Raw genomic sequence first — 144,179 nt, 5'->3', positions numbered from 1 at the left:
GGAGGAGGTGGTCCTGTAAGAAATTGGCATTTTAAGGAACCAGTCAGGGAATACTGGGAGGTGACATCAGTTGATGACCATCGTCCTTGGGGGCCAATCACAGATTGATCATGCACCCCTTAAGCCTTGCCTTATTTAGACCAATCAGAATGCAATGACATCATTGATCCTGCTGTGGGCTGTGGCTTGGAAGGAGTTAATAAGCAGCAGCTTTCACTAACGAAGATGCGCACCAAGTTTGAAACTGAAATTTGCAGAGCCTGCTGTTCACAAGGAAGCAGATGACGGGGAGAGAACAGAAACTCGGTGTTGCCCTGTGCCGAATCGGGAAGTGTAGTGCGCCCGTCACTGCTCTGCTTTGTTAAATACTAGTAAAAGTTTCCTGCGTTACTTCACCAGACTGTCTCCTGTTGCCTGTATGGTTAAGCCTCAAATGAACAAAAAAATGGAATTTAAGGTCGAGTGGGACCTAAAACTTACAAGTTGGTGACTCCCACGTGATTTGAAACTGAACGGGAACGTTTGGTGTTTGTATAAAGGATTCTAGTGAATCCGCCAGACTAACGGAGCCATCGGGAAGAGGTAGCACCGGCGGCTGTGGGATCATTGAGAACCCGCCAGTGACTGACGGTACTGTCAAAGATGTCAGTTAAAACGGTTTCTTTTCTCTACCGAGAGAGGCTAGAAAAGTTGTCTAGTAAAGGAGGCCAAACACTGCTTACAGAATAAAAACAGAATTACCTGGAAAAACTCAGCAGGTCTGGCAGCATCGGCGGAGAAGAAAAGAGTTGACGTTTCGAGTCCTCATGACCCTTCGACAGAACTGCTTACAGAATGTTTGGACAAGGGGGACAGGGTCCCTTTAAAAGAGATAATTGCATTAGTCCAAAGACAGATCAACGAGAAGTTAAGAGCTGAAAAAAAATGGGTCTTTTGGCTTATGGAGCAGATTACCACACTCAAAGCTGTTGGGGGTTTCAAAGAATCAGAAGAGGGTGGAGAGTCTGAGAAAACAATTGCAGCAGAAAGATCAGGGACCAGAAATTGAAGATGCATGGCATTAATTAGAGAATTAAGAGGGAGACAGGACAGGTACTGGTCCTTGCTGAAATGAAACGAGGCGAGCTCCTCTCTGCGGGACGACACACCAGCTGCTTGTGTGTCTGACCAAAAAGTAAAACAATTCGCCTCTCTAAATCCTATCAAGTCACAAGGTTAAGATATAAAAGAAAATTTGAAAATAAAATGATTAGGAGAAAATAAGACAGTAAGCTTGCAGGCTCTCAGCAGAGTTAAGATGCTGTGTGAAAAAGAGAACGAGAAATAACGTGTGTGAATTAAGTTTGCTTGTGTATTTTTTGTTGAAGTATAAATCCTTTTTTCTGTCTGAATATGATTTCCTGTATGTAAGTGCTGTTTCTGTGTCACTGAACTAATGGTTTGTTAACCCTCTGTTGTCTGGTTCTGTATGTTTTTAAGATTTCTTTTTCTCTCTTTTCCTGGTTATATATCGTTGAGATTTTAAACCGACTTAAACATTAAAAGCAAAAAACTGTGGATGCTGGAAATCCAAAACAAAAATGGGGCAGGAACAGGCTGACATGATCGGTCTACCGGAACAGTCCTGTTTGTGGATTTTGGGTAGGAGGTAGAAGCGGGCCGTCCGAGGTTGGGCGACTATTAGGTTGGAAGCTGTGGGAGGAAGATCTCCAGAGGAGATGAGGTCAGTGACAGTCCTGGAAACAATGGCTTGATGTTCAGTGGTGAGGTCATGGTCCAGGGAGAGGTAGGAGGAAGTGTCTGCGAGTTGACGCTCAGCCTCCGCGAGCTAGAGGTCAGTGCGCCAGACAACAACAGCACCACCCTTGTCAGCGGGTTTGACGTTAAACCTGTTAAACAATGGTTAAACATGTTAATGCCTGGAATCAAACAGAAATGTTTGACTTCTGTTTCAAAGATATTATGATATTTTATTGGACCATTAACTTTCTCCAGGGCTCATGAATGAGATAGAATAGTAACTGGTGGGATGTGTGAAATTGAATGAGAGGAAGTACTGATGATAGAAGAGAGAGAGAGATAGGAAAGCACAACAATAAATGAGAATTGGAATAACTTTTATAATGGGTGTAATTCAGTTGAATATCTCAATCTGATATATTCTAACAAAATGAGGCTAGCATATTGATAACTTTCTCTTGCTGATGCTTGTGTCCTTGTCTGTTTTTTTAAGAATTGAATTTGATCTTCTGGCCACCATCCATTGGGACCAAACATGGAGAGATAAACAAAGACTTTGACTCATGTGATCTTATCAAGAGATTTCAATGTGTGGCATGACATTTGGGACACTGTAAAGGTGTGCAGATGAGTTACATGTGAAGTAACTAATATGCAGGAAATCAGGTCAAAGGGCTGGCTCAGGGTTCACAAGTACTTGGAGAAATGCACTGAAGAACAAATCTCTGGTATGTGCTCAACTTGACAAATTGCATGGCATGAAATGGTGAATGTGGCCACAGAGTGAGACTACATCTTGAAATCATCAAGGCACTGACACATACTCCATAGAGACTGAGTTTCAAACAATCAGGATAGAATTAAACATATTGATACCTGTCAGTGAGCAACATTAGAGTAAAGGGGTGAAGAACTTGGATTGGAGCAATGAAGGACCTGGGGGGTAAGTACATTAGTAAGAAGTATCCACAAGACAGATAATGATGAAAGGAGAACTGGAGAATATTTGAAGTCCATGCATGTTATTTTAATGTTATTGAGTGAGGTGATCTGCAGGTGGGGAGTGTCAGGTTGAAAGGAGCATTAATCTAAGCTGATATTCAGAAATCACATTTCAAGTTACAATGAAAACTGAAATTTAACCCAAATTATGGGAACTAGGAAACACATCTTAATTTTTTTGTGCAGATCATCCCACTCAAGTGCTGGAGCAAAGAGTGATCAAGAACAATATTGAGATAAGGGGTGAAGGAACAAAGAAAGAAGAAAGAAAAGTACAGCACAGGAACAGGCCCTTTGGCCCACCAAGCCAGCGCCGATCATATTGTCTGTCAAACTAAGACATTTTGCACTTCCAGGTCCATATCCCTCTATTCCCATCCTATTCATATATTTGTCAGGCTGCCTCTTAAACACCACTATCGTACCTGCTTCCACCATCTCCTCTGGCAGCGAATTCCAGACACTCACTACCCTCTGCATAAAAAAACTTGCCTCGCACATCTCCTCTATAGTTTTCTCCTCTCACCTTAAATCTATGTCTCCTAGTATTTGATGAGGAGTAAGATCTTGGCCTGTGGAAACTGGATTTTTTCCCCAATAACTCATTCAAGTTTGAAATGACATTTAATCCTCTTAAGAATTAATGCATGAACTTTAATAGCATAAGATGGCATTTGACCATTTTCTATAAATGATAGCAGGAATAATAAATGGTTCTTGGGTTACGGTGATATTAAGAGGGCTTGACAAAATGGGTTACCATACTTAGAGAAGGGAAGTCGCATGGGAGATTAATACTTGTAGTCTTGTGGTTGCCATGCTTACAGGAGGAAACCTGATGGGAGCACCAAATTGTGAGATGATGTCAGGAAGAGATATTAATGTATGTAATGTTATTGGAAAATATTTTTGATATAGAGATTTAGTCTGGGGGTGTGTTTGTGGTGATACAATCAAAATTCAAAAAGAAAGGCTGAGTATAACAGAAAGCAATTTTGTGTCTGCAGGTGAGAGGCATATAAGGTCAAAGCCTGTAAACCTACAACTGTCTGCAAAGGAACCAAATTGAAAGGAACCTCATTTTGGATTCATAAGGTGAAAATGCTTTGCCTGATGTCTGGTTAAGTCTATTGGTTATTGTTGCCTTAGTGGAGATTAATTTGAGAATTTGTTATAAGTTATGAGAGTAATTTGTAGCTATGTGTATGTGTTTAATTTCTGGTAAGTAAATGAAGCATTTATTAAGTTTGATATAAAAGCTCTCGAACTGGTGGTCTTATTCCTGAACTTGGAGCTGCAGCTCAAAACATACCAGTTGAAAATATAGTTCATGACAGTTGTTTAAAGTTTTCCTCTCGGATTTTAAACAACTCAGCCTTTACAAACTGCTATGTCATAACATGGTGGCTCTTGGGATAAAAATTATGATTCCCTGATTGGTTTGGAATTGGTTAATCTTAAGGTTACAATTACGAGAAGCATTTTGAATTCAGTAGTTGAAGTGAGACTGCAAGATGGCTTTGGCAGTTGCTAAGACTTGTCTGGGAGTAGAAGATATAATTCAGGTTGGGTTGCAACAGATAACCAAGAGTTAGTTAACAGAGTTGGCAGGTAAGTTAAAATCAGGGTTATCTGTGGGGGCTAGGAAATCAGAGATAATTAAAGGTATAGCACAGCATCTACAGTTGAAAGTGATACCTGACTCCTAGTGAGTCACAGCTGGAGGCAATGAGGCTTCAGTTACAAATGAAGACACTTAAATTTGAACAAGCAAAGGAAATGAACTTTAATTAGAAGCAAAGGACAGAGAAATTACAGATTTTAAAAACAATGAGAAATTGGAAGATAGAGAAGGAGGAAAGAGAGTGAGAATTCCAAATGAAAATGTTGGCAGGGAAAAAGATGCCAGTAGGTGAGGAAGGACTTCTCTCCAGAGCAGAGCCCAGTGGGGAGATGTTTAAATTTGTACAAGCTCTTTCAAAGTTTGAGAAAAATATATTGAAGCATTATTTATTTCATTTGAGAACTGGCCAAATAGATGAAATGGCCACAGGAAAACAGGATGTCATTATTATAGTCCAAGTTAGTGGGTAGAGCCCATGAGGTATATCAGAAGAAATGTCAATGAATTATAATGTGGTGAAAAAGGCTATATTGAGTGCATATGAGTTGGTTTCTGAAGCATACAGACAGAAATTTAGGAATGAGAAAACAGCCTTGGCAAACTTATATTGAATTTGAAAGAGTAAAACAAAGTAATTTTGACTGGTGGATACCAGTGTTAAAAATAGAGGCAACCTATGCAGCTCTTAAGGAAGTCATTCTTTTGGGGGAAGTCACTCTTTTGGAAGAATTTTAAGATTTCAATCCCTACGGTAGTGAGAACTCATGTGGAGGAATAGAGGGTTGATTCTGTAAGACCAGCAGCGGAGATAGCTGATGATTTAGTTCATAGAGCTAAACCTTTTGTCACCCTTTTGAATTTGGGAAGGTGAAAAACAAGGCAGGGAAGAGAAGTAGTTGGAAGTTTCCAGGAAGCTTTTTCTCAAAAAGGAAAGTGCTGAATGTAGAAGTGACATTCGAAAATTGAGGTGTTTTCATTGACTTCGTGTGCCCCACTTTATTACAATGTTTTGTGAAATTTCAGGAAAAATCCATTGCAATTGTAGGGATACGGAAAATCTCTGGAAGTAAAAGTAATGTTGGTTCTGAGGTTCAGGCACAGGAGAAACCAATGGTTTGTGTACAGGTGAAACAGGGAGAATCAGTGATAGGTGAAGAAGCAGGAATGTGTTCACAATTTACTCGAGAATTCTGAGGAGCAGGTTGCAGAAATATTTAAATATTTTGTATGTGAAGGGAAAGACAGGGAAAGTCTTTCCACGTGTACAGGGTGGAGTAGGTAAAGGTCTTAATTTTAAGAGACACAGGCTAGTCAATCCTCAATGTTGTGGGATAGTGACATTTGTTGCTCAAAGGGAGTATTGCAGGAGAAGGTAATAAGTAGGGTTCATGGAGATGCTAAACCTATTCCATTGTGGAAGGTAAATTTAAAGAGCAAATGGAAGACAGGTGACGTTATAGTTGGAGTGGTGGAAAAACTGCCTATTTCAGGAGTTCAATTTCTTCTGGGTAACAATATAGCTGGATTGCAAATGTGGATGATGCCCATGGTAGTTGAGCAGCCTGTAGAAGTGTTTTCAACAGAGGTGTTACAGAAGGAACATCCTGCATTATTTCCTGGATTGTGTTGTAATGAGATCAAAGGCTCATAGGGAAGAGCAAGACAAACAAGGAGGGCAGGCAGTTCAAAGGCAAGAAGGTGGTTTAAAATCCAATTTAACTGGCACCGTGTTTGATACCATTGTTCAGGAGGAAAGACTACAGGACAACTCAGCTGTGTTTAACTCAGGAGGTTAGTGGAGTTACAGAATTTAATTTGCAATTAAAGCTGTCAAATCAAAGCTTATTCAGAAAACACAAGCAAAATGTACTCCAGTATGTTATTACCTTCAGGGTGATATTTTAATGAGAAAGTGGAGTTTGGACCATGTCTCAGCAAATGAAAGCTGGAGGGATGTGCATTAGATTGTTATCCCATTAGCGTAGAGAAATGAGATTCTGAGGATTGTTCATGAAATTCCAATGGGTGGACATTTAGGAATTGGGAAAACACAGGAAAAGATATAGATTATTTTTGGCCAGGATTGAATAGAGATGTATTCAAATTCTCTAGAACCTGTCATACATGTCAAGTAACAGGAAATCCACAAGCAGTGATTAAGTCAGTGCCTTTAATCCCAATACTAGCATTTGAAGAACCTTTTACCAGGGTCATGACTGACCCCTCCCTAAGACAAAAAGTGGAAATCGGTATTTACTGACAATAATGGATATGTCTACCAGGTTTCCTGAAGTGATACCTTTTTAAAGAAATATTACAAAGATTGTGGAGGAGTTAATAAAATTTTTTAAACAAGATATTGTTCAAGATCAGGGTTCAAGTTCCATGTTACAGCTGTTTAAGGAAGGAATAAACAGTTTGGGGATAAAACATAAGTCAACAGCTTATCCAGAGTCACAAGGAGCTTTGGAAAGATGGCATCAAACTTTAAAAACTATAATGAGAGCAAACTGTCAGGATTATCCACAGGATTGGGGTAGGGGAAGTCTATTCTTGTTATTTGCTATTAGAGACATTCCTAATACATCAACTGATTTTTGCCCTTTTGAACTAGTTTATGGTCATGAGGTAAGGGGACCACTGACATTGATTCATGAGAAATTGGTGGGTCAAAATTCAAACTCTTCTCCTGGATTACATATCAAATTTCAGGGAAAGATTGAACAAAACATGTGAATTGGCAAGGGAACATTTAAAGATATCACAGCTAGTGATGAAAGTGAAGGCAGATAGGAAAGCTAAAACACTCTCAGTTTTGTTTCTGGAGAGAAAGTACAAGTTTTATTACCAGTACTATGTGATTCATTAAATGCAACATTTAGTGGGCCTTACAGGATTGAAAAGAAATTGAGTGAAGTAAATTATTTAATAAATACTCCAGATAGAAGAAAGAAGCAGAAGGTGTGTCATGTAAATATGTCCAAAGTATTTTGACCAGGAAGAGGAACGGAGGTATTAGTGATGGTGGATGATGACAAGGAAGTAGAAGTGTGGGACACTGAAATTGATTTTTTAAAAATCAAATTGGATAATGAGGGAGCTCTTAAATTTAAATGAAATATTGAGTTACCTTCCAAGCAAGTGTTAGTGATTTGGAAAAGCTATTGCAGTCTCAAACCTATTTGTGGAATTAAGTTGAGAAAGACATTTGGCTGTACATGATGTCTCAGTACAAATTTTACCTTCAATAAGGCAACATCCTTGTAGATTAAATCCGGCAAAGATATCACAAGTACAAAAAGTAACTAGAGTTCACCTATTGTACTGGTACTGGTACTGAACCAGATGGGACACAGATTGTGTGTGGACTATCAAAGTGAATGCGGTGACGAAAGTGGATTCATTTCTTATACTACAGTTGGAAGATTGTCCCACTTTCTCAATGCAGTTGAAATTTATCATTAAGATTGACTTGCTGAAAGGATATTGGCAGGTACTGTTGTTGGAACGAGCAGAGGAGATATCAGTTTTTCTAATGCCAAGTGGACTGTACCATTTAAAGTCATGCCATTTGGTATGAAGAATGCACCTGCGACATTTCAAAGACTGATCGACAAAGTAATTACAGGTCCATGCAATTGTCATTTGTATTGATGATCTAATCATTTTCAGTCCAACATGGGGGGAGCATTTACAGCATCTGGAAGAATTATTTCCTCCCAACTACAGGAAGCTAATTTAGTGATTAACTTGGCTAAAACGTGAATTTGAAAAAGTGCAAGTTATGTATCTAGGCCATACTATTGGACATGGTAAGGTGGCTCCAAGAGATGTAAAAGTCAAGGCTATTGTGGATTTCCCAGTGCCTACCACAATGAGAAGTTGAGATTTCTGGGCATGAGTGGGTTTTACTGGAAGTTTGTACCAAATTTTAGCTATTTGGTAGCTCCATTGATTGAACTATTAAAAAGGAACAAGAAGTTTCAATGGACACTGGAGTGTCAAATCACTTGATATCTTCAAAACTGTATTAACTATGACACCAGTTTTGGCAGTACCCAATTATGCCAAGCAATTTAAGTGCAATTTAATGATGCAAGCGATATAGACATTGGGGCTGTACTATCACAAGAAGGTGACACTAGAATTGAAAAACTAATGGGGTATTTTTCACAAGCTGAATGTACAACAGAAGATATTCAATGATCGAAAAAGAAACTGAGTTTGGTGTTGGCATTGTAGCATTTTGAAATTTATGTTGCAAACAATTGTTTATACAGACCATAATCCTTCAAAGTTTTTGGACAAATTTTGACAATTGCAAGGTTTTTTATGTGGAGTTTATTATTACAGCCATTTAATCTAGTGTGTGTGTGTATCGATAGGAAGGGTGATGTCAGGTAGACATACTAATGTGTATAATGTTATTGGAAGTTTATTTTAAATAGAGGTTTAGTGCATGCATGTGTGTGCATGTTAATTGGATTAAAGCCAGCTAGTCTGAGTGCTTTGTATAATAGTTGCATTCAAGACTGGGAGTGAAATTTTGCACCTATCTTGGAGACACCAAGTAATGTTTATATTACTAATACAAATTGGTACTATCAAAGGGGTTCAAAGTGCCTGGTAATGCAATCAAAATTTAGATTCGAAGAGGGGCTGGGTATAACAGAAAGTAGTTGTATGCACTGGTGAGAGACTATCTAAGATCAAAACCTACAACTGTCTGCAACTGAACCAAAATGAAAGGAACTCATTTTGAATTTGTAAAATGCTTTGTCTGGTGTCTGGTTAAGTATGTCATTTCTGTTGTCTTTGTGGAAATTGGTTAAGTTATGATAGTAGTAATTTGTAGTCATGAGTGTTTAATTTTCTGGAAATTAATACATCTTTCATTTAGTTTGATATAAAAAACCTCTTGAACTGGTGGTTTTATTCCTGAACTTGGAGCTGCAGCTCATAATATAACATTTGAAAATGTAGTTTGACAGTTTAAAGTTTCCTTCTGGGATTTTTAGAAACTCATCTTTTACCAACTGCTGTGTAATAACAGATGAGCATTCAATGATGGGGAGAAGAACATGCAAATTATTTATTTACAAATGGAAATGTACCATGTCACAATGACCACCCTAAAAATGAAGCATGGTACAAAATGGTGCCCCATTTCTAAACCCATATTGTTTTAAACCTACACAGATCACATGTATTACATTGCCAGTACATGCACATAACATCACTGAGTTCAGAGTTAACTTTGGGATGCAACAGGAAGCACTAAAAGCCGTTGTTCAGTTAGGACACCCTATACTCCCTCGATGCTTAAATTTGAGATCCATAGTAGAAAGAACAACCAGATCTCAGAATCACCTGATAAAGCCACAGAACAAAGAGGAATAAGAGATTTAGGAGCTAGACATTGGTAGGAAACTACTTTAAATGTAGGTCAGCACCCCTTGTTAAGAACCCTGTCCATAATGCTTGCACTGATGCGGATGTTGACAACTATTGCAATAGTGGCTGTACTCTGCTTACTCTAACTCCTTACCCTACGACTTCATAAACACACCATTGAACTGACCTAGACTGCGATCAAAACACAGGAGTAATGATAGACTTATTGTTGAAGCATCAAATGCCCATTTTCAGTCTAAAGTTTTTGAAATAATAGGGAAATTGATGTTTTAATGATTAGTTTTAGCTTAGTTTACATGCAATTCAAAGTGTATTAATCAGTTGATCTAATATTTTTCTGTTTAAACTGTAACCAATGGAAGACTTTTTAATATCTTAATATCATGTGACTCTGCTTAGCTTCACTTGAGAGAGAGAAGTGCACCACAGGATTTTAGGCAGAATAAATGTAATACACTAAGCTAATCACAGGACAACTGCTGCAGAGGCCCCTGTTGTACTTATCTCTATCACAGAGCCACATTGTGAAAACATGCAGCCTTCAAGGTTGATGAGGTGAGTTTACATCCTGTCAACATCGTCAGGTTTTGATAAGGATTGAATGATGTATCAACAAAGGAAAGTTAGGAGGGATTTATTGAGGGGTGGTAGGAAAGAATAACACCAGCTAGTTTTAGTTTCTAGTGTTCTAGAAGGAAGTAATTACATTTGGCTCAATGTATTCTTTGCATTAGAGTTAATTTTTGTAACAATGTAAAATTAGTCTTGCAACTGCATAATCCTTTTAGACTTTTGTCACTCAAGACTGCATTAACTCAATGTATAAGGAGATTTTACCACTTCACATTTTAGACACTAATTATTGCTTTGCACTTAAATTATACAGGGTGTGTGTAAAATACAAGCACTACCTACTTTGTAATCTTTTATGTTAGTACTCTGTAATCTTCTGTTCTAGGTTTACAGTTTTACGGTTATAAGCATCTTATCTAATGAAGAGTCATATGAACTTGAAACATTCACTCTCCACAGATGCTGTCAGACCTGAGTTTTTCCAGCTATTTTTTTCAGATTTCCAGTAGCTGCAGTATTTTGCTTTTATCCATCTTATCTTTTATTTTAAAAGTAAAGTAAATCATTCCAATTACCAACAACCACAGAGAGAAATATATCGCCTAGTAAATCGCCTCTAAAACACAGTTGCTGAGAAAGGTTCTGATTTAATGAGGAACCCGCACCAATTAAGTGAAGTTTGAGACGATGAGCTCAAGGTATCATTCATGAGAGCATAACAGTATACTTCCCCTATCCTGAACAAACGGGCAAGGAAGATATCATAAAACATGCTTTTATCTTAGCAAGGCATTATTAAAATAACAAACTTTAATGAGGAGGATAGTCCTATAAGAAATTGGCATTTCAAAGAATCAGTCACCCCTTGGGGGCCAATCACAGATTGATCACGCATCCCTTAAACCAATTAGGAAATAGCCTTGCCTCATTTAGAACAATCAGAATGCAATGACATCATTGAACATGCTGTGGCTTGGAAAGAGTTAATTAGCAGCAGCTTTCACTGACCATGGCACTGTTCACAGAGAAGCAGAAGACAGGGAGAGAATAGAAACCGAGTCAAAAACAGAATTACCTGGAAAAACTCAGCAGGTCTGGCAGCATCGGCGGAGAAGAAAAGAGTTGACGTTTCGAGTCCTCATGACCCTTCGACAGAACTTGCGTTCGAGTGTCGCCCTAAACTAACCAGGAAGCGAGATCAGTAGTACGCCCGTCACATCGCTGCCCTGCTTTAAGTACGAATTTATAAATTAAGTAAAACTCCTGTGTTACTTCACCAGACTGTCGCCTGTATAGTTAAGCCTCAAATGAACAAAAGTGGAATTTAATGTCGAGTAGGACTAAAACTAGTCAGTGACTGCTTTGTAACACTGTTTTGGGTTAGTTTGTTGTAAAAGGTTAATAGCATTAACATGGCTTCTTTTTCTGGTCACCTGATGTTAGTATAAAATGGCCAAGTTAAGCAAGCACGCTAAAGCCGACTAAAAAAAAAATTAAAAATAAGTCAGCTTACAAATTTCCCAAAAACTTATCTCCCGTATGAACCTTGGTTTTGAACCTGATTTCTGGTCTCTCCCAGAAGTTAAACAGAGTCTTGGTTGGGCTGGAGCAGTCGATATATTTTGCTGCATTTATGTGGGACAGACTGGACGGACCAGAGGATCTTGTCCTGTCATTTTTCACACTTTCATATGTTTTATTTCAATGTCTTAAATGTGAGAAGTTTAAGATCGGGAATTAAACATGGAAGGAAAATGAACGAACTGTGTGTGTCGTTCGATTTGTACACGGATACTAGTGAGGAACAAATGGAGAAAGAGCTGAATTCTCTAATGGGGGAATTACAGTCTGGGGATTGTCATTGGGCTCAGCTGCTGACTGGGTGAAATTTCTGAACCACACGCCAGGCATGGCTCAGATACAATGCACAGTCTGCACATACTCTTCACTTACCCATCATTTTGTATATTTCTATAAGATCCATCAAGCTTGTCTCATCTGGCAGACAGCATCAACTCGCTCGCTGCTGTCCCACCATCTAGGAATGCTGTCTCTTGGAATGCGACCATTTCAGAAAAACTCTCAGGAATTCCTCCCCTACTCCCTGAGGCTCCAGAAGAATCACATTCCAATGGAAACTAACCTCGAACTCCCTGGAACTGACAATGTTCTCTCAGGAAATGGTCACTTTTACACTGAAGAGACTGGAGTGATCCCACTCTCAACTCAAGACGTTTCTACCAGAACATGACGACTCTGAGACAAGTCGTCCCATTTTGTATCTATCAGCCAGGCTGTTTTGCTGTACATGGTACAGGTCTGGCCCCTTCCTTTCCTGTGCGATGGCGATCACCTGACCCATCTTTCGCTTTACCTGGAGGTTGAAAATGGATCATGTTCACAGGGACACAATGTACAAAACTCTAGATAAAGGGGGAAAAAACGTGCCCAACATCACCCTCATCCTGATGGCCACCTTTGTGTGTGGCTGGATCAAGCTGTGTGTAGACCCTTGGTACACAAACACCAAGTGTCACTACGTGCTGAGGTTCTACCTGTCTCTGGTGTTGTGAAGGATGGGTCTGGCCACGCTGCCGCGGAACGCTCCAAGTAGTTGGACCATGCCATACCACCTGTTCCTCATGGAAAAATTTATGCAGAGAAACACCTTAGACCACAAGTTCATCAGGCAGTGGTAACATCCTAGAGGCCCTGAGGGAAAAGGAGATGGTGGATCCTGTTGGATGATTTCCCTGAGCAGACTGTCAAAGTTATTTGGCAAAATGCCTCATTGCCAGAACTTTCTAACAAGCACCAAGATGTAGCTTGGCTGGTGGTGAGAAAGGCCCTCCCCATCAGATCCTTCCTACGTGCCAAGAATCTCACCCCCTCTGCACATTGCCCTTCAGGTAACAGTGATGGGGAAGAGACCGTTGTTCACCTCCTTGTGGAATATGTCTTTGCAAAGAAGGTCTGGAGAGAGATACAGTGGTTTTTGTTGAGGTTCATCCCGAGCAGTTCTGTGATACAGGACTCTGTGCTCTCCGGGCTGTTCTCAGGGACACACACTGAGACAAACATCAACTGCAGTGGAGGATCATCAACTTGGTGAAAGATGCTCTTTGGCCTGCCCAAAACTTGTTGGTCTTCCAGTGCAAGGAGTTGTCCCTGACCGAGTGTTGCAGACTGGCACATTCCAAGCTCCAGGACTAGGTGCTGTGGGATGCACTAAAGCTTGGGGCAGCTGCCGCAAAGGCACAATGGGGAAAGGTCACAGGGCTGGGAACTGTACATCCCCTCAGGCTGTATGACTCACATTTAGTATTCACTACATACATTCATTGTATCATAATTGTATTGAAGCATCTCAGAGTGCAACATGATCTATGTCGATAACTCAAATACCATTGCACTAATTGTCTGCAATAACCATATTGAAATGTCTGTAATGTTCCTTGATTGTATTGAAGCACCTCATGATCTATGTGGAAAAGTTGAATATGATTGCACTTTTTGTGATGGCCATTTTGAAATGTTTTGCAATGTTCTTTCAGATATTTTATGAATAAAATACATTTTTCCAAAAAAAGGAGCACCAGACAAAGGAATGCAAACAGACTAAATGCTGCAACCTGTGTGGCGAGGCAGGCAACCCCTACAAGACCTGCCCCAAACGCTGCCTCACTTCTGCACAGGTGGCAGAAACCAACGAGGGGGAAGCAGACAAAATGGTCAGGGTCAGTACTGCCAAGAACACTTGCAACCTTTTGCCCACCAAGGCCTCAAGCAAGCACAATAGGACAAAGGAGGACATGGAGAGAGACAAGTGGAAGGAAAAGATTGAGGCAGCAGACGGCTAACTAAACAACTGCACGGCCCCCTGAACCTCCCACTCCTCAACAGAGTGAATCAATGGAGGAGGAGGAAGCAGCAGAAAACCAACAGGGGAAGTGGCAGCTGGTGAAGAGGACCAAAAACAAGGAGGAGCTAAGAAGGGACCAAGCCACCTCGCAGTCGAATGGCAAGAGGTGTCTCCCATCTGACACAGATGACAAGGGCTGCTGCTCTTCAGATGAAGAAGGGCAAGAGTGACACCTACAGAAGAAACGGCAAAGCTTTAGGGAGCTTGAGGAGGAGTCACCCGCGCTCCAGAACATTGGAGACAATAAGGAGACCAGCGACCCCAACTTCTCTCTCAACTTGAAGAGGCCAGTGCACCCCAGCCCCAGGCATCTGGGAGCAGTGAAGTGCTCAGCACAGCCCAGCTCCGGGAAGCCGGGAGCAGCAACCCCCAGAGGGGGAATGGATCAGAGAGACTTCTCCAACAGAGAGCAATTCAAACCTCACTCCTTGCATGAACATCTCCAATGGGGAGGTTCAGGACGGTTTCCTCAGCCCATGCAGAATGAGACATTTGTGAACACTATGGGTATGCAGGAACAGACCAAAGGTCCGGAACTCTCAAAGACAACAGGTTTGGTAAGTGACAAAATGCTTTAAAAATGGGGATAAAGATTATATCCATAAATGTGCGTAGTATTAAATCTACTACATGATGTGTTGTGACCTCGGACTACCTTGCCATGGTCAAAGCTGACCTGTTTCTGCAGGAGTGTGCGATGCCGCACCTCAGCTCCTACGGGCAATGGTCACAATGGTGGCCCTATGGGCCATTGATCTGGTCAAGAGGAAATGACTCACGTGGGCACCTCCTCATAGCAAACATAATGTTCAAGAATGCTCCACTCCAGTTAATTAACGTGTACGCCCCAGCACAAAAGGGCAAGCAGCTGGCAGTCTTTCAGCAGCTCCCACTGCTGCTGGTGACCTCCAGTCCGATCATTTTGGGAGGTGACTGCAACTGCATCATCGATGCTGCTGGACAATCCGGCAGGGCCCAGAGCAGACAGGACGCTATGTCCAGAGTCCTGATGGAAACAGTAAAGGATGCCAAGCTGAACAACGTCATCGGCAACCCTACAGATGGAGCACAGCGTAGATACACCTGGTCATGGCCAGACGGGTCCATCCATTCCAGGATCGACTTCCTGTTTGTGTCCCGTGCGTTTACAGTCAGATCCACCGACGTCAAGCCAGTGTTCTTCTCTGACCACTGCCTCCTACTGGCTGATTGTCACTAACAGGAAGACGAGGGGGTTTGGCAGGAGGACATGGAAGAAGAAAATGCAACTGCTGACTCCAGGGAACACTGAGGAACTCGAGAGGCATTACAAAGATTGGAGAACCGTGAAACCCCTCTTTGAGTCCCTGACACAATGGCGGGAAGCGATCAAGGGAAACATTAAGAGGTTTTTCATCCTCAATGGTGTCCAGAAAGCTAGAAAGGAACTGAGGCAAATGTCCTGACTCCAGAAAAACATGCAACACTTGCTCCGGCTGCAGACAATGCAGGTCGATGTCAAGGAGGAACCCCGAGAGGTAAAGAGCCAGAAAGTCTCGCTCTTTTCCTTGGAAGCCTCCAAGATCATCTTCTGGTCTGGAGTCCGCTCCATGGAGTAGGATGAGATGTGCTCACGTTTCTCCTTCCAAAAGGTACACCAAGAGAGCTCTGTGATCAGCAGCCTGAAGGAAGAACAGTCCAACATTTTGAGAATCAGAAAATCCTTTTATGCCAGATTGTATGACGTGAAGCACAAAGTCAGCATAGCTTCCCAGTCCTTCCTGCCCTCTATCACTGAGGTCTTAAACGACAGTACATGGAAGAGTCTGGACAAACTGCTAACTCCTGATGAACTGACTAAGGCCCTTGAGTCCTTCAAGAAGAGTAAGGCTCCCGGAATATGTTTTGTGATGGCATTTTGACATGTTTTGTAATGTTCTTTCAGATATTTAATGAATAAAGTATATTTTTCAAAGAGAAATTGTGCTCAGGGTGAGGTTATCCCATTGCCTGCTATGTCCCCAATTGTGGGATACTTGACTGCAAAATTTGTGGTAGTGGGGTGCTGCGTCCGTGATTTGTAAATCAAAAACAGTGCCTATAATTTAAATTATTGAGTGTGCATCAAAGGGGCTTGTATGTGAAAACTTTTCTCCAAACGAATACAACCGTTAAGTAATGGCTAATTATTTCCCCCCACTAATTCACTCAATCTTCGCACTTCATCCACTGCAGATATATGATTTTCAAAACTGTATCCCAGCTCTGCACTTTGCAAAGGATAGACATTCAAGCTTAGTCACATGGTTGGAAGGACAAGGAGAGCACCCCAAATTCTGGGAATGAAAACAGAGAACGCTACAGATGCTCAGCAGGTCTGGCAGCATCTATGTGAAGGGAGAAACAGCAGGAAAGCACGGAAGACTCTGTCTCAGTGCAGCCTTTTCCCTCATAGAGATTCAATCATGTACTGCAATACTTGGGAAGAATTGATCTGTTGGAGTGGCAGCAGATTCTGAACAGGGCGACGTTATGACTTTTAAAACTGAGTTTTTCTTCCTTGTGATTTTTCATTGATTGATGCTGTGATGCTGCTCTCCCTCTTACTGAATAGTGCACATCCACCAGCAGAGGGTCACAAGATAGAGAAAAATGTTTGAGGAAATGACTCTTTGACCCCTGTTAAAATCTATTCGACCAGACAAATAATTTTCCATTGCCAGTTGCTTCTGAAATGACAAAACAAAAACAAAAACAGAATTACCTGGAAAAACTCAGCATGTCTGGCAGCATCGGTGGAGAAGAAAAGAGTTGACGTTTCGAGTCCTCATGACCCTTCGACAGAACTTGAGTTCGAGTCCAAGAAAGAGTTGAAATATAAGCTGGTTTAAGGTGTGTGTGTGGGGGGCGGAGAGAGAGAGAGAGAGAGAGGTGGAGTGGGGGTGTGGTTGTAGGGACAAACAAGCAGTGATAGAAGCAGATCATCAAAAGATGTCAACAACAATAAAACAAAGAACACATAGGTGTTAAAGTTAAAGTTGGTGATATTATCTAAACGAATGTGCTAATTAAGAATGGATGATAGGGCACTCAAGGTATAGCTCTAGTGGGGGCGGGGAGAGCATAAAAGATGTAATAAATAAATAAATAAAAATTTTCTTTTTCTCTTTTTATAATGGAAATAGATGGGAAAAGGAAAATCTATATAATTTATTGGGAAAAAAAAGAAAAGGAAGGGGGAAACAGAAAGGGGGTGGGGATGGGGGGAGGGAGCTCACGACCTAAAGTTGTTGAATTCAATATTCAGTCCGGATGGCTGTAAAGTGCCTAGTCGGAAGATGAGGTGTTGTTCCTCCAGTTTGCGTTGGGCTTCACTGGAACAATGCAACAAGCCAAGGACAGACATGTGGGCAAGAGAGCAGGGTGGAGTGTTAAAATGGCAAGCGACAGGGAGGTTTGGGTCATTCTTGCGGACAGATCGCAGGTGTTCTGCAAAGCGGTCGCCCAGTTTATGTTTGGTCTCTCCAATGTAGAGGAGACCACATTGGGAGCAACGAATACAGTAGACTAAGTTGGGGGAAATGCAAGTGAAATGCTGCTTCACTTGAAAGGAGTGTTTGGGTCCTTGGACGGTGAGGAGAGAGGAAGTGAAGGGGCAGGTATTGCATCTTTTGCGTGGGCATGGGGTGACCTTCCTTCCTTGCTTCTGAAATGACACCTGGTTTTAAGCGCCGAATGGCCGGTTTTAAAGTTACTTGAAAGCTGGGTAATGGAGGACAAACCTACCCAGAACACATAGCGCCAGTGATTACGGTCTGTCACAGAAGGGCTGCACCGCGCAGGTGCGGGTAGGCTCCGCCCCGGGAATCCGCTTGCTAGCGTGGAGCACGCGCACACGGTGAGGCTGTCCGAAGCTGAGCGGTAGAAACCAAAAAACTGCGGATGCTGGAAATCCAAAACAAAAACAGAATTACCTGGAAAAACTCAGCAGGTCTGGCAGCATCGGCGGAGAAGAAAAGAGTTGACGTTTCGAGTCCTCATGACCCTTCAACAGAACTAAAGTTAGTTAGTTCTTAGTTCTGTTGAAGGGTCATGAGGAATCGAAACGTCAACTTTGTTCTTCTCCGCCGATGCTGCCAGACCTGCTGAGTTTTTCCCGGAAGTTGAGCGGGGTCGAGCGGGGTCAGAGGCTGAATCAGAGCCGCCTGGAGAGCATGCGCACTCACAGCGATTGGGGAAAGTGATAGACCGGTTTCTGGGGCTCGGGGGATTCTGGGAACTATATTAGCCATTAGTGAGCGCCTGTCAGTGAGTGTTTTATTGCAGGCTGACGGAAGATCAGCCATCTTAATGTTGATTTTCTTTCCTTTTCTCCACAGATGCTGTCTGATCCGCAGAGTATTCCAGTATTTCCTCTTTGATTTCAGATATTCAGCATCCACAGTAGTTTGGTTTGCATTTTTTTTTGCAGGTGTTGCTCACAGAACCTAGTCTAAAAACACAGACAGACCCATTCAGTGCTGGTTTGCACTGGGGTGGCTGTTGGATGTGGAAGCTGATCCTTGTTCTTCAGTGTAAGTTTGTACCAGTTTGAGTTGGAGTGGTGATGAAGGTGGAGCTACTGGGTTTAACCCTGGGTGCTTTTAAGTACAGTTGGGCCCAACAACGTCTGATGTGTGACGGTCAAGGGAGGTAAACCCTATTGGAGATTAGATTGTTAATCAGACACAAACCCAAAAATGTGGAAGAGTTGGTTTTAGGGACAAGTATTTGGGCAGAAGCTTTTAATCCATTCTACACATGCTGATTATTATAATTTAGTTTGGTGATGTAGGCATCAGTAACAACACCAGGATATACCACCAATTCCTTGTTACCATTTGAGAAGTTGCTGGTTGGCCTTCTTCTTCAACCGCTGCTGTCTGGATAGTGATGGGAGTCTTACAATGCTTTTGGGTAAGGAGATGAAGGATTTGAACCCAGTGACGATGTAGGAGCAATGATCTATGTCCAAGTCAGGACAGTGTGTGACTTGGAGGGGAACTGATAGTTTTCCTAAGCATGTGCTGTCCTTGTTGTTCCAGCTGATGGATATCAAAGGGTGAGAGGCTCTGTTAAAGTTCTGCTCAAGCTGCAGATGCAAAAAGTCCCCTTGCTCCATCCCTCACCTCTCACACCTCTTTCTATCCTCTCTCTCTCTATGAATCAAAAAAGTTAGGAGGTAGGTACAACAAGTAATTAAGGAGACAAATAGAAAACAGCCTTTGTTGCAAAGGGGATGGAGTTTAAGATAGGTAAGTCCTGCGCAACTGTGCAGGGTATTGATGAGATGACACCTAGAGCACTATGTACAGCACTATGGACTCCTTACCTAAGGAAGAATATACTCGCATTGGGGGCAGTTCAGAGAAGGTTCACAAGATTGATTCTTGCAATAAAATGGCTGCCTTAATAGGAAGGGTTGAGCAGGTTGGGCCTCTGCCCATTGGAGTTTATCAGAGTGACAGGCGATCTTACTGAATCATATAAGGTTCTGAGTGGGCTTGACAGGATCGATGCTGAAAAGTTGGGTAGACACTGGGAGATATTGAAAAGATGCACCCTACTTGGAGCATCTAGAACCCAGGAGTACAGTGTCAGGATAAGAGAGCAATCATTTAAGACTGAGATGAAGTGAAATTTCTTCACTTCAATCAGAGTCTTGTGAATTTTTGGAATTCTCTACCCAGAGGGCTGTGGATGCTCCATTGTTGAGTAGATTCATGGCTGAGAGTGAGACAGATTTTTGACCTCTGGAAATCAAGGGATATGGGGAGTGGCTCGGCAGATCAAGATATATAATCTCTTTGGGTGTAGGTAAGAAATTGGAAAGGAAATAAGTCATTGGTTGGAGTAGTTTATTTGCCGCCTAACAGTAGCTAATCTGTAAGGCACCACGAAGTAATGGGGATTGTAAGAAAACTGCAATAATTGTGGGTGATTTTAATCTTCGTCTCGATTGGAGGAATCAACTTGGCAAAGGTAGCCTGGAGGATGAGTTCATTGACTGTATTCATTACAGATTATTGAACAATACGTTCTGGAAGCAAACAGGGAACAGACTGTCTTAGATCTGGTAATGTGTAATCAGAAAATATTAATTAGTAGCTACATAGAAAAGGGTCCTCTAGGCAAGAGTTAGTATTACATGATATAATTTCTCTTTCAGTTTGAGGGTGATAGATTTGAGTCTAAATCTAGTGTATTACACCTACATCAAGGCAATTAAAAGGGGCTGAATACGGAGCCAGCTCAAGTTTTCTGGGAAAACAGCTTAAGGTTTCAGACAGTAGACAAGCAGTGGCAGCCCCTTAAGAAGGTATTTCATAACTCTCTCAACAAAGATACATTTGAGTGTGAAAGAAAGACTCAATGAGAAGGATGCACCATCCGTGTCTAACTAAGGAAGTTAAGAATTCTGCCAATTGAAAGAACAGGTGTAAAATGCTGCAAAGATTAGTGGTAGGCCAGAAGTTTGAGAAAAATTTAGAAACATGCAAAGGTTCACAAAAAGATAAATGCAGAGGGAGAACTTGAAGTATGAGAGTGAACAAACAAAAAATATAAAAACAAAGAGGAAAAACCTCTGCAAATGTATAAAACGAGAAGTGCAGCTCATTGGCTCGTTTAGGGATGACTGGAAATTCATAATGGGAGTAAAGGAATGGCAGAGACTTTGAACAAGTATTTTGTATCTGTGTTCACAGGAGAAGACACAAATAAACCCCAAGAATAATAGAAGATGAAGAAGCTAAAAGGAGGAAGGAAATTAAACCAATCACTATTACACCTGTAAAAAGAAAGTACCAGGAAGACTAAAGGCTGACAAGTCGCCGGGACCTGGTGGCCTGTTTCCTAGGGTCTGAAATAAAGTGGCTGCAGTGATAATGAATACATTGTTGACGTCACAAAGTAAACTTCTTCCCCACCCACTGACTTCATTCCACACCCACTGAGTCCATTCCCCACCCACTGAAACAGTCCTGATCCTCTGAACCCTTTTCCCATCAACTGAAACATTCCTTCACCCATGAATCATTTCTGCAATCACTGCACACATCCTCACTCCTTACTGCTTCTCCTCCCACTGAAGCACTTCCCTCCCGCCGAAGCAGTTCCCTACTCACTGAAGCCCTTCCCCACCCACTGAAACCTCCCCCATACACTGAACCCCTCCCGCACTCACTGTAACCCCCTCTCATCCACTGATCCACTTCGTCCCCTACTAAACCCTTATCCCACCCACTGAACCCTTCTCCCACCCGCTGAACCCCTCCCCGACTCACTGTAACCCTCCCCCATCCATTGCTCCACTTCGTCCCCTACTGAACCCTTCTCCCACCCACTGAACCCTTCTCCCACCCACTGAACCCCTCCCCCACCCACTGAACCCCTCCCTCACCCACTACCCCTCCCCAACCCACTGAACCATTTTGTCCCTGACTAAATCCCACCATCCATTTTAACATTCCCTCACACACTAAACCCCACCCCACCCACTGTTAAATTCTCCCACCTACTGAACCCCTCCCACACCACTGAACCCCTCCCCCACCACTGAACCGCTCCCCAACCCACTTAACCCCTCCCCCACCCACTGAACCCCTCCCCCACCCACTGAAGACCTTCCCTCCACTCTGAAAATGTTTTTGCTCTCTTCTCCTTTATTCTGAATCATGTTCCTCACACTCTAAATGTTTTCCCTCCATTTTTGACACTCTTCTCCACCGCTGCCCTCCATTAACCATCCCGATCCAATCCGCCTCTCATACAATCCTTTATCTTCCCTGATCCATTTCCCCTCCCATTGAAGCACTTTCTCTCTATCTAAACCTGTCCCCATTCCCTGGATTATATTTACATCACCCAGACTCATTCCCCACGCCCAGACTCACACTTCTCCCTTAAACATCGTTAACCTCCTCTTAGTACAAGTAAAACACTTTCCTTTGCAGACAATATCTATCCATCCCCCGAAACCTTCCCCAAACACTGAAACAACCCCAACCCATTGGACCCTTTCCTCAAATACTTTAAACATTCCCCTCCCACTGAAAACCTTGTGGCCCTCTGAACCTTTTCCCCACTCTCTAACCACTGCCCCATACCCTGAACTACTTTCTCATCCCCTGAACAACCCCAACAGCCGCCCCAGAACCGCTTTGAGGCCTGAGGCTTCTTTCTACACATCCTGGTATTTAGTGAAATCACCTGAATTCCCAGAGTGATGACTTTGTTGTCCCCCGGAGTTATCTCAGTCCATTTCTGAATGGGTTGTTCTAAACTTTCAAAATTCCTGCACTGATCTCATCCTATCATTCCCTGGAAATACCCCATCTGCTCAGAGCCTCATTGTATCCCAGACACCCTCTCCTCAGACTCACTGATCCTAAAGAGAAACAAGACAGGGATCAATGCAGTCAGTTTTATTTCTGATTACAGCCCTTTATTCAGACAGCAGGAATACAGGGTCAGAGCTTAGGTGAGTGAAGCATTCAAACAGAGCCTGTTTCCCAGGAATGAAGGTTTCATTCGGTGAGAATGTGGAGAGTCCAGGCTGCAGGGAGTCCATCCCCAGAAGCTTTCATTGGCGCGGCTTGCAGCATTGAAACAAATACAGGCAAAAAGCCCCAAAGACAAAATCTTCGTCACTGTCACAGCTCAGCTGGTGACAGTTTCCCCTAACAGACATGCAGGGGACAGGAAGGCCTGAAATTCAAAATGAAGAATGAATGGAGTGAGGGTTCTGTGGACTGGTGGGGAGAGAGCAATGAGAAAACATAAAGTTGAGCCGGTCACTGTTACTGTGTCTAACTCTGGGTCAGGCATGAACTTTAATTCTTTTGTACATAATAAAAGCCACACATCTCTCCTCCCAAGCTGGACAGGCACATTCTCTGCCCTGAAGGACAGTACAAGAGGTTTCTATCAGAGTGGACACCATCACACCCACTACCTGAGATCAGGTATAGAGAAACGAAAGGTCTGAAAGTTAGATTGAGCTCGAGAGAAGTGTACAAAGCATTTTGCTGGGCCTGGGCTATTTCTGAAGTCCTGCACTGTTTGATAGGGAATGCTGCAACCAATCTTCTCGCAGCAAAGTGCACAAACAGCCAATGAGATTGGAGAGGGTGGAGAGTTTCTGATCCTGTTGGTTTAGGGGATGATGTTGCTCCAAGACAGCAAGAGAACCCCCAATTGTTCAAATTATGTTCCAGACTTCTCCAGTCTCATGAACAGACAGGCAGCGTCACTGTTTCATATTTCATCTAAACGTGACACCTTCAGCATCGCAGCACTCCCCAGTCCTGGGATTTATTGGACTGGAGTCACACATAAACTCACTCAATTCCCAACTGAGGCCCACTGACATCCAATAACTAACCATGGGTCATTTCACCGCTCCTCACACTGAGTTAATCCGTCTTCTCACATCTCCACGGAATCTGCAGTGCTGTCTGAATAAATCTGTCTGAAACTATGTTACTCTTATTTCCCCTCCCCTCCCCGTGAATGGTGCTGAACATTGGGCAATAATCAGCGAACATTCCCAATCCTGACCTTATGATGGAAGGAAGGTCGTTGTTGAAGCAGTTGATGGTTGAGCCGAGGACACTACCCTGAGGAACTCCTGCAGTGATGTCCTGGAGTTGAGATGACTGACCTCCTTTGTGCTAAGCATGACTCCAACTGGTGGAGAGTTCCCCCCTGATTTCCGTTGACTCCAGTTTTGCTAGGGCTCATTGATGCCACACTCTGTCAAATGCTGCCTTGATGTCAAGGGCAGTCACTCTCACCTCAACTCCTAAAGAAGAAGCTCGACACCATGCAGGACAAAGCAGCCCGTTTGATTGGCACCCCATCCATAAACACCCACAAGCTGCATAGTGGCAGCCGTGTGTAACCTCTCCAAGTTGCACTGCAGGAAGTCACCAGGTTTCCTTTGGCAGCACCTTCTAAACCCACGACTGCTACCGTCTAGAAGGACAAGGGCAGCGGATAGGTGGGAACACCACCGCCTACAAGTCCCCCCCCCCCCCAAGCCACTCACTACCCTGACTTGGAAATATATCGTCTGTTCCTTCGCTATCGCAGTGTCAAAATCCTGGAACTCCCTCCCTAACAGCACTGTGGTTGTACCTACACCACATGGACCGCAGCAGTTCAAGAAGGCAGCTCACTCCCAACTTCTCAAAGGCAACTAGGGATGGGCAATAAACACTGGCCTAGCCAGTGACACTCACATCCCTTGAACGAATAAAACAAATAAACGATTCAACCCCTCTGGAGTATCAAAATAGCGTGGACACCATCAGGTCAATGTCAGAATTTACTGTGATTTAAACATGGATGATCATTCCTTCATCACGTTGGTTTAAATCATGAAACTCCAAACCAAAATCATCGTGTACAATTGGAGTTCCACTTCCCGGGAGCTCTCTTTCGACAGGTATTATACTAAATAATTCTTTCAGCGCCTACTTTGTTTCTCTATATTTGCTGTTAACAGCTCAGCGGGCTTGACGTGTTCAACTTATTTCTCGTTCTGTCCAAGTCAGACCTGTTTATTATTTAAACCTTAGCAAATGAGGAACTTTATTCAGAGAACTGACTGTCTGTCTCTGACATATTAACATTACTCATTGCTAGTTGCACACTGACTGCCAGAATATTCATTCATTCTGGCTCATTACTCATTGCTAACTCCAGTACATCATGTCCTCTTCTCGCTGTTGTTTCAGAAACCTGCCTTGGCTTCAGTCTGTAATATGATTACAAAAAAATCCCCGTCAATTGGGTTAATCTTTAAAAAGCCGCTTCCCGTGAACGATGCCTAATGGAGAGTAAACATTTTGTTTTCAGGTGGTTCACAGCCTCGGAATCGAAGTGATCGCTACTGTTCCCAATTTTTCTCAACTCCCAATTCATCCGCTATCCTGGGCACATTTACTTTATACCATCCACTGTCTCCTACTCCTCATCACATTTCAAATCCAAACTTTAATTTTCCAGTTCACACCCGTCTCCATGTTACACCAGAACATCCTCTCGCCCCGTCTATATTTTCAAATGACCATGGCGTGTGGCTTGGAGGGGAACTTGCAGGAGGCGGTGTTCCCCTGCACCAGCTGCCCTTGTCCTTCCATGTGGTAGAGGTGGTTGGATTAAAAGATGCTGCCCAAGAGGCTTTGTTCTGTTGCTGCACTTTGTCTTCTTGTATATTGTACTCACTGCTACCCCATCTGTCCCCTTAAATACCAGGGAAACCTCGATAAACCGCTCCTTGGCCTTGTCAATTGTACTTTGCGTAAACTCTTCTGGTGATATAACAGGTGGAGAGCAGGTGTCAATGTGACAAGTGTAAGCGGCACTGCCTCCATGGCTCATACATCCTTCCTCACGTGTGCTGCCCACTGTGTGCTCGCAGTAGTTCAGGTTTTGCCCAACCCGGGCCTTCCAAAGCTGAAGCATGACTGCGACACCCTGATATTTTATTTTCCACGTAGATAAGGAGAAATCTTTTCTCCCAAAGGGTCGTGGGTGTGTGGTATTCTCTTCCCCAGAACGTAGCGGAAGCTGGGACTTTAAAGTTACTCAAGGCTGAGTTAGACTGATTTTTGTTACACAGGGAGGTCAAGGGTTATGGGGGCAGACAGGAAAATGGAGTTGAGACCACAACCAGATCAGCCATGATCGTATTGGATGGTGGAGCAGGCTCGAAGGGCCGAATGGCCTACTTCTGCTCCCATATTCCTATGTTCTTACGTTTCTTATATAAAGGGTCACCGTTGCAATAGCAATTTCCATCATTGTATGCACTTGTTTTGCCATTTTAAGGATTTTGACACCGAGAAACCCATGTTGCTTTGGCCCTTCATTGGGTATTGTGTAGTGAGAAAGAAATAATTGGCAATCTACTTGTGTGAGGCTCCTTGGGGATGAGCGACCATAATATGATTGGATTCTTCATCAAGATGGAGAGTGACGTAGTTGATTCTGAGACTTGGGTCCTGAATCTTAATAAAGGAAACTACGATGATATGAGATGAGAGTTGGCTATGATGAATTGGGAAATGTTACTTAAAGAGATGACAGTGGATAGACAATGGCAAACATTCAAAGAGCGCATGGATGAACTGCAACAATTGTTTATTTCTGTCTGACGCAAAAGTAAAATAGGAAAAGTGGCCAAACCATAGCTTATAAGGGACATTAGAGATAGTGTTAGATCCAAGGAAGAGGCGTACAAATTGGCCAGAAAAAACGATAAATCTGAGGATTGGGAGCAGTTTAGAATTCAGCAAAGGAGGACCAAGGGATTGATTAAAAAGGGGAAAACAGAGTACGAGGGAAAGCTTGTGGGGAACAGAAAACTGACTGTAAAAGTTTCTATAGGTATGTGAAGAGAAAAAGATTGGTGAAGACAAATGTGGGTCCTTTATAGTCAGAAACAGGGGAATTTATAATGGGGAACAAAGAAATGACTCACCAACTACTTTGGTTCTGTCTTCACAAAGGAGTATACAAATAACACACCAGAAATGTTGGGGAACACAGGATTTAGTGAGAGGGAGGAACTGAAAGAAATCAGTATTAGTAGGGAAATGGTGTTGGAGAAATTGATGGGATTGAAGGCCGATAAATCTCCAGGGCCTGATAATCTACATCCCAGAGTACTTAAGGAAGTGGCCCTAGAAATAGTGGATGCATTGGTGGTCATCTTCCGAGATTCTATAGACTCTGGAATAGTTCCTACAGATTGGAGGGTAGCTAATGTAACCCCAATATTTAAAAAGGCAGGTAGAGAGAAACAGAATTATCGACCAGTCAGCCTGACATCGGTAGTGGAGAAAATTCTAGAATACATTATAAAAGATTTAATAGCTGAACACTTGGAAAACAGTGGCAGATATAGAGGGAGTGCAGTGCAGGTTTACCAGACTGATTCCTGGGATGGCGGGACTGACATATAAGGAGAAATTGAGTCGGTTAGGATTCTTTTCGCTGGAGTTCAGAAGAATGAGGGGGGATCTCATAGAAACCTATAAAATTCTAACCGGACTTGACAGGGTAGATGCAGGTAGGATGTTCCCGATGGTTGGGGAGTCCAGAACCAAGGGTCACAGTCTGAGGATATGGGGTAGACCATTTAGGACTGAGATGAGGGGAAATTTCTTCTTCCAGAGAGTGGTGGGCCTGTGGAATTCATTACCACAAAAGGTAGTTGAGGCCAAAATATTGTATGTTTTCAAGAAGGAGTTAGATATCGCTCTTGGGGCGATAGGGATCAAAGGATATGCGGAGAAAGCGGGAGCAGGCTATTGAGTTGGATGATCAGCCATGATCATAATGAATGGCAAAGCAGGCTCGACGGGCCGAATGGCCTACTCCAGCTCCTAGTTTCTATGCTTCTATGTTTCATTGTTTCTAGCTGTCCAGCATTTAGGAAGCCTTGTGTTCCATCCCTTTTAGATCTAAAGATAACATCACATTTACCCACACTGAAATACAATTTTCACAGTTCTGCCCGCTCCCGGAATCTAACAATAACTCTTTTTAATTTGATTCTTCTATCTACACTGCTTTGACTGCAATCTCTTTTTTATCTCATTGACAAATTTGAATACACAGTTTTCCATCAGGTGATATAAGTCACTAAGGAATACAGCTCAGCCTCCCAAACACATTCTTGCAGAGCTTCACTGGTCATGTCCTGCCGATTCGAGTATCTAGCCTTTATTTTTAATCTTTGCCTCCTGCCCCTCAGCTAATTTTCTAACCAGTTCAACTATTTGCTTTAATTCCCATTAATTTTATTTTCAGCTGGGGTGTTTTTTGTGGTGCACGCCCTTCATATTAATGTGTTCTCCTGAGGCTTTTACTATTCAGGCAAGAGGGGGTCACTCTGGTGACCTTCAGGAAAGGTTTATTAAACACCAAAAGGTAACACTGAACAAAGTTAGGCAACGAATTAATTGTTCTTGCTTATTGATTCAGTTTATGGCACAAGTGACATGCGGTCTTCTCTCTCCCTCCCTGTTGCTTCTGTTGTTTCCTGCTCCCAGCTGGAAAGCAGTTTTCTTGTCTTTAATTTCAAACTCGGTATGCCTGGCAATTGAAAGCTGCTGCTTCTTCGCTCTTTCTGGGAGCTAGTGCATGTACATGATCATTGGGCTTGGCCTAAATAGCCAAGTGGTTATGGTACTGGGTTTGTAACCTCAAGATCAAGAGTTCAAATCTCACAATGGCAAAACTATGAAACAATATAATTTCATCTGAAACAGATGGAAATGGGTTTGTACTCGAAAGAGTTACTTAGCCAGTCTTTGACATCAGTTGTGCTCAAAAACAATCATTTTGACTTGGCCTAAATAGCCAAGTGGTTATGGTACTGGGTTTGTAACCCCAAGATCAAGAGTTCAAATCTCACAATGGCAAACTATGAAACAATGTAACTTCATCTGAAACAGATGGAAACAGGTTTACTCAAAAGAGTATCAAGAGTTCAAATCTCACAATGGCAAACTATGAAACAATGTAACTTCATCTTAAACAGATGGAAACGGGTTTATACTCGAAAGAGTTACATGATCATTGGTGTTCCTGAGTTCTGATTGGTTCGGGAAATGCATGATCAATTTCTGATTGATCTCTTAAGGGTTATGTCATTTCCTGTTATCTCCTGACTGGTCCCCTAAGGTGTCAGTTACTTGTGGGACCGCCCCTCTCCCTGTGGCCTTTTCTATTATTTAATTGCATTTTATCTCTTGAGACACAATGGGGTGCTTTAAGAGATTTGATTTCTCCGCTTCTGGAAGTCCATATGACCAACATCCATTGACATTTCCATGTGAACTGCATCCGTCAATTCTTAATAAAATGTCAGTCATGTTCGTCAGGCATGACCTAAGCTTTAAACATCCATGTGCCTGATCAGCTGATACTTCCATCTCTATTGCACAGATAAGCCTCCACACCACACCCAGAGCAGGCACAGCACGGGTTAGATACAGACTGAAGCTCTCCACACCTTGTGCCATCAAACATTCCCAGGGCAGAAACAGTATCGTTTAGGTACAGAGTAAACCTGACTCTCCACTGTCCCATTGAATACTCCAGGGCAGTTATAACACGTGTTAGATAGAGTAAATCTTCCTTTTCACTGTCTCATCAAACACTCCCATGACAGTTAAACTCTAGGTTAGGGACACTCTTAAGAAAACCTTTTCTGCAATACTCCATCAAACATTCCCAGGACAACACAGGGTTAGATACAGAGTAAATCTTCCTATACACTGTCCCATCAAACACTCCCAGGACAGGTACAGCACAGTTTAGATACAGAGTAAATCTTCCTCGGCACTGTTCCCAGCAAACACTCTCAAAAGGTAACAGGTCACTTCCAGCACAGATCCATAAAGCGGAAAGTTCCATCTACACTGTTCCACCAAACACTCTCAGGGGAGGTACAGAATGTGTGCGACACAGAGTAAAACTCCTCCAACACTGTCCCATTTCGCCCTGTTCAGACAGGTACAACACGAGTCCTTTCCCCTCTGAGACCTTGTACAGGAGATACACTTGCCTGTCCCTTTGGATCGGATGTCACAGTGCGTAAAAGATAATTTCTTTGCTCACATTGTGTGTCATATTGTGTTATATACATTGTCTTCTTCTCATCTGGAACCGGGTATCACCGTGTGTGAGATGGATTGTCCATTCTCTTCTGAAGCAAGGAAATAGTGTATTTAATACCGTGTTCTGTCACCCACGGGAATGGGTGTCACAGTGGTTCTGATACACAGTCATTTCACCTCCGGTATCGCTAACAACCGGAAGAAAACGCAAACGTATGATAATTACAGGGCTGCAGTGTTTTGAATAAAGGAGGGAGATCATTTTTAACTTGAGTTTTGTTGGAGATCGAGGCAATGCAGATCAGTACGAGCCAGGGTCATGGCCCAACGGGTCTTGATGCAGAATGGGAGTTGGGACACGGCTTTGATTGAGAGATGTTTATGGAGGGTGGGGGATCTGGGAAGGAGTTAGAGATTTCTAACACCCGGATCAGGACTAAGATTTGAGCAGTTGATGGACGGAGGTATGGTCTGGACCAGGGATTGAGCAGCTGATGGATTGAAGCAGAGCTCACTGTACACAATACTCCAGCTGAGGTCTAACGAGTGTCTTATATAAATTCAGCATAACCTCCTTGCTCTTGTACTCTATGCCCCTATTAATAAAGCTCAGGATGCTTTATTAACGGCTTTCTACACCTGACCTGCCACCTTCAATTATCTAGGCACATCTACACCCAGGTCTTTCTGCTCTTGCAGCCCCTTCAAATGTCACCCCTTATTTTATATTGTCTGTCCATGTTCTTCCTACCAAAATGCATCACCTCACAGTTCTCCACATTGAACTTCATCTGCCACCTATCTGGCCAGCCCACCAACTTGTCTATGCCCTTTTGAAGTTCTACACTGTCCTCTTCACAGTTTACAATGTTCCGAAGCTGCAAACTTTGAAATTGTCCCCTGCACACCAAGATCTAGATCATTAATATATATCAGGAAAAACAAGGGTCCCAATACCGACCCCTGGGAACTCCACTACAAACCTCCCTGTAGCCTGAAAAATATTCATTGACCATTACTCTTTGCTTCCAATTTTTTGAGCCAAGGCCGCCATGCTTTCCTTGCTTGGCATTTGAATGTTTCTGAGCTGATAGGAGTCTGAGTGTGGAGAGCCAGTGATACTGAGACTGACCTGGCTCAGGCAGGCAGATGTCATTGTTGTAATTGGGGAATTCAAATCATCGTGTGGTAATGATAGGGATAAATCAGTCTCCATAGAGGAGATTCCCAAAGCACAGAAATTGTAGAGGGATTTGGTGTCGCATCGATTGACCTGACAGTGCCTGGGAGTGGTTATGTGGAGACGGCGCTTCTACCCAGGTGTCACGGGATTGAAAAAAAAACAGAAAATGCTGGAAAAACTCAGCAGATCTGCCAGCATCTGTGGAGAGAGAGATAGAGATAACATTTCGAGTCCGTTCGATTTCCAGCATCCGCAGTATTTTGCTTTTATGTTACATGGGATTGCTTGTTGTGCTTTGAGACCACGGCTCAGACATGAGTATTTGTCAAGTCTTACAGATACTGAATAAATGTAAACATTGTCACCGATAAGTATTATCACTCTGAGTCATTTCAGAAATTCAGAGAAAAAGGGCTAAAGAGTTAATTGACTCTGACGCCCCGAATTCCACCAGCGCGAAAGTTGACCATCACAGCCGACTGTTCATAGATTCAAAGATGAAGTGAAGCAGCCTACCCAATCGAAGACGAGGTGGCCGAGAGATTAAGGCGATGGACTGCTAATCCATTGTGCACTGTATACGTGGGTTCGAGTTAACCAAAGGAAAACTCGGTTCGTTTGTATTACATTATCTCAGTCGGGTTTATTAAATTGCTTACACTTTTCCCCTGTTTCTTAGGCAGTCGGGGGTCCTTTGGGATCGAGGATGAATTTCATTTCGACTTGCAGGTAATTCCGGTTTAATGAGTTCTGGGATGTCTGATAAATCCAACGTGTGATCTGCAGATGCTGCTATATGTGGGGCAGGTGGTGCTGGAAAAGTTGGGTTGATGGGTTGTCTGGAGGTTTGGCTTCTCCCTTCGATACTTCAGCCTAACCTCTGCACGTTCCGCATTTTGGTCAGTCATAATCCAGGGTCTCCCATGAGTAGGCAGAGATGTTTGACCTCTTCAGAGATACTTTGAGGGCACACCTGAAGTGTTTTTGCTGCCCTCCTGGTAGTTGCTTCGGGGTCTGGTGTCAGGCAAACGAGCAACATGTCCCACCCAGCGGAACTGCTTTTGAATGATTAACGCCTCAATACTGGAAAGTTGGTCTTGAAGAGGCCGCTGCTGTGGGACCCCCTTTCTTACCCCCAGATTTGGAGGGTCTTGTGAAGCTGGTGGAACTTCTCCAGTGCTATGAGGTGTCTGCTGTAGGTTGTCCAAACCTCTGAAGCATATAGGAGCACAGGGGTCACTGCTGTCCGGTAAACCATGGCCTTAGTCTCGGGTTTGAGATCCTGCTCCTCAAATGCTCTTTTCCTCAGTCGGCTGAATGTTGAGCTGTCACATTGGGAGTGATGATGAATTTCGTCACCCATGTCTGCTTTCAATGAGAGAAGGTTCCCAACATACGGAAAATGGTTCACGTTTGACAGGATCTCATTGCTGATCTTAATCAGCAGTGTGTGGCTGTGGGAGCTGGTTGGAAGAGCATCTTAGTTTTCTAGGTGTATAGTGAAAGGTCCATTTTCTCATATACTTTGCAGAATGAATCAACAATGACCTGGAGCTCAGTTTCTGAGTGACAGCACACACAAGTGGCATCTACTTATTGAAACTCAGTGACAGAGGTTGGAGCGAGCGGTTTCGGTTTTGGATTGAAGATGGTGTAAGATGAACAGTCTCCCCTCTGTTCTGTAGATTATCTCCACGTCTGTGGGGAATGTGCTGGAGGTGAGATGCGGTATTGCAGCGAGGAATATTGAGAAGAGAGTTTGTGCCATGACACGGCCTTGTTTTTGATGTTGTGGAGTTTAAGCTGTTCCACTGCCTTCAGCTGCCTGTTGGAACGTTGCTTTTCTCCTGAGCTGTGCTGGAGTTTCCAGCTAATGAAATCTCTGTGCTTACTTTCAATTCGCCCCATGTCCATCTATCCGTGATCATCTGCTGCCATCCATTGCTCTTTCCTCTAAATCCTCACTTCTGCTGATTGAGTTCCCCTGATTCTAACTGTGGGTGATATTAACTCAAACCTCATCTTAACTGTTAGTTTAAACAGCCTTTCTCTGATGGTTCAAAGCCCATCCACTGACATACCCTGTGAGCTCTGATAAAGATGTGGAAAAGACTTGGCTGCGGATATTCTCTCAAATCTGGCTTCAAATTTCTGCACGTCACTGGACTCAGACTGTGTTTCTGTACTGATCTGCGTTGGGAAACAGTAAGACCCTGATTCTGCCCAGAATCTGCTCTGTTACTTTTTTCTTCTTTCCTGACCTCCCAACTATGGAACAATCTAGACCTTTATCATCTTTCCAACTTGGGTTCAAATTCCTGAACTCGTCTCGATATCAAGAAGATATTTTCTGTCCAGGATTACACTAGCTATACCCTAGGACCTAAATTTCATTTCTGTCTTGCTAATCTTCTGCGATGTTTAAAGTATCTGGGGTCAGTGTAGTGCCCTTCCCTCACCACTGGAGTGATTGAGAGATTTCTGTCTCCTGCTGTTTCTATGTCTGATCATTTGCTTCGAATGTTTTTGACAGTTTCAGTCTGTCCCTGACCATAGGTTACATCTGCAATTATGTATGAACATGAGCAGAACGCGCTACCGTCTCACAACAAGCCTGGTCTCCAAATGTCCTGCAAACCCTTTGCCATTGGACCAAGGCTCTGCTTTGCGGAGACCGTGTGTTGCTCGGAGTGCAGCGACCACCCCATGGTAAAAAAAATCACACACAGGCATCTCCCACTCGTGCAATTCTGGACCTGGAAGGTCAGGACCCTCATGGACAACCCCAACAGTGACAGAGCTGAGCACCGCACCCCATCATAGCTCGGGAACTCAGGCACCTCAATAAAGACATTGCTGCTCTCAGTGTGACATGATGTGGAGGAGGAAGCCAACTGAAGGAACATTCAGGAGGGTAAACCTTTTTCTGGAAGGGCTTTCCAGAAGAAGAAAGACGTCTCCATGGGGTGGGCTTCACCATGAAACAGGAGCTTGTCCGGCGCCTCAGCAACTCCGCCTGTGGCATTACTGAGTGCCTCATGACTGCCCAGTTCACCATCACTGGGATTGACATGCCACTGTCATCACTACATTCACACCTACACTTCAGGCAACAGGCGAGGGAAAAAGAAGGATTCTACCCCGAGATTGAAAAACCCCTTGCCCAAGACCTAACAGGCGGTAAACTGCTCCTCCTCGGAGATTTCAGTACTGGGAAAGACGTAAATCTCTGGACTCGTGCGATACGCAAAGAAGGAGCAGGGAAAGCAAATTCCAGCAGAGTCCTCCTCCTGACAACATGTCAAAAACATGACCTTGTCATCACCAACTGCCTGTTCTGGCAGTGGGACAAGCACAAGGCCTCATGTCCACACCCACGGCCCAAACACAAGCATTTGTCTGATTACATCATCATTCGAGCAAGGGACGACAGAGATGTCCACATCACCCGCACTATGACAGCTACTGACAACTGCTGGACCAATCAGCACCTTATGTCCCAGAGATAGGGAACCTAATGGAGGGGAAGCACAAAGCTTTCATTGACTGTTTACCCTTTAATACAACTGAGACGGAGAATTCAAATTCTTCAGCCAAATTTTACTGGAATGAAAATCAAATCGAGCTTATGAAAAGGAGGCAGATTTCTCAAACCCTTCCTCTCTCTCCTTGCCCAATTTCTCTGAATTTACAGCGAGTGAAAGAATAACGGGAGAGCAAATGGCGAGGGAACAGAAACAACATATTACCCTTTGGGAATGCAATTAGTTTCGAGTTTTCTTGAGAGGGAGAGAAAGATATAGAGATGGAGAGAGAGAAAGTCAGTCTGAGTGTGAGAGTGAACACTAACCCAGTCCCAGTCTATTGCTTCCGTCTCATTCCAGTTTTCTCTCTCTTCATGTTGACTCCTCGGTTGTCCGAAGGCTATGGCCCTCCACACATCTCTTTCTGACAAACCTGTTCAATTGGCCATAGTCCATGTCCAGTAGTGAGTCTTTGCTGCTGTCGTCCATCCACATTCTCCTTTGTCTTCCTGGTTCCCTTTTCCCCTCGATGTAACCTTCTCTGATGGTGTCATGGATCCTCTGTTGAGACGTTGGCGACTTCATTTTGGAGATTTTTTTCAGCAAGCTGGGACTTTCATTCATCCGACCCAAAGCTTCTTTATTGTTTCCTCTGCATTGATCTATAACATTCTTCAGTAACATCACATTTCAAATGCAATGAATCTACCTCTTGCTCCTTTCCTGATTGTCCACTCATTACAGGTAGGTGTCGTTACTTATCCCTAAATGTGGTCAGCGGTCATTTCTTTGTTGAGATGTTTGGATTCCTTCCCACAAGTTTTTTCTTGCTCCCGAATACATTTTAACCAATCCAATTCATCCTTTGTTCTTTTGTTCTGTCTATTCATCCCCTACCGAGATATTGACAGTTCCTGTCCCTCACTCCTGTTCCCTGCTCTGACGGTGCAGAAAGCCCGTCTCATAGCTGCACATTTCCACTGGTCTCAAGTTGATTGTTGAGTGACCATTAACTGATCCGGCAGCGCCGTGGCCTCGGCTAATAGCAAGTCCAAGCTGCGCATCAGTTTACATTTCCACCGGCTCATCCCCAAAACCCATCTTCAATCAACAAGTAAAACTATTAGAAATACACCGGGAATCATTCAACATCTGTGGTGAGAAAGGAATATAGGAACAAGAGGAGGCCATTCAGCCCCTCGCGCCCGTTCCACCATTCAATTAGAAAATGGCTGATCTGTATCTCAACTCCATTTATCCGCCTTGGTCCTGTCAGCCTCAGTAACATTCTCCAACGCAAACCAGTCACTTGCCACAACTGAATAAGGAAGCAGTGAACAGGGAAGAAATATACTAAAGTCAGAGACGATCCCAATTAGGGATCCTTTCCTTCATTGTTTACATTAAAAAGAGAGAAATGAAGAAGCAAACACACATCTCTTGTATTTATAAAACACTATTACCCGCCCCCAATAACATTACAAACAATGAATTGTAACATAATCGGATTGTAAACATTTGCAGAGAGCAACATAGGTGTAAAATTCCCGCTTGTTTTCTCAGCACTGATGGGTGTGAATTGAGAGACGGGCCGAAGTCCCACTGAGCCGCACTGATCCCGAGCTGAAGATGAAGGACAATCTCTGGCAGTGAGATGCTGCAGAGAGGTAAGAGTCCTGGATCAGGGAGAGATTTCCTCAGATTGGTGTTTAATCTCATTGGAACAAGGTGTATCCAACCCCAATACTGAGTAAGATCCACTTTGCGATGACGATGTCAGATGTGTTGGAGCTGAAATCTAACGGAGACCCTGAGAAAGGAAGGGTTTTGGTGGAGTGAGCAAAATGCGGATGGACTCGAACCCAGGCCTCCACAGAGACTGAAACCTTAATCTAGCGGTTTAGATCACTCAGATACAACAGCAGGCAGGAGCTCAATCCCCTTGGTTAATTTCTAATTGTTGGTTGACATTTCGATTTATTGCTCGTTGTCCTCTGAAATACGAGTTTTCCATTCAAATTAGGAACTAAAGCATTTCCAAACACAATTCATGCAAATTGCTGGTCGGGTGGTTACATTGTTGAATTTTTAGGTATCTTGCGTTTAATTCATTCGGAAACTACATTGACTATTTTTCCATTGCTGGATTCCCTTTGTTCAAATCGGCAAATAACTGATTGCTGCCCGCAGCTTTGAAATTGGAAACTGTGAACTCACTGAGGTGTTGTTCAAAGTGCACAAAGATGGTAACGTAAGTATCTCTCCACAGATGTTGTCCGACCTCCTGAGGACAACAGGAAACCTCTGATATTCGGTTGTTCTTTTCACTGTAACAGTTTTACTGACATCTCAAACTGGCCTCAAAGTTGCAGCTGCAAACACAACTTTCCTCTGATCTTTTCACACACAACATCGCTCTATACTCTCCTACACATGCGCTTTACAGTCTGTCATTTCCAAACACTGGAAACACTTTTGGAAACACATTTCCAAACTTCTGAGGAGGTGGTGGCATAGTGGTGTTGTCACTAGACTAGTATTCCAGAGACCCAGGGTAGTGCTGTGGATCTCCGAGGACCCGGCTTCCCATCCCACCACGGCAGGCAACTAAAAGTCTGATGAAGACCATGAAATCATTGTCGATTGTTGTAAAAACCCATCTGGTTCACTAATGCCCTTTAGGGAAGGATATTTGCCATCCTTAGCTGGTCTGGCCTACAAGTGACTCCAGACTCACAGCAATGTGGTTGACTCTTAACCACCCTCTGAACAAGGCCAGTTAGGAATGGGCAATAAATGCTGGCCCAGCCAGAAAAAACAGACGGCGTCTTACAATCAAAAGACCTTTCACTCCATTCTCCTTCTTTCCAATCGCTCCATACAGCCGACCCATTCAGATCAAAGCGGAACGTGAATAGTGTCACATGCTGCCTCTACAACTATATTACCCGTCCCCTGATCTTCTTATATTTAAGGTGAAATTATTAATCAACATTCTGTTACTGTTTTGCACTCTTACATCTACCTGAATTTTTTGCAAGTTCATTCAATGGCCTTAAAATTTATTTCAAGTTTGAATGTTTTATTTTGGTTCCGTTAAGCGAAGCTGTACTGAAATGAAACTCAGTCCCTTTGCCTTGCCCGCGTCCACATTGATCCATTGCTGTCAGAATTCCCTCCTGGAAGGAACTCCACAGCACAACTACTGTAAACACCCACATCTGCTTCAAACACTCCTCCACAGTCTATTAGTCCAAGAAGGAGATTCGAGGGGTTCAGAGTCAACATGTTCCCACAAAGAGAAAGGATGGGACACACAAATCTAGAGCCTCCAGGGTGACAAGGTGCATTGAGGGTAAGGTAAGGTAAAAGGGGGAAGCTGATGTCTTACACGGAGCTTAATACCGTGCAAAGCCGTGAGGAGCACACAAAGTGCGGGGGTGAAAGTAAGACGGAGATTAGAAAAACAGAGAGAAGGCATGAAAAAGCACAGGCCAGCAAGACCAAGGGAAACCCAAAGATGCTTCATAACTACAAAAAGAGCAAGAGGACAGAGGAAAGGACAGAGTCTTCTGGGGAACAAAGAGACAGCTTCTGTGAGGGGGCAGAGGAGCTCTTATTGAATTGTTTTGCCGCTGTCTTCACAAAAATGTGCATCATTGATTACATCATAGTTAAGGAGGAAGAGAATTAATTATTGAATGGAATACATATTGTATGACAGGAAGTATTAAATGTTATGAACTCTTTGCAATTGGATAAATTGCTTTTCTCTATGGAAATATATCCCAGGTTGTTAGAAGAACAGGTGTGGGCTTTGAAATCATGTTTCAATTCTCCCGGATACAGAAGTGGCGCCAGAAGATTGGGGGAAACCGAAGAGTCAAGGTTGACGGGTTTTTTTCTTTGCAACAGCAAGCTGTCACCAGTAGGGGGCCACCGAGATTAGAACTGGGCCCCTTGTGTTTATCCCTGGTTTAGAATGGCATATATCGGTATGGTGAACACCTTTGCAGATGACACAACTGTTGGTCGTGTGATTGACAGTGAGGTGGTAAACTTTAGACTGCAGAAAGATATAGATCGATACCTCTTCTGCCCAATTGAAGGTTTGGGCAAAGGAGATTAAAATAGAATTCAGACCGGAGTAGTGTGAGGTAATTCATATTTGGATGTGCAACAAGGCAGCGGAATACACAGTGAATGGGAGGATACTGAGTAGTGTGGAGGAAGAGAGTGAAATTGCAGTGAATGTCCGCAGATCCTTAAAGATAGAAAAGGTCGATTTGTGGTAAATTTGTGGTGAATGATATGTAGGCACATGATATGTATTTCTGTATTAGCCAAGGCAGAGGATATAAGAGCAGGGAGGATATCCTGGAACTGTGTGCAACACTAGGTATATTTGCGGACACCACAGGAGTGGAAAGATGTGATTTCAGTGGAGAGCGGGCAGAAGAGATTTACGAACATGCTACCAGGATTGGATTTTTTTAGCAATGAGGAAAATTTGGATAGGCTGGGGTGGAACTGACGTAGTTGACGTGTACAAAATTTTGAGAGGCCTAGAGCCCTGTTTACCTTAGCAGGGTGTTCAGAAACCAGGGGGTACAGTTTTAAAGCAATTGGTGAAAGGATTAGAGGGGACCTGTTTTTCATCCAATGGATGCTGGGGACCTGGAACTCACCACCTGAAAGGTTGGTCGAGACAGAGATTATGACCACATTCAAAAAGGACACGAATGTCGAATTGAAGAGTCGTGACCTGCAAGAATGTGGACCATAGCTCTTTTCCAACTGGCACGGACACGGTGGATCGAATTCTGTGTTGTACACATTCGATGATTTAATGATTCATGTCATTCTCCCTCTCCCGCACTGTAATATTATCCTCAATCAATACCACACCCTTCTCCTTTCTTTCCTTCCCTCTCCCTGAACGCACTTTATCCAGGGTCAATTCATACCCAGTCCTACCCTTTTCTCAGACAGGTCTCTGTTATTGCCATACCATATTCCCACCTATAATAGCCTATATGTAAGAGCTATGAGTGAAATCAGGGATCAGTTCTACACGCTTAAGGTGGCTGATGTTTGGAATTCTCTCCCACAAATAGTTGCTGATGTTGGATCAATTGTTAATGTTATATTTGAGATTGAGAGATCTTGGAGTAGATTGATGGTGTCGGCCTCACACATTCTGTTTGTTCAGTGACTGTGAATAATACCAGTCTCACTGGGACCAACCCGTCTCACCAGGGGGTTTCTCTTCGCAATAAATAAGAGACCCCTTTCAATAATATCTCCCTGAGCAAGACGAGAAGTGGTTTGAAACACAGAGAGCAACACTCGGAAAGATGCATGAGAGCTTACCAGCGCAGCAAAAACCGGCAAATTTATTGGACGTTCAGATACTGCGGTCACTCGTGAAGATAGAGGAAGTTTACTATCCGCTTCTCGCTGTTCTCGGCGTTTCTTATAAGTCTCTGTACACACTTGTTCATTCTGTACATTCTAACGGTCTCCCTGCCTCTCGATATAATGTCCTCTCCTCCTTTCTGTTGGTGCGTCTGGAAAGGCTTCATATCGAGTTTTAATTCACATAACGAGGTCCACTTGCAGTACTGTTATTTAAATTTACTCTCACCTGTATCTACAACCAGTAATCCATGTTTATCTAGGTTTACTATTGGGTCCTCGCTTCTGTCTTTACCCTTTTCAATCACTTTGTACCGCAATACATTTATAAAGCATGTTTATGAGCTGAATATTTATATCAGGCTAGAAATAACTGGTGGTGGGTTCACTGCTCCATCATTAGCTGCTGTTGAACAGGGATATTTGTCTGAGACATGAACAGAAACCGGCTTGAGCCCAAATATATTGTTGCAAATGCAACATCGCATTCAGACTGCCTATTTTCTATCTCCCTCTCTGCGATCGCATCCATGTTGCAGGATAATCAGTTAGGATGACAGATGTCATTGTTCTTTAATTCAGAATAAATTTTATTGGGTTAAATCTCAATAGGTGCATGTCTGATCAACTGAAAAGTTACAATGCCGATGATATTATCACACTACTTGAAGTCAGTCAGTTTTGACTATTATCGTTTCATATATAAGTCCAGGAAGTTTCCATTGAAAAGAAGATTGAAATTGCAAGAACCGTTGCCTACAATAATAACGATTGACATATTCGTTGGTTCATTTTCTGACTTTCTAAATGGCCGCTCACACTCTAACTCAGGATAATTGTGTCGAGATCAGGAGCAGGAACCTGTGCTGATTCCTCTCTCAATCAAGAACTCAGCAGAATTTCACTTCCTTACTTCATTACTTACGTAGACCAGAACAGATGCTGGGTCTTTCTGTCCATTTTTATTTGTTGTTTCCTTTTAGCAATATCTCCCCAAAGATGGAAAGGACATTTCATTTTTTATCAGTTGATTTATTATTTATCATATGAATTGGTATTCTATTATGTGTCACAGCTTATTCCTGTCACTCATCTTTTATGTTGTGTAATTGATTGCTAATTGTTCTGCAGTTAAATCGGTCTAGAGCAGAAAGAGCTGTCACATGGCTAATAATTAGGTTCATCAATGAATTCGGTCACAACGTTCCACATTTCATCCTGAATTCCATCAAATTGCTGCTTTTGCTCCCAGACTCCTGTAGAATTGTCATATTTATTCCCGGTCCATACAGTCAATTTAGTGGCGATTATGATCCTGTCTCGGGGCAAGTGTGGACTCTGCAAATGTGTCACTCACTACCTGGTGGCCATGGCAGCGGCTGATCTGGTCGTTATCCTTGATGTGACATTGAAACGAATTCCTGCTGTTTATTGGGTGAAGTTTTATTTTGTGAAGTCCATATACATGCTGCCCTACTTTATGCAGCCACGGACTGTTCTGTCTGGTTCATCGTCCAACTACTTGTCTTTGATCGATTTGTTTGCCAGAAGCTGAAAGATAAATATTGCAGCTATAATTATAGGAATAGTGACTGTGCTGAGCTGCCTCAAGAACATTTTCTGGTATACAAGTGAATATAGGCTCAGGAATGACCCCTGGTTTTGTATTGTAACAATGGGTGTTCGTTATTCGCTGCTGTGGAGCATAATAGAACTTCATCATGCTTCCATCCCTGTATCCCATTTGTTCTGATTCTACTGTTCAATGTTTTAACCGTCAGACACATCATAGCTGCAAACATGGTCCGCCAGAGACTCCGGGGCCAGTGCAGTGGAGAGAATCACAATGATCCAGAGATGAAGAACCGGAAAATATCCATGGTTGTAATGTTTGTTATATCCTGGAATTTTATAGTGTTATGGGCTGTTTTCCTGACGTATGCTGTCTGTTACAAATTGAGATTCATGGGATACAGTTCTGTGACATAGTTGGAGAAATAGGATTTATACTTCTAAGTTGCTGCACCAACACTTGCATTTATGCCATGACACAAACTAAATTCAGAGTGGAGTTGAAGAAGATGATTAAATACGCTTTAGTTGCGCTTGTTCAATTACTTGTTAAACTAGTTATTTAGTAAGAAAAGAATGGTTCCCTGCTTTGTGACACTAACATTGTATATTCTGTATACTCAAAAAGAAACTACAACTGATGTAGGCCGAAATGAGATCAGCCATGATCGTATTGAATGGTGGGGCAAGCTCGAGGGGCTGAATTGCCTACTCCTGCTCCTAGTTCTTATGTTAATATATTTAAAATAGAAAGCGTCCAGATATCTTCAGAGAGGGAGACAAATAAACAAATGAGCCCCTACATGTAAAATAATTAGTCAAAAAATCGTGAAAATACCAACTGAATTCCAGGTTGGCGGAGTTACCAGAGGAGTTCGAACGATTCGGTTTTAAAAAGTCTTCGAAGTTTTGGGAGAGAAGCTGGAAAGATGGAGGGTGTTTTAAGAATTACGTCATTTCAGTGAAGGCCGTCCCAGGCGAAGGGAGAAAAACAAAGACTGAGTCACTGGATATAGAAGTTTAGACGGTGGAGAGATATGGTTGGTAGACAGACCAGGATAATGTCTGGGCATCCGGTGGGAGTGGAGGTCAATAAGGTCCAGAGCGACGGCCAAGCAGGATTCAGGCCGGACAGGGGGCGGGCGGCTTGAAACTATTGGTGTTGATGCAGAGAGGATGAGAGGTGGGGAATCTATGAATGGGACAGAATCTAGAGGGCATGGCCGGCCAACATTCCTTCGATAATCTGCAGGAAGAAAGGAGGATTAGAGAGGATGATCATTGAAAGTGTAAAACAATAAGAGTGTTTTTGGGGAGGCGGTAATGGTGTTGTTTTTGAAGGATTAACGGTCAGTGTGTGACAACCGTTAAATATATCGGCTGTAATGTGAAGAAGCGAGTGTTGGGAATGGTTAGAGGTTGATGGGGGAAGGGATTGCATAGGAGAAGGAATTGGTCTGAAGGGAAAAATGAGCATGGATTGGGTGGAGGAATATAGCAAAACAAACTGAACTTTGGTGGGCAGTTGCACAGCGGTTGTGGGAAGATGAGGTTGGCTGTGGAAGGATGATGCAAGACTGGGTGTTTAGATATTTGGTGAAATGACTGAGGACGCGGAGGATAACGGAGATGTTGTTGCTGCAGAAACTGTCAGAGGAACAGGATTAAAACCAGAACCGCTGGTCAATCAACCGGAGGGCGGTTATCAGAACCATAGGAAAGGAAATTGATTGGCCGAATCGGCCGGGTCATGAGTTCCGATTCCGTGGAGAAGTAGGGAAGAAGCCTTTGTCCCTGGGATTAACAAAGTAACACAGGGGCAAGTTCGGAATGCAGGATTCAAGTCAACAACAAAACTAGTGTTTATATAGTATCTTTCACTTACATAAACGTCCCACCCACTTCACCCGCGCAAAGAAAAAAGTGATGTCTAGACGGATAAGGCGATATTAGCGCAGATGGTCAAAAGATTGGAGAAAGAGGTAGGTTTTTAGGCGTGTTCGAAAGGATGCGAGGTAGAGAAACGGAAGTGTTTCGGGAGGGTTTACAGACCCAACGCTCTGGTGAAGCTGTATCACTATTTCCACACCAAGACTATAGCTGGTTCAGTTGCAAAGAGATGCCTCTTTCACAATCGGAATCTCCCTTGAGATATCCAGAAAAGTCACTCTAAATTCACTATTACATGAACTTTAAAGCAATACAGATGAGTTCCTTACAGCCTGGCAGCATTTAAAGCTAGAGAGAGAGAGACGTAAACTTTTCTGTCTTCACAAATTGACTAAAAAACTACTTTCCCTTCCTGCCCCTCTCTCTGTTGGTCTCTCTCTCTCTCTCTCCCTGGGTTCCTGTTTCTAGACAACAGCACAGTTATTTCTACCTTATGTGTTTGATTAACTTGCCAAAGCTACTAACAACCTCCCCACACCTCATGCACCTCCCCCCCCCCACCGCCACACACCCCACCCGCTCCACCCCTTGGACCCCACCCCAGCAACCCAGATCCTCACTTCAAGAGTCGCGAGGAGGCCTGCAAGATACGGAAAATTATCCACATTGTCTAGGATCTCAACTTTAATTTTAATTTCAATTCATTTTTCAGTTTGACTCTTTAAAACCTTCTGGACTCAACATCGATGTCAACAATTTCACATCATAAATGCTGCCCACATTTTGTTTTCCTTTCCTTTTTAGATTTGAATTTTAATCTCGTTTCACACTTATTCTGTAATCCGTCTTCACACCTTCATCTCCCTCCCAGAAACATGATAGGGTCCCCCTTGTCCTCACTTATCACCCCACCAACTTCCGCATTCAAAGGATCATCCTCTGCCATTTCTGCCAACTCCAGCATGATGCCAACACCCAACACATCTTCCCTTCACCCCCCCCCCACCCCCAGGGGCATTTCATAGGGACAACCTGGTCCTCTCCTCCATCACCTCCTACACCTCAACCCCTCCCACGGCACCTTCCCATGCAACCGCAGAAGGTGCACCACTTACCCCTTTACTTTCCCCCCTCCTCACCGTCCAAGGGCCCAAACACTCCTTTCAAGTGAAGGAGCATTTCGCTTGCACTTCCCTCAATTTAGTTTACTGCATTCGATGCTCCCAATGTGGCTTCTTCTACATTGGAGAGACCAAACGCAGACTGGGTGACCGCTTTGCAGAACACCTTCGGTCTGTCCGCAAACATGACCCAAACCTCCCTGTCACTTGCCATTTCAACACTCCACCCTGCTCTCATGCCCACGTGTCCTTCCCTGGCTTGCTGCAATGTTCCAGTGAAGCTCAACGCAAACTGGAGGAACAACACCTCATCTTCCGACTAGGCACTTTACAGCCTTCCGGACTGAATATTGAGTTCAACAATTTTAGATCATGAACTCTCTCCTCCATCCCCCTTTCTGATCCCCCTTTTTCCAATAATTTATATATATTTTTCTTTTCCCACCTATTTCCATTATTTTTAAATGTATTTCCATTCATTGTTTTATCTCTACCTTTTAGCCTATTTCGCTCCCTACCCCCCATCCCACCCCCACTAGGGCTATCTGTACCTTGCTCAACCTGCTTTCTACCTTTAACGTCACGTATTAGCACATTCCTTAGATAATATCACCACCTTCAACACCTCTTTCTCCTTTTGTCTGTGACATCTTTTGGTTATCTCCACCTATCAATGGCTCTCTATCCAGCTCTACCTGTCCCACCACCACCCCCTTAAACCAGTTTTTTTTCACCTCTCTTCTTTTTTTCCTTAGTTCTGTTGAAGAGTCATATGGACTCGAAACGTTAACTCTGTTCCTCTCCGCAGATGCTGTCAGACCTGCTGAGTTTTTCCAGGTATTTTTGTTTTTGTTCTCGATTTCCAGCATCCGCAGTTTTTTGCCTTTATCGCTGTTGCTCAGGCTGCGCTCGGCCCCGCTCAGTTTCCTGGAGCCGCACCGAATGCTCCTGCTCCGCGCTGACAGGCAGACACCGGGAGTGGGGCCTACCTGCGCCTGCGTGGTGCATCCCTTCTGGTGGTGATAGACCGTTTTCTGGCCCCCGATGCATTCCGGGTAGGGCCGTTCGCCATTTCCAAAATTGAAATAACTTAGAAACCGGCCATTCGGAGCTTAAAAAGCCAGAAGACATTTCAGAAGCAACTAACCGCTGCAATGGAAGATCATTTGTCTGCTGAATGAATCATAAAGAGTCAAGTCGTCTTTTTCTCAAACCTGTGATTAAAGTGATGCAACGCCACCCTCTGCTGGTGGATGGGCGCTATTACACAAGCGAATGGGAAGTTATTAGGGATTCAACAAGAGAGAGGGCAGCATGACAGCATCAATGAAAATAAGAAGCGAGAAAAACACTCCCTTTTAAAAGTCATAACGTAGCCCTCTTCAGAATCTGCTGTCACTCCAACAGATCAATTCTTCCCAAGTTTTGCAGTACATGCTTGAATGTCCCTTGAGAGAAAATACTTTTGATGCAAAGCGTTCTGTGCTTAACCGTTGTTTCTCCCTTCACACAGATGTTGCCAGACCTGCTGATTACTGCAGTTTTTACTGTTTTCATTTCACTCCGAGAGTTTGGTGTATTTCCTTGCCCTTCCACCAGCCTTTGAGTCTGTAAGTAGAGAATTGGGATACAACTTTGAAAATCTTGAATCTTAAAATCTTGAAACTTCTTAGTTCCTTCACCTCCTTCACATCTGTTCCGATGATGCTATTTTCCAAAACAGCGCTTCTGACATGTCTTCCTTCTTCCTTAACTGAAGTTTCCCACCTCGGCCATGTCCAACCCATCTCACACATCTCTGCCCTCACACCTTCCTCTCCCTCCCAGAACAATGATAGAGTCCTCCTTGTCCTCACTTTTCACCTCACCAGCCTCCGCATTTAAAGGATCATCCACCATCATTTCCGCGAACTCCAGCAAGATGACACCACCAAACACATCTTCCCCTCACCCCACCTGTCGCCATTCTGTTGGGACTGTTCCCTTCAGGACATCCTGGTCCACTCCGACATCACCCCAAACACTTCATCTCCCTACCATGGCACCTTCCCATGCAACCGCAGAAGGTGCAATGCCTGTCCCTTTACCTCCTCCCTTCCCACCGTCCAAGGGTCCAAACACTCCTTTCAAGAGGAGCAGGAGCTTCACTTGCACCTCCTTCAATTTGGTTTACTGAATTCATTGCTCCCAATGTGGTCTCCTCTACATTGAAGAGACCAAATGCAGACTAGGTGACTGCTTTGCAGAACACCTTCGGTCTGTCCACAAGCATTACCCAGACCTCCCTGTCGCTTGCCATTTCAACACACCATCCTACTCATGCCCACATGTCCGTCCTTGGCCTACTGCAATGTTTCAGTAAAGCCCAATCCAAACTGGAGGAACAGCACCTCATCTTCTGATTAGGCACTTTACAGCCTTCCAGACTTAACATTGAGTTTAACAACTTCGGACCATGAACCCTCTCCCTCCATCCATACCCCCTGTATATCCCCTTTTTTCAATATTCATTCTCATTTCTTAATTTTTATTTTTTCATTTTTTAATTTTTATTTTATATCTAATTAGTCTTATTTCTATTTTTATTTCAATTCATTTTTATTCGTTGTTTTATCCTATTTTCAATCTTTTACCACCACTGTCCCCTCCCCCACCATCTGTCACTTGTTAATTTTGTTTTTTCCAGAGTACTTACCCTTGTCCTGCTATTATCACATTCTGCTTTCTGACCTTAATGCCACTATCAGCACCTCCTTTAGCCACTACCACTGTCATTAACACCCTTTTGTCCTTTTGTCCATGACATCTTTGTCAATCTCTCCTTTGCCTCCACCTATCGCTGTCCTTCTATCCAGCTTCACCTGCTCCACCGTTTCCCCCCAACCCCCTTAAACAGTATAAATTTCATCGCATTTTTACTTCTCTTTAGCTCTGAAGAAGAGTCATACAGACTCGAAATGTTAACTCTGTCTTTCTCTCCACAGATGCTGTTGGGCCTGCTGAGTTTTTCCAGCGTTTTCTGTTTTTTTTCCAGATTTCCAGCATCTGCAGTATTTTGCTTTTACAGTTAAAACCCTTGCAGCTGCTTTAGATGAAGTGTGAAGATTGAGTGAGTTTGGAGGAGGAATCAGGTGATTTCCTCTCATAGTGTAGGAGAAATCTGTCACTTAATGCACATTACTCGATATGAATCATAAAGTCTATTTTTTGATTTGTAAATCAGGGGACAGCATGAATGCAGTCCCCCACTACCACAAATTTTGCAGTTGAGTATCCCACATTTGGGGACAGCACAGGCATCAGCACACCCAGAGTGGGAAAGGCTGAGGCCTTCAGGTAACAGCTTTAAAGAAGGCATAAAAAGGCATTTCAGTAAATGTGTCTCCATGTATGACAGCTGAATTACTATGATGCTGGATTAACAATCCAGAGATTGAGAATTCAAATCCAACCACAGGATGTTACATACATAGAATTACAGTGCAGAAACAGACCATTCGGCCCAGTTGGTTGATGCTGGTGTTTATGCTTCACACGAGCCTCCTCTCACCTCTCTTCATCTCATCTTTTCAGCATATCCCTCTGTTCCTTTCTCCCTCATGTGCTTATCCAGTTTCCCCTTAAAGGCATCTATGCTATTCACCTCAACCAACTGAATTTAATAAATGTTGAAATTTTGAACAGAATCAAAATAAAAACATGAAAACTTTCAGATTGTCCTAAAAACCCAAATATTGTCCTTCAGGGAGGGGAACCTGCTGCAACTGCCTGGTCTGGTCTACATGTGACTCCAGTCCCACACAACATGCTGACTCTGAACTGCCCTCTGAAGTTGCCTAGCTCTCCTCCTCTCCCTTCTAATCATTCTACCAAGACTGGGACTGGGGGCCTGTGGGGAGGGGGAAAATGGCTTACCTGTGCCTGTGCGGTGTCTGATGGAGATAGACCGTATTCAGCCACGCTATGTTTTCTGGGTGGCATGGTCCATCATTTCCCACTTTGAACCAACTTAGAGAATGGCCATTCGGCCTGAAAGCCGGAAGTCATTTAAGATGCACCTGACTGCTGCAATAGAAGATCATTTGTCTGCGTGAAAAGATTTAAAAAAGGTCAAAGCGTCTCTTCTTTAAACCTGTTTCTCTATCTTGTGACCCTCTGGTGGCGGGTGTGCGCTATTCAATAAGAGGGAGAGCAGCATCCCACAGCATCAATCAATGACAAGTAACAAGGAAGAAAAACACCCCGTTTTAAAAGTCATAAGGTCGTCCTGTTCAGAATCTGCTGCCACTCCAACAGGTCAATTCTTCCCAAGTATTACAGTACATGATTGAACCGCCCTTGAGGGAAAAGGCTGCATAGATACAGAGCCTTCTGTGCTTAACTGCTGTTTCTTCCTTCACACAGATGTTGTCAGACTTGCTGAGAATCTGTAGCATTTTCTGTTTCCATTTCACTCCCAGAGTTTGGGGTGTTTCCTTCTCGTTCCACCTGTGTGACTGTACTTGTGAGTCTGTAATTTGCAAAGTGGAGAGTTGGGGTCCACTTTTGAAAAACTTGTAGCTGCAGTGGGTGAAGTGTGAAAATTGAATCAGTTGGTGGGGAAAATTAATTAGTTATTACATAACTGTTGAATACATCTTCAGAAAAGTACAAGTGTCTTTGTTGCTCATTAATTAATGCTTTGGATTTGTAAGTGAGGGAAGAGCGCAAAAGCAGTCCCCCACTACCACAAATTTTGCAGTCGAGTAACCCACGTGGAGATATCGCAGCCGTCAGCACACCCGAAGTGCAATGGGATAGCCTCATCCCGGGAAACACAAACTTCCTGGTCATTGTTTCATTCCCTGCCAGGTAAGTATGCTTAATCATTTTCAAACACCATCATCGTGCACTTGCGATGCCATAGCATACAAGGCTATGGGCCTAGTTTTGGAAAATGGTAATAGAAGAGTTAGGCACTTGTTTGACTGGCTTTTTTTTTGCAAAAATATACTTTATTCAAAAAATATCTTCAGCAACATTTCAAACCATTCCAAAATCACCATCACAAAAATACAATCAGGTTCAACTTTTACAACATGAATCACAAGGTGCAGCAGTACAAACAATGAATATTACAATCATTTGCAGACATTCATTGTGAGCTGTACAGCCTAAGGGGCTCTTTACAGTTCCCAGCCCCTCAGTGCACTGTGGCAGAAAGGTCTTAGACAGCGACCCTTCCCCATTGTGCCTTTGCGGTGGCTGCCCCAAGCTTTAGTGTGTCCCTCAGCACGTAGTCCTGGACCTTGGAATGTGCCAGTCTGCAACACTCGGTCTGAGACAACTCTTTGAGCTGGAAGACCAACAAGCTTCGGGCAGACCAAAGAGCATCTTTCACCGAGTTGATGATCCAGCTGCAGTTGATGTTTGTCTCGGTGTGTGGCCCTGGGAACAGTCCGTAGAGCACAGAGTCCTGTGTCACAGAACTGCTCGGGATGAACCTCGACAGAAACCACTGCATCTCTCTCCAGACCTTCTTCGCAAAGACACAATCTACAAGGAGGTGAACAATGGTCTCTTCCCCACCACAGCCACCTCGAGGGCAACATGCAAAGGGGGTGAGACTCCTGGCGTTTAGGAAGGATCTGACAGGGAGGGCCTTTCTCACCACCAGCCAAGCAACATCTTGGTGCTTGTTGGAAAGTTCTGGCAATGAGGCATTCTGCCAAATGACTTTGACAGTCTGCTCAGGGAACCATCCCACAGGATCCACCCTCTCCTTTTCCCTCAGGGCCTTTAAGACGTTACGTGCCGACCACTGCCTGATGGACTTGTGGTCAAAGGTGTTTCTCTGCATAAATTTCCCACGAGGGACAGGTGGTTTAGCGTGGTCCAACTACTTGGAGCGTTCCGCGGCAGCGTGGCCAGACCCATCCTTCGCAACACCGGGGACAGATAAAACCTCAGCATGTAGTGACACTTGGTGTTTGCATACTGAGGGTCTATGCACCGCTTGATGCAGCCGCACACAAAGGTGGCCATCAGTATGAGGGCGATGTTGGGCACAATTTTTCCCCCTCTATCTAGAGGCTTGTACGTTGTCTCCCTGCGGACACGATCCATTTTCGACCTCTAGATAAAGCGAAAGATGGCTCGGGTGATCGCCACCACACAGGAGTGTGGAATGGGCCAGACCTGCGCCACGTACAGCAACAGCGAGAGTGCCTCACACCTGATGACCAGGTTCTTACCCGCAATGGAGAGGGAGCGTCGCTCCCACATGCCCAGTTTCCTATTCACCATAGACACTCGCTCCTTCCAGTTTCTAACGCGTGCCCTGGTCCCTCCGAAACATATCCCAAGCACCTTCAGACCATCAGCCCTGACAGTGAAGGAGACAAAGGATCAGTCAGCCCAGTTCCCAAATATCATGGCCTCTCTCTTCCCACGATTTACCTTGGCTCCCGATGCCAGTTCGAACTGGTCAAAGGTGTGGATCAGTCTGTGCACCGACAGCGGATCCGAGCAGAAGACGGCGACATCGTCCATGTACAGGGAGGCTTTGAACTGAGTGCCTCCACTGCCTGGGATCGGCACTCCTCTTATGCCCGGATCCTTCCTGATGGACTCAGCAAAGGGTTCTATGCAACAGGCGAGACAGGACAACCCTGCCTGACTCCAGATTTAATCGGAAAGCTATCTGATTCCCACCCATTGATAGAGACTGCGCTACTGATGTTAGTGTACAGCAGTCGGATCCAATTGCGAATTCCCTCCCCAAACCCCATTTTGGAGAGCACATCCACCATGTAGGTGTGCGATATTCTGTCAAAGGCCTTCTCCTGATCCAGGCTGATGAGGCAGGTATCCACACCCCTGTCCTGTACATAGGCAATCGTATCTCTGAGCAGTGCTAGGCTGTCAGAGATCTTCCTGCCTGGCACAGTGCCGGTCTGGTCAGGGTGGATCACCAATTCCAGAGTGGATTTGACCCGATTGGCGATGACCTTGGACAGAATCTTATAGTCCACATTCAACAGTGAAATGGGTCGCCAATTTCTAATTTCCTCCCTCTCCCCCTTGTGCTTGTAGATGAGGGTGATAATGCCTTTCCTTATGGATTCTGACAGACTGCCGGCCAGGAGCATACTCTCGAACACTTCTAGCAGGTCCAGGCCGATCCAGTTCCACAGAGCCGAATACAACTCCGCCGGCAAGCCGTCGCTTCCGGGAGTTTTACTCTTCTCGAAGGACTCAAGGGCCTTAGTCAGTTCGTCAGGAGTTAGCGGTTTGTCCAGGCTCTCCCGTGTACTGTCATCCAAGACCTCTGTGATAGAGGACAGGAAGGACTGGGAGGCCGTGCTATCTGTGGGCTTCATGTCATATAATTCGGCATAAAAGGATTTGCTGATCCTCAAAATGTCGGATTAAGATGACTTTACTGAGCCATCTTCTTCCTTCAGGCTGCTAATCACAGAGCTCTCTCTGTGTACCTTTTGGAAGAAGAAACGTGAGCGCGTCTCATCCTGCTCCACGGAGTGGACTCTGGAACGGAAGGTGACCTTGGAGGCCTCCGAGGCAAAGAGCGAGGCTTGCTGGCTCTTCACCTCTTGGAGTTCCTCATTGACATCGACCCCCATCGACTGCAGCCGGAGCAGATTCTGCATGTTTTTCTGGAGTCGGGACATTTCCCTCTGTTCCTTTCTAGCTTTCTGGGTGCCTTTGAGGATGAAAAACCTCTTGATATTCCCCTTGATCGCTTCCCACCAGTGTGTCAGTGACTCAAAGAGGGGTTTCACGATTCTCCAACTTTTGTAATCCCTCTTGAGCTCCTCAAAGTTCTCTGGGGTCAGCAGTTGCACATTTAGCTTCCATGCCCCCCTGCCAACCCTCTGGTCCTTCTCTAAGTGGCAGTCAGCTAGTAGGAGGCAGTGGTCAGAGAAAAACACCGGCTTGATGTCAGTGGATCTGACTGCGAACGCCCGGGACACAAACAGGAAGTCTATCCTGGAACAGATGGACCTGTCTGGCCGCAACCAGGTGTATCTATGCTGCGCTCCATCTGCAGGGTTGCTGAAGACATCGTGCAGCTTGGCATCCTTTACTGTTTCCATCAGGGATCTGGACGTAGCGTCCAATCTGCTGTCGGCCCTGCCGGATCGTCCAGCCGCATCGATGATGCAGTTGAAGTCACCACCCAGAATGACCGGCCTGGAGGTTGCCAGCAGCACTGGGAGCTGCTGAAAAAACTCCAGCCATTCGCCCTTTTGAGCCGGGCTGTACACGTTAATTACCCAGAGTGGAGCATTCTTGTACATTACGTCTGCTACGAGGAGGCACCCGCCCACCACCTCCTTAACCTGGGAGACAGTGAAGCTGCCTCCCCGCAGCAGGATACCCAGGCCGGAGGAACGAGAGTCGTTTCCTCCCGACCAGATCAATGGCCCATGGGACCACTATCGTGACCATTGCCTGTAGGAGCTGAGGTGAGGTATCGCACACTCCTGCAGAAACAACAGGTCAGCTTTGACCTTGGCAAGGTAGTCCAAGGTCGCAACTCATCGCGTAGTAGATTTAATGCTACTCACATTTCTGGATACAATCTTTAAATCCATTTTAAAGCATTTAGTCTCTTACCAAACCTGTTGTCTTTGAGAGTTCTGGACCTTTAGTCTGCTCCTTCGTGCCCGTAGTGTGCTCAAATTGCTTCACTTTGGATGGGCTGAGGAAAGTGTCCTGAACCTCCCCATTGGTGGTGTTCTGCTCGGGTGGCGTCTGGGGGTCCGTGCAGAGAGCAGGGTTTGAAATGTCCTCTGTTGGAGAAGCTTCTCCAATCCTCTCCCCCTCTGGGGCGTTGCTGCTCCTGGCTTCCCGGAGCTGGGGTGTGCTGAGCGTCTCACTGTTCCCAGATTCCTGGGCCAGGGGTGCACTGGCCTCTTCGGGTTGTGGGTAAAATTGGGTTGCGCTGGTCTCCTCATTGTCTCCAGTGTTCTGGAGCTCGGGTGTCTCGTCCTCCAACTCCCTAGAGCTTTGCCGCTTCTTCTGTTGGCGCTGCCCTGGCAAATCTTTGTCCGAAGAGCAGCTGCCCTTGTCATCCGTGTCAGATGGGAGACGCCTCTTGCCACTTGTCTGGGAAGTGGCTTGGTCCCTTCTTAGCCCCTTCTTCCTTTTGGCTCTCTTCACCGTCAGCCACTCCCCCTGCTGCTTTCCCACTGCTGCTTCCTCCTCCTCCGTTGATTCGCTCTCCTGAGGAGTGGGAGGTTCAGGGGGCAGTGCTGTTGATTGGCTGTCTGTTGCCCCAATCTTTTCCTCCACCTTGTCTCTCTCTGTGTCCTCCTTTGTCCCGTTGTTCTCCCTGGGGACTTGGTGGTTGGAGTGACAAGAGGCATTTCTTCTGCTTCCCCCTCGTTGGCTTTGGCTGCCTGTGCATAAGTACGGCAACATTTGGGGCAGGTCTTGTAGAGGTGACTTGCCTCGCCACACAGGTTGCAGCAGTTAGTCTGTCTACAGTCTTTTGTCTGGTGCCCTTCCTGTTTGCAGTTCTTGCAGAGGGCGTCGCTGCAGTTGGCAGCCACATGACCAGACTTGCCGCATGAGTGACAAAGTTTGGGTTGCCCAGCGTAGACAAGGTAGCCACGGCTTCCCCCGATAGCGAATCTGGAAGGGGGGTGGAAGACGGCTCCCTTACCGTCGGTCTTGAGCGTGACCTTAACCTGGCATTTGCATGTCCAGATCCCCAAATCATTTCTAACCGCGGTGCAGCTCCCAACCTTATCAAAGTACCTGGTGAGAAAGGTGAGCACATCGGCGACAGGGACGTAGAGGTTGTAGAGATGCATCGTCACCACACAGTCCCATTGCAACGGCAGAGCAAAGAGTGGCTTCGCCGTCAGGATCTTCATCTCCAGCAGGTCTTTCTTCTCCTCAAACACCTTCAGGAGTTTGACGCAGGCTGCCACTCACTTGAACGTCACATCAAAATATCCAGCGCTGGCGAAGTCCTGCAGGCAATAGATCTCGGAAGCTTCAAAACCATACACCTTTAACAGGATCCTCTTGGTGAAGAAGTCCCAATCCATAAGTGCTCCTTTTTCGCTGCCCTTCACCATGACTCGGATGGTGTTAGGTACCCCATGGTATGGGGTTCGATTGGTTATATCCATTGCTCGATGACCTTTCCCTGGCAGAAACGTGATCAAGGTCTCTCCCCTGCCAGGTAAGTATTTTTTTTTTGCAAAAATATACTTTATTCATAAATCTTCAACAACATTTCAAACCATTTCAAAATCACCATCACAAAAATACAATCAGGTTCAACTTTTACAACATGAATCACAAGGTGTATCAGAACAAAACAATGAATATTTCAATCATTGGCAGACATTCATTTTAATCTGTACAAACTGAGGGGCTCTTTACAGTTCCCAGCCCCCCAGTGCACTGTGGCAGAAAGGTCTTAGGTAGCGACCCTTCCCCATTGCGCCTTTGTGGCGGCTGCCCCAAGGTTAACCATGTCCCTCAGCACGTAGTCCTGGACCTTGGAATGTGCCAGTCTGCAACACTCGGTCTGAGACAACTCTTTGAGCTGGAAGACCAACAAGCTTCGGGCAGACCAAAGAGCATCTTTCACCGAGTTGATGATCCTCCAGCTGCAGTTGATGTTTGTCTCAGTGTGTGTCCCTGGGAACGGTCCGTAGAGCACAGAGTCCTCTGTCACAGAACTGTTCGGGATGAACCTCGACAGAAACCACTGCATCTCTCTCCAGACCTTCTTCGCAAAGACACAATCTACAAGGAGGTGAACAACGGTCTCTTCCCCACCACAGCCACCTCGAGGGCAACTTGCAGAGTGGGTGAGACTCCTGGCGTGTAGGAAGGATCTTACAGGGAGCGCCTTTCTCACCACCAGCCAAGCTACATCTTGGTGTTTGTTGGAAAGTTCTGGTGATGAGGCATTCTGCCAAATGACTTTGTCAGTCTGCTCAGGGAACCATCCCACAGGATCCACCCTCTCTTTTTCCCTCAGGGCCTTTAAGACGTTAACACTGCCTGATGGACTTGTGGTCGAAGGTGTTTCTCTGCATAAATTTTCCCAAGAGGGACAGGTAGTACGGCACGGTCCAACTACTTGGAGCATTCCGCGGCATCGTGGCCAGACCCATCCTTCGCAACACCGGGGAAAGGTAGAACCTCAGCATGTAGTGACACTTGGTGTTTGCATACTGAGGGTCTACGCACCGCTTGACAAGATCCATTTTCGACTTCCAGATAAAGCGGAAGATGGCTCGGGTGATCGCCACCACACAGGAGTGTGGAACGGGCTAGACCTGCGCCACGTACAGCAACAGCGAGAGTGCCTCACACCTGATGACCAGGTTCTTACCTGCAATGGAGAGGGAGGGTCGCTCCCACATGCCCAGTTTCCTTTTCACCATAGACACTCGCTCCTTCCAGTTTCTAACGCGTGCCCTGGTCCCTCCGAACCATAACCCCAGCACCTTCAGGCCGTCAGCCCTGACAGTGAAGGGGACAAAGGATCGGTCAGCCCATTTCCCAAAGAACATGGCCTCGCTCTTCCCACGATTTACCTTGGCTCCCGAGGCCAGTTCGAACTGGTCGCAGATGTGGATCAGTCTGTGCACCGACAGCGGATCCGAGCAGAAGACGGCAACATCGTCCATGTACAGGGAGGCTTTGACCTGAGTGCCTCTACTGCCTGGGATCGTCACTCCTCTTATGCCCGGATCGTTCCTGATGGACTCAGCAAAGGGTTCTATGCAAACACGAAAAGAACAGGCGAGAGAGGGCAGCCCTGCCTGACTCCAGATTTAATAGGAAAGCTATCTGATTCCCACCCATTGATAGAGACTGTACTACTGATGTTAGTGCAGAGCAGTTGGATCCAATTGCGAATTCCCTCCCCAAACCCCATTTTGGAGAGCACATCCATCATGTAGGTGTGCGATATTCTGTCAAAGGCCTTCTCCTGATCCAGGCTGATGAGGCAGGTATCCACACCCCTGTCCTGTACATAGGCAATCGTATCCCTGAGCAGCACTAGGCTGTCAGAGATCTTCCTGCCCGGCACAGTGCAGGTCTGGTCAGGGTGAATCACCAATTCCAGAGCGGATTTGACCCGATTGGCGATGACTTTGGACAGAATCTTATAGTCCACATTCAACAGTGAAATGGGTCGCCAATTTCTAATTTCCTCCCTTTCCCCCTTGTGCTTGTAGATGAGGGTAATAATGCCTTTTCTCATGGATTCTGACATACTGCCGGCCAGGAGCATACTCTCGTAAACTTCTAGCAGGTCTGGGCCCATCCAGTCCCACAGAGCTGAATACAACTCCGCTGGCAAGCCATCGCTTCCGGGAGTTTTACTCTTCTCGAAGGATTCAAGGGCCTCAGTCAGTTCGTCAGGAGTTAGCGCTTTGTCCAGACTCTCCCGTGTACTGTCGTCCAAGACCTCCGCGATAGAGGACAGGAAGGACTGGGAGGCCGTGCTGTCTGTGGGCTTCACGTCATACAATCCGGCATAAAAGGATTTGCTGATCCTCAAAATGTCGGACTGTGATGACTTTACTGAGCCATCTTCTTCCTTCAGGCTGCTGATCACAGAGCTCTCTCTGTGTACCTTTTGGAAGAAGAAACGTGAGCATGTCTCGTCCTGCTCCACGGAGTGGACTCTGGAACGGAAGATGATCTTGGAGGCCTCCGAGGCAAAGAGTGAGGCTTGCTGGCTCTTCACCTCTTGGAGTTCCTCCTTGACATCGACTGCAGCCGGAGCAGATTCTGCATGGTTTTCTGGAGTCGGGACATTTCCCTCTGTTCCTTTCTAGCTTTCTGGGTGCCTTTGAGGATGAAAAACCTCTTGATGTTTCCCTTGATCGCTTCCCACCAGTGTGTCAGTGACTCAAAGAGGGGATTCATGGTTATCCAAACTTTGTAATCCCTCTTGAGCTCCTCAATGTTCTCTGGGGTCAGCAGTTGCACGTTTAGCTTCCAAGCCCCCCTGCCAAACCTCTGGTCCTTCTCCAAGTGACAGTCAGCCAGTAGGAGGCAGTGGTCAGAGAAGAACACCGGCTTGATGTTGGTGGATCTGACTGTGAATGCACGGCACACAAACAGGAAATCTATCCTGGAACAGACGGACACGTCAGGCCGCGACCAGGTGTATCTATGCTGTGCTCCGTCTGCAGGGTTGCTGAAGACGTCGTGCAGCTTGGCATCCTTTACTGTTTCCATCAGGGATCTGGACGTAGCGTCCAATCTGCTTTCGGCCCTGCCGGATCGTCCAGCCGCATCGAGATGATGCAGTTGAAGTCACCGCCCAGAATGACCGGCCTGGAGGTCGCCAGCCGCAGTGGGAGCTGCTGAGAAACCTCCAGCCGCTCAGCCCCTTGTGACGGGGCGTAGACATTAATTAACCGGAGTGGAGCATTCTTGTACATTACGTCTGCTACGAGGAGGCGCCCGCCCACCACCTCCTTAACCTGGGAGACGGTGAAGTTGCCTCCCCGCAGCAGAATACCCAGGCCGGAGGAACGAGAGTCGTTTCCTCCAGACCAGATCAATGGCCCATGGGACCACCATCGTGACCATTGCCTGTAGGAGCTGAGGTGCGGTATCGCACACTCCTGCAGAAACAACAGGTCAGCTTTGACCTTGGCAAGGTAATCCAAGGTCGCAACACATTGCGTAGTAGATTTAATGCTATGCACATCTATGGATACAATCTTTACACCCATTTTAAAGCAGTTAGTCACTTACCAAACCTGTTGTCCCTGAGAGTTCCAGACCTTTGGTCTGCTCCTTCATGCCTGTAGTGTGCTCAAATTGCTTCACTTTGGATGGGCTGAGGAAAGTGTCCTGAACCTCCCCATTGGTGGTGTTCTGCTCGGGTGGCATCTGGGGGTCCGTGCAGAGAGCAGGGTTTGAAATGTCCTCTGTTGGAGAAGCTTCTCCAATCCTCTCCCCCTCTGGGGCGTTGCTGCTCCCGGCTTCCCGGAGCTGGGGTGCGCTGAGCGCCGCACTGTTCCCAGATTCCTGGGGCTGTGGTACACTGGCATCTTCGGGTTGTGGGCAAAGTTGGGGTGCGCTGGTCTCCTCATTGTCTCCAATGTTCTGGAGCTCGGGTGTCTGATCCTCCAACTCCCTAGCGTTTTGCCGCTTCTTCTGTTGGCGCCGCCCTGGCCCTTCTTCGTCTGCGGAGCTGCTGCCCTTGTTATCCGTGTCAGATGGGAGACGCCTCTTGCATCTTGTCTGGGAAGTGGCTTTGTTTCTCCTTAGCCCCTTCTTCCTTTTGGCTCTCTTCACCAGCTGCCAATCCCCCTGCTGCTTTCCCACTGCTGCCTCCTCCTCCTCAGTTGATTCGCTCTCCTAAGGAGTGGGAGGTTCAGGGGGCAGTGCTGTTGGTTGGCTGTCTGTTGCCCCAATCTTTTCCTCCACCTTGTCTCTCTCTGTGTCCTCCTTTGTCCTGTTGTTCTCCCTGGGGGCCTTGGTGGTTGGAGTGACACGAGGCATTTCTTCTGCTTCCCCCTCCTTGGCTTTGGCTGCCTGTGCATAAGTACGGCAACGTTTGGGGCAGGTCTTGTAGAGGTGACTTGCCTCGCCACACAGGTTGCAGCACTTAGCCTGTTTACAGTCTTTTGTCTGGTGCCCTTCCTGTTTGCAGTTCTTGAAGAGGACGGTGCTGCAGTTGGCCGTCACATGACCAGACTTGCCGCATGAGCGACAAAGTTTGGGTTGCCCAGCGTAGACAAGGTAGCCACGGCTTCCCCCGATAGCGAATCTGGAAGGGGGGTGGAAGACGGCTCCCTTACCATCAGTCTTGAGCGTTACCTTAACCTGGCGTTTACATGTCCAGATCCCCAAATCATCTCTAATCGCGGTGCAGCTCCCAACCTTATCGAAGTACCTAGTAAGGAAGGTGAGCACGTCAGCAACAGGGACGTAGAGATTGTAAAGATGCACCATCGCAACACGTTCTCGTTGCAACACCAGAGCAAAGAGCGGCTCCGCCGTCAGGATCTTCATTTCTGGCAGGTCTTTCTTTTCCTGAAACACCTTCGGGAGTTTGACACAAGCTGCCACTTGCTTGAAAGTCACATCAAAAAATCCAGCACTGGGGAAATCCTGTAGGCAGTAGATCTCCGCAGATTCGAAACCACACAGCTTGAATAGGATCCTCTTGGTGAAGAAGGTCCTATCCATTACTGTTCCTTGCTCGCTGCCCTTCACCATGAGTCGGATGGTGTTAGGTACCCCATAGTAAGGAGTTCGACTGGTTATAGCCATTGCTTGTTGATCTTTCCCTGGCAGAAACGCGATCAGGGTCTCTCCCCTGCCAACCTGCTCACACTAACAGCACCGTCCCTCATGCCCCCGGGTCACATAGTCAAAGTGTCCCTCAATTTATTTCCTTAGAGTCGGTCACTCTGGACTCCATCTCAGAATCACAGTAACTCCCCAAGTTGCAGTGTTACTCTCTGAGCACAGAGTCACTCCCCTAATCAGAGTAACTGCACAAGTCCCAGAGTCACTCCTCCACTAATTGAATAACTCCCCAAGCACTAGCCAAATCTCCTCACCAATCTCTCTCTCTCTCCTGTGCATGTGCTGATCCCACCACTGCACGTCATCGCTGCCTTGGATTTTACGGATCTTCCTCTTCTGGTCTGCTATCAAACACATCCGAGGCTACACATCCCACACTGATGTTGCCCCCCGCCCCCCCAACACACCTTAAACCAGCTTATATTTCACCCCTTTCTTGGATTCACTCAAGTTCTGTCGAAGGGTCATGAGGACTCGAAACGTCAACTCTCTTCTTCTCTGCCGATGCTGCCAGACCTGCTGAGTTTTTCCAGGTAATTCTGTTTTTGTTTTGGATTTCCAGCATCTGCAGTTTTTTTGTTTTTACCACACTGATGTTGTCAGTTTGAAAGTCTCCGAGGGTGAAGAATGTTGTTCCCACACTAGAAATCTCTGTCAAACATTTACCAGGAGGAACTGAGACAGCAGCTGCAGTAAGTGCGGTTTTATTCAGATGGGACAATGACAAGTTTAAATCCCCACCTGATCTGCTGCTCAAATTTGCTTCTGCTCCACCGGTCAGTTTTCCAAGCTTCCGGAAACTCATGTTACTCCAGAAATATTTGGATTGGCTGTGAGAGACGTCAATCAGAGAGCCCACCCACTCTGCTCATTCTCTCCTCTTCCTCTTTCACAACTGGTTCACTTCCTGTAGGGACTGAAAACCAAGTGAGGAGATGGTGAGTGAAGGAACAGAATTTATAATAATTACATCACATAATATCCACACTAATGTTCAGGCAGTCTGACTATCCTGTGGGGAATCAGGTGTGGAAATGCCCCTTATGCTGTGTGAGAAGATCCAGCTGAGAGAGCTGTTTACTGGGTGCTTTGTGCTGAACTGTTTGACTGGAGCTGTGTGTTGGATATTGAGTGTGTTTTTTGGAAGCATTTCCCTTCTGATTTACAGGCTGAGTTTTGTTGCTGGGTCATTACTGAATACGAGAAGGTGAGGTGTAATTATCTGGGAGGTGCAGAGTATCTCAGGATTCTTACTGATTTCCTATTGTTGAGTTGTGTGTGTGTGGGAGCTGATTATTATCCTGTGGACTGTGAATGGTCAGTTCTGTCTGTGTGTTGGGATTTGGATGTTTCCTGTCTTTTCAAATCCGTCCAAGACCTACCCCCCAGCCCCACCATCCCCCCACCATTACCCCCCCGCCCCCCGCCCCACCATCTCTCTAACCTCCTCAGGAAACAAAAAATGGAAAGACTTGCATTTATATAGCACATTTCACGATCACCAGATGTCCCAAAGCTCTTTACAACTTTAAAACCTTACTTTAAAAGCGTAGTCATTGCTTTAATCTGGGAAGCCTGATGGCCAGTATGTGCACAGCAAGCTCCCAAATATTGTTCTTACTCATGTAGAGTGCTTTGGGACATTGAGCAATGTTAAAGATGCTATATAAATGTGAGTTGTTGTTGTGTATTATTGTGTGACAAGTCAGAAAGTGAGCAGGCATTCAGTGGGAGCAGTGTGATTCCCATCCTGGTTCGCTATCCTACTGACCCTCGCTGTGAAGCAGTCTCCCAGTGAGGGGGCAGACTTTTGTAAAGGGAGGTCGGGTTATAACCTATAACTGGCAGCAGAGCAGGGTAGGAATGGCTGCACACTAGCTCAAACTCAGTGTGTCAAGGAGCTCTGAAGGATACACCTTCAGGCTGCAGTCCCCTCCCCACATGGACGGGGTGGGGGGGTGGTGTTGAGGGTAGTTCCTGATCTCAGCCCAGATAGAGAGGAGGCAGTGGGCAGAAAGTCAAGTGGCAGAGAGGGAGTCAGTGCTGCTTCTGACATGTCAATCTACTGGTTTGATGATAATAGAATAAGGGCTGTGCCGGGCTGTGAGATTGTGTTGGAGTACAATCCTGCTGCTGCTGATGATTCACTGCACCTCATGGATACCCAGTTTTGGAATCTGATCTTGGTCTACTCCCCTAGTGATGATTAACATGGTGAAGTATTCATTCATCAGTTGGGAGGGGAGAGGTAGGTTTCCTTGAACTTGTTTGACCTGAAGCCATGAGACTCCATGGAGTCAATATTGAGACTTCCCCACCTGCCAGTGGGATGGGACATACCCAGGGATGGTGATGGCGGAGTCTGGGATGTTCACAGATTGATACGATTCAGTGAGTATCACTGCTACTTGACCAGTCTGTGGGGCAGCTCTCCTCACTTGGTTACTTGTCCTCAGACCTTGGTAAGAGAGACTTTATAGATTTCACTGGGCTGAGATCACCTTAATCTTATTCTGACACAATGCCAGGATTGTCCAGATCTACCTGATTTTCCTCTTGTTATTGGATTTTGTAGTGATTGTTTATCATTGTTTGTGAGAATATTTGAGATGTCTGTTAGAAGTCTACCGTATTGTGTGGACTGGAGTCACATGGAGACCAGACCAGGCAGTTGTAGCAGGTTCCCTTCCCTGAAGAGCAATATTTTGGTTTTTAGGACAGTTTTCATGTTTTTATTTTGATTCTATCCCACAAATTCCAAAATTTATTAAATTCCATTTCGCAACATGGAGTGGTTGAGGTGAATAGCAAAGATGTCTTTAAGGGGAAACTAGATAAGCACATGAGGGAGAAAGGAGCAGAAGGATATGCTGATAGGGTGAGATGAAGAGTGAGCGGAGGTTTGTGTGAAGCATAAACACCAGCATGGACCAACTGGGCTGAATGGCCGGTTTCTGCACTTTAATTCTATGTATGTAACTTTCCATGGTGGGATTTGAACTCTCAATCTCTCAATTGTTAATCCAATTCAATGTCATACCTGGAAATACATTTATTGTCATTTCTTTTAATACCTTCTTTGAAGATTTTCTCTGAAGTCTTGAAGATGGGCATGGATTTGATAGATTTGCCCAATGCTGTGGGTGATAGCTGAATTTGGGATGTGCAGTCTGAGTGAGTGCAGTGTATCTAATTTCCCAGGATAAACCAGCACCCTTCAATCAGCTACACTGAAGCAGTATTTTCTTTAGCTTCTCGCACTTCCTGTCCAGTGTGTTTTCTTGAAATAATTTTGGAAAATGAGGGGAGAACTTTCAAAATCTCCATTTAATTTTTTTTATATTAAACACATACTCTAAGGTTAAAACTGGTCTTCGCCAGCACAACACAAGCTCAGAATAAATTGACAGCTCGTTTTACACTCTGCTTGACTGTCTTTTCCATTGTGCTCATGGTGCCTGGGAAGAAGGGGCACTGGGATGAGGAAAGAAAGTAGCCATGTTGTCTTCTCCTGATCACTATCCAGTGTCCCTGCTGGAAACAGAGGGTGTGTGACAGTCAGTTGAGGTAAAAGAAAGCACTTGCATCTGATCCCCCACACCGGAATAGCAGACTGACACTCATTGTGGAACAGTCTCTAACTGTGGAGTCAGTCCCTTCAGCAAAGGAGGAGAGGGAGTTGGAGGAAATCATGTTTCCTTTTCTTGTTTTACAGGAGGATTGCAACGTACTACACCAGAGAATACAGAGAGGGTAGAAACCACAGATAGACCCTGACCATCACCCAAGGACCAACTGCACAAGTGTTGGAAAATATCAAGTCCACTCACAGCATTGTTCAACACAGAGAAGGTTGGACAGTGAAACTATCAGCTGGAAATTGGTCGGGTCAGGGGAGCTTTGATATATCATCAGACCTAAAACTTGTCAGTGGTGTGGAACTTTCCATCAGAACCATCCTTTCTTAGAGTTTGGCTGTGGGCGATTGGTCAGGGTGAGCCTGGGAATAAGTGTGATTGGGCTCCAAGCATGGTGAGAGCTTCAATCATTCATCGAACGTCATGAGCCACTGACCCACATGTTCACATGTCAGGTGTGTGAGGAGGGCTCCACATGTTCATAAGATCTAACAAGCAAGGTGATTCTGTTGTAAAACTTGCAGTTACATGGAAGAGAAACCATTCAAGTGTGAGATGTGTGACCAAACCTTCGCACTGTCTTCGGCACTCATGAAACACCAATGCATTCACACTGGGGAGAAGCCATTCAAGTGTGAGGTTTGTAACAGGGGTTTTAAACAGTCATCGGGCCTGGTGAAACACTGTCGCATTCACACAGGGGAGAAAACATTTGTGTGTGAGGTGTGCAACAAATCATTCTCAGAGTCATCAACCCTCCGTGCACACCAATGCATTCACACAGGGGAGAAACCATTCCCATGTGGCTTGTGCAACAAATCATTCTTGAGTTCATCGCAGTTCCTCATGCATCAACATGTGCACACCGGAGAGGAACCGTTCACATGCAATGTCTGCAACAAATCATTCTTGTATTTATCGACCCTCCAGGAACACCAGCGGATTCATACAGGGGAGAAACCATTCACATGTGAGGTGTGCAAAAAATCATTCTCCAACGCATCAAGCCTCCGCAGGCACCAGCGAATTCACACAGGGGAAAAACCATTCACATGCGAGCAATGCAAAGAATCATTCTCACAGTCATCACATCTCCGCGCACACCAACTCATTCACACAAGGGAGAAACCTTTCACATGCGAGGTATGCAGCAGATTGTTCTCACGTTCATCGACACTCCGCAAACACCAACGTACTCACACAGGGGAGAAACCCCATCGGTGTGAATTCTGTAATAAAGCTTTCACACAGTTCTTGGACCTCCTGAACCATCAGGAAACACACACAGGGGACAAACCCTTCCAGTGTGATGTGTGCCAGGATTGTTTCACCTACTCCTCCTCTCTCACCATACACCGACATCTCCACACGGACTTGGAGCCAGGTCACTGGCTTCCGTTACACTGAAAGTTGACTGTGTTGTTTACCCTCTAGTGCTCACACAGAGGAGCGCATGTTCCAAAGTACTGCCTGTCTCAGCAGCATCTGTCTCGAACCTATCCCACCATCAGTCCAATCATTTCAAAAAAGCCAATTTAACCTTTGTCCAGATCACCAAACATCACCAAAAGAAGACATTAATATCTATAGAAGCTCCTGCTTGTGTGTAGATGTCACTGTGTCTCTGGGAGGATTTTCTCAGCCACAGGAAGTAAGTGATTCAGGAGAATGTGTGTCAGGATGTTCCCTGCTCTGGACAAGAGGGAAATATCTCAATAGTTTCCACAGTGTGATTTATCTCCCTTCTTGAAGACAGTTTTATTGTCACATTCCTGAAATCAAGGGGAGTTCTTATTCCTCCCAAATCCCTAGGATGAGTTCATGGAATCTTGATGTGAGCAGAAGTCCACCAGCTTTGAAGACCTCAGCTGGAATACCATCGGGGCCACAGGCTTTGTTATTTTTCATCTGTTTGATTGTTTGTTGCAGTTCTACCATCGATGGGGACTCACCCATGGATTCTACCACAAGCACTGGGGGATAGACTGGAGGATATCGCTTGAGGAGTTGTTCAAAATGCTCTTTCCAGCCTTAACAGATGGCATTGTCATTCTAAAGTAGAGAAGCACCATCCTGTGAATGAAGGGGATGTTGTCTATTTGACCTCGATCTATAGATGACCCTGGTGTCTTAAAAAGATTTGTATTTCATAATGACCAGCATATTGTTGGATCTCTCGGACTTTCTCTTCTCTCCTGCTGCCTTCCTGAGTTGCGACCTTAGGTTCTTCTGCCAGGCAATGAAGGCTGATCATTTTTGTCCAGGAGGTCAAATATTTGAATGTCATGTTCATCGAACCAGTCCTGGTGATGACAATGGTCAAACCCAATGGTCAGGACAAAGGAGTTTTGTACAGCTGACTTTATTTGATCCCACTGTTTGGGAATTGAGTTGGATTTGTGAAGAATTTCCAAATTGGTTGTGAGCTGCACCTGGAATTCCTCTCTTTGGTCAGGCTGTTTTAAGGCTGAGACATTGATCTGCTTCCTCTTGAATCTTTGGGCCTTGTGATGTCTTGGTGCTGAGTGAATGTTCATCACTGATCAAACAAGTCAATGATCTGTGCCACAGGCATCAGTCCCCTACATGGATCGAGTGATACAGACATCACTTAGAACTTTGACTTGGCTTTAGACCTTCCAGAGGAACTTCCAATATGTTCTGTGTTGCCAGATAAACCAAGAAGAAAATTGAGAACAATACCAGGAACTCTACATTCATCGATGTGACCAAAGTACTTGACTCACCAAATCGCAAGGTTCTGTGGATTGTGCTCCAACGCTTTGAATATCCTAAAAACTTCATCGCAATCCTGCAAGTGCTTCATGATGATATGACTGCAACTGTCTTGAGTGAAAGATCTGAAACAGAAGCCTTCAAAATCCAGACTGGTGTCAAGCAAGACTGTGTGATAGCCCCCATTCTATTTACAATCCATCTGACGGTGACCATTCACCTCATCAAAGATCAACTGCCTTCTGGCGTCAGTATTAAATACCATCTCGATTGGAAACTCAGTCACCTCTGTGCCAAAACTAAACTGACCACCATAGATACACATGATCTATAGTTTGCAGATGACTGCAGTGGCATTGTCCACTCTGCACCACACCTCTCTTGGTTTCTTCAATTCTGCATATGTTTGTATGATGGAAACAAGCTCCATCCTGTGCCACAGAAATATGATGTCATTTTTGACTATAAGAATTGGGAGCCAGACTAAAGCACATGGATTTTAAAGAAACTTCTGTCTGTAGTATTCTGAGAGTTTCCTCTGATGTGTGTGTGTGTGTGCGTTAGTTAAGTGAGTCAACTTGCATGAGTGGCTGTGGGGTAGAATCAGACCCTGCTTTAGTTGGTGATGTGAATTATAGACAGATATACTTCAGGTGACAGGTGTTTGACTAATACCAAGGGTACTGTTTGTACTCTCCTATCTGGGAGGACTACTATCCTGAATACGGTGAGGGAGTGGGGGTGAGTCTCGACAGACCTGAGCTCCCTCAGCCCATTCTACCTCGATGTAAAAGCGGTGTGATATATTCATTCAAAACTCTTCCAATCTTTATTTCATGTTCTGGGAAAGACCTTGAGTAATTTTAAATGCTTTGTTATTTTGGTTGATTCAAGATTTTGGTATATGCTGAATATTGTGTTGTTGTTTGTTTGCTGTTTTATCAATCTTCTGTATCGATTTTTAACTCACAATAAGTTGATGTTTTAGCTTAAATTAAACTACCTGATTTGTCACTTAATCTATCAATGTCCCTTTGCAACTTCTCACTCCCGTCTACATTACTTACTGTGTCACCTAACTTAGTATCATCAGTAAACTGCCCTATACTATTCTCAAAAAAAGTCATTCATCAATATAATGAAAAGCTGAGTCTCCAGTACCGATCCCTCAGGAATATCACCAGACATATCCTGACAATCAGAGAACATTCACTTTATCCTCACTCTCAATCTCTTATCTCCCAAATAAATTATCAACCCATGTCACAAGGTTCCCTCCAATTCCCTGCACGTTCATCTTGGTGAATAACCTCATGTGCAGAACATGATCAAATACCTTCTGGAAGTCCGTTCAGACAAACCTTCATAGACCCTGTCCAGCATGTTAACGATCTCCTCAAATTGTTTTATAAAATTGGTCATTCGGTTACAATGACTTGCTGCACAAGAATGCAATAAAAGCTATAACAACCCAGAGAATATGATGAACATAAGAAATAGGAGCAGGAATAGGCCATTCGACCCCTACTGCCTGCTGCACTATTCAGTATGATCAGGGCCAATCTTCTACCTCAATCCCACCTTCCCACGTTATCCCCATATCCCTTATTCTCTCAGCATCCATAAATCCATCAGTCTCGGTCTTGAATATATTCAATAACTGAGCATCCACAGCTCCCTGGGGTATAAAATTCCAAAGATTCGCACCCCTTTCAGTGAAGACATTTCTCATCTCAGTCCTCATCGGCTGACATCGAATTCTGAAGCTTGAATGACAGGTTGAAACAAGCCTTCTACAGCAACAAACTTCTAAGTGTCAGCTAGTGAGTGATATTTCCATTATCACAGTCAGTGCAGTTCCCTTTCCTTCACTCAAAATGGTTGTGCAGTCTCCTGCCTCACACTTATCCCATTTATAAACTATTGTGATGTCTGATCTCACTGGGATGTGTAGTGTGAGGGTGGGGCTTGTCCAGAGATCACACGGTTTGACCCATCTAGTTAAAGGGCCTTCATTTTGATTAAACAGACCTTGTCAAACCCTGGGGCTTCATTTTGGTCACAAGTACTTATTGTGCTCGAATACAGTAACAGGTTTCCACTCAGTTACAACCCAGAGAACAGGGTGCACGGGTGAAGCACAAGGATGGGATTGTTTCTCTCCTAGCAATGACGTTGTTGTACATGTTTACAGCATCATGTGGAGGCCATTCAGCCCCTTGATTCCAGTCCCAATTTAATTTCATGATGGCTGATTTGTATCACAAATCTATTTCCCTGTCTTTTGATCCTGATGCCCTGATAAACTTTGAAACATTGGAACAGGAGGAGGCTATTCAGCCCCTCAAGCAAGTTCCACTATTCAATTTGACTTTGGCTGATTTGTATATTCACCCTATCAACTCCACTTGGTTCCATATTCCTTCACACTCTTCGTGACATAAATCTATAAATCGAATTTTAGTTATTATACATTGACATTTCAAAGCAGTAACTGTGTTTGGGGTGTTGGGTAAACTGAAGACAAAAGTTAAAGGGGCAGTATTTGCCTGGAAAGTGGAGGTGACATTGTTCCATGTGTATTGGAATGGTGCAAGCTTGGGAGAGACATTATCTATGTTATGCATTCAGGATTACTTGCTATTGCCCCCAAGAATTCTCTTAGAAGACACGTCAATCCAAAGTTTTTCACTTCTGTGGGGACCACCCATATGTATGCCCCAGTTCTCTGGAGAATTCTCCTCAGCTCCACGTATTCTCAGAGGTAAAACTTTCATTTACCCTCTCTTGACTGTGGAAGCCTCAGTCCCTTGTTCTGGTTACTTTTCCAATACTTCCAAACGAATTCTACTGGCTACTTTCATTTGCAATAAGACACTATCAGGCCCATTGTAGATTCTCCCACTAGCTTCAAACAGGCAATATTTCAGCTTCTGTTCCTCACAAAATTCAAGCTGAGATTAAGCCTCATCCACCTTCCTTGCGATCAATGATGTTAGTGGTTTACTCTGCTTGCAGTGCAAATCTGTCTAACTGTCATCTATTTTGGCTAAATTCTCTCTGAGTTGCAAACCAAATGAGGTCCAAACTTCAATTAAAATCTCTACAGCAAACACCAGATAAATTGAAACCAGAGAGCTTTCCTAAGTGCCACCCATCTCCATGACGACGGAGTGTGCTCTGGCTTGTCCTAAAACTGACCTTTAAATTAATTCTCCCTTAGTTACAATTTCTTCTTTGACCTGATGAAGTAAATAAGTTTTACCGTCTTTCAGGGACCACTGCGTGATTTAAGTTAATTTAGCTCTAAGTCCCAAAACAAAAAAATTTCTCTGGACTGTTTTTACTGCAAGGAGTACAGACATCATGTCTCCAGCTAAGTAAGCCCTACTGCTGTTTTAGAGCTCTCTCTATTCTGACCTTTTTCGCTGACAGCCTAAAATTTACATTCTAAAAATGAAAAATGTATAATCCAAAACACACAAACCATGAACTAAGTATTCACAACACTCCCCACCAGAAAAAAATGAAAATCAAGTGCTGTGTTTTCAATTATACCGTTGTCATGAAGAGATATTAATGTATATAATGTTATTGGAATTTTTTTAAATGGAGGTTTAGCCTGTCTGTGAGTTAATTGGATTAAAACCAGCTAGTCTGGGTGCTTTGATGTATAAGTAGTTGAGATGTAAAGAGTAAGGTAAAGGGTGCATTTGCATTTTGTTGACTAAACCATTCAAAAACTGGGGGTGAAATCTTGCACCTAGCTAGGAGACACCAAGAAATATGTTAATATTATTAATAAAATTGGTTCTATGAAAGGGGTTTTATTGTTAGAAGAGGTGGAGCTCAAAGGGCCTGTAAATGAGAATTTACATTCAAAGGAAAAGCTGGGTATAACAGAAAGGAGTATGTGTGGCCGGTCAGAGGCATGTAAAATCTAAGCCTGTAAGCCGACAACTGTCTGCAAAGGAACCAAATTGAAAGGAACCTCATTTTGAATTTGTAAGTTAAAAAATGCTTTGTCTGGTGTCTGTTCAAGTCTATTGGTTATTGTTATAATAGTAATTTGTAGCCATGTGTATGTACTTAATTTGTTGTAAATTAATAAATGTTTCATTTAGTTTGATGTAAAAACCTCTCCAGAACTGGTGGACTTATTCTTGAATTTAAAGCTGCAACTCAAAACATACCAATTGAAAATGTAGGTTATGACAGTTGTTTAAAGTTTCCCTCTGAGATTTTAAATAACTCAGCCTTTACAAACTGCTATGTCATAACAATTGGAGGCTCTTGGCAGAATAATATTTATAATTCCTTGATTGGTTTGGAATTGGTAAATCTTAAGGTTACGGGTACAAGAGGCACTTTGAATTCAAGAGTTGGTGAGATATTTTAGAAGTGCAAGATGGCTTTGGCAATTGCTAAGACTTGTCTGGGAGTAGAAGATATAACTCTGATTAGGCTGCAACAGATAACCATGAGTAAGTTAACAGAGTTGGCAGGTAAATTAAAATTGGGGTTACCTGAAGGGGCTGGGAAATCAGATATAATTAAAGGTATAGCACAGCATCTACAGCAGGAAGTGAAACCTGACACTAGTGAGACTTCAGTTACAATTGAAGACGCTTGATGTTGAACAAGCAAAGGAACTGAAAAAACTTGAATTAGAAGCAAAGGACAGAGAAATGGCTTTTAAAAGGGAACAAGTAGAAAGGCAGGAGAGAGAAAGAAAACAGGAAAGGTAATTAGAAATTATGAAGATAGAGAGGGAGGAAAGAGAAAAAAAGAGAGAGAATTCCAACTGAAAATGTTGGCAGTCATAAAAGAGACGCCGGTAGGTGAGGAAGGACTTATCTGCAGAGTAGAACCCAGTGAGGATGTGTTTAAATATGTACAAGCTCTTCCAAAGTTTGAGGAAAAAGATATTGAAGCATTCTTTATTTCATTTGAGAAGCTAGCTAACCAGATGAAATGGCCGCAGGAAAACTGGATGTTATTCAGTCTTAAGTTGGTGAGTGGAGCCCATAAGGTATATGCTTCGCTATCAGAAGAGATGTCGGTGAATTATGATGTGGTGAAAAAGGCTGTTTTGGGTGCATATGAGTTGGTTCCTGAAGCATACAGGCAGAAATTTAGGAATATGAGGAACCAGCCTGGGTAAACTTAAATTGGGTTTGAAAGAGTAAAACAAAGTAATTTTGACCAGTGGATACGGGCGTTAAAAATAGAGACAACCTGTGCAGCTCCTAGGGAAGTAATTGTTTTGGAAGAATTTAAAGATTCAATTCCTTCAGTTGTGAGAACTCATGTGGAGGAACAGAGGGTTGATTCTGTAAGACAAGCAGCAGAGATGGCTGATGATTATGAGTTATCTCACAGAGCTAAACCTTTTTTTGGTCACCCTTTAAAATTGGAAAAGGATAAAAAGTAGGAAGGTGAAAGGAAGGTAGGTAGTCAGGGAAGAGGAGAAGTAGCTGGAAGTTCCCAGGAAGTTTTTTCTCGGAATAAAAAGGAAGATGGGAGGGACATTCGAAAATTGAGGTGTTTTTGTTGTAATAAAATGGGGCACATGGAGTCAGTGTGTTGGAAATTGCAGGGAAAATCTGTTGGAATTATTGGGGTACAGAAAAGCTCTAGAAGTAAAAGTACTGTAGGTTCTGAGGTTCAGGCACAGGAGAAACCAGTGGTTTGTGTTCGGGTGAAACAGGCAGAATGAGTGATAGGTGAAGAAGTGGGAATGTGTTCACAGTTTACTCGAGGATTCTGAGGAGCAGGTTGCAGAAATGTTTAAAGATTTTGTGTGTGAAGGGAAAGTCTTTCCATGTGTACAGAGTGGAGTAGGTAAATATGTTAAAATTTTAAGAGGCACAGGGGCTCGTTAATCTTTAATGTTGTGGGATAGTGATATTTATTGTTCAAAAGGAGTATTGCAGGAGCAGGTAATAATCAGTGGAGTTCATGGAGATGCTAAATCTATTCCATTTTGGAAGGTAAATTTAAAGAGCAAATGGAGGACAGGTGAAGTTATAGTTGGAGTGGTGGAAAAATTGCCCATTGCAGGGGTTCAATTTATTCTGGGTAATGACATAGCTGGGTCACAGATGTCAGTGATGCCTATGGTAGCTGAGCAGCCTGTAGAAGTGTTTTCAACAGAGGTGTTGCAGAAAGAACATCCTGGATTGTTTTCTGATTGTGTTGTAACGAGATCAAAGGCTCATAGGGAAGGACAAGAAAAACAAGAAGGGCAGACAGTTCAAAGGCAAGAAGAAGCTATTGAAATCCAATTAGCTGGCACTGTGTTTGATAGCATTGTTCAGGAGGAAAGAATACAGGACAATTCAGCTGAAGTGCTTAACTCAAGGCAGTTACTGGAGTTACAGAAAAATAATTTGCAATTAAAGCAGTTGTATCAGAAAGCTTGTTCAGAAACAGAAGTAAAATGTATTCCAGTATGTTATTACCTTCAGGGAGATATTTTAATGAGAAAATGGAGACTGGAAATGAAAGCTGGAGGGATGTGCATCAGATTGTTATCCCATTAGGATATAGAAATGAGATTCTGAGGATTGCTCATGAAATTCCAATGGGGGGACATTTAGGAATTAGGCCAAAACAGGTGAAGATACAGAGGTTTTTTTTTAGCCAGGATTGCATAGGGATGTAATCGAATTCTGTAGAACCTGTCATACATGTCAAGTTACAGGAAAACCACAAGCAGTGATTAAGCCGGCGCCTTTAATCCCAATACCAGCATTTGAAGAATCTTTTACCAGGGTCATGATTGATTGCGTTGGACCCCTCCCTAAGACAAAAAGTGGAAATCAGTACTTACTGACAATAATAGATGTGCTTATTATTCCACCACTCCAACTATAACTTCACCTGTCCTCCATTTGATGTGCCCAGGTTTCCTAAAGTGATACCTTTAAGAAACATTACAACTAAGAAGATTGTGAAGGAGTTAATTATATTTTTTACAAGATATGGTTTACCTAAAGAAATGCAGTCAGATCAGGGGTCAAATTTCATGTCACAGCTGTTTAAGGAAGTAATGAACTGTTTGGGGATAAAACAATTTAAGTCATCAGCTTATCATCCGGCGTCACGAGGAGCTTTGGAAAGATGGCATCAAGCTTTAAAAACTATGATAAGAGCATACTGTCAGGATTATGCACAGGATTGGGATACAAGAATTCCATTTTTGTTAATTGCTATTAGAAATGCTCCTAATGCATCGACTGGTTTTAGCCCTTTTGAACTAGTTTATGATCATGAGATAAGGGAACCACTGAAATTGATTCATGAGAAATTGGTGGGCCAAAATTCAGAAACTATTCTTCTGGATTATGTATCAAATTTCAGGGAACGATTGAATAGAACACGTGAGTTGGCTATGGAACATTTAAAGACATCACAGCAAGTGATGAAAGTGAAGGCAGATAAAAAAAGCTAAAACTCGCCGTTTTGTTTCTGGAGAGAAAGTACTAGTTTTGTTACCAGTACTAGGGGATTCATTAAATGCAAGATTTAGTGGGCCTTACAGGATTTAAAAGAAATTGAGTGAAGTAAATTATTTAATAAACACTCTAGATAGAAGAAAGAGTTTAGGGTGTGTCATGTAAATATGCTTTAAAAAGAACTTTGACAGGGAAGAGGAACAAAAATAGGTATTGGTGATGGTGGATGATGAGAAAGAGGTAAAAATGCAGGACTCTGAAATTGATTTTCCTCTAACCTAATTGGATAATGAGGGGGTGTTTGAAAATTTAAATGAAATATTGAGTTACCTTCCAAACAAGTATCAAAGTGATTTGGAAAAGCTATAGCAGTCACACAAACCTATTTGTGAAAATAACTTGGGGAAGACACATTTAGCTATACGTGATGGCCAGGATTTTCCGGCCCCATCGCGGGTGGGACCCGCCGCGGGTGAGGCAGCCCCTCAGCAGAAGTCCATTGACATTCTGCGTGACTAGCCGACCCCAGCAGTGGGCGGGTGCAGAAAATCCTGCCCGATATCTCTGTACAAGTTTAATCTTCATTAAGGTAACATCCTTATAGATTAAATCTGGCAAAGTTATCAAAAGTACAAAAAGAAATTGATTTCAAGCTTCAAAATTATGTCATTGAGTCTAGTTGCGGTAACTGGAATTTGTCTATTGTACTGGTACCGAAACCGGATGGAACACAAAGACTGAGTGTGGACTTTAGAAAAGGGAATGCAGTGACAAAAGCAGATTCATATCCTATACCACGGTTGGAAGATTGCATTGAGAAATTTATCACTTGCTGAAAGGATATTGGCAGGTGCCATTGTTAGAAAGAGCAAAGGAGATATCAGCTTTTGTAATGCCAAGTAGGTTATACCTGTTTAAAGTCATGCCATTTGGTATGAAGAATGCAACTGTGACATTTCAAAGACGAACAAAGTAATTACAGGTCTAAGCAATTGTGTTGTTTATATTGATGATCCAATAGTTTTCAGTCAGACGCAGGAGGAGCATTTATAGCATCTGGAAGAATTATCTACTTGACTACATGAAGCTAATATGATGATGAACTTGGCTGAAAGTGAATTTGCAAAAGCACAAGTTATGCATCTAGGCCATACCATTGGACATGGTAAGGTGGCTCCGCGAGATGCAAAAGTCAAGGCTATCGTGGATTTCCCAGTGCCTGCAAAACAAGAAATTTTGAGATTTCTGGGCACGAGTGGGTTTTACCAGAAATTTGTACCAAATTTTAGCAGTGTGTTTACTCCACTGACTGAACTATTAAAAAGGAACAAGAAATTTCAATGGACATTGGAGTGTCAGAAGTCATTTGATAGTTTGAAAACTATTAATTACGACACCAGTTTTGGCAGTACCCAATTATGCCAAGCAATTCAAGATGGCCGTTGACACAAGTGATGTAGGCATTGGGGCTGTACTGTTACAAGAAGATGACACTGGAATTGAAAAACTGATAGGGTATTTTTCACGGAAGCTGAATGACAACAGAGAAGATAGTTAATGATTGATATAGAGACTTTGGATTTGGTGTTAGCATTGCAGCATTTTGAAATTTATGTTGGAAACAGTTCATCAGAAACAATTGTTTATACAGACCATAATCGTTTGAAGTTTCTGGACAAATTTCGAGACAAAAGTGCAAGAGCTTTTAAGTGGAGTTTATTATTACAACCATTTAATCTATGGATTATACATATTGCTGGTAGAGAGAATCTGTTCACAGACGCGTTATCAAGAGTTCGAAGCTGACAGTAAAATTGGATATTTTAAAACCTGGACACTGAACTAGTGATTTCTGTTGATACTAAGGGCTTTTGTATATATATATATATATATATATATATCTGTAGTTATGTTACTGCATGCATCTGAAGATGTAAAAAGTATAGTGGATAGTGTGAGATGGGTTATTACAAGAAAAAGAAGCCGTCTTTTAGAATTATGGTTCATTTTTTGATAGAAAAGGGGATGTCATGAGATATAAATGAATATAATGTTATTAGATTTATTTTTAAATAGAGGCTTAGTCTGTGTGTATGTGTGTGTGTTAATTGGATTAAAGCCAGATAGTCTGGGTGCTTGGATGTACAGTAGTTGAGATGTAAACAGTGAGGTAAAGAGTGCATTTGTATTTTGTTGATTAATCTATTCAAAGACTGTGGGTGAAATCTTGCACCTATCTAGGAGGCACCATACAATATTTTTATATTACTAATAAAATTGAAATTATGAAAGGGGTTTTATTGTTAGAAGGGGTGGAGTTCAAAGGGTCTGGTGATACAATGAGAATTTACATTCAAAGAAAAAGCTGAGAAAACAGAAAGGAGTTTATGTGTGCAGGTCAGAGGCATGTAAGATCTAAGCCTGTAAGCTGACAACTGTCTGTAAAGCAACCAAATTGAAAGGAATGTCATTTTGAATTTGTAAAGTGAAAAATGCTTTGCCTGGTGTCTGTTTAAGTCTATTGGTTATTGTTGGCTTAGTGGAGATTAATTTGGGAATATATTAAAAAGTTATGATAGTAGTAATTTATAGCCATGTGTATGTGCTTAATTTGTTGTAAATTAATAAACGTTTCATTTAGTTTGATATAAAAACATCTCGAGAACTGGTGGTCTTATTCCTGAATTTTAAACTGCAACTCAAAACATACCAATTGAAAATAAAGGTTGTTTAAATTTTGCTCTGGGATTTTAAATAACTCAATCTTTACAAACTGCTGTGTTATAACACCGAGTAGAATATTACACCTTACAATATGTTACATATCTTAATTATCGGACCACATGCAATACCGACAATAATCATCCTCCCATTGTCCAGTCAATTTTGCAAGTTCATCAGCTCTCTATTCAAATCAATGTCTAGTTTAAGATGGAATATATTACTTTTTGTGGTGTTTTCTGAAAGTTTTCTTCTTACAATATTTATAGTGCAAAGTTCCATCTGCAAAAGAACATTTTACATTCTTATTCACAGGTGAATTTTCAAACTTTAAAACAGCCTGTGCTGGTTTCAACTTTGGAACCTCGTTTGTTGGTCCATGAACGTCATTTACAATTTCTTCTTTGATCTGATAAAGTGCATACGTGCAAAGTGGTTCAACTTCTTGCAGTTAGAGCACTGCTCCCCCAATGAGGAGGCGATGGCATAGTGTTATTGTCGCTGGACTTGTAAACCCAGGGTAATGCTCTGGGGATGCAGGTTCAAATCCCACCATGTAGGTTTTTTGACTGTTTAAAGTCAAATTCTATCTGGTTCACTAATGTCCTTACCTGGTCTCCGGACTCACAGACTCCATGTAACTCCATATCCACAGCAATGTGCTTCATTGAAATGCAAGCCAATCAGTTGCAGCAAACCACTACAAAGTCACAAAAAACGAACCTGATGGATCACCCCACATCGACCTCGGGACCGGAAACAACAACAGCAATTGCAGCCCTGTCAACCCTGCAAAGTTCTCCTTACTAACATCTGGGGGCTAGTGTCAAAATTGGGAGAGCAACAGCCTGACATAGTCATCCTCACAGAAACATAGATAATATCCCAGACATCACCATCCCTGGGTATGTCCTGTCCCACAGCATAGGTGATGGCACAGTGGTATACAGTTGGGAGGGAGTTGCCCTGGGAGTCCTCAGTAAGTCTCATGGCATTAGGCCAAACATGGGCAAGGAAACCTCCTGCTGATTACTACGTACTGCCCTCCCTCAGCTGATGAATCGGTGCTCCTCCATGTTGAACACCACTTGGTGGAAGCACTGAGGGTGGCAAGGGCGCAGAATGTACTCTTGATGGGGGACTTCAATGTCCATCACCAAGAGTAGCTCGGTAGCACCACTCCTGACTCAGCTGGCTGAGTCGTAAATGACATAGTTGCTAGACTGGGTCAGTGGCAGGTGGTGAGGGAACCAAAAAGAGGGAAAAACATACTTGACCTCATCCTCACCAACCTGCCTGCCACAGATGCATCTGTCCGTGACAGTATCGGTAGGACTGACCACCGCACATTTTGGAGACAAAGTCCTGCCTTCACATTGAGGATCACTCCATCGTGTTGTGTGACACTACCACCGTGCTAAATGGGATAGATTTCGAACAGATCTAGCAACTCGATTGGGCATCCATGAGGTGCTGTGATCCACCAGCAACAGTAGAATTGTACTCAAACACAATCTGTACCTCATGGCTTGGCACATCCCCCACACATCCAATACCATCAAGTCAGGAGATCAACGCTGGTTCAATGAAGAATGCAGGACATGTCAGGAGCAACACCAGCCATATCTAAAAATGAGGTGTCAACCTGGTGAAGCTATAACATAGGACAACTTGCATGCCAAAGAGCACAAGCAGCAAGTGATAGAGCTAAGCGACCCCACAACGAATGGATCTGATCTAAGCTCTGCAGTCCTGCCACATCCAGTCGTGAATGGTGGTGGACAATGAAACAACTGACTGGAGGAGGAGAATCCACAAATCCCCATCCTCATTCCAGCCTTGGTTCAAACATGGACAAAAGAGCTGGATACCTGAGGTGAGGTGAGAGTGACTCCCTTGACATCAAGGTAGCATTGGACTGAGTGCGGCATCAAGGTTCTCTAGCAAAACTGGAGTCCATGGGAATGAGGGGGAAAACCTCCGCTGGTTGGAGTCATACCTAGAACAAAGGAAGATGGTTGTGGTTGTTGGAGGTCCATCATCTCAGCTTCAGCACATCACTGCAGGAGTTCCTCCGGGTAGTGTCCTCAACCCAACCATCTTCAGCTGCTTCATCAATGACCTTCCTTCCATCATAAGATCAGAAGTGTGAATGTTCGCTGATGATTATACAATGTTCAGCAGCATTCGCAACTCCTCGGATACTGAAGCGGTCCATGTCCCAACGCAGCAAGACCTGGACGATATCCAGGCTTGGGCTGACAAGTGGCACAGAGCATTCGCACGACACAAGTGTTTGGCAATGACCATCCCCAACAAAAAAGGATCTAATCATCGCCCCTGGATGTTCAATGGCATTACCATCACTGAATTCCCCACTATCAACATCCTTGGGGTTACCATTGACCAGAAACTGAATTGGACCAGCCATATAATTATTATGGCTACAAGAGCAGGTCAGAGGCTAGGAATTGTGTGATGAGTAACTCACTTCTGACTCCCCAAAGCCTGGCCACCATCTACAAGGCACAAGTCAGGAGTCTGATGGAATACTCCCCACTTGCCTGGATGAGTGCAGCTCCCACAACACTGAAGAAGCTGGACATTGTTCAGGACAAAGCAGTCCACTTGATTGGCACCACATCCACAAATATTCACTTCTTCCACCACCGATGCACAATAGCAGCAGTGTGTACCATCAACAAGATGCACTGAAGGAATTCACCAAGGCTCCTTGGACAGCACCTTTGAAATCCACGACCACTACCACCTGGAAGGACAAGGGTAGCAGATGGATGGGAACATCACCACCACCTGGAAGTTCCCCTCCAAGTCACTCACCATCCTGACTTGGAAATATGTCGCTGTTCCTTCACTGTCCCTGGGTCAAAATCCTGGAACTCCCTTTCTAACAGCATTGTGGATGTACCTACGCCACATGGACTGCAGTGGTTCAAGAAGGCAGCTCATCACCACCTTCTCAAAGGCAACTAGGGATGGGTAATAAATGCTGGACCAGCCAGCGAAACCCACATCCCATGAATGAATTTTAAAAAATGCTCCGTTCCCAATTGAAGCCTTACTCTCCTGTGTGGATCCTCTGACGGAACAGGAGATCCGATGAACTCAAGAATTATTTGTCACACGCCTCGCATGGGAAAGGTTTTTCCCATGTGTAAATGTGTTGGTGTGCACAGAGGGCTGATGAGCCTGAAAATGATTTGTCATATACCTTGCACGTGAATGGCTTTTCCCCAGTGTGAACTCGCCAATGTTTCAACAGGTCCCATGATTCTGCAAAGCTCTTGTCACAAACCTCACACTTGAATGGTTTCTCTCCAATGTGAATGTGTTGGTGAGCACAGAGGGACGATGAGTGGTAGAATGATTTGTCACACACCTTGCCCATGATTGGTTTCTCCCCAGTGTGATTGTGTTGGTGTCTACGGAGGTGCTATGATTGTGAGAACGATTTGTCACATACCTCACACTTAAATGGCTTCTCTCCAGTGTGACTACGTTGATGTTTTACCAGCATCAATGACAATGTGAAGGCCTGATCGCACACCTCACACTTGAAGGGTTTCTCCCCTGTGTGAATCCTCTGGTGTATCAGGAGGGTTGAAGACCTTGCAAAAGCATTCTTGCAAAACTCACAACAGTAGTAGCTCTCTCCTGTAAAACAGGAAAAGGAAATATGATTTCCTCCAACTCCCTCTCCCCATTTGCTGAAGGGGCTGACTCCTCAGTTATAAACTATTCCACAATGAGTGCCAGTCTGCTATTCTCCTATGTGGGGGATCAGATGCAAGTCCTTTCTTTTTCCTCACTTGACTGCCACATACTCTCTGCTTCCAGCAGGGACACTGGATAGTGACCAGGAGCAGACAAAATGGCTACTTTCTTTCCTCCACTCAGCCCCTCAGAGGAAAAAGCAGCCTTGGGACTTTTCCCCTTTAAATATTTCAGTTGCATTAGATTCAGTTCCCAAGCTATTGTCAGTTGTAACTCTTGTCTCTGAGTCCGAAGGTTGGGGTTCAAGTCTCACTCCAGAGACCAGAACACTGAGGCTGACACTCCAATGCAATACTGAGGAGTTAAACTAAGGCCCTGTCTACCCTCTCGGGTGGATGTAAAAGATCCCATGACACTATGTCATAGAACAGCAGGGTTATTGTCCTGGTCAATATGGATACCGCAATCAACGTCACCAAAAAAGATTATCTGGTCATTATCACATTGCTGATGGTGGGAACTTGCTGTGCACAAATTGGTTGCCCAGTTTCCAACATTACAACAGTGACTACTCTTCAAAAAGCACTTCATTGGCTGTAAAGTGCTTTCAGAGGTGCAGAGTTCATGAAGGTTGATGTATAGTTGCAAGTCTTTCTTTCTTAAGGAAAAGTTCTGCTTCCTGTGAACTTGAAATGATAAACCCATTGATGGAAAAAGTATAACCGCCCACAAAGACATTGACCAATATATTATGTACAGGACTCTCACTGTAGGTTCTTGAGTGTTTCACCATGCTGATAAATCAGGTACAAAATCAAAAAATGCTGGAAAAATTCAGCAGGTCTGACAGCATCTGTAGAGAGAAAAATAGAGTTAATGTTTCAAGTCCGTATGACTCTTCTTCAGACTTCCAGCACCCGCAGTATTTTGCCTTTATCTGACAAATCAGGTAGTTTGGTTTAAGTTAAAAAAGTGAATTTATTGTGATTATACATCTATGCAAAAAACTGATAAAACAGCAGACAAACAACAACACAATACTTAGCTTACACCAAACATTGAATCAACCAAAATAACAGAGCATTTGAAAATGAATCAAGATCTTTCCAGAACATGAAATGAACCTTGGAAGAGTGTAAGGTAAAAATATCACACTGTTATTACACTGAGGTATGATGGGCTGAGGGAACTCAAGTCTGCAGAGACTTACCCCACTCACCATACTCAGGATTGTAGCCCTCCCAGACAGGAGAGTACAAACATTGCCTATGGTATTAGTCAAACATCCGTGACCTGAAGAGGACCTGTCTATAATTCACATCATCAACTAAAGCAGGGTCCGATTCTGCCTATACCCACTCCTGAGAGCTGCCTCACTTTACTAACACACACACACTCACATCAGGGGAAACTCTCTCAGAATACTACAGACAGAAGTTTCTTTAAAATCCCTGTGCTTTAGTCTGGCTCCCAATTCCGATGATCAGAAATGACACCAAACTTCAGTGGCACAGGATGGACCTCGTTTCCATCATACAAACCCATGCAAAGTTGAAGAGATTGAGAGTGCAAATCTGGTACAGAGTGGACAATGACAGTGTCTGCAAACTGTAGGTCATGTGTGTTTATAGTGGTCAGTTTAGTTTCGGTAGGGAGGTGACTGAGGTAAATGAGTTACCCATCTATGTGGTATTTATTACTGACACCAGAGGCAGTTGATCTTTGATAAGGTGAATAGTCACTGTCAGGTAGATTGTAAATAGATTGGGGACTCACACACAGCCTTGCTTGACACCAGTCTGGACTTTGAAGGCTTCTGTTTCAGATCTCCCACTCAAGACAGCTGCAGTCATATCATCATGAAGCGATAGCAGGATTGTGATGAAGTTTCTTGGACATCCAAATCATTAGAGCACAATCCACAGAGCCTCGTGATTTACTGAGTCAAATACTTTGGTTACGTTGATGAATGCAACGAAGAGTTCCTGGTGTTGTTCTCAACATTTTTCTTGAATTTGTTTGGCAACAAAGACCGTGTTGAAAGTTCATCTGGAAGGTCTAAAGCCAAGTTAAAGTTCTAAGTGATGTCTGTATCACTCGATCCATGTGGGGGACTGATGCCTGCTGGATAGATCATTGACTTGTTCAATCGGTGATGAACATCCACCCAGCACCAAGACATCACAAGGCCCAAAAGTCCAAGAGGAAGATCAATATCTCAGCCTGAAAACAGCCCAACCGAAGAGAGGAATTCCAGGTGCAGCTCATGACCAATCTGGAAAATCTTCACACATTCAACTCAATTCCCGAACAGTGGGATCAAATAACTTCAGCTGTACTAAACTCCTGTGTCCAGACCACTGGGTTCGAGCATCATCATCACCAGGACTGGCTCAATGAACACGATGCTCAAATGTGTGACCTCCTGGAACAAAAACGATCAGCCTTCATTGTCTGGCAGAACAACCCAAGGTCGCAACTCAAGAAGGCAACATTTCAACAGCTCAAGACTGACACTCAAAGACAAATCCGGAAGATAAAGGACAGGAAGAGAAAGCCCGAGAGATCCAATCAACATAAATGTGAATCTTTTCTTTGAACTTACCCGGGCCGATTAGACCCAGGTCAAATGGACAAAATCCTCTTTGTTCACAGGATGAGGTTTCTCTTCTTAAGGATGACAATGCCATCTGTTAATGCTGGAAAGAACATTTTGAACAACTCCTCAATCCTGAATCCACAGTGGCAGCTGATACCTTCCAGTCTATTCCCCCAGTGCCTGTGGTAGAATCCATGGCTGAGTCACCATCGATGGGAGAGCTGCAATAAACAATCAAACAGATGAAAAACAACAAAGCCTGTGGCCCCAATGGTATTCCAGCTGAGATCTTCAAAGCTGGTGGACTTCTGCTCACATCAAGACTCCATGAACACATCCTACGGATTTGGAGGAAAAACAACTCCCTCCGGCTTCAGAAATGTGACAGTTGTAACTACCTTCAAGTAGGGAGATAAATCACGCTATGGAAATTTTCCTTTAACCAGAAAGGGGAAAACCCTGACACATATTCTCCTGAATCAGCTATTTCCTGGGACTGAAGAAATCCTCCCAAAGACAAAGTGGCATCTGTGCATAAGCAGGAGCTTCCATGTATCTTCTTTTGGTGATGTTTGGTGATCTGGTCAAAGGTTAAATTGGCCTTCTTGAACAAGCGGACTGAAGGTGGGAGAGGATCGGCACGGGACAGACAGTGCTGAGATAGACAGTGCTTTGGAACGACAGCTCCCCTGTGTGAGCACTGAAGGGTAAACAACAGACAACTCTCAGTGTAACAGAAGCAGGTGACCCGGCTCCAAGTCTGTGTGGAGATGTCGGTGTATGGTGAGAGAGGAGGAGTAGGTGAAACAATCCTGTACACGTCACACTGGAAGAGTTTGTCCCCCGTGTGCCTTCACTGATGTTCCAGGAGATCCAACAACTATATGAAAGCTTCATCACAGAACTTGCACCAATAGGTTTTCTGTCCTGTGAGTGTATCATTGAACCAGGAGATATGCTGTGTGAAAGCCTTGTCACACACCTCTCCCTTGTTTGCATCCTCCTGTCTCCCAGGAGGATCAAAGAAGTCACAAGACCTTTTTCGCAAAACTCACAGTCGAAGAGTTACTGCCCTGTCTGGATCCTCTGATGAAGCAGGAGTTTTGATGACTGAAAAAAATTTCTCACACACCTCGCATTTAAACGGCTTCTCCCGTGTGAATGCGTTGGTGTCTACAGAGATTCGATGACCACTTGAATGATTTGTTGCACACCTCACATGTAAGCGGTTTCTCCCGAGTGAATGCATTGATGTTTTAACAGATCTGGTGATTGTGCAAAGCCCTCGTTACACCTCACACTGGAATGGTTTCTCCCCAATGTGGATGCGTCTGTGTTCTATGAGTGTCCATGATGGTATGAAGTCTTGGTCACACACCTCACACTTGAAGGGTTTCTTCCCCGTGTGAATCCTCTGATGCCTCAGGAGATCAGAGGATTGGGTGAAAGCCATCTTACAAACCTCACACCTGAAGGCTTTCTCCGCAGTTTTGAATTGCGTTGGTGTGTGCTGAGGGCTGATGACATGAGAATGATTTATTGCATACCTCACAAGTGAATGGTTTCTCCCCTGTGTGAACGCTCTGGTGTGTACAGAGGTATGATGGGTCTGAGAATGATTTGCTGCATACCTCGCATGTGAATGGCTTTTCCCCAGTGTGAACATGCCAGTGTTTCATGAGTGTCGATGCGAAGGTTTGATTACACACCACACTTGAATGGTTTCTCCTCCATGTGGCTGCCCATGTGGTGCAACAGATGCACCTTGTGTGTGAGGAGATCTTATGAGCCAATGGACCCCTCCTCACACTTGAATAGCCTCTCAACTGTGGAAAGAGTCAATGGTTCCAGCATTTTCTGAATATATATCAGATTTCCAGCATTCACATCATTTTGCTATTGTATTCGAAGAGCTGGGTGTGGGCACTTTAGGGAAGTATAGACTATGGAGTGATTTGATGGAGGTTTGAAAATAATAACAAGTTTGTGTTCATGACTTCACGTGGACAAATTATTTTAATTATATAGGTTAGGGAGGACCAAAGGTCATAGTTACAAGTTGTGGAAGGGCAGAACTACAGATTCATTAATCATTAAAATTAGCAAGGCAGGTCAACAAGGACATTAAAAAAATATCAAACAATAGCACTGGGGTCCATTTTTGGGGGAATAGAATTGAAAAGCAGAGAAGTTATGTTGAACTTGTATAGAACCTTGGTTAGATCACACTTGGAGAGCTGTGCACAGTTCTGATCTCCAGATTGAAAAAGGACATAAAGGAACTGGAGAAAGTGCAAAAGACATTTATAAGGATGATATTGAGAACTTGGAGATCGTAACTATCAGGAAAGACTGAACAGGTGCACACTCTTTTCCCTAGAAAAGAGAAGGCTGAGGGGTGACATGATAGAAATCTTTAAAATGATGATTTACAAAATTAGAAATTTGGGGGATAAATGTTCCACTTGTGTGAGGGAGTCCAAAACTAGGGACCAGAAATATAAGATGGTCAATAATAAATCCAATGAGGGATTCAGGAGAAACTTCTTCACTAAGAGAATGATTAGAATGTGAAATTTTCTACCACAGGGAATGGTTGAGGCAAATAGTTTTGGTGTATTTTATGGGAAGCCAGATAAGTACATGAGGGAGAAAGGAATGGAAGGGTCTGGTGATAGGAGGAGATAAAATAGGGAGAAAGCTCATGTGGAACATAAGCACCAGTAGAAAGTAGATGGGCTGAATGGTCTGTTTCTGTGTTTTAAAAAGTAGAATCAAGACAAAAAGTGCTCAGCAGGTCAGGCAGCATCTGTGGAGAGAAATAGTTAACATTCCAGCTCGAGATGACCTTTCATCAGAAACTCGGCTGGATGTTGAGCATTCCTTTTGTTGGAGAACAACCCCAGCTCTCACCAACACCACCCCCACCCCACTATCACCCCATCCCCCAGCTCTCAATGCACCTGCACTCATGATTGCCTGCTCTCACTGTCTCTCCTGTTCTCACCGTCTCTCCTGCTCTCACTATCATACCCACCCCCTCAGAGCTCTCTCCGATCTCACCTCCCTGAGCTTTTACCACCTTCTGGACTCACATCAGCACAATCCTGCTGGTCTCACGGCTGGAGTGTTCCTTATTTTATCTCCACACAGTTGGTCATCCTGGAGTCTGTCTCTGAGTCACAGTGAATACCTCAGTCACTCTCCAGGTCAGACTCACTACCCGAGTAACAGAATCACTCTGCCAACACTGGCTCAAAATCCCCTCTCACTTTGTCCTGTGCCCTTCCCTCCTCCGCCCCCTTTCTCCTGTGTATGTGCTGATCCAACCCCTGCACATCATCGCTGCCTTGGATGCTGTGCGTCTTCCTCTTCTGACCTGCTGTCAAACACATCTGAGGCTATACATCCCACACTGATGTTGTCAGTTTGAAAGCCTCTGAGGATGAAGAATGCTATTCCCACCCTAGAAATCTCTGTCAAACGTTTACCAGGGGAACTGAGAAAGTAGGTGCAATAAGTGAGGTTTTATTCAGATGGGACAAGGACAAGTTTAAATCCCCACCTGATCTGCTGCTCAAAATCGCCTCCGTTTCACCGCTCAGTTTCCCAAGCTTCAGGAATCTTGTGTTAATCCAGAAATATTTGGATTGGCTGTGAGATGTCAATCAGTGTGAATATGTCGGTGATTCCCCAGGCTGATGAGTGTGCAAAGTTCTTGTCACGCACTTCGCACTTGAACAGTATCTTCCCAGTGTGAATGCGTCAGTGATTCACGAGGATTAATGACTTAGTGAAGGCTCGGTCACACACTTAACACTTGAATAATTTCTCTTCCATGTTGCTGTCCTTGTGTCACTGGTGGCACTACAGATGCACCTTGCCAGTTAGCAGATCCTATGAGCCTGTGGAGCTCTCCTTACATATATAAGGACCACAGTAGACGTCTTCCTCTTGCTTCAAACTAGGCAAATCTTCCTACTTCTTTTGCTTAAAAGAAACCCAAATTACGACAGACTTCCACCCGCATTTCACACGGTGAATGATAAAGTTGATATTTTCTCTGTTTAAAGTACAGTCCTGATGAATAATCATCTCCTGTTGGCTCTCTCAGACCAGTGAGATGCAGTCTATGCCAAAGCAAAACTGCAGCTGCCTTCTTTGAGCAAATACCCAGGTAAATTAAACAAAAGAAACTTCTACCCTACTGTTTGAAGTAATAATTATGAATTAGGTATTGAAAATATGAGCAAGCTAGTTGACAAAATACAGAAACATTTAGGACCATGGCCCAATGACATCATCTGCCCAAAACAGCAGGGAGGAGAAGGAAGAGTTTATTGTGAACAGTATAATGATTATAAATACTAAAATACTTAATAGAGAAACATGGGTCAAGGATGATGATAAATTTCCAGGAAATGGTGACTTTCAGTCTACAAACTGCAGAAAAATACAATGTAGCTTCACAACTGGCGGGTAGATATGAAACCTTTCAAACTCCAGTGCTGATTGTGAGCGCAGCTTTAGCCTTATCAATAATTTCAGAACTAAATCACAAAACAGAATGAAAGAAAGTCAATATATATATTTATAAATATAATAAATATGAAACATGATTCATTTTGGTAGGAAGAACATGGAGAGACAATATAAAGGTAAAATTCAAAAGGGGGTCTGGAACAGAGCGACCTGGGGGTATATGTACATAAGTCATTGAAGGTGACAGGTCAGGTTGAGGGAATGGTTAATAAAACGTACAGCATCCTGGGCTTTATCGATAGGCGCATACAGTACAAAAACAAGGAAATATGTTCAGATTCAACTGGAGTATTGTGTCCAGTTCCGGGCACACCACTTTAGGAAGGATGTGAAGGCAATAGAGAGAGTGTAAAATATATTCACAAGAATGGTTCCAGGGATGAGAAACTTGAGTTACATAGATAGTTTGGAGAAGTTGGGATTGTTCTCCTTGGAGAAGAGAAGATTGAGAGGAGATTTGAGGTATTCAAAATCATGAGGGGTCTGGACAGGGGAGGTAGGGAGAAACCGTTCCTCTTGTTGGAAGGATCGAGAACCAGAGAGCACAGAGTTAAGGTATTTGGTAAAAAAAACAATGGAGACATGAGGAAAAACTTTTCATGTAGTGAGTGGTGAGGATCTGGAATGCACTGCTTGAGAGTGTGGCGGGGAGAGGTTCAAGAGCGAATTGGATTGTTATCTGAAAAGGAAGAATATGCAGGGTTACAGGGAGAAGGTGGGGGGTTTCACTGGGTAAAATGCTCCTACAGAGAGCAGGCACAGACACGATGGGCTGAATGACCTCCGTCTGTGCCTTAACAATTCTGTGATTCTGTGAAATTGTCAGGATATGCTATTGAGGATCAAACTTCACACGTCAAGTGGTGGAACAGTAACCCTTGACACAGTATATAAACACTGGAACAGTGGGAAAGACAGAGAGAAAAGATTCTTCACTTTTTTCAAACAATTGATGGTGGGAAAGGTTTGAAACAGACACTGTTGACACAGACAATGCTTTGGAACGACAGCTCCCCTGTGCGAGCAATAGAGGGCCAACAACACCGACAATTCTCAGTGTAACAGAAGCAGATGTCCCGGCTCCAGGTCTATGTTGAGATGTCGGTGTATGGCGAGAGAGGAGGAGTAGGTGAAACAATTCTGTCACACTGGAAGGGTTTGCTCTGATGTGGATTCACTGATGTTCCAGGAAGTCCAACAACTGTGTGAAGGCTTTCTTACAGAACTCACACCGATAGGGTTTCTCCCTATGTGAGTGTGTTGATGGAACAGAAGATACACTGACTGTGTGAAAGCCTTGTCACACACCTCACACCTGAATGGTTTCCCACCAGTGTGAATCCTCTGGTGCTTCAGGAGATTGGAGGAGTGAGTGAAAGCCTTGTCACAAACATCACACCTGAATGGTTTCTCACCAGTGTGAATCCTCTGGTGTTTCAGCTGATTGGAGTAGTGGGTGAAAGCCTTGTTACAAACATCGAACCTGAAGGGTTTCTCCCTGTGTGAATTCTCTGGTGTCCCAGGAGGTGCGAAGACATCAGAATAGCTTTATCGCAAACCTCACACTTTAAAGCTTACTCTACTGTGTGGATCCTCTGGTGGAGCAGGAGTTTCGATGACCTGGAGAATGATTTGTTGCACACCTCGCACATGAATTCTGGATTCTCACCTGTGTGGGTGCATTGATGTGATGTGGACAATCAATGACTGTGAGAATGATTTGTCACACACCTCACACTTGAAGGGTTTGAACCCTGTGTGAATCTTTTGGTGTCTCAGGAGGGTGGAAGACGTCACAAAAGCTTTATCACAAAACTCGAGGGGAATGTTTTCTCTCCTGTGTGCATGCATCAGTGCACGTGAAGGTGTGAGAATTGTGAGAATGATTTGTTGCACAGCTTGCACGTGAATGGTTTCTCCCCTGTGTGAATGCGTCGGTGTATGCGAAGGTTCGATGGCCACAGAATGAATTATCACACAGCTCACATCTGAAGGGTTTCTCCCCTGTGTGAATCCTCTGGTGTCTCAGGAGGGTCAAAGAAGTCACAAACATTTAATTACAAAACTCACACATAAATGCTTTCTCACCTGTGTGAACGCTTTGGTGTTTGCGGAGGGTCAGGAACTGTGACATTGATCTGTCACACATCTCTCACATGAATGGTTTCTCCCCAGAGTGAATGCATTGGTGTACATGGAGGTGAAATGAGCATGAGAATGATCTGTCATATACCTCGCACGCGTACGGCTTCTCCCCTGTGTGAATGTATTGATGTCTGCAGAGGTTCAATGAGATCGAGAATGATTTGTTGCAAAGCTCACACTTGAATGGCTTCTCCCTTTTGTGGACACGTTGATGTGTCATAAGCTTTGATGACTGTGCAAAGACTCGGTCACACACCTCACATCTGAATGGTTTCTCTTCCATGTGGCTGTCCTTATTTTAACTGTGGGTGTTAAAGATGCACCCTACCTGTTGGGAGATCCTATGAGTCTGTGGAGTCCTTCTCACACACCTCACACTCGAACAGCCTCTCATCTGTAGGGATGAGTCAATGGTTCATGAAGCTCGGTGAATGATTGAAGCTCTCCCCACGCTGGGAGCCACTCACAGTTCTTCCCAGCCTCACCCTGACCGATTGCCCATAGCCGAACCTTCGGAAAGGTTGGTTCTGATGAAAGGTTCCACACCACTGACCAGTTTCAGATCTGATGATATGTCAAAGCTCCCCTGATCCGACCGATTTCCAGATGATGGTTTCACTGCCCAACCTTCTCTGTGTTGAGCAATGCTGTGAAGGGACTGGATATTTTCCCACAGTTGTGCAGTTGTTCCTTGGGTAATGGTCAGAATCTATCGGTGGTGTCTATACTCTCTGTATTCTCTGGTGTAGTACGGTGCAATCCTTCTGTAAAACAGGAAAAGGAAACATGATTTCCTCCAACTCCCTCTCCTCCTTTGCTGAAAGGACTGACTCCTCAGTTAGAGACTATCCCACAGTGAGTGCCAGTCTGCTATTCCCCTGTGTGGGGGATCAGATGCAAATCCTTTCTTTTCCTACATTTGACTGTCACACACCCTCTCTTTCCAGCAGAGACACTGGATAGTGACCAGAAACAGATAATGTGGCTACTTTCTTTCCTCCACCCAACTCCCCCCAACCCCCATCTTCCCAGGCACTTTGAGGGCAATGGAAAAGACAGTTGGGCAGAGTGTAAAACAGGCTATCAATTCACTATGAGCTCGAGTCGTGCTGACAAAGACCAGTTTTACCCTTTGAGTACGTGTTTAACATAAAAAACACTCAGGTAAAATGAATTCAATGGAGATTTTGAAATTTATCCCCTTGTTTTCCAAAATTATTTGAAGAAAACACACTGGGCAAGAAGTGCTAGAAGCTAAGGAAAATATTGCTTCAGTGTAGCTGATTGAAGGGTTCTGGTTTATTGTGGGAAATTAGATACATTGCACTCGCTCAGACTGCACATCCCAAATTCAGCTACCAGTCACAGCACTGGGCAAAACTATCAAATCTAAGCCCAGGCTTTTGGGAAAGTACGAGGCCTTCAGGTAAAATCTTTAAAGAAGGCATTAAAAGACATTTCAATGAATGTGTCTCCAGATATGGCAGCCAAATTGCTATGATGCTGGATTAACAATCCAGATATTGAGAGTTCAAATCCAACCACGGAAAATTACATGCATAGAATTACAGTGCAGAAACAAGCCATTCGGCCCAGTTGGTCCATGCTGGTCTTTATGCTTCACATGACCCTCCTCTCACATTTCTTCATCTCATCCTATAAGTATCTCCTTCTGTTCCTTTCTCCCTCATACTTATCTAGCTTATAGGAAGAGGCCAGCAGAGAGGTCTGCTTAGGGGATAGGGATAATTCCCAAAGTCACTCTCCAGTCAGAATTGTGGCAATCTGAACCCAGGATCACTCTCCAAGCACAGGTGTAAGCCCGCAAACACACAGAGGTCACTCTCCAACCACTGGTGTCACTCCCCAAGCACTGGCCCAAACTCCCCTTTGCCTCTCTTCTCTGTTTGTACCTCCCCTGTCCCTCCTTCCTGAATCTCCCCCTTTCTGCTGTGCCCCTCGGTTCTGTGCCCCCTCTCTCCTCTGCCACTTTATCCCATGCCACTCTATCCTGTGTCCTTCTCTCCTGTCTCCCTCTCTCCTGTGCATGTGCTGATTCCACCACTGCACTTCATCGCTGCCTTGGATGCTGTGGGTCTTCCTCTTCTGATCTGCTGTCAAACACATCGGAGGCTACACATCTCACACTGACGTTGTCAGTTTGCAAGTGTCCAAGGATGGAGAATGCTATTCCCACACTAGAAATCTCTGTCAAACGTTTGCTGGGGTAACTGGGCCAGCATTTGTTATCCATCCCTAGTGAGGTTTTATATAGATGGGACACTGACAAGTTTAAATCCCCACCTGATCTGCTACTCAAAGTTGCCTCCATTTCATCAGTCAGTTTCCCAAATTGCAAGAAACGCATGTTGCTCCAGAAATATTTGGATTGGCTGTGAGAGACATCAATCAGAGAGCCCACCCACTCTGCCCATTCTCTCCTCTTCCTCTTCCACAGCTGGTTCACTTCCTGTAGAGACTGAAAACCAAGTGAGGAGATGGTGAGTGAAGGAACAGAATTTATAATAATTACATCCCATAATATCCACACTAATGTTCGGGCAGTCTGACTATCCTGTGGGGAATCAGGTGTGGAAATGCCCCTTATGCTGTGTGAGAAGATCCAGCTGAGAGCTGTTTACTGGGTGCTTTGAGGTGAACTGTTTGACTGGACCTGTGAGTTGGATATTGAGTGTGTTTATTGGAAGCATTTCCCTTCTGATTTACAGGCTGAGTTTTGTTGATGGGTCATTACTGAATATGAGAAGATGAGGTGTAATTATCTGGGAGGTGCAGTGACTGAGGATTCTTACTGATTTCCTATTGTTGAGTTGTGTGTGTGTGTTGGGAGCTGGTTATTATCCTGATTCAGTCCCTCTGAGGGGATGTTGCCCAGTGGAGTGAATACTGAGGGACAGCTGCCTCGTTGGAAGCTTCTTTAAAGATTTTACCTAAGGGCCTCGGCCTTTCCCAAAAGCCTGGGCATGGATTTGATAGTTTTGCCTAGTGCTGTGGCTGATAGCTGAATTTGGGATGTGCGGTCTGAGCGAGTGCAATGTATCTAATTTGCCAGGATAAGCCAGAACCCTTCAATCAGCTACACTGAAGCAATATTTTCCTCAGCTTCTAGTACTTCCTGCCAAGGGTGTTTTCTTCAAATAATTTTGGAAAACAAGAGGATAAATTTCAAAGTCTCCGTTGAATTAACATAGTTGAGTTCCACTCACTGGGGGACAGCCTCTAACTTTTTTTATTCATTCACAGCATGTGGTCTTCACTGGCTGGGCCAGCATTTGTTATCCATCCCTAGTTGCCCTTGAGAAGGTGGTGATGAGCTGCCTTCTTGAACTGCTGTAGTCCATGTGGTGAAGGTACACCCACAGTGCAGTTAGGGAGTTCCAGGATTTTGACCCAGCGACAGTGAGGGAACAGCGATACACTTCCAAGTCAGGATGGTGAGTGACTTGGAGGTGGACTTCCAGGTGCTGGTGTTCCCATGTGTCTTATGCCCTTGTTCTTCTAGATGGTAGTGGCCATGGGTTTGTTGAAAGGTGCTGTTGAAGGAGCCTTGGTGAATTCCTGCAGTGCATCTTGTAGATGGTACACACTGCTGCTACTGTGCGTCGGTGGTGGAAGGAGTGAATGTTTTTGGATGTGGTGCCAATCAAGTGGGCTGCTTTGTCCTGCACGGTGTCAAACTTCGAGTGTTGTGGGAGCTGCACTCATCCAGGCAAGTGGAAAGTATTCCATCACACTCCTGACTTGTGTCTTGTAGATGGTGGACAGCCTTAGAGGAGACAGGAGATGAGTTACTCGTTGCAAGATTCCTTGCCTCTGACCTGCTCTTGTAGCCACAGTAGCTACAGCAGAGAGCTTTCCTCCTGATTCCCATTGACTCCAGTTTTCCTCAGGATCCTTGATGCCACACTCAGTCAAATGCTGCCTTGATGTCAAGGATAGTCAATCTCATCTCACCTTGGGTGTTCAGCTCTTTTGTCCATGTTTGAATCAAGGCTGTCTTGAGGTCAGGAGCTGAGTGGCCCTGGTGGAACCCAAACTGGGCATCAGTGAGCATGTTATTGCTAAGCAAGTGTCTTTTGACAGCACTGTTTATGACCCCTTCCATTACTTTATTGATGATCGAGAGTGGACAGATGGGGCGGTAATTGGCCAGGTTGGATTTGCCCTCTTTTTTGTGTACAGGACATACCTGGGCAATTTTCCAGATAGCCGGGTAGATGCCAGTGTTGTAGCTGCACTGAAACAGCTTGGTTAGGGGCGCGGCAAGTTCTGGAGCAGAGGTCTTCAGTACTATTGCCGGAATATTGTCAGGGCCCAAAGCCTTTGCAGTATGTAGTTCCTTCAGCCGTTTCCTGATATCACATGGAGTGAATCGAATTGGTTGAAGACTGGCATCTGTGATGTTGGGGACCTCTGGAAGAGGCCGAGATGGATCATCCACTCGGCACTGAAGAATGGTGCAAATGCTTCAGCCTTATCTTTCGCACTGATGTGCTGGGCTCCTCCATCATTGAGGATGAGGCTATTTGTGGAGCCTCCTCCTCCAGTGAGTTGTTTAATTGTCTACCACCGTTCTTGACTGGATGTGGCAGGATTGCAGAGCTTAGATCTGATCCGTTGGTTGTGGGATCGCTTAGCCCTGTCTGTCGCTTGCTGCTTATGCTGTTTTGCGTTCAAGTAGTCCTGTGTTATAGCTTCACCATTTTTAGGCATGCCTGGTGCTGCTCCTGGCATGGCCCCCTGCACTCCTCATGATTGAACCAGGGTTGATCCCCTGGCTTGATGATGATGTTAGAATGGGGGATATGCCAGGCCATGAGGATACAGATTGTATTCGAGTATAATTCTGCTGCTGCTGATGGCCCACAGCGTCTCATGGATGCCCAGTCTTGAGTTGGCAGATCTGTTCGAAATCTATCCCATTTAGCACAGTGGTAGTGTCACACAGCGTGATGGAAGGTATATTCAATGTGAAGGTGGGACTTTCTCTCCACAATGACTGTGTGGTGGTCACTCCTACCGATACTGTCATGGACAGATGCAACTGCGGCAGGCAGATTGGGGAGGATGAGGTCAAGTGTGTTTTTTCCCCCTTGTTGGTTCTGAGGAGACAACCCTTTCAGCAAAGGAGGAGAGGGAGTTGGAGGAAATCATCTTTCCTTTTCCTGTTTTACAGAAGGATTGTACCGTACTACCAGAGAATACAGAGAGGATAGACACCGCAGATAGATCCTGACCATCACCCACGGAACAACCCAACTGTAGGAAGACATCCAGTCCCTTCACAGCATTGCTCAACACAGAGAAGGTTGGGCAGTGAAACCATCATCTGGAAATTGGTCAAGTCAGAGGAGTTTTGACAGATCATCAGATCTGAAACTGGTCAGTAGTGTGGAGCTTTCCATCAGAACCAACCTTTCCAAAGGTTTGGCTGTGGATGTTCAGTCAGGGTGAGGCTGGGAAGAAGTGTGAGTGGCTCCAAGTTTGGTGAGGGCTTCAGTCATTCATCGAGCCTTATGAACCACTGACTCACTCCTACAGGTGAAAGGCTGTTCAAGAGTGAGGTTTGTGAGGAGGGATCCAAAGGTTCCTAACACACAACCTTCTTGAAGAGCAGTGTGTATCTGTTCTCCGACCTTTTACAGAGGGGTAGCCACATGGAAGAGAAAGTATTCAAGTGTGAGATGTGTGACCAAGCCTTCACAAAGTCATCGAGGCTCATGCAACATCGACGCATTCACACTGGGGAAAAACCTTATGCATGTGAAGTGTGTGACAAATCATTCTCACAGTCATCAAACCTCCGTGTACACAAATGCACTCAGACGGGTCAGAATCCATTTACATGCAAAGTGTGTGGTAAATCATTCACACAGTCCTGGACCCTCCGTGTGCATCTGCGCATTCACACAGGAGAGAAACCATTCACGTGTGAGGTGTGTGACAAAACATTCTCGCAGCCATCGTCCCTCTGTGCACACCAACGCATTCACACAGGGGAGAAACCATTCAGATGCGAGATGTGCAACAAATCATTCAGGCAGTCCTCACACCTTCGTGAACACGAACGCATTCACACAGGGGAGAAACCTTTCACCTGCAAGGTGTGTGACAAATCATTCTCGCTGTTAAGGAACCTCCATGCACATCAGCTCATTCACACAGGAGCAGAAACAGTCAAGTGTGAGGTTTGTGACAAAGTCTTCACAAACTTAAGGAGCCTCCAGCTACATCAGACCATCCACACAGGAGAGAAACACTTCAATTGTGAGTCCTGCGATAAAGCTTTTGCGACATCTTCAACCCTCCTGATACACCAGAGGATTCACACAGGGGAGAAACCATTCAAGTGTGAATTTTGTGAGATGGCTTTCTCCCAAACCTCTGATCTCCTGAGGCACCAGAGGATTCACACAGGGGAGAAACCCTTCAAGTGTGAGGTGTGCAACCGAGCCTTCACGCAGTCTTCAACACTGGTAAAACATCGACGCATTCACACTGGGGAGAAGCCATTCAAATGTGAGGTGTGTGACAAATCATTCTCGGAATCATCACACCTCCACAGACACCGACGTAGTCACACTGGAGAGAAACCATTCACATGCGAAGTGTGCAACAAGTCATTCTCACGTTCATCAACACTCCGCGCACACCAACACATTCACACTGGGGAGAAACTGTTCAAGTGTGAGGTGTGTGACAAGAGGTTTGCAGAATCATGGGACCTGCTGAAACACTGGCGAGTTCACACTGGGGAAAAGCCTTTCACGTGCGAGGTGTGTGACAAATCGTCCTCGGACTCGTTGTCCCTCTGTGCACACCAACAGGTTCACACATGAGAGAAACCTTTCCCATGCGAGGTGTGTGACAAATCATTCTTGAGTTCATCGGATCTCCTATACCATCAGAGGATCCACACAGGGGAGTGAGTCTTCAATTGTGAACTTAGTTTGGGGAAAGCTGTGCTCTAACTGCAAGAATCTGAACCACTTTTCACACACACACTTCAGGTCAAAGAAGAAATTGTAAATCGCATTCTTGGAACAGCCAAAAAGGATTTTGATGAAAGAGGGAATGAGTTGTTGGCACAAAAAGAAGCCATTTTGAAACTGTTATCTCAAAAAGAGAATTTAAAATGTTTGAGTCTGGAAAATGAATTTAGAAATGAGGATGTGCCTACAGCTAAAGAAGAAGGAGACAGTTTAACTATGAACTTAACTGAGACGTTCTTTGTGGAGTTTAAAGATGAGAAAGCTACAGACATGGAGACCAATGAGCTCCAAAAGCTGAAATCAGCACAGACTGTCTCAAAGACTGAGTTTAAAAATTCACCTGTGAATAAGAATGAAGTATTTTCTTTTGCAGATGGAACTTAGGACCATAAATATTGTAAGAAGAAAACTATCAGAAAACATCTCAAAAAGAAATATTTTACATCTTAAACTGGACATGGAATTGAGCAGAGAGCTGATGAACTTGTGAAGTTGATTGGACAATGGGAGGATGATTATTGTGTGTATTGCATGTGGTCTGATAATTGTTAAGATTTATAATATATTGTAAGTTGTAATATTCTACACAGTGTAAATGAAAACACAGCAGTTGGTGAATTTTCATTTTTTTCCAGTGGGGATTGTTGTGAATACTTAGTTCATGGTTCATATGTATTGGAATATAATTTTTAATTTTGTGTATATAACTTTAAGATTGTGGGTTATAAAGGTCAGAATAGAGAGAGGATAAAACAGCAGGAGGGCTTACTTAGCTAGAGAGCTGGAGACTTGATGTCTGCACTCCTTGCAGTGATGACAGGCCAGAGAGATTGTTTTGTTTTAGGAGTTAGAGCTAAGTTATTTTAAAAGCAGTCAGTGAGCCCTGAAATGCCATAAAACCCATTTACTTCATCAGATGAAAGAAGAAATTGTAAATTCGGGAGGATTAATTTAAAGTCAGTTTGAGGGTAGCCCAGAGCAGGCTATGTTGTTATGGAGATGCGGGGGAGGGGGGGGGGGGGGGGGGCGGTGGTGGGGAGCTTAGGAAGGCTCTCTGGTTTCAATTTTCTGGGTGTTTGCTGGGAGAGGTTTTAGTTGCAGTTAGGACCTCATGTGGTTTGCAGCTCACTGAGAGAAGTTTGCCAAAATAAATGACAATTAGAGCTGCACTGTAAGCAGAGTAAACTATTAACATCATCATTGACAATGTTGAGGGTGAGTGATTCTCTGTTTGAATTTTGTGAGGTACAGAAGCTGGAAGATTAAGATTAAGGACATATCCTCAGAGCTGGAGAGAAACTTAGACTGGGAGTTTCAGGCAGGATCAGAAATTCCTACTGAAAGTAAATGGACTGTTTGTTAGTTTGCTAAGTTTTCCATCCCGCCTGCGATGGGTCCTGTCACAGGTGGGACTGGAAAATCACGGCCTTGGGGTGGGAGGGGACAGATCTAGTTGTCATGGTCGAAGTAGGTACCAACGACATAGATAGAACCAGGGAAGAGGTTCTGCTGAGGGAGCAGGAGCAGCTCGGTACTAAATTAAAAATCAGAACCACAAAGGTAATAATCTCTGGATTACTACCTGAGACATAAGCAAATTGGAAAATGAAGTCCCACAGCAACCAAGGCTGTAATAGTGGGATCAGCACATGCACAGGAGAGAGGGGGCACAGGGCAGAGGGTCACAGGAGAGAGAGGACTCAGGCGAGAGGGTCACTGGAGAGAAAGGGGACTCTGGCGAGAGGGTCACTGGAGAGAGAGAGAGGACTCGGGTGAAAAGGTCACTGGAGAGAGAGAGAGAGAGAACTCAGGTGAGAGGGTCACTGGAGAGAGAGGACTCAGGCGAGAGGATCATTGGAGAGAGAGAGAAAGAGAGGACTCAGGTGAGAGGGTCACCAGAGAAAGCGGGCACAGGAGGGAGGACACAGGCGAGAGGGTTACACGAGAGAAGGGGCACTTGAGGAAGGGGCACATGATGGAGGGGGTACAGCAGCGAGGGAGAGAGGAGAGGTGCATAAAGGAGAAAGGGAAAGAGGTTAGGGAAAAAGAGACACACAGGAGAGAAGGAAATAGGTCGGAGGAGCACATGAGGGAGGAGGTTGACCCAATGTTTGGAGAGTGACTATGACTGGGGGAGTGACTTGGGAATGATCTCTCCCTTCTCAGCAGATCCTTCATCTCTTGCCTGATCCCTTGTCCCTCACCAGATCTCTCTGTTACACTCTCTCCCCATGTCTGATGCCACAATCCTTACCCAACCTTTTGTTGTGTCCCCTCGCCTGACCCCATGTCCTTTTCCCAACACCTGCCAGAGCCCTCACGAACTGCATGGAGACCCTCAAGGTCTCAGTCCTCGAGTCGAGGCAGCAACTTCTCTATCCAGAAACAGACAGCAGTGGGAGGCAGTGAGTCCAGTCCGAGAGCCCATCAGATCTCCATTCCTCATTACACAGCAGGGAGACTCAATGAGCACAGTGCCTGGTACACAGCACAGGGGGCAGCAGGGAGACTCACTGAGCATAATGCCTGGTACACAGCACAGGGGGCAGCAGGGAGACTCACTAAGCATAGTGCCTGGCACACAGCACAGGGGGCAGCAGGGAAGTCACTGAGCACAGTGCCTGGCGCAGAGGGCAGCAGGGAGACTCGCTGAGCACAGTGCCTGGTACACAGCACAGGGGGCAGCAAGGAGAAGTGGAGTATTTAATTCCTGTTTCTGACACCTCCACTTTCTCCTTGTCCAAGGGTAAAATTGGCACAGAGTTGATTTCACATTTTGAACAATTATTTGCTCAATTGCACTTTGCTGACATTGTTTGGTGATTGCTCTTTCTTCAAAAGAAAACTTTTTAACTTCCCAATTTGTGAAATTTCCAGAATAAATATAAGAATGTTTATAAAATATTAAAAGTTTGTCATTGGAGATTGTAGTGAATCTTATCAGTTTTAATCTCAACATTCTAGTTTTGTTAGATGCTCTATGATGCGCAAGACAGGGGGTGCACAGTGGGGGATGAGGTGGGATTCATTATACCTCCTGCCCATACAGCCTGCCCTATCCAGGGGTCACCTCCTGTGGCGGTTCAGCTAACCTCAGCTGCAATTTCTGTGCTCAATATTCACCTCGTGCTGTACCTCTCCCCGGATGTCCTAGTGTATCCCCCTCTCCCAGGATGTCCCAGTGCATCCTCCTCTCCCGGGATGTCCCAGTGCATCCCCTTCTCCCGGGATGCCCCAGTGCATCCCCCTCTTCCGGGATGTCCCAGTGCATCCCCCTCTTCCGGGATGTCCCAGTGCATCCCCCTCTTCCGGGATGTCCCAGTGCATTCCCGTCTCCCGGGAGGACCTGGTCCAGTCACCTCTCCCAGTTCCACCCCTGGAAGTATCCCAGTCTAGACCTTGTTTGAGAGTGATATTGTTCAGTGTGCAGTACACTAGGATGATTGTGACCATTCTCTCTCTCTGGGGAATACTGCAATCCACCCCCAGATGTAGCCAGTACCTGAAACAGTTCTTCAACCTCCCACTTGCTTCTCTCTGTGAGCTACCTCAGAGACACACAGGCGTCAGTAAACAACACCACCTCCTCAGTGTGTGGTGCATGAAATGGTGGCATCAGCCATGGAAGGAAGGATGGACCTTGTCCCAAATCAGCTGACCATCAGGTCACTCCCCTTCCCTGAAAAAGGGTCTGATATCTGAGTTCCTGACAATGTAGGATGATCCAGTGTGAGTGACATTCATATGGTCAGAAATTTTCACTGAATGGGCGGGCACATGCCCGACCCGCTCGAGTGTAAAACAGCGCATGACGATATCGGGTGAGCGTCCCAATATCATCGCACACTCCTGCGATATTTCGGTCGGCAGGCACGCATGGGAGTCGGAGCCACGTCTGCCAACAGTTACAAGGCCAGTTAAGGCCATTAAAAAGGCAATTAAACTGGATTTTACATTGCCTGTGCAATTTTGCCAACAATTTGCTAAACCTCATCCAAGTCGGGGTAAAAAGGGTCAGCAGCATAGCCAGCATGAGTAGTGAGGAGTTTTGGAGATAGTTTGCTGCTGGTTTGCTTATTGGTACTTGGCAGCTTCATCTCTGTTCAGGCCTTCATTGTTAGCATTTCCAGGCTTCATTTCAGGACTTATTGGTGTCTCCAAGGCCTCCAGAGGATTCAGACCGTGTGATCTCTTCCAGGTATCAAGCAGCCTTCTGTTACCCTGGTAATGGGAACTGTGGTCTCCGCTGGTGGCACCTCCTCTGAGGAGGAAGAGAGGGGCGGAAGGGAGAGGAGGCCAGGTGTCCCAATGCAGCCTCCAGGGGAGCAACCTGAGGAAAGAGAGGTGCAGGCACAAGGGGTGCAGGGCCAGCAGGAAGTCCAAGGCAGAAGGGCTCGCAGAAGATGCCACTATCCTGCTGCCAGGGTTTACAAGCGGTGATGCAGCGACCTCAATTTGCCTGATCTGCAATCCCGAAGGAGGCTCCGCTTCTCAAGGGAGACCATGACCCCCATTTGTCATATGATTTGACCTGAGATCAGCTCCAACTGGGTGGGTGGATACCCCATGCCAGTGGCTCTGAAGATCACAGTGGCCCTCAACTTCTCTGCCACCCAGGGGTCAGCAGGGATCTTTGTGGAGTTTCCCAATCGGCTGTCCACAGTTGTGTGAAGTTGTTGTCTGGAGCTCTATTCAGGCAGGCACTGACCCATATGGATGAGGCCAGCCACGCTGAGCAAGCCAGAATGGGTTCCCCCACGTCCAGGGTGCCATCGACTGCACACATGTGGCCATCAAGGCATCAGCAGGTCAGCCGGGTGCCTTCATCAACAGGAAGGGATTCCACTCCATGAATGTGCAGATAGTGTGTGACCATAGGATGCATATTCTGCAAATCTGTGCAAGGTACCCTGGCAGGTCCCATGATGCTTACATCCTCAGACACTCCCAGGTGCCAAGGCTCTTCAGTGCTCCAGCCCAACTGGATGGATGGCTGCTGGAGGACAAGGGCTATCCATTGAAAAGGTGGCTAATGATGCCTCTCTGCCACCCAAGAACAGAGGCAGAGCAGTGTTACAATAGGAGTCATGCCTCCACAAGGGTGTTGGTAGAAAGGACCATAGGTCTTCTCAAGATGTGCTTCAGATGCCTGGACTATTCAGGGGGAGCACCACAATAACTCCCAGTGTGGGTGTCACTGATCGTGGTTGCTTGTTGCACTCCCCACAATCTAGCACTGGCAAGGGGGGACCCACTGGAGAAAGAGGATCTTGACATAGCTGCACAGGCCACAGATGATGAATCCAGTATTGAGTCAGAAGAGGAGCACGGTGAGGAGAATGCTGAGGGTGTGCAGCCAGACCTCGGTAACCTCTGGGGATACCTTGATCCAACGCTCTTTCAGCTGGGCTACCAAAGATCTGCTTCCACCTCATGCCAGGATTGCTACCTCCATATTGGATATCTAAAATGATCCTTTCATTTGCACCCAAAGTCCACCCAATGCCTGTACAATAAAGTATCCAGCCACTCACGTCCAGCATTACATAATGGTGTGCCATACAGCAGAAAGAAAAATGGTGAAGCATACTCAGGCCATCAGAACCAAAGCAAATTTAATGTTATTGTCACATTAAATGCATAATGACATTACCATTACTGGTGTTGATGTCCACGCTAGCAGACATATAAACCAAACATAAAGGAAAAGAAAATCACTCGTGAACTGTCCCTCTTGTACGCAATGGTGCCTTTAACTTACATTTCTGAGTGCTACGTCTTGGTTCCCTACCTTGCTAGCACTGGCACTGGAGACAGCCTGCTGACTCTGGTGTCTTGTTGGCCTTGATGACCTTGATGGTCGTCCTTTGGTCGTCTTGTGCTGGCCCACCTGGGAGGGAGCAGCCAGTGCCATGGCTGGCATCTCCCCAGTCATCGCAGCCTCATCAGAGCGCCTTGAGAGGAGCCCCCAGAGATGACAAGCAGCTCATGTGCCAACATGAGGTCACTCTGGACCTCCCTGCTCACCACTGATAGACAGGCACCCAGCCTCCGACACTGGCACTGATCACCTGAGGTCATTGCCTGTGTGAGGGCTTGCAAGTTCGAGCGCAACCCCAGGAACCCCTAATTCTGTCCCTGGAGTTACCTCTCCATGAGACTCGCCACTCTCTCAATGGAGGAGGCAGTGCGATTGGCCATGAGGTCAACGCAGTGCTCATGCTCTGCATGGACTTCTCCACAATGGAGACCATGGCACGCAGGCCCTCATGGATCTCCGCCAGATCCTCCTGCACATGTCACTGAACATCGAGTATCTGCCACTTAATGGACGTCTCCGGAGGCACATCATCTGCCTTCAACTGAGCATCGTCCTGGTCCCCAGCAGTCCTTTGACTGCCAGCACCCTGGGCATTCTCTGCTTCTGCCTTCACCTCAAGCAAGTATGAAGTGCCCTCACCAACGTGCACCAACATTCTAGTCGCCGATGTAATTCCCACCGAGGTGCTGATATCTGCACTGGTGCCTGGTTCAGAGAGCGGGTGTGACGCAGGTGGAAATGAAACCTGGTGGTCCTCTGGTGTCAGGGGTGGACTTTCGGGGTCCAGACAGTGAGTGCGTGCTGACAAATCTGAAAGAGAGAACAAGGACATGTCATTATTTAAAGCCATCACACCGTCACTGTGCATGCCAGGCACCCTGGTGAGACAATGGAGATCTGCATCAAGGTGCCATCATCTTCCATTGATCAATGGGGTCTCCAGGTTTGAAGCTCCCATCAGTAAAGATACTACACTAGAATGGTTGCACAATCTGAATTGCTCACCTCTGTGCACTGCGCTCTTACCTTTGTCTGGCATCCCCATTTCTCCATGCCTGGCTGCATGTGAAGCGTGCCGGTTCTCCAGCTCAAGGGTATTCTGCTCGAACCTGGTCAGCAGCAGCAGGTTGGGTAGGCCTCCATCTGTACGTGACCCCTCCGTTATGGCCCATCTTCTCCTGAAAGGACAGAGGAGCATTGATTGGTCCACTCTGTACCTGCAGCGCGATTGCAGGCTGGCCAACCTTAGCTGAGGAACACCTCGCAGGGCACATCCTAGTTGCGGCCCTTGAGCCACAGGGCACCCAGTCCAAGCAACCAGGGCTCACCCCCTTGGCCAGCTCCAGCGTCATTGACAGTTGGCACTCAGACTCTAAAACCCTGAGATCCACGGAGAGATAGCCAAATCTTAACACTTCTGCACACTGACCCATGCTAACACAGTACTTAACTTCTTGAGCGTAGCAGGTCATTGAACCTCTTCCGGCACTGCACCCATGTGCGCCTCACCACATCATGGCTGCTAACCAGCGCTGCCACGGCCTCCCATGCTCACTTTGTGAGGTGCGCTGGCCTCCTCCTCCCATCTCTGGGGTGCCCCTCCTGGCAGCCACTGACCTCAAGGAGGACCACGAGGCACTCATCCGAAAAGCGGGGGGACCTGCCTTCCCATCTGGCGTCTCCAGCCGCACTCGACTCCATCACTTGAGTTTGCTAACACAGAACATTCTTCTGTGGCAGCCTCCCGGGGCTGCCTGGGCCGTTTTTAAACCGGCCGCCGGGTTGTGTTTGAAGCCAGCGGCAGACAGACCCCGTCCCTGCTCGGCCCTTCCCGACCAGTGGGGAGCCACGTTTCACGCTGGGCAAGCCTTAATTGGCCCGCCAATGTGAAATGACGGTCGGGGGCCGATCACAGGCAGTGGTCCTTTTCCCAGCTGCTCCCGGGCCTGCCAACTGCGCCCGCCCGCTGAACTCAAAATTCTGCCAATCAAGTATTCTCAGATGGCCATTACACACTACATGAAGAAGGGGAATTGCTTTCTGTTCAGGTAGCTCTGTGAGTCTCCTCGGGTGATCTTCAATGCCATGTGAGTGTTATCAGTCACTCCCAGCACCTTGGGGAAGCAGCTATTCCATAAAATTCCAGTGACCTCTGCTGCTGCCCTCTGAGTGTTATATTAAATTTAATGAAATCATTTACTCTATGGAGTCATTTACTCTCCTCCTATCACAGGTCCTCATATCCCTCTTTCCTCCTCCTCCTTTCTGCTATTGCTCTCTCCTCCCCTCTCTCAAACCTATCTCTCCTCCTCTTCCTCTCTCTGTCCCCTCTCTCTCTTCTATCTCCCTTCCAGAATTTTGAAGACGGGAGGGTAGAGACAATGAGCTCCATTTTAAACTCTGCATCAAAGAATCACAGAATTGTTAGGGTGCAGAAGGAAGCCATTCCGCCCAGCATGTCTGCACCAGCTGTCCGAATAAGCATTGTGATTCAGTGCCATTCTTCTGCCTTTTCCCCATAACCCTGCATATTGTTTCTATTTTAATAATCGTCTAATGCCTCGATTGAACCAGCTTCCACCACACTTCCAAGCAGTGCATTCCAAAACCGAACCGCTTGCTGTGTGAGAAAGTTTTTTCTCACATTGCGTTTGCTTCTTTTGCAAATCACTTTAAATTTGTGCCCTCTCATTCTCACAGAACCATCATCAATATCGTAAGTGAAAAAACAAAGCAGAAACTCCACTCAACATTTTTGAGGTAATAATGTAATTCTGACTACATTAAACTATTTTAACTATTTCTCCACTTTATGTGACACAACTGAAATAAACTATTGTCTGTGGGTCTGTAGTTTGCTGAGATAATTGCTGACCACAGCATGTAGACTGGAGTCATGAACATGACTGACTGTTGGTGCCTGAACGCCCAAAAACCCTGAGTGTAATCTGAAGAGATGCCTCAAACAGGCGCAATCGGCAGAAACTCACCACTCTCATTATTCCCATCTGGGGCCATGGTCATTTCTGTGGTCGGTACCTACTTCCTGGGTGATGTTTCCTAAACCAGAGTTAAAGATCACAAAATCGCTATTGACGTTTGACATAACTTACATTTAAAATTCCTGATAAGGTTCGTTTCAGCCGGATTACGCTGGTAAAATCAACACAAACTAGCGAAAAATCTCAGCCACAATCTGTGCACTTGTGTTTGTTGCATATTTGTCAAGGAGTTTTACTAAAGAAAATACATATTTAAAAATGGTGTGTGACCAATTGAAACAGTTTTATTTATGGGTGGTATGTTGTGATCTGATTGGCTTCATGATCAATGCAGTGTGTAAATATCTACAGGATAATTTCTTCACTCATTTTACAACATGTTTGTGTTTCAATAAATGGTGGGTGGGGTTTGTACAGGGAGCCCAGAGCCTGAGGAATTATTCGTGTGGCCCTGACAACAACTTTAATCCATGTGCATGGAATGATCCATCTGGAGTTGGACTTGAACCCACAATCTTGTTCTCTGAGTCAGTGGATTGTGGGTTCAAGTCCACTCCAGGACTTGAGCACAAAAAAATCATGTCTGACACTCCAGTGCAGGACTGAGGGGGTGAAGAGATTACAGAGATAGGGAGGGGAGAGGCCATGGAGGGAATTGAAAACAAGCTCAAAAACCTCACTAAATCTAACAGAGTTTTCCTGGGAAGAGTGGGTTATTCCTCGAGTTTTATTCCTGACAGACTGTTAGAACTGTGCCTAAACAACAGAACTTTCATGAGTGAATGAAAGCAGAATGGTTAATCAGCAGATTGAAGACAATCGCTTAAGATGTCCATTCCAGCTGACACCAGGGACTTTACCACCTTTCACAGCTTCAGGAACCCAGACACAAAGACAACACTGACACCTGCAGCTCTAACTAGTTACCACTTTAAATCAAATCAAACTTTCAGGCTGCCAGTTTACAGGGGGAAAAGGATTCTGTACACAGCCTTGGGACTTAATCACTTAGAATCTAATACAACAGGAATGCTATAACTTATTGTCAGTTGTGGCTTAGTTAGCACTCTCGTCGCTGAGTCAGAAGATTGTAGGATCAAGTCTCACTCCAAAGACCTAAGCACTGAGGCTGATACTCCAGTGCAGTACTGAGGGACTGCTGCACTGTCAGAGGGACCATCTTTCATATGAGTTAAACTAAGGCTCCATCTGCCCTCTGAGCTGTATGCAACAGATCCCATGATACTACTTTGTAGAAGAGCAGGGAAGTTATCCCCAATGTCCTGGCCAATATGGATCCCACAATCAAGGTCAGCAAAACAGATTATCTGGTCAATATCAGATTGCTGTTTGAGAGAGCTTGCTGTGCACAAATTGGCTGCCAGGTTTCCTTCAATACAACAATGACTACAGTTCAAAAAGTTGTGAAGTGCTTTTGGACATTGTGTTCATGAAAGTTGATAGATAAATAAGAGTCTTTTTTTCTTCAGGAAATGTTACACTTCCTGTGAACTGGAAATTATAAACCCATTGATGGAGACAGTAAACCAGCCACAGTGACAATGACCAATATATTGCGTGCAGGACTCTTACTGTAGGCTCCAGAGTGTTTCAGTAAATAGGAAAACACCATGCTGACAAATCAGGCAGATTGAGTTCAGCTGAAAAAAGTGAATTTATCGTGAGTTATAAATCTGTACAAAACATTGATTAAACAGCAAACAAACAACAACACAATATTCAGCTCACATCAAACTTGGAATCAACCAAAATAACAAAACATTTGAAAATGATTCAAGATCTTTCCCAGAACATGAAATGAATCTTGGAAGAGTGTAAGATGAACGTATCACACTGTTATTACACTGAGGTATGATGGGCTGAGGGAACTCAGGTCTGTAGAGATTCATCTCCACTCCCGCACCATACTCAGGATAGTAGTCTTCCCAGACAGGAGAGTACAAACATTACCCATGGTATTAGACTCATAGACATTTACAGCACGGGCCATTCGGCCCATCATGTCTGCGCTGGTCAACAAAGATTTGACTACACTAATCCCATTTTCCAGCTCTTGGCCCACAGCCTTGGAGGCTATGGCAATGCAAGTGAATATCTAAATACTTCTTAATGTTACGAGAGTTTCTGTCTCAACCACCCTTTCAGGCAGTGAGTTCCACCCTCAGGGTGAAAAAATGTCTCCTCAACTCCCCTCTTAGCCTTCTACCTTTTACCTTAAATCTATGTCCCCTGGTTATTAACCGAATATATGTACGAATGGAAAAATTGCCTTCCTATCCACCCTATCTATGCCCCTCATATTCTTATACACCTCTATCAGGTCCCCTCTCAACCTCCACTGCTCCAAGGAAAACAACCACAGCCTATCCAATCTTTCCTCACAGCTCAGACCCTCCAGCCCAGGCAGCATTCTGGTAGATCTCTGCACCCTCTCCAGTACAATCACGTCCTTCCTATAATGTGGTGATCAGAACTGCATGCATTACTCCAGTTGTGGCCTAACCAGCATTTTATACAGTTCCAACATAACCTCCCTGCTCTTGTATTCTATGCCTCGACTAATAAAGGCAAGTATCCCATATGCCTTCTTAACCACCTTATCTCCCTGCCACCCTCAGGGATATGCACACCAAGGTCCCTCTGATCTTCAGTACTTCCCAGGGTCCTACCATTTGTAGTGTAATCTCTTGCCTTGTTAGTCCTCCCCAAGTGTATTACCTCACAATTTGCCATTGCTCTGCCCACCTGACCAGTCCATTGATATCCTCCTGCAGTTTACAGCTATCCTCCTCACTGTTTACCACCCTACCAATTTTTGTGTCATCCGCAAACTTCTTGATCATACCCCTTACATTTAAGTCCAAATCATTTATATATACCACAAACAGCAAGGACTCCAGCACCAAGCCCTGCGGAACTCCCGGAAACCAACTTCCAGTCACAGAAACATCCCTCTACCATCACCCTCTGCTTCCTGCCTTTCAGCCAATTTTGGATCCAAGGTGCCACTTTGCCTTGGATCCCATAGGCTTTTACTTTCTTGAGCAGTCTACAGGGGACCTTATCAAAAGCCTTGCTAAAGTCCATGTGGACCACAGCAAATGCATCACCCTCATCAACACCCCTGGTTACCTCCTCAAAAAATTTGATCAAATTTGTCAAACACGGTCTTCCCTTAACAAATCCATTCTGACTATCCCTGATTAAACTGTGTCACTCCAAGTGCAGATATATTGTCCTTCAGAATTTTTTCTAATAACTTTCTCATCACCGAGGTTACGCTGACTGGCCTGTAATTTCCTGGTGTATCCCTTCCTCCCTTTTATAATAATGGGACAATCTTAGCAGTCCTCCAGTCCTCTGGCACCTCACCTGTGGCCAGAGAGGATTTGAAAATTACTGCCAGGGCCCCTCAAATCTCTTCCCTTGCCTCCCTCAACAGCCTAGGATACATTAATTAAACATCCATCATCTGAAGAGGATCTATCTATAAGTCACATCACCAATTACAGCAGAGACTGATTCTACCCCATACCCGCTCCTGAGAACTGGCTCACTTTACTAACACACACACACACACACACAGACAATCAGGGGAAACTCTCTCAGAATACTACAGACACAAGTTTCTTTAAAATCCCTGTGCTTTAGTCTGGCTCCCAATTCCGATGGTCAGAAATGGCACCAAACTTTCGTGCCACAGGATGGAGCTCGTTTCCATCATAAAAACCCACCAATAGTTAGAGAGATCCAGTGATCTCATGGGTCCATGGACCAATCAGTTTCCATTCCTGCTAGACACTCTTCCCCCAAGTGAGTTGGATAGCGCTTTCTAATTCCCAACTCTCTGTCCTTTGGCCCTCCATTCGCCACAATGCTTCTGTCACCGTCAATCTGGTTAAACCACTCCCTCATATCCACCTTCTACACCCTTGTTTCCAAAATTACCTTTACTCTCTTCTTTCCTGGGCGATCTCCCTGCTTCTCAACTCCAAGGGGTGAAGATTTGAGCATATCTGGTACACAACCGGTTTAAACATCCATCGCCAGATCTGACTGGACCACATCAAGCACTAGTGGTCCTGCTTTCCTCTGTCAAAACTGCACATTACTCCAGGAGCATCCTGAAGAGAACAGATAACCCACAACTTCTCCTCCCCAGAACCAACTGTATCCTTGTGGAAGTTATGTTCCAGTTGTACAGAGCTCTCTTTAGACCTTATCTGGAGAACTGTGTTCAGTTCTGGGCACTGCACCTCAGGAAGGATATGTTGGCCTTGCAGGGAGTGCAGCGTAGATTCACCAGAATGTTCCTGGGGCTTAAAAGGTTAAATTCTGAGGCAGGTAGCACAGACTGAGATCAGGGAAAAATACTGCGGATGCTGGAAATCTGAAATGAAAAACAGAAAACGCTGGAAATGGTCTGAAGAAGTCATGCGGACTTGAAACATTAACTCTGCTTTTCTCTCCAAGGATGCCGCCAGACCTGCTGAGTGTTTCTAGCATTTTCTGTTTGCACAGACTGATCTTGCATTCCCTTGCATGTAGAAGGATGTGTAATGTCTGTTGTAAATTTGTGCTAAACTTCAGCATGATAGTGACTTCACTAACAGATTTATTGCAAAAGGAAACAAAGGTCAAGAGAGTGCCAGACAGCTTTTGAGAAGCTGAAGGCGATTCTAACCAATGAACCAGTATTAGCCACCCCTAATTTTGCTAAAGCCTTCAAGCTGGCAATCAACTAGTGACTTGGGGGTGAGTACACTCCTATTGCAAGAATTGAGCATAGGGAAGCCAGTGGAGTACTTTTTCTGCCAATTTTTTTTTAGAAAAAAAACCCTTGGATTGTTACTGGCTCTTAAGCATTTTGAGGTGGATATCTGTCATGGCTGTATACTGACCATAACCCTTTGGCCTTTGTGGTAAAATTTCAGACTCAGAATGACAGACTGTTCCGATGGAGCTTTCAAATACAACCTTATAACTTGAAGATTGTTCATATTGCTGGAAAAGATAATGTAATTGCTGATGCATTATCAAGAATGTAATTTTTTTCTAATTATCTGGAAAGTAAGAGAGTCAGAAAACTGAAAAGATTCTGTATAAGGAGCGAATGGCTGAGTGAATTCTGTTTATATATTATACATATCTTTTTCTGTATACTTTGCGATGAAACACATTTGGAAATGGTGTTTCATCTCTTAAAGGTGGAGGCATCTTAGAATCATAAATCTCAAGACTGAAGTTTTTTATTTAAATGGAAGGATTTGGTATGATCTGGACCTATGGATGCTGAAATTGGATGTTTTTAAAAGGTCATAAGTTCACCTTGGAACTGTCAATAAATTGGCCTCTTCCAAGAAATCACCTGACCTTTATGGTTCTGAAGAAGGAATTGTTTGTTTCTTTTGAACTGCAAAGGATTTTAATTAATGAAAAGCTGGGAGACAAAAAAGGCAATCACATGTGACAGAGGAGAACAACTTAAGTTGTGAACCTGCTTGTTTTTATGGCAGTCTTGTTGGAGAACAAGCTGAGGAAGGAAGGCTACCTTGACTGGTTCCCTCTCTCTACCTTGCCTAAAATTGTGTGTAGCTATCAACCTGTAGCCAGAGAACCCTCATCTGGGTGTAACTAGTCTGCATTTGGACCAGCAAAGCTAGACCAGTTTGGTGAGAACTTCCAGGCATCCACTGGGACCAGTGGCCTGTCTTCACACAAGAGAACCCCAGGTTGACAGTGTTGAGACTGTGCGGACTTTATTTTATAACTCTCATCCTCCAAAGCCCATCTCTGCAGAGGGACTCTATCTGTTTGTCATTTGTTTGTGTGTGTGTCTGTGTCTGTGTTCTGGGGGAATTCTTTAGGAAGAGATAGATAGTTATACATCCTGATTACAATTGTGTGTTAACCAGTACTCGCAACTTGTTAAAAGAAGTTTTGTTTTAAAATAAATTCATTAATCCAATGTTTTGAAAGAAGCCTGTTCAGAGTCTCTTTTTTACTGGGTACTAGAAGTATAGGTACACAATTAGCCATTTCAGTGAGAAAATTAAACATTTAAATTAATGGTACGGCTTGTGGAGTAGTGGGGCTTGCTAATTTGCACGCTCCTCCCATCCTGGTTGTAACAATTGTCTATCCTCTCTGTATTCTCTGGTGTAGTATGGTGAAATTCTTCTGTAAAACAGGGAAAGGAAACATGATTTTCTCCTCCTTTGCTGAAGCGGCTGACTCCTCAGTTAGAGACTGTTCCACAGTGAGTGCCAGTTTGCTATTCCCCTGTGTGGGGCATCAAATACATGTCCTTTCTTTTTCCTCACTTGACTGTCACACACCCTCTGTTTCCAGCAGGGACACTGGATAGTGACCAGGAGCAGAGAACATGGCTATTTTCTTTCCTTCACTCAGTCCCCATGGTCCCAGAAAGCATAAGGACAATGGAAAAGACAGTCGAGCGGAGTGTGAAACAGGCTATCAATTCACTGTGAGTTCGAGTTGTGCTGGCAAAGACCAGTTTTAACTGAGAGAATGCATTTAATATAAAGATGTTAATTAAATAGAGATTTTGAAATTTCTCCCCTTATTTTCCAAAATTATTGGAAGAAATCACGTTGGGCAGGAAGTGCTAGAAGCTAAGGAAAATATTGCTTCAGTATAGCTGATTGAAGGATTCTGGTTCATCCTGGGAAATTAGATACACTGCAGTCATTCAGGCTGCACATCCCAAATTCAGCTATCAGCCATAGCACTGGGCAAAACTATCAAATCCAAGCCCAAGCTTTTGGAAAAGGACAAGGCCTTCAGATAAAATCTTTAAAGAAGGCATTAAAAGACATTTCAAATAAAGGTGTCTCCAAATTGCTATGGTGCTGGATGAAAAAGCCAGAGATTGTGAGTTCAAGTCCAACCACGGAAAGTTACAAACATAGAATTATAGTGCCATTCAGCCCAACTGGTCCATGATGGTGTTTGTGCTTCACACGAGCTTCCTCTCAACCTATCAGAATATCCTTCAGTTCTTTTCACCCTTAAATGCTGATCCTGTTTCCCCTTAAAGGCATCTACAATATTCACCTCAACCACTCCATGATTCGCACCAGCCTCTTGATGCTGCAACACTGAATTCAATAAAACTGGTCAACTAGCAGTCACTGGCTATGCTGTCGTAGAGTTATACTTCAGAGAAACAGGCCCATCGTGCCTGTGCCAGCCATCAAGCACCTACCTATTCTAATCCCATTTTTCAGCACTTGGCCCATAGCCCTGTATGCTATGGCGTTTCAAGTGCTCATCTAAGTACTTAAATGTGTGAGGGTTCCTGCCTCTACCACTTATCCAAGCAGTGTGTTCCAGATTCCAACCACCATCTGGGTGAAAAGTTTTTCCTTAAATCCCCTCTAAACCTCCTGCCCCTTACCTTAAATCTATGCCCCCTGGTTATTGACACCCCTACTAAGGGGAAAAGTTTCATTCTCTGCCCTATCTATGCCCCTCATAATTTTGTGTACCTCTATCAGGTCCCTCCTCAGCCTTCTCTGCTCTATGGAAAACAACCCTTGCCTATCCAATCTCTCTTCATAGCTGAAATGCTCCAGCCCAGGCAACATCCTGGTGAATCTCCTCTGCACCCTCTCCAGTGCAATCACATCCTTCCTATAGTGGAGCAACCAGAACTGCACACAGTACTTCAGCTGTGGCCTAACTAGTGTTTTATACAGCTCCAACATAATGACCCTGCTCATATATTCCATGCCTTGGCTAATAAAGGCAAATATCCCATATGCCTTCTTAATCATCTTATCTACCTGTGCTGCTGCCTTCAGGGATCTATGGACACACCAAGGTCCCTCTGATCCTCTGTTCTTCCTACGGTCCTACCATTCATTGTGTATTCCCTTACATGTTAGTCCTCCCAAAATGCATCACCTCACACTTTTCAGGATTAAATTCCATTTGCCACAGCTCTGCCCATCTTACCAACCCCCTTATTTCATCCTGTAATCTAAGGCTTTCCTCCTCACTATTTACGACACCACCAATTTTCGTGTCATCTGCAAACTTACTGATCATATCTCCTATAAATCACATCTAAATCATTAATGTACACTACAAGCAGCAAGGGTCCCAGCACCAATCCCTGCGGTACACCACTCGTCACAGGCTTCTAATCGCAAAAACAACCTTTGACCATCACCATCTGCCTCCTGCCAATAAGCCAATTTTGGATCCAATTTGCAAATTGCCCTGGATCCCATGGGCTTTTACCTTCTTGACCATTCTCCCATGCGGGAGCTTGTCAAAAGTCTTACTGAAGTCCATGTAGACTACATCAACTGCACTACCCTCATTTACACAATTAGTCACCTCCTCCAAAAATTCAATCAAATTTGTAGACATGATCTCCCCCTGACAAAGCCATGCTGACTATCCCTGATTAATCCCTGCCTCTCCAAGTGGAGATTAATCCTATCCCTCAGAATTGTTCCCATTAGTTCCCCTACCACTGATGTTAGACTCACTGGCCTGTAATTACCTGATTTATCCCTACTACTCTTCTTGAATAATGGTACCAAATTTCCAGTCCTCTGGCACGTCTCCTGTGGCCAGAGAGGATTTGAAAATTACTGTTAGAGCCCCTGCAATCTCCTCCTTTGCTCACATAGCAGCCTGGGATATATCTCATCTGGGCCTGGGGATTTATCCACTTTTAACCCCACTAAAACCGCTAACACCTCCTCCCTTTCAATGCCAATTTGTTCCAGTATATCACAGTCCCCCTCCCTGATTTCCACACCTACATCGTCCTTCTCCTTGGTGAACACAGATGAAAAGTAATCATTTAAAACCTCAACTACGTCCTCCAGCTCCACACACAGATTGCCACTTTGGTCCCTAATGGGCCCTATTCTTTTCTTGGTTATCCTCTTACCCTTAATATATTTACAAAATGCCTTGGATTTTCCTTGATCTTGCCCGTCAGTTTTTTCAATTACCCTCTTTGCTCTCCTAATTACTTTTTTTAAGTAGCCCCCCTACATGTTCTATACACCTCTAGGATTTCCACTCTTTTCAGCCCTCTGTATCTGCCATAAGCCCCATTCTTTTCCTTATCCAATCCTCTTTATCCATTGACATCCAGGGTTCCCTGGACTTGTTGGTCCTACCCTTCACCTTTATGGGAACATGTTGGCCCTGAACTCTCATTATTTCCTTTTTGAATGACTGACTCCCACTGGTCTGATGTAGACTATCCTACAAGTAGCTGCTCCCAGTCCACTTTGACCAGATCCTGTCTTATCTTATTGAAATCGGCCTTCCCCCCAATTCAGGACATTTATTTCCAGTGCATTTTTGTCCTTTTCCATAACTACTTTAAATCTTACAGAGTGAAAGTCACTGTCCACAAAATGCCCCCCCACTGACACTTCTACCATTTGCCTGGCTTCATTCCTTAAGATTAGCTTCAGTACCACCCCTTCTCTTGTTGGACTTTCTAAGTGCTGGCTCAAAAAGCTCTCCTGGATGCATTTTAAGAATTCCGCACCCTCGAAGCCTTTTACACTAAAACTATCCCAGTTAATATCGGGAAGTTGAAATCCCCTACTATTATTACCCTTGAAATAGTGGATGCACTGGTGGTCATCTTCCAAGATTCTATAGACTCTGGAACAGTTCCTACAGATTGGAGGGTAGCTAATGTAACCCCACTATTTAAAAAGGGAGGTAGAGAGAAAACGGAATTATAGACCAGTCAGCCTGATGTCGGTAATGGCAAAAATTCTAAAGTCCATTATAAAAGATTTAATAACTGAGCATGTGGAAAACAGTGGCAGAATCAGACAGAGTCAGCATGGATTTATGAAAGGAAAATCATGTTTGACAAATCTACTAGAATTTTTTGAAGATGTAACTAGTACAGTTGATGAGCAGGAGTTAGTGGATGTGGTTTATTTGGACTTTCAGGAAGCTTTCGTCAAAGTCCCACATAAGAGATTGGCGTGTAAAATTAAAACGCATGGGATTGAGGGTACTGTTTTGAGATGGATAGAAAACTGGTTGGCAGACAGGAAACAAAGAGTAGGAATAAACGGGTCTTTTTCCGAATGGCAGGCAGTGACTAGTGTGGTACCGCAGGGGTCGGTGCTAGGACCCCAGTTATTCACAATATATATTAATGATTTAGATGAGGGAACTAAATGTAATATCTCCAAATTTGCAGATGACACAAAGCTGGGTGGGAGGGTGAGCTGTGAGGAGGATGCAGAGATGCTTCAATGTGATTTGGACAAGCTGAGTGAGCGGGCAAATGCATGGCAGATGCAGTATAATGTGGATAAATGTGAGGTAGCAAAAACAGGAAGGCAGATTATTATCTGAATGGCTATAGATTGAGAGAGGGGAATGTGCAATGAGACCGGGGTGTCCGCATACACCAGTTGCTGAAGGTAAGCATGCAGGTGCAGCAGGCGGTAAAGAAGGCAAATGGTATATTGGTCTTCATAGCGAGAGGAGAGGTACAGGAACAGGGATGTCTTGCTGCAATTATACAGGCTGAGACCACATCTGGAATATTGTGTGCAGTTTCTGGTCTTCTTATCTGAGGAAGGATATACTTGCTATAGCGGGAGTGCAGCGAAGGTTTATCTGACTGATTTCAGGGATGGCGGGACTGACATATGAGGAGAGATTGAGTCGGTTAGGATTATATTTGCTGGAGTTCAGAAGAATGAGAGGGGATCTCATAGAAACCTATAAAATTCCAACAGGACAAGACAGGGTAGATGCAGGTAGGATATTCCTGATGGTGACGGAGTCCAGAACCAGGGGTCACAGTCTGAGGATATGGGGTAGACCATTTAGGACTGAGATGAGAAGTTTCTTCACCCAGAGAGTGGTGAGTCTGTGGAATTCGCTACCACAGAAAGTAGTTGAGACCAAAACATTGTATGTTTTCAAGGAGCAGTTAGATATAGCTCTTGGGGCGAAAGGGATCAAAGGATATGTGGAGAAAGAGGTAGCAGGCTATTGAGCTGGATGATCAGCCATGATCATAATGAATGGCGGAGCAGGCTCAAAGGGTCGAATGGCTTATTCCTGCTCCTAGTTTCTATTATTTTAACACTTCTCTGAGATTTGCCTACATATCTGCTCCTCTATTTCCCCTGACTGTTTAGAGGCCTATAGTACATTCCCAGTCCTGAACATTAGTGTGGATATTATGGGATACAATCTGTATAAACTCTGCTCCTTAACTCACCGTCTCCTCACCTGGTTTCCGGACCCTGCAGGAAATGAACCACCTGTGGAAGAGGAGAATGGCAGAGTGGGCTCTTTGATTGACATCTCCCACACCCAATCAGGAACAGGATTACATTGAGATCCCGCCCACAGCTAACATGTCAATCGCAGCTCGGCCATTCAGAATTGGGGCGGAAATAAAAACAAAAAACTGCGGATGCTGGAAATCCAAAACAAAAACAGAATTACCTGGAAAAACTCAGCAGGTCTGGCAGCATCGGCGGAGAAGAAAAGAGTTGACGTTTCGAGTCCTCATGACCCTTCGACAGAACTCAGAATTGGGGCGGGACTTTCATAATTCACTGCTCCTCCCAATTCTGGGTAGGCGCCGGGGAGACAGCCTGTTTGGAACTACATTACCCATGCTGCATGTGACCAACACACTGAGGAGCGGCGGTATCAAATCAGGGGAGATCCAGCTCGCGGAGCCTGATGGTATTTGTAGTTCTGAAACGCGCAGCGGCGGTTGGCGTCCAACGTTTGGGAGTTCGAATCTGAGAAAGCGCGACCCCGAGCGGCTGTCACGTGGGCGGGGCTGGAATTGGAGGTGCGCACCTGTAAATTCCAGCCCTGGGCAGCGGGAGCCAGGATCGCAGCCATTTAAGCCCTTCTACCCCCCCATCCCCCCTCTCTTCACCCCCTCCCATCAACTTAGTTAAATGGATAACATGGGACTACATTGGTTTTCTGTGACTGGTGAGAGACTGTTTTCTCCAGACTGTGGAGTAAAGGTATAAAAGTTTGACTCTCCCAGTTTTGACTCCATCTCCCTTACTGGTACTGAAGGGCCTGTCCTCCATTTAGACCCTGCCCCAGTTAAGATTGTAGATCTAAGGTGCTCCGCTCCATGGCCCAGTCCTCAAATCATTTCTCTCCCTCTTGAAGCTGTCTGCTTGCCATTCCTTTACTACTAGATTTCTGTTTTGTCTGGTGGTGAGGGGCATTTCTTTCTGACTCGAGGTAAAATGGGACAGATTGTAAGAGACCCTCTGTGAATCTGACATCAGGTCATCAGATGATTTTACACAGGGGCAGCGTGTGGATGAGAAATAGGTGGGGACTGAGGATAGACCCTTGGTCAGACTCCAGAGCGATGGGGGTGGGAAGATTAACCATTGCAGGAGATTCTCTGGCTACAACTGAAGAGGCAAAAGGGGGCCAAGCGATAACAGTCCCAATCACTGGACACAAGCTCTGGGAGAAAGCAGATGGGCTGAATGATCTGTTTCTGTGCTTTAAAAACTACAATAAAAACAAAAAATTCTGGAAATACCCAGCAGGTTAGGCAGTATCTGTGGAGAGAAACAAAGTTAATGTTTCAGCACAAGATGACCTTTCATCATAAGTGAGGTTGGATTTTGACCTGGCCACCGTTTTCACTAACACTGGCCAGGACTGCCATGGTCTTGTGGTCTCATATTATTTCCTCATAGTTGGTCACCCTCATATCAATCTCAGAATCACACTCCTTAAGTCACAAAGTAGTTCTCCGAGCATTAACTTACTTCCAAATTCACGCTCCAAGTCAGACTCACAGTAAAAGCACTGGCTCAATCTCCCCTCCCACTCTCTTCTCTGTTCCTCCTTCCTATGCCCCTTTCTCTCCCATGCCCCTCTGTCTCCTGTGTCCCTCTCTATTGTTCCCTTGCTCTCTCATCCAGTCATGGAGATCTACAGCACAGAAAAAGACCCTTTGGCCCATCGAGGCTGTGCCGGTCAAACAAATACCTAACTATTCTAATCCCATTTTCCAGCACTAAGCCCATAGCCTTTTATGCCATGGCATTGCAAGTGCATATCCAAATACTTCTTAAATGTTATGAGGGTTTCTGCCTCTACCACCCTTTTAAGGCAGTGACTTCCAGATTCCCACCATCCTCTGGGTGAAAAAATTCTTCCTCACACCCCCTCTAAACCTCCTGCCCCTTGACCCCTGGTTATTGATCCCTCCACCAAGGGGAAAAGTTCCTTCCTGTCTACCCTATCTATGCTCCTCATAATTTTATACATCTCAATCATGTCCCCCCTCAATCTCCTCTAGTCCATGGAAAATAACCCCAGTCTATCCAATCTTTCCTCATAACTAAAACTTTCCAGCTCTCTGCACTTTCTCGAGTGCAATCACATCCTTCCTACAATGCGGAGTCCAGAACTGCACGCAATACTCCAGCTGTGGCCTAACCAGTGTTTTAGACAGTTCCAGCATAACCTCCCTGCTCTTATGTTGTATGCCTCGGCTAATAAAGGTAAGTATCCCATATGCCTTCTTATCTACCTGTCCCGCTACCTTAAGGGACCGGTGGACATGCACACCAAGGTCTCTCTGATCCTCGGTACTTCCCAGGGTCCATCGTGTATTCCTGTGCCTTATTTGTCCTGCCCAAGTGCATCACCTCACACTTATCCAGATTAAATTCCATTTGCCACTGATCAGCCTGTCTGACCAGCCCATCTATATCCTCCTGTAATCTAAGGCTATCCTCACTATTTACTACCCCGCCAATTTTCGTGTCATCCGAGAACTTACTGATCAACCCTCCTACATTCAAGTCTAAATCAATATATAACACAAATAGCAAGGGACCCAACACCGATCCCTGTGGAACCCCACTGGACACACGCATCCAGTCACAAAAACATCCCTCGACCATCATCCTCTGCTTCCTGCCACTCTGCCAATTCTGGATCCAATTTGCCAAATTGCCTTGGATCCCAAGGGCTCTTATCTTCATTAACAGTCTCCCATGCAGGACCTTATCAAAAGCCTTGCTGAATTTCAAGTAAACAACGTCACTTGCATTGCCCTCATCTACACACCTGGTCACCTCTTCGAAAAATTCAGTCAAATTGGTCAGACATGACCTCCCCTTAACAAAACCATGCTGACTGTCCTTGATTAATCCCTGCCTCTCCAAGTTTAGGTTAATTCTGTCCCTCAGAAGTGCTTCCAATAGTTTCCCCACCACCGAGGTTAGACTGATTGGCCTGTGGTTCCATGGTTTATCCCTTTCTCCCTTCTTGAATAACGGTACCACACTGGCTGTCCTCCAGTCCTCTGGCACCTTTCCTGTGGCCAGAGAGGTATTGAAAATTAATCCCCGCGCCCTTGCTATCTCCTCGCTTGCCTCACTCAACAGCCTGGGATACATTTCATCCGGACCTGGATATTTATCTACTTTTAAGCCTGCCAGACCATTTAGAACCTCCTCCCTTTCTATGCTAATTTCTTTAATTATATCAGAGTCCCTCTGCCTGATTTCCATACCCACGTCGTCCCTCTCACTTGTGAACACCGACACTAGGTGTTAATTTAGAACCCTACCTACATCTTCCAGCTCCGCACACAAATTACCACTATGGTCCTTAATGGGCCTTACTCTTTCCCTAGTTATCCTCTTACTCTTAATGTACTTGTAAAATAACTTTGGATTTTCCTTTATTTTACCTGCCAATGTTTTTGCTCTCCTGATTTCCTTTTTAAGTTCCCCCCTACACATTCTATACTCCTCTAGGGCTTCCGCTGTTTTGAGCCCTCGTTTTCTGCCATAAGCCTCCCTTTTCCTCTTTATCCAATCCTGTATATCCCTTGATATCCAGGGTTCCCTGGATTTGTTGGTCCCACCCTTTGTCTCTACTGGCATATGTTGGCCCTGTACTCTCCCTATTCCCTTCTTGAATGAGTCCCACAGCTCTAACGCAGATTTACCTAAAGTAGCTGCTCCCAGTCCACTCTGGCCAAATCATATCTAATCTTATTAAAATCGGCCTTTCCCCAATTTAGAACTCTGGTTTGTGGCCCATCCTTGTCCTTTTCCAATAACAACTTTGAATCTAATGGAGTTATGATCACTATCTGCAAAATGTTCCCCCACTGATACCTCTACCACTTGCCCAGCTTCATTCCCTTAAATTAAGTCCAGGATCTCTTGTAGGACCTTCTATGGACTGGCTTAAAAAGCTCTCCTGGATCCATTTAAGAATTCCGCGCTCTCTGAACCTATCACTCTATGACTCACCCAGTTAGTGTTGGGGAAGTTGAAATCCCCCACTATTACTACCCTATTATTTTTACACTTCTCTGAAATTTGCCAACATATCAGTTCTTCTATTTCCCTCTGTTTGGGGGCCTATAGTACACTCCCAGTAATGTGATTGCTCCTTTTTTGTTTTTAAGTTCTACCCATATGGCTTCATTTGCGCAGCCTTCTAAGATGTCATCCCTCCTCACTGCTGTAATTGATTCCTTGATCAATATTGCGATACCCCCTCCTCTTTTACCTCCATTCCTGTCTCGCCTATGCCCCTTCACTCTCCTGTGCCCCTCTCTCTCTCCTTTGTCCCCATCTCTCTTCTGTGCCTCTCTCCATCTCTCCCTGTGCATGTCCCTCCTGTGTACGTGCTGATCCCATCACTGCACATCATCGCTGTCTGGGATGCTGCAGGTCTTCCTCTTCTCATCAGCTGTCAAACACATCCGAGGCTACACATCCCACACTGATGTTGTCAGTTTGAAAGTCTCTACGGATGAAGAATGCTATTCCCACATTAGAAATCTCTGTCAAACGTTTACCGGGGGGACTGAGACAGCAGCTGCAATAAGTGAGGCTTTATTCAAATTGGACAATGACAAATTTAAATCCCCACCTGATCTGCTGCTCAAAGTTGCCTCTGTTTCACTGGTCAGTTTCCCAAACTTCAGGAAACTCATGTTGTTCCAGAAATATTTGGATTGGCTGTGAGAGATGTCAATCAGAGAGCCCACCCACTTTGCCCAATCTCTCCTCTTCCTCTTCCACAGCTGGTTCACTTCCTGTAGGGACTGAAAACCAAGTGAGGAGATGGTGAGTGAAGGGACAGAATTTATAATAATTACATCACATAATATCCACACTAATGTTCAGGCAGTCTGACTATCCTGTGGGGAATCAGGTGTGGAAATGCCCCTTATGCTGTGTGAGAAGATCCAGCTGAGAGAGCTGTTTATTGGGTGTTTTGTGCTGAACTGTTTGACTGGAGCTGTGTGTTGGATATTGAATGTGTTTATTGGAAGCTTTTCCCTTCTGATTTACAGGCTGAATTTTGTTGATGGGTCATTACTGAATATGAGAAAGTGAGTTGTAATAATCTGGGAGATGCACAGTGTCTGTGGATTTTTACTGATTTCTATTAAGTTCTGTGTGTGTGTGTGTGTGTGTGTGTGTTGGGAGCTGGTCATTATCCTGTGGAGTGTGAATGGTCAGTTCTGTCTGTGTGTTGGGATCTGGATATTTCCTGTCTTTTCAAATCCCTCCAAGACCTCCCATCCTCCTATCTCTGTAACCCAATGTTCCAAAGCTCTTTACAGACAATGAAATACTTTTGAAGCATGATTGCTCTTGTAATGTAGGAAATGTGGCAGCCAATGTGTGCACAGCAAGCACACAAACTTTGTTCACAGTCTTGCAAAGCATATTGGGATACTGAACTGTGTTAAATTTGCTATATAAATGCAAGTAGTTGTTGTTGTCTACTGTTCTTGTGTAGAATGTCAGAAAGTGACCAGACATTCAATCAGAGCAGCATGATTCTCCTCATGGTTCACTATCCTACTGACCCTCGCTGTGAAGCAGTCTCCCAGTGAGGGGACAGACTCATTGTAAAGGGAGATCGGGTTATAACCTATAACTGGCAGCAGAATAGATTAGGAATGGCTGCACACTAGTTCAGCCTTCAGGCTACAGCCCCCTCCCTTCATGGACGGGGTGGGGTTGAGGGTAGTTCTTGATCTCAGCCCAGATAGAGAGGAGGCAAGTGGTAGAGGGGGAGTCAGTGCGGCACCTGATATGTTTATCTACTGGTTTGAAAATAATCATGGAATGAGGGCTGTGCCGGGCTGTGAGATTGTGGTGGAATATAATCCTGCTGCTGCTGATGGCTCACTGCACCTCATGGATATCCAGTTTTTGGATCTGTCCTTAGTCTGCTTCTCTAGTGATGATTAACATGGTGAAGTACTCATTCAACAGTTGGGAGGGGAGTGGTAGTTTTCCTTGAACTTGTTTGACCTGAAGCCATGAGACTCCATGGGAGTCAATATTGAGACATCCCCACCTGCCAGTGGGATGGGACATACCCAGGGATGGTGACGGAGGAGTCTGGGATGTTTCCAGATTGATATGATTCAGTGAGTATCACTGCTACTTAACCAGTCTGTGGGGTACCTCTCCTCACTTGGTTACTTGTCCTCAGACCTTGGTAAGCGAGACTTTACAGATTTCACTGGGCTGAGATTACCCTAATCTTATTCTGACACAGTTCCAGGATTGTCCAGATCTATCTGATTTCCCTCTTATTATTGGACTTTGTAGTGATTGTTTATCATTGTTTGCTCGGCCACTTCAGAGGGCAGTTTAGAGTCCACCATGTTGTGTGGGACTGGAGTCACATGTAGACCAGACCATGTAGTTGTAGCGGGCCCCCTTCCCTGAAGGACAATATTTGGGTTTTTCGGACAACCTGAAAGTTTTGAAGTTTTTATTTTGATTCTATTCCTGAAATTCCAAAATGTACTACATTCACCTTCACAACATGGAGTAGTTGAAGTTAATAGCATAGATACTTTAAAGGGAAACTAGATAAGCACATGAGGGAGAAGGAAACAGAAGGATATGCTGATAGAATGAGATGAAGAGGGGTAGAGGAGGCATGTGTGAAGCATAAACACCAGCATGGACCAGTTGGGCCGAATGCCCTGTTTCTGCACTGTAATTCTATGTATGTAACTTTCCGTGGTTGGATTTGAACTCTCAATCTCTGGATTGTTAATCCAGCACCATAGCAATTCAGCTGCCATACCTGGAGACACATTTATTGTTGAATTGTCTTTTAATGTCTTCTTTAAAGATTTTACCTGAAGGCCTCGGCCTTTCCCAAAAAGCCTGGGCTTGGATTAAATAGTTTTGCCCAGTGCTGTGGCTGATAGCTGAATTTGGGATGTGCAGTCTGAGCGAGTGCAGTGTATCTAATTTCCCAGGATAAACCAGAACCCTTCAATCAGCTACAGTGAAGTAATATTTTCCTTAGCTTCTAGCCCTTCCTGCCCAGTGTGTTTTCTTCAAATAATTTTGAAAAATAAGGGGAGAAGTTGAAAATTTGCATTTAATTAACTTTTCTCCAGAATGATTTTTAGATTAAACACATATTCTAAGGGTAAAACTGATCTTCGTCAGCACAACTTGAGCTCATAGCGAATTGATAGCCCATTTTACACTCTGTCCGACTGTCTTTTCCATTGTCCTCATGGTGTCTGAGAAGATGGGGTCTGGGCGGAGGAAAGAAAGTAGCCACGTTGTCTGCTCCTGGTCACTATCCAGTATCCCTGCTGGAAACAGAGGGTGTGTGACAGTCAAGTGAGGAAAAAGAAAGGACTTGTATCTGATCCCCCACACAGGGGAATAGCAGACTGGCACTGACTGGGACAGTCTCTAACTGAGGAGTCAGCCCCTTCAGCAAAGGAGGAGAGGGAGTTGGAGGAGAGGGAGTTGGAGGAATCACGTTTCCTTTTCCTGTTTTACAGAAGGATTGCACCGTACTACACCAGAGAATACAGGGAGGATAGACACCGCAGATAGACCCTGACCGTCACCCAAGGAACAACTGCACAACTGTGCAAGGACATCCAGTCCCTTCACAGCATTGCTCAACACAGAGAAGGTTGGGCAGTGAAACCATCATCTGAAAATCAGCTGGGTCAGGGGAGCTTTGACATCTCATCAGATCTGAAACTGGTCAGTGGTGTGGAACCTTCCATCAGAACCAACCTTTCCAAAGGTTCAGCTGTGGGTAATTGGTCAGAGTGAGGCTGGGAAGAAGTTGAGTGGGCTCCAAGTGTGTTGAGAGCTTCAATCATCCGAGCCTCATGAATCACAAACTCATTCCTACAGGTGAGAGGCTGTTCAAGTGTGAGGAAGGCTCCACAAGCTCATAAGATCTCCTAACACACAAGGCATCTGAAACATCCACTGTTAAGACAAGAACAGCTACATGGAAGAGCAACCATTCAAGTGTGAGGAATGCGACAAATCGTTCCCGCACTCATCGCAGTTCCACACACACCAACACATTCACACAGGGGAGAACCCAGTCAAGTGTGAAGTGCATGACAAAGCCTTCACACAGTTATCGAGCCTTTTGGACCATCAGATAATCCGTACAAGGCAGAAACCCTTCCAGTGTCAGATTTGCAATAAAGTGTTCCAGACATCTTCAGGCCTCCTGAGACACCAGAGGAATCACGCGGGGGAGAAACCCTTCAGGTGTGAGATTTGTGAGATGTCTTTCACCCAATCTTCCAATCTCCTGACGCACCAAAGGATTCACACAGGGGAGAAACCCTTCAAGTGTGAGGTATGTAAGAAGGGTTTTGCACAATTATCAGGCCTGATGAATCACAGACGCATTCACACAGGGGAGAAACCATTTACTTGCAAGGTGTGCGACAAATCATTCTCGCAGCTATCGAACCTCCGCACACACCAACGTATTCACACAGGGCTGAAACCATTCAGGTGTGAGGTGTGTGACAAGGCTTTCATACAGTCAGCATGTCTCCTGGTCCATCAGCAGACTCACACAGGGGAGAAGCCCTATCGGTGTGAATTCTGTAATAAAGCCTTCACACAGTTGTCACACCTCATGGAACATCAGCGAACCCACACGGGAGACAAACCCTTCCAGTGTGACGTGTGCCAGGATTGTTTCACCTACTCCTCCTCTCTCGCCATACACCGACGTCTCCACACGGACTTGGAGCCGGGTCACCTGCTTCTGTTACACTGAGAGTTGTCTGTGTTGTTTACCCTCCAGTGCTCACACAGGGGAGCTGTCATTCCAAAGCACTGTCTGTCTCAGCAGTGTCTGTCTCAAACCTCTCCCACCATCAATCCAATCATTTCAAGAAGGTCAATTTAACCTTTGACCAAATTGCCAAATATAACCAAAAGAAGCTCCTGTATAAACTCAGCATCCTTTCAGTGCAGCATCAGGTACAAGTCACTCACTGACTCTCACTCTGACCAAGAAGGCAATCAGATACTCAGTGGTTAGAAAGGCTTCAGTTTCTGATCTACCAGCACAAGCACTCAGGGGAGGATCCATTCCTGGGGTAGTAATGGAGGGACTTCAATTAGCCTTAGCAACTCTGGTCTATGGAGGGGGAGAATCAGCCAGGAATCCTGTTCCTCATCAGTGACCCCAGCTGGGAAGTCACAGGGAGAGCAGGATGTGTCTCGGCTGTGACAGTCTCCATTGTCTCACAATATTCACTGTCTGGGTCTACGCATGCTGAATGGCCACTCGAACAGAGCACTAGAGGCCAATCAATGTCCACAGTCTGTACTGCAGGTCAGTACCTTGAGGATTGGAGGGAATGTGAGAGGACAACAGCTTGTATTTATAGAGCACTTTAATACAGTCAAACATCTCAAGGTGTTTCATAATGAGATAAAAAAATTAACACAAAGGCAAAGGAGATACGAGGGGATGACCAAAAATATGGCCAAAGCAGTCAGATTTAAGGAGAGTCTTACAGGCCGGGAGAGAGATAAAGATGCAGCGAGGTTTAAGAAGGGAATTCTAAAGATCTCTTAACATCCAAGGTGCATCTATTAGAAGGACTGAATGATCTCCTCTTTCATCATGACCTGTGTAGCATCTTCTTCCTTGATAAAGACAGATGCATCTAAGTTCATACCTAGCCATGCCCCATGCCGCCATGCAGAAATGCCCTACTGGACCCTAGTCAGCCCCACTCCTCGATTTGCTATTATATGCCTACAGGAGACTTTTGATTCCCTTTTAAGTTAGCTTCCAGAATCTTCTCATACTCTCTCTTTGCTTCTCATTTGCTTTTTCAAACCCTCTCTGAACCTTCAATATTCAACCTGGTTCTCAATTATATTCTCCATTTGACATCTGTCATAAACACACATTTACTTCTTCATCTTAATCTCCATCTCTTTTGTCATCCGGGGAGCTCTGGATTTCTTTGCCCTGTCTTTCTCCTTTGTGGAAATATCCCTTGACTTTGCCTGACCTATCTCCTCTTTAAAGGCAGCACATTGTTCAATTACCATCTTTCCTGCCGGAAATAATTTATTTCCAATTATTCTGGGTCAGATCCATTCTTAGCCCATTGAAGTTGGCTTTCACCAGTTAATTATACATACCCTGGATTGTTCCATTGCCAATCTAAGCCTGATGATACAATGATCACTGTTCCCTAAATAAAAACAAAAAAACTGCGGATGCTGGAAATCCAGAATAAAAACAGAATTACCTGGAAAAACTCAGCAAGTCCGCCGATACTGCCAGACCTGCTGAGTTTTTCCAGGTAATTCTGTTTTTGTTTTGTACTGTCCCCAAATGTTCTTCTACTAACACACGATCCACTTGGACCTCTCATTCCTCAGAACCAGGTCCAGCAATGCCTCCTTTCTCAGTGAAATGGAATCATACTGCAATGGAAAATTCTCCTGAACACACTCTAGGAACTCTTGAACTTCTCTGCCCTTTATACCACTACTCTCCCAGTCTATATTCAGATAATTAAAGTCTCCCATTATAATTACTCTATAGATCTTGCACCTCTCTGTAATTTCCTTGCAGATTTGTTCCTCGACATCTTTACCACTAGTTTGTAACCTGTAAACCACAGTGAGCAATATAATTGTACCTTTTTTTTTTTCCTTACCTCTAGCCAAGTACATTCTACCCTTGACACCTCTGGGACATCCTCTCTCTCCAACTCTACAATGTCCTCCTTAATTAATACTGCCACACCTCCTGCTTTCCTTCTCTCCCTATCTTTCCTGAGCAACTTGTATCCAGAAATATTTAATACCCAGTCCCACCCTCCTTTTAGCCACAACATCATATTTCCACTTGGCAATCTGCGTCGGCAACTCACCAATCTTATTTACCACCCTCTTACCTCAAACATGCACTGTAACCCTAATTTAGACTTTATTATTTTCCCTCTTAATCTGAAGCCAGCTAATACCTTAGTATTTCCTAGTCTAGTGCTATCTGTCTCTCCCAATACTCCGTGCGTCTTGGTGTTCCTCTCTTGTATGACCTCCTGGTTCCCATACCCCAGCCAAGTTAGTTTAAACCCTCCCCAATATCACCAGCAAATTTCCCGCAATTAAATTGGTCTGGGCTCTGTTTATGTGTAACCCACCCGGCCTGTATTGGTCCCATCTCCCCCAGCACTTATCCCAATGTCCCAGCAATCAACCCCTCCATTGTGCTTCATCTGTCCAGCTACACATTCATCCGCTTTATCCTTCTATTTCTATACCCATTTGTGCCTGGTTCTGGGATTAATCTAGAGATTACTACTTTTGAGGTCCTGCTTGCAGATTTCCTACCTAGCTCCCTAAATACTGACTGCAGGACCACTTCCCTTTTTCTACCTGTGTCATGTATCGATGTGCACCATGGCCCCTGGCTGTTCACCCTCCCCTCCAGGAGCCGTTCAGTGACATCCTTGACTCTGGCATCAGGGAGGGAACAAACCGCCCTGGATTCACATCCGCGGCTGCAGAAATGCCTCTCTGTTCCCCAATCCTATCTCCTATCACTAATGCTCTTCTGGTCTTCTTTGTGCCCCCCTGTACAGCTGATCCAGCTGTGGTGCCATGGGCTTGGCTCTGGCTGCACTCCCCAGATCAACTATCACTTTTGTCAGTATTCAGAACTGAATAGTGGTTGGAGAGTGAGATACACTCAGACTCCTGCATTACCTGCCTTCCTGTCACTTTCTGACATCTTCCCCGAGAATCCTAGCTCAGATCTTAATGCTAAGCCCACAGTGCTGATAAAATGAGCCAGCTCTCAGGAGCGGGTAGAATCAGACCCTGCTTTAGTTGGTGATGTGAATTATAGACAGATCCTCTTCAGGTGACGGGTGTTTGACTAATACCATGGGGAATGTTTGTACTTTCCTGTCTGGGAGGACTACTATCCTGAGTATGGTGAGGGAGTGGGGGTGAATGTCTACAGACCTCAGTTCCTTCAGCCTATCATACCTCGATGTAATAACAGTATAGTATGTTCACCTTACACTCTTCCAAGATTCATTTCATGTTCTGGGACAGATCATGAGTCATTTTCAAATGCTTTATTATTTTGGTTGATTCTAGGTTTGATGTAAGCTGAATATTGTGTTGTTGCTTGTCTGCTGTTTAATTAATCTTCTGTATAGATTTATAATTTGCAATAAAATCACTTTTTCAACTTAAGTCAATCTATCTGATTTGTCAGCATGGTGTGTTCTTATTCACTGAAACACCAAGGAGCCTACAGTAAGAGTACTGTACACAATATATTGTTCAATGTCACTGGGCTGGATTACTTTCCCCATCAGTGAGTTTATAATTTCCAGTCCACAGGAAGCATAATGTTTCCCTAAGGAAGAAAGACTTTGATGTAACTCTTTTGAGTACAAACCCATTACCATCTGTTTCAGATGAAGTTACATTGTTTCATAGTTTGCCATTGTGAGATTTGAACTCTTGATCTTAGGGTTACAAACCCAGTACCATAACCACTTGGCTATTTAGGCCAAGCAAGACTTTGATGTAGATGTCACCTTTCACAAACTATGGGCATCTGAAAACACTTAAAGCCAATGAAGTGCTTTTTGAAATGTGGTCACTGTTATAATTTAAGAAGCGTGGTAGCCAAGTTGTGCACAGCAACCTCCCACAAACAGCAATGTGACAATCACTAGATAATCTGTTCATGTGACATTGATTGCAGGACCTATATTGGCCAGGACATCGAAGGTAACTCGTCTGCTTGTCTACAACGTAGTGTCATGGGATCTTTTAAATTCACATGAGAGGGCAGATGGTACCTCTGACAGTGCAGTGGAGGGCTCAAGTACTGTGCTGGAGTGTCAGCCTCAGTGATCAAGTCTCTAGAGTGAGACTTGAACCCACAACCTTCTGACTCAGAGATGAGAGTGCTAAGTCACAGCTGACAATAGTTTTCAATATTTCCGTTGTATTATTCAGTTTCCAAAGGGTTAAGTCACAGGACTGTGTACAGAATGCTTTTCCCCATGTAAGCTGGCAGCCTGAAAGTTTGATTTGATTTAAAGTGGTAACTAGTTAGAGCTGCAGTTGTCAGTGTTGTCTTTGTGTCTGGGTTCCTGTTTTGTGTTTTATTTACCAAATGCAAGTTCCTGAAGCCAAGCAATAGCTCCACACAAAATAAAACTGCAAACTACATAAATAATAGTTTATTTCAGTTGTGTCACATTAACAGGAGAAATAGTTAAAATAGTTTAATACAGTCAAAATTACACTATTACCTCAATAATATTGTATGGAGTTTCTGCTTAGTTTTTTCATTGATGATAGAGCTTTAAATGGTGAACTTTCTCTCTATACCTCTCATTTTTATAGTAATAGAGGAGGAGAGGGGAGGACCGAGATAGACAGGAGGGGGGAAGAAATGGATATGATGAAGAATGGCAGAAGAGAGGAAATGAAAGAGTGAAGAGGGAAGAGGAGAGTAAACGACTCCGCAGAGTAATTAACTTCATTAAATTTAATACAACACTCAGAAGGCAGCAACAGAGGTGACTGGAGTTTTATAGAATAGCTGCTTCCCCAAGGTGCTGGGAGTGATTGATAACACTCACGTGACATTGAAGGTCACCCAAGGAGACTCACAGAGCTACCTGAACAGAAAGCAATTCCCCTCCTTCATGTAGTGTGTAATGACCGTCTGAGAATACTCCATGTGAATGTCACTCACACTGGATCATCCCACAATGCTTTCGTTGTCAGGAACTCGGACATCAGACCCATATTCGGGGAAGGGGCGTGACCTGATGGTCAGCTGATTAGAAACAAGGTCCATCCCTTCCTTCTGAAGCTGATGCCACCATTTCATGTACCACACACTGAGGAAGAGGTGTTGTTTATTGACGCCTGTGTCTCTCTGAGGCAGCTCACAAAGAGAGGCTAGTGGGATGCTGAAGAACTGTTTCAGGTACTGGCTACATCTGTGGGTGGTTCGCAGTGTTCCCCAGAGAGAGACTATTCACAATCATCCCACTGTACTGCACACTGAACAATATCACTCTCAAACAAGGTTTAGACTGGGACAGTCCAGGAGAGGAACTGGGAGAGGAGAATGGACTGGGACATCCCGGGAGAGGTGAATGGACTGGGATGTCCCGGGAGAGATGAATGGACCGGGATGTCCCGGGAGAGGTGAACGGTCCAGGACGTCCCAGGAGAGGTAAACGGACCGTGACATCCCGGGAGATGTGAATGGATTGGGACGTCCTGGGAGAGGTGAACGGACTGGGACATCCCGGGAGAGGTGAGTGGACTGGGACATTCCAGAGAGGAACCAGATGAGGTGAATGTTGAACCTCAGAAATTGGAGTTGAGGGGAGCTGAACCTCCACAGGAGGCAACCCGTGGGCTGGGGTATATACTCACACAATGAGCCCCACCTGACTCCCTGAGTGACTGAGTCACTCTGCAATAACTGGGTCAATCTCCTCTCTCCCTCCTGTTTCTGTCTCTGCTGTGTGTCTCTCTCCTGTGCCCCTCTCTCCACAACTGATTGTCATCGCTGCCTTGGATGCTGTGGGTCTTCCTCTTCTGATCTGCTGTCAAACACATCTGAGGCTATACATCCCACACTGATGTTGTCAGTTTGAAAGCCTCCAATGATGAAGAATGCTATTCTCACACTAGAAGTCTCTGTTAAACATTTACTAGGGGAACTGAGACAGCAGCTGCAATAAGTGAGGTTTTATTCACATGGGACGATGATAAGTTTAAATCTCCACTTGATCTGCTGCTCAAAGTCGCCTCTGTTTCACCCGTCAGTTTCCCAAGCTTCAGGAAACTCAAGTCACTCCAGAAATATTTGGATTGACTGAGAGATGTCAATCAGAGCCCACCCACTCTGCTTATTCTCTCCTCTTCCTCTTCCACAGTTAATTCACTTCCTTTAGGGACCGAACACCAAGTGAGTGAAGAAGCAGAATTGATACAGATGGTCTCCTATCCTGAGTTTTGTTGATGGGTCATTACTGAATATGAGAAGGTGAGGTGTAATTATCTGGGAAGTGCAGAGTGTCTGAGGATTCTTACTGATTTCCTATTGTTGAGTTCTGTGTGTATGTTGGGAGCTGATTATTATCCTGTGGACTGTAAATGGTCAGTTCTATCTGCGTGCTAGGATCTCGATGTTTCCTGTCTTTCCAAATCCCTCCAAGATCTCCCACGCCTGCCTATTTCTGTAACCTCCTCAGAAAAAAAAAGACTTGCATTTATATAGAGTCTTTCATGACCACTAGATGTCCCAAAGCTTGTTACAGCCAATGAAGTATTTTTGAAGTGTGGTCACTGTTGTAATGTAGGAAATGTGGCAGCCAATGTGTGCACAGCAAGTTCCCACAAACAGCAATGTGATAATGACTAGATAATCTGTTTTTATACCGGTGTTGATTGAGGGATTAATGATGGGCAGGTCACCAGGAATAACTCCCCTGTTCTTCAAAATAGTGCCATGGGATCTTTTACACCTATCTGAGAGAGCAGAATCCTCGGTTTAACATCCCATCTGAAAGACGGTACAACACCCCCTCACAACTGCCCTGGAGTGTCAGCATCAGTTCTCAAGTCCAGGAGTGGGACTTGAGCTCATGGCACTCTCACCTTAGGCCCACAACCCTTTAAGAGCACTCCTCCAATTTTGGTCTCTTCAGCATCTGCGATTTAAATCACTTCACCATTGGTGGCTATGTCTTCAGCTGCCTAGGCCCTAAGCTCTAGAATTCCCTCCCTAAACTTCTCCGTCTCTCTACCTCTCTTTCCTCTTGCAAGACACTCCATAAAATCTACTTCTTGAACCTCGTTTTGTTCATCTCTATTAATGTTACCTTATGTGTCTCAGTGTCAAATATTGTTAACAGTATTCAAAAGCACCTTTGGACATTGAACTATGTTAAGGTGCTATATGAATGCAAGTTGTTGTCTGTTGTTGTGTTCATTCAGAAAGTGACCCAACATTCAGTAGGAGCAATGTGATTCCCCTCATAGTTCGCTATCCTACTGATCCTTGCTGTGCATCAGTCTCCCAGTGAGGGGGCAGACTCATTGTAAAGGGAGATTGGGTTGTAACCAATAACTGGCAGCAGAGCAGGGTAGGAATGGCTGCAGACTAGTTCAAACTCAATGTGTTAAGGAGCACTGAAGGATGCACCTTCAGACTTCAGGCTGCCTCTCCACATGGACAGGGTGCGGTTCAGGGTAGTTCCTGATCTCAGCCCAGATAGAGAGGAGGCAGTGGACAGAGAGGCAAGCAGCAGAGAGGGAGCAAATGCTGCTCCTGACATGTCTATCTACTGGTTTGATGATAATCATGGAATGAGGGCTGTGCCCGGCTGTGAGACTGTGGTAGAATACAATCCTGCTGCTGATGGCTCACTGCGCCTCATGGATACCTAGTTTTGGGATCTGTCCTTCGTCTACTTCCCTAGTGATCTTTTTGTGATCTCACCCCTTCAGGCATAAACCTTGCTGGGGTGCCTGGTGTGCTTGGGCAGGAGCATAGCCTGGATGTTGGGCAGAACCCCACTCTCGGCTATGGTGACCACCTCCAGCAGCTTGTTGAGCTCCTTGTTGCAGGTGACGGGAGATGATGCGGGTCTGCCTGTTGTCCCAGACTGCGTTACCGGCCAGCTCGAGGATCTCAGCAGTCAGGTACTCGAGGACGCCAGCCAGGTGGTTAGGGGCTCTGTCCCCAACACGCTCAGCATAGTGACATTTGGTGCAGCAACTGGTGGATATGGCTGACAGGAACTGAAGACCGGCTCTGGAAGAGCACGTCTTGGCCTTGGCGCGCCCTTACCTCCAGTTTCACCACCAACGACTATCTTGTGCCCCTGCTAAAAATCTTCACTAGTGATGATTAACATGGTGTCATTCGTCAATTGGGAGGGGAGTGGTAGTTTTCCTTGAACTTGTTTGACCTGAAGCCATGAGACTCCATGGAGTCAATATTGAGACTTCCCCACCTGCCAGTGGGATGGGATATACCCAGGGATGGTGACAGAGGAGTCTGGGATGTTTCCAGATTGATACGATTCAGTGAATATCACTGTTACTTGACCAGACTGTGGGGCAGCTCTCCTCACTTGGGTACTTGTCCTCAGACCTTGGTAAGAGAGACTTTACAGATTTCACTGGGCTGAGATCACTTTAATCTTATTCTGACACAATGCCAGGATTGTCCAGATCTATCTGATCTTCCTCTTATTATTGGACTTTGTAGTGATTGTATTTCATTGTTTGCTAGGCCACTTCAGAGTCAAGCAAGGTGAAAAAGCTTTTCCTCAAATCCCCTCTAAACCTCCTGCCCCTGACCTTAAATTTATGCCTCCTAGTTATTGACACCTCCGCTAAGGGAAAATGTTTCTTCCTATCTACCATATCTTTGCCCCTCATAATTTTGAATGTGTCTATCAGGTCCCCTCTCAGCCTTCTCTGCTCTAAGGAAAACAACCCTGCCTATCCAGTGTCTCGCCATAGCTGAAACGCTCCAGCCTAGGCAACATCCTGGTGAACCTCCTCTGCACCCTCTCGAGTGCAATCACATCCTTCCTGTAAAGGGGATTTGAGGAAAAGTTTTTTCACCCAGAGGGTGGTTGGAATCTGGAACACACTGTCTGAGGGGGTGATAGAGGCAGGGAACCCTCACAACATTTAAGAAGTATTTAGATGAGCATTTGAAACACCACAGCATACAGGGCAACAGGCCAAGTGCTGGAAAATGGGATTAAAATAGATAGGTGCTTTCTGGCCAACATGGACATGATGGGCCGAAGGGCCTGTTTCTGTGTTGTATAACTCTATGACTCTAAAATGGCTGCAAAGATTGTATTAAATCGGATTAGAAGAAAACTTAGCAACCAAAAGTGTATGCAAAAATCATGTTTGAAATCAGATTGAGGAAAGATGTGAAAGGTTCATTGTTCTGTTAAAGATTAATTACACAAAAAGGCCAAGACCAATTAAGTTAAATTAAAGAATATGTCAGCCAATCAATGGGTGACAAGATCCCATTAACAGGTGGAGAGGGAGGGTCTTGAACTTTCCCTGGGGATTAAAAAATCCCATCTCCAGAGACACTGTTAGTTAGTCATATTCTGACTGAAGGAAACCTATTTAAAAGAAGGAAGGGGATAAACATTTTTGTGGAATTGATCACCCCATCGAAAATGGGAAAGGTTTTTTAGATGGGATAAATATGCTTCTGTTTCATTTTAGGTTATTTTGTTAAAGATTAGTCTCGTGTAGGAAAAAGACAGTGAATGATTTCAATTACAGACAGATGCTCTGTGTATTAAAATGAGAAGGTTTAATTGTATGGATGTATGATTCTTATCTATTTGGACTTAACTAATTCTGTATTATAACTTCATAATTCTACATTACAACTCTGTACTCATTTATATTTCCCATTAAACAAAATGTCTTTGAATTTACTATCTGAACATTCTCGTCTTATCCTGTGGGTTTGAAGTCTCAATTGAACCTAAGAGTTAAAACCAATTGTTAGTGAATTGAGTTGATTCCAGTTGGACACACATTCAAAAAATGTGTCACACTGTTATAGCTATTGGTGGATCTCCAAATGGTGCTGGCTCTCCCGGTGTATACATGCACAGACATACACTGTCTCTCACACACACCTACACTTACACATCAGACTAGCTCTCACCACTTTATCACCAGAAACAGCCCTCACTTGTGAACTCACGAGGGCGCTCTGAAATATCAGGGTTTCTGACAGATATTGAAAAATCATACCATATCCAGGCTGCTGCGTTCTGTTCTGCCCTCAATGGATCATGTAACAAAGATAGAAAAGATGGAGAGGGAGAAAGGGGAGGTGGAGTAGCTGTACTTATTGCATAACAACAGGCAGTAAAAAAACAGGACACAGCTATCAGCAAGACCAACATCAATTCCATCTGGATAGAGATAAAAGATCAATCACACTGAGATGTGTGGTCTACAGACCATCTAATAGTGGAAAGGAGTTAGAGGAAAAATACACAGAGAAAATAGGGAATTGAGGGACAAACATAGAATAATCATCATTCAAATACTAAACAAAAGACAGAAATACATTAGAGAATGTAATTTCCATCATTTACACCTTAGCAACAATTTGCATTACTGACACAGAACATTGCTATAGGCAGAGGGCTTAACATTTGAGCAGATGGGGATCCAAAAGCTCTTGATCTCTGTGCAAACTGGTTTATAGTTCCAGGGATCTATAAAAAGAAATATTATAAACAATTTTATTTCTTGCCCTAGTGTGATGTGTGAGTGTGAAATACAACATTGTGAAAGCGTTTTTATTCTCTATCTAACCCTGTGCTGTACCTGCCCTGGGAGTGTCTCATCCCTTTCTGAATGTGTTATTATGAACATTCCAAGATTCTTGCATTGATCTCCTCTTCCCATTTCCCGGAATTCCCACATCTGCTCACAACCTCATTCCACCCCGGGTACCTTATTTTCAGACACACTGATACGAAAGTGTGTTATGGCGTGGCAGCTGATGTGTGCCAGGCAGACCAAATCCACAAGGGAAGCTTGGCCACACTATCACAATGGTTTTGAATTTGTATTTATTATGAGAAGATGCGTGGACTGAATTCTGAAGCAGTGAGTCCAATAAGACCTTTAGAGATTTTAAAAATTAAATTAAAATATTTATACCTAAAGAAAAGATTTCAAGTACATATAAAAGACTACAAATACTTACTACAATTACAAATCCTAAAATTCCTAATTAACCTGACTCCCAGTTACACACCCCATTTAAGGCAATAGTCCAAAATAGATTTTAAAAACATAGAAAATAGGAGCAGGAGTAGGCCATTCGGCCTTTTGAGCCTGCTCCGCCATTCATTATGATCATAGCTGATCATCCAACTCAATAGCCTGCTTCTGCTTTCTCCCCATATCCTTTGATCCCTTTCGCCCCAAGAGCTATAATATCTAACTGCTTCTTGAAAACATACAATGTTTTGGCCTCAACTACTTTCTGTGGTAGTGAATTCCACAGGCTTACCACTCTCTGGGTGAAGAAACTTTTCATCTCAGTCCTAAATGATCTACCCCGTATCCTTAGACTGTGACCCCTAGTTCTGGACTTCCCCCACCATCGGGAACATGCTTCCTGCACCTACCCTGTCTAGTCCTGTTAGAATTTTATAGTTTTCAATGAGATCCCCCCTCATTCTTCTGAACTCCAGCGAATATAATCCTAACTGACACAATCTCTCCTCATATGTCAATCCTGCCAACCCAGGAATCAGTCTGGTAAAACCTTCGCTGCACTCCCTCTATAGCAAGAACGTCCTTCCTCAGATAAGGAGAACCAAAACTGCGCAAAATATTTCAGGTGTGGTCTCACCAAGGCCCTGTACAATTGCAGCAAGACTTTCCGCTCCTGTACTCGAATCCTCTCGCTATGAAGACCAACATACCATTTGCCTTCTTTACCGCCTGCTTACCTTCAGTGACTGGTGTACGAGGACACCCGGGTCTTGTTGCACATTTCCCTCTCTCAATTTATAGCCATTCAGATAATAATCTGCCTTCCTATTTTTGCTACCAAAGTGGATAACCTCATATTTATCCACATTATACAGCATCTGCCATGCGTTTGCCCACTCACTCAGCTTGTCCAAATCACACTGAAGCATCTCTGCATCCTCCTCACAGCTCACCCTCCCACCCAGCCTTGTGTCATCTGCAAATTTGAAGATATTACATTTATTTCCCTCATCTAAATCATTAATATATATTGTGAATAGCTGGGGTCCCAGCACCGATCCCTGCGGTACCCTACTAGTTACTGCCTGCCATTCAGAAAAAGACCCATTTATTCCTACTCTTTGTTTCCTGTCTGCCAACCAGTTTTCTATCCATCTCAATACACTACCCCCAATCCCATGCACTTTAATTTTACACACTAATCTCTTATGTGGGACTTTGTTGAAAGCTTTATGAAAGTCCAGATAAACCACATCCACTTGCTCCCCCTCAACTCTACTAGTTACATCTTCGAAAAATTCCAGTAGATTTGTCAAGCATGATTTCCCTTTTGTAAATCCATGATGACTCTGTCCAATTCTGCTACTGTTTCCAAGTGATCAGCTTTTAAGTCTTTATAATGGACTCCAGAATTTTCCCACTACCGACATCAGACTGACTGGTCTATAATTCTCTGTTTTCTCTCTACTTCCCTTTTTAAATAGTGAGGTTACGTTAGCTACCCTCCAATCTGTAGGAACTGTTCTAGATTCTATAGAATTTCAGAAGATGACCACCAATGCATCCACTATTTCTAGGGCCACTTCCTTAAATACTCTGGGATGTAGATTATCAGGCCCTGGGGATTTATTGACTTTCAATCCCATCAATTTCCCCAACACCATTTCCCTACAAATACTGATTTCTTTCAGCTCCTCCCTCTCACTAAACCCTATGTTCCCCAATATTTCTGGTATGTTATTTGTGTCCTCCTTTGTGAAGACAGAACCAAAGTATGTAATTAGTTGGTCTGCCATTTCTTTGTTCCCCATTATAAATTCCCCTGTTTCTGACTGTAAGGGACCTACATTTGTCTTCACCAATATTTTTCTCTTCACATTCCTTTAGAAACTTTTACAGTCAGTTTTTATGTTCCCTGCAAGCTCACTCTCGTACTCTATTTTCCTCTTCTCAATCAATCAATCCCTTGGTCCTCCTTCGCTGAATTCTAAAGTGCTCCCTATCCTCAGGTCTGTTGTTTATTCTGGCCAGTTTGTATGCCTCTTCCTTGGATCTAATACTATCTCTTATTTCCCTTGTAATCCATGGTTTGGCCACCTTTCCTGTTTTACTTTTGCGCTAGATAAGAATAAACAATTGTTGCAGTTCACCCATGCGCTCATTGAATGTTTGCCATTGCCTATCCATCGTCAACCCTTTAAGTAACGTTTCTCAATCCATCATAGCCAACTCGCGCCTCATACCATCATATTTTCCTTTATTAAGATTCAGGACCCCAGTCTCAGAGTCAACTACATCACCCTCCATCATATTATTTTAGATTTTAAAAAAAGCAAGTTAACACAGTAGCGTTTGACAGTGAAATTCCAAATGGGTTTCTCCAACTTCAATTACTGGACACAACAGATTTATGCACAAATGGCTGGAGGCTTCTTCAAGGCTGTTTCACACACTCATTAGATCTTACATGGCTCCCAACATAGCTTTTCATTCTCCTTTATATATGTTTATCTCTCTTTAATATGTAAATCCCATAAATATAAAAAACTTTCTTGTTGCAAATATTGTTAGTAACCTTTGGGAAAAATAAGCACACTCCTTTGCCTTGCTTGTCTGGCTAGTTGTAAACAGAGTAAACAGACTAACTTCCCTTTGAAATCCAAAAAATCCCTTCACTTACCTAAAAAACGCAAGTTCCCTTCACACATTACTTGTTAAAATAGCATCCATGTTTACGTATTAACATTTCAAGTACATTTGTACACCCAGCTTCCTTTGATAATTTCAAGCTTGGCTGTCTGTAATGGAGTGGGACATCAACCCCCAACAGTGCAGCACTCCCGTGGTGCTGGGCTGTCTGTACTGGAGTGGGACAACAAATTGCAACTTATTCACTCAACTCACAGCTGAGACAGAGACTGACACCCAGTTCCCGACAATGAATCATTTCACCCCTTGTCACATTTACTTAATCAATCTTTTCACATCCCCATCTCTATAAAAACTGCAGTATTAATCCATTTAAATTAACCTGTTTGAAAACATGATACTCTCATTTCTCCTTCCCTCATGTGATGAAAAGTTGACTCCCAATTCCCCATTCTCCACCTGGGAAACTGGATAGTGAGTGTGGGGGAAAGGGACTGAAGGAGCTCCTGATCCTGTCCTCACACACAGTCCACACTCTCAGCAGGTAGCAGCAATCGGGAGCAACAACTGTGAATCCACCCTCTGTAGTACCTGGGTACTGAGGCCAATTACACAGTCTCCCATCTGGATCAATGCTCCAGCTAAAATCCACCAATTTGGTCCCAGTAATTTGTATTTTCATTGTTGGTCTGTTTGGATCAGCTCCCAATACCCACCGCTCCCTCGACCCACTCAGATAGTACAAAACTATCAGGGGGCTTACCTGTGGAACTGGTTTACATTCAACTCTTCAATCTTTCTTATAATCTCACAATCAGCTTCTCTCAACCAATCAAACCATGGCATTCAAAGGGAATTAAATAGTTTGAAAATAAAAATGTCTGAACACTGACTGCTGAGATATTAGAAAAATTTACGGAAATGTGACTGGCACCTTCGTCGGCATCCCCTCTGGTGGGACTGGGCTGAGTCAGCACTGGAACTACAAGCACCAAGAGCAGTTCTTTCATCATCTTCAGAGGAGTTCCTCAGAGTCAGGATCAGAATGCTGGTGTAGAAATGTTCAGTATCTAATCTCAGAGTGTTTGCTGCTTTTATAATCACACACACGGGGAGTTTCTCTGTTTTCTGGCGATATCTTTGGAAAAAGACGTTTTCCTTTCTGCTGCCTCCTGATTTCCATGATTGTAACATTCAGCCAAGCACGACCTGTGCTGCTGGTTTACTGAAAACTGGGAATGGGCCCCAGCAGAGCCTGTGTGGCTAGTGTTCCAGATAATGGGAACGGCTTTGCTTTGTTTACCTTGTCTAACCCTGTCATAATCCTGTACACCTCTATCAAATCTCCTCTCAATCTCCTTTGATACAAGGAGAACAGCTTCGCCAACCAAATCTTGTAACTCAAATCCCTCACTCCTGGAACCATTCTGATAAATCTCCCCAGCCCCGTCTCAAGCACCCGCACATCCTCACTAAAGTGTGGTGACCAGAACTGGGCACCATATTCTATTTGTAGCCTAATTACTGCTGTGTATTGGTTGACCATAACCTACCTGCTTTTGTATTCAATACTCTAAATGTGAAGCCCCAAATCCAATATGCTTTGCAAATTATGCTCTCAATATACTCTGTCATCATCAAAGATCTATGTACATGTACATCCAGTCCCTTTGTGCCTGCACACTGTTCAGAATGGTGCCATTCTGTCACTATTTCCTCTTCCTATCCCTTCTGCCAAAATATATCATCTAACACACCTCTGTATTAAATTGTATCTGCCTCCTGTCTGTCCATTGCACTAGTCTATCTCTATCCTCCTGTCTGTCCATCTCACCAGCCTCTCACACTGCTCCGTGCATCACACTCCCATATCCACCAGCCTCTCCCACAGCTCTGTGCCCACCACCCTCTCCCACTGCTCCGTGCCCACCAGCCTCTCCCAGTGCTCTGTGTCCACCAACCTATCCCACTGCTCCGTAGATCACACTCATGTGGTGCTGCAAGCTGCTACAGATCTCTGAGGAAGAAACAGTCACTTGCAGTCATCATTTCAGTTCCTGGCACAACATATCCCAGGCACAGTGTACAGAGATAGGATCTGTAAACTTTGAGTCCACTAGATTAATCCACTAAATTACCACCTTCCAAGACTACAAACCACTGATGGAGCCTGGCACATCCACGACAGTGAGAGAGAGAGAGAGAAAGAGACATTTTTAAAAGGAGAATGAAAAATGAGTGAGTGGGAATGTACTCTATAAAGAGAGGAGAGAGAGAAGAGATAGTGATAAAGAAGGGGAGAGAGAATGCAGAGAGAGAGAGATAATAAATTCAGAAAGAATTGCTGCTCAAGAGTAAGGAAGTGAAAGGTTTAGGGAGAAGTTGAGAGAGAGATTCAGAAAGCGTGACAGATAATAAGGTGGGAGAAATAACACAAGGTACAGAGATGAGAGGCCTCACTCTAATTTTAAGGGATATTCGCTCTTCTGGACTCGCCCACTAGAACAATTAGTTTCTCTTTATCTATTCTACTTATTCCTTCACTCATCTCAAACACCTCAAAATATGGTCCCTTAACCTGCTATAGTGAAGGGGATACAAGACTGGCATGTGTATCAGTCCTCATAATTTAAATATTTTATCAATTCATCCAGTTTCAATAATTTATCATCTCTAAGTTTAGTGATATCCCCTGCTTCACTTTTAAATGTCTTGATATCTACTCCAGTCCACCTTGTTATTCTACCTGGTAAAAAATGAGGTAAAGTCATTATTCAATATTTCTGTCAGAATGCTGTCATTACTTGTGAGTGTTTTCTTGTGGATAATTTCAGTGACTCTGTCTCTATTCTGATTAATTAATCTTTTGTTATTTATGGGTCTGTTGGATACTTTACTGTTTTTATATTCCTTTCTAATTTAAATGTGAAGCTTCTCTTTCCCTTCCTTACTTAACTTCTTCCCTCACCTCTTGATTTTGTTTGTCCGCATTCTCTCCTTTATCGTCAATGTACTTTAGTCACTGCCTTTTAAAATCTCCCATGATTACTATCCTGTTAATATTCCTCATTTCAGAGCTTTGCTGCCACATTTTCCTTGAATTCCCTTGCACTATTTGGTGGGCTGCAGAATGACTTCTTTTCATGTTCTGTAACCTGTCTGGAATCCACATTCCCCGAGACACGTGAGAGCGATATTGAAATACACTCAGTTGTACAGCAGCAAATACTTGCCAATTATTCAAATATTTAAGCAAACTTTGAAAACTGAACAAACTAATTCAGCTACAGAGTTAACTTGTTAAAATAAGAAAAGACTGGAATCAGCACTCGTCATGAAACCTGTTCTTATTTAATCTCCCCTGTCCTCCGCCCTCTCACAGAGCTTCTCTTTTATTCATCCTGGCCCCCACCAACCACCCCCCTCCCCCACCGTAACCCCTGCACCACCCCTTCCACTGGCTTAAAAACTCTCCCATTTTGAACTTTCTTCAGTTTCTGATGACAGGTCATCTCGAGCTGAAATCTGTTTCTCTCCACAGAAGCTGCCTGACCTGCTGGGTACTTCCACCATTTTCTGTTTTTATTTCAAATACATCTTGTTTTACTAGCTGGGAAATACTGAGGGAAAAAATCCAACATTTATTCTATTTCTCCCACATTACCTGTGAGGATGATTATTTTGAATCATTCATTGGTTCTGTCCATATTCGGAGTTACCTTTTGTTATTTATGAGCCGGAAGGATATTTCACCATATCTTTTTATTTTACTTTTATGATTTAATTTCATTTTCTTTACTTTACTTTTTTAAATTCTTCACTACATTCTTTTCATTATTTTATCATTATTGTTTTATCATATTTTATAACTGCCCACAGTGACATTGACCAATATATTGTGTACAGGACTCTTATTGTAAGATCCTGAGTGTTTCAGTGAACCATGCTGACAAATCAGGTAGTTTGGATTAAGTTTAAAAAAGTGAATTTATCATAAGTTATAAATCTATACAGAAGATTGATAAGGCAACAGACAAGCAACACATATTCAGCTTACACCAAACTTTAAATCAACTAATATAACAAAGCTTTTGAAAATGACTCAAGATCATTGACTCTTGGAAGAGAGTAAGGTGAACATATCACACCGTTATTACATCGAAGTATGATGGGCTGAGGGAACTCAGGTCTGTAGAGACTCACCTCCACTCCCTCACCAGACTCAGGATAGCAGTCGTCTCAGGCAGGAGAGTATAAACATTCCCCATGGTATTAGTCAAACACCCGTCACCTGAAGAGGATTCATCTATGATTCACATCACCAACTAAAACAGCATCCGATTCTACCCCATACCCCCGTCTGAGAGCTGGCTCATTTTACTAACACACAGACACACGCATCTAATTCCCAACTCCCTGTCCTTTGGCCCTCCATTCACCACAATGCTTCTGTAGCCGTTAACCTGGTTTAACCACTCCCTCATATCCACCTTCTGCATCCTTGTCCCCAAAATTACTTTTACTCACTTCCTTCCTGGTTGGTCTCCCTGCTTCTCAACACCAAGGGGTGAAGATTTGAGCCTATCTGGTAAACAACTTGTTTAGCCATCCATCGCCAGATCTGACTGGACCACATCAAGCACTAGTGGTCCTGCTTTCCTCTGCCAAAAGTGCTCATTACTCCAGGACCATTCTGAAGAGGAAAGCTAACCCACAACTTCTCCTTTCTAAAACCAACTGTGTCCTTGTGGAAGTTATGTTCCAGCTGTACAGAGCTCTGTTTAGACCCTATCTGGAGAACTGTGTTTAGTTCTGGGTACCACACCTCAGGAAGGATATATTGGCCATGGAGGGAGTGCGGCGTAGATTCACCAGAATGTTCTTGGGGCTAAAAGGGTTAAATTATGAGGATAAATGTAGAAAATTAAGGGATAATCTAACTGAGGTTTTTAAGATGATCA

The 144,179-nt window shown here is 44.5% G+C and overlaps 2 long non-coding RNA genes, 1 other non-coding gene and 2 pseudogenes across 4 annotated transcripts; 1 reads left to right on the top strand and 4 right to left on the bottom strand.

Annotated features, from left to right (window-relative positions):
- Positions 1-40,626: 40,626 nt before the first annotated feature.
- Positions 40,627-45,618, bottom strand: LOC121291970. Its single transcript, XR_005946135.1, has 2 exons — positions 45,375-45,618; positions 40,627-41,608 (listed from the first exon to the last, which is right to left on the bottom strand). It is a non-coding gene; the product is annotated as an uncharacterized LOC121291970 (long non-coding RNA).
- A 2,242-nt stretch (positions 45,619-47,860) lies between these two features.
- On the bottom strand, positions 47,861-47,993 carry LOC121292081 (annotated as a pseudogene).
- Positions 47,994-49,335: 1,342 nt separating this feature from the next.
- Positions 49,336-49,499, bottom strand: LOC121292056. The gene has a single exon (XR_005946179.1). It is a non-coding gene; the product is annotated as a U1 spliceosomal RNA (small nuclear RNA).
- An 11,365-nt stretch (positions 49,500-60,864) lies between these two features.
- On the top strand, positions 60,865-128,972 carry LOC121291224 (annotated as a pseudogene).
- On the bottom strand, positions 105,371-116,745 carry LOC121291972. 2 transcript variants are annotated; one of them, XR_005946139.1, is made up of 3 exons: positions 116,655-116,745; positions 109,343-109,784; positions 105,371-105,431 (listed from the first exon to the last, which is right to left on the bottom strand). It is a non-coding gene; the product is annotated as an uncharacterized LOC121291972 (long non-coding RNA). The 2 variants fall into 2 exon arrangements; XR_005946138.1 differs by lacking the exon at positions 105,371-105,431 and adding an exon at positions 106,963-107,034.
- Positions 128,973-144,179: the final 15,207 nt, after the last annotated feature.

Source organism: Carcharodon carcharias, chromosome 19, assembly GCF_017639515.1.
Source record: "Carcharodon carcharias isolate sCarCar2 chromosome 19, sCarCar2.pri, whole genome shotgun sequence".
Classification (NCBI taxonomy): Eukaryota; Metazoa; Chordata; class Chondrichthyes; order Lamniformes; family Lamnidae; genus Carcharodon; species Carcharodon carcharias.
Note: the sequence above shows the minus strand (reverse complement) of the source record. Positions and strands in the feature narration are given on the sequence as shown.